Source organism: Camarhynchus parvulus, chromosome 29, assembly GCF_901933205.1.
Source record: "Camarhynchus parvulus chromosome 29, STF_HiC, whole genome shotgun sequence".
NCBI lineage: Eukaryota > Metazoa > Chordata > Aves > Passeriformes > Thraupidae > Camarhynchus > Camarhynchus parvulus.
Window position 1 is genome coordinate 2,751,012 of NC_044599.1, and position 137,418 is coordinate 2,888,429.

The 137,418-nt window shown below is 51.8% G+C and overlaps 8 protein-coding genes and 1 pseudogene across 11 annotated transcripts in view; 1 reads left to right on the plus strand and 8 right to left on the minus strand.

The window, feature by feature from the left end:
• Nucleotides 1–578: 578 nt before the first annotated feature.
• Nucleotides 579–16,480, minus strand: KRT80 (keratin 80). The gene is made up of 9 exons (XM_030967113.1): nt 16,061–16,480; nt 12,778–12,992; nt 7,002–7,062; nt 5,494–5,589; nt 2,567–2,731; nt 2,002–2,127; nt 1,335–1,555; nt 842–897; nt 579–766 (listed from the first exon to the last, which is right to left on the minus strand). Exons 1-9 carry the CDS (start codon nt 16,370–16,372, stop codon nt 606–608), a joined length of 1,413 nt encoding a protein of 470 aa, XP_030822973.1. The 5' UTR covers nt 16,373–16,480; the 3' UTR covers nt 579–605.
• A 20,039-nt stretch (nt 16,481–36,519) lies between these two features.
• Nucleotides 36,520–46,880, plus strand: LOC115914551 (keratin, type II cytoskeletal cochleal). The gene is made up of 9 exons (XM_030967110.1): nt 36,520–37,008; nt 37,730–37,938; nt 40,463–40,523; nt 41,163–41,258; nt 41,909–42,073; nt 42,534–42,659; nt 44,033–44,253; nt 44,764–44,798; nt 45,706–46,880. The coding sequence occupies exons 1-9, from the start codon at nt 36,625–36,627 to the stop codon at nt 45,891–45,893; spliced, it is 1,485 nt and encodes a 494-aa protein (XP_030822970.1). The 5' UTR covers nt 36,520–36,624; the 3' UTR covers nt 45,894–46,880.
• Nucleotides 46,881–61,596: 14,716 nt separating this feature from the next.
• Nucleotides 61,597–67,299, minus strand: LOC115914499 (annotated as a pseudogene).
• Nucleotides 67,300–71,799: 4,500 nt separating this feature from the next.
• On the minus strand, nt 71,800–75,453 carry LOC115914552 (keratin, type II cytoskeletal 6A-like). The gene is made up of 9 exons (XM_030967111.1): nt 74,938–75,453; nt 74,347–74,561; nt 74,021–74,081; nt 73,817–73,912; nt 73,416–73,580; nt 73,037–73,162; nt 72,422–72,642; nt 72,128–72,162; nt 71,800–72,008 (listed from the first exon to the last, which is right to left on the minus strand). Exons 1-9 carry the CDS (start codon nt 75,451–75,453, stop codon nt 71,800–71,802), a joined length of 1,644 nt encoding a protein of 547 aa, XP_030822971.1.
• A 4,850-nt stretch (nt 75,454–80,303) lies between these two features.
• LOC115914550 (keratin, type II cytoskeletal 75-like) lies at nt 80,304–84,531 on the minus strand. 4 transcript variants are annotated; one of them, XM_030967109.1, is made up of 10 exons: nt 84,264–84,531; nt 84,037–84,233; nt 82,884–83,098; nt 82,314–82,374; nt 82,024–82,119; nt 81,717–81,812; nt 81,343–81,468; nt 80,881–81,101; nt 80,607–80,638; nt 80,304–80,500 (listed from the first exon to the last, which is right to left on the minus strand). In XM_030967109.1, exons 1-10 carry the CDS (start codon nt 84,529–84,531, stop codon nt 80,304–80,306), a joined length of 1,509 nt encoding a protein of 502 aa, XP_030822969.1. The 4 variants fall into 4 exon arrangements, with proteins under 4 accessions (XP_030822969.1, XP_030822967.1, XP_030822968.1 ...); XM_030967107.1 differs by having other exon boundaries at nt 81,648–81,812; XM_030967108.1 differs by having other exon boundaries at nt 84,037–84,531.
• Nucleotides 84,532–91,515: 6,984 nt separating this feature from the next.
• On the minus strand, nt 91,516–98,059 carry LOC115914545 (keratin, type II cytoskeletal 6A-like). The gene is made up of 9 exons (XM_030967100.1): nt 97,378–98,059; nt 96,605–96,819; nt 94,921–94,981; nt 94,206–94,301; nt 93,804–93,968; nt 93,300–93,425; nt 92,878–93,098; nt 92,544–92,578; nt 91,516–92,375 (listed from the first exon to the last, which is right to left on the minus strand). The coding sequence occupies exons 1-9, from the start codon at nt 97,945–97,947 to the stop codon at nt 92,086–92,088; spliced, it is 1,779 nt and encodes a 592-aa protein (XP_030822960.1). The 5' UTR covers nt 97,948–98,059; the 3' UTR covers nt 91,516–92,085.
• Nucleotides 98,060–103,974: 5,915 nt separating this feature from the next.
• Nucleotides 103,975–109,147, minus strand: LOC115914500 (keratin, type II cytoskeletal cochleal-like). The gene is made up of 12 exons (XM_030967026.1): nt 109,124–109,147; nt 108,651–109,032; nt 108,419–108,615; nt 107,373–107,593; nt 106,545–106,605; nt 105,923–106,018; nt 105,653–105,817; nt 105,406–105,531; nt 104,886–105,091; nt 104,739–104,773; nt 104,218–104,328; nt 103,975–104,144 (listed from the first exon to the last, which is right to left on the minus strand). Exons 1-12 carry the CDS (start codon nt 109,145–109,147, stop codon nt 103,975–103,977), a joined length of 1,794 nt encoding a protein of 597 aa, XP_030822886.1.
• Nucleotides 109,148–114,010: 4,863 nt separating this feature from the next.
• LOC115914546 (keratin, type II cytoskeletal 7-like) lies at nt 114,011–120,552 on the minus strand. Its single transcript, XM_030967101.1, has 9 exons — nt 120,007–120,552; nt 118,656–118,870; nt 117,551–117,611; nt 117,182–117,277; nt 116,283–116,447; nt 115,678–115,803; nt 114,906–115,126; nt 114,528–114,556; nt 114,011–114,414 (listed from the first exon to the last, which is right to left on the minus strand). The coding sequence occupies exons 1-9, from the start codon at nt 120,550–120,552 to the stop codon at nt 114,011–114,013; spliced, it is 1,863 nt and encodes a 620-aa protein (XP_030822961.1).
• Nucleotides 120,553–135,738: 15,186 nt separating this feature from the next.
• Nucleotides 135,739–137,418, minus strand: part of LOC115914527 (keratin, type II cytoskeletal-like) — a 5,463-nt gene continuing 3,783 nt past the window's right edge. The window contains exons 7-9 of the mRNA XM_030967074.1: nt 136,968–137,188; nt 136,683–136,711; nt 135,739–136,214 (exon numbers count right to left, since the gene is read on the minus strand). Of these exons, the coding sequence (XP_030822934.1) occupies nt 135,739–136,214; nt 136,683–136,711; nt 136,968–137,188 (726 nt within the window). The remainder of the gene's footprint in view (nt 136,215–136,682; nt 136,712–136,967; nt 137,189–137,418) is intronic.

The following is a 137,418-nucleotide window of genomic DNA, read 5'->3' on the forward strand; positions in this document are numbered from 1 at the left end:
CACCCAGGCTGTTCCCAGTGCAGTTAAATAGGAACCAACTTAAATACCCCAACTTTAGGAGCTGGAACTGCTGTGCGGAGCCTGGAGAGAGGGAGGGATTATGGGAATCAAGAGTTTTGAGGCATTTTAGCTTTGGTGAAGGAATGAGGGGCCCCCTGAAGGCAGGGAATGCCCTGAGGTGGCCAAGGGTACCCCAGGGTGTCACCAGATCTGTCAGTCCTGGTGACAAATCCATCCCTGGGGTTGTTTTCCTCCCTCTGCCCCAGTGTGGAGTTTGGATGGTGCTTTCCTTGGAAGCCCTGTCAGAGCAAGGAAAGGGTTTGGCAACAGCAGTGAAGGGACTGATGGCAGCTGCTAAAACTGGGGTAGGGACACTTCTCTCCTGCCGGGCACATTGCAGGGGGTGACTGCCAATGCCCTGGGAAGGGAGCCCTGGAGAGGAAGGAGAAGGGAATGGGAGAGTCCCTGAAGTGCTGGGGTGGTTCCTGCTGTGACTGGGAACGGAGCCAAGGGACAGCCTGGACAGGACCCTCATCCTTCATCCCGGGCTGGAGTTCAGGAGGAGGAGCTTCCCAGGTGCTTGGGATCCGCGTCCATCCGTTCTCCTAGGAGCACTCCCCGGGGGCCCCGGGGCTGAGCTTGGGCCGGGTCCCGGTGTCCGGAGCCCCCGGCACGTCCCAGGCCCTCCCGGGGCCGCCCCCGCTGGGCTCCGTGGGCGCCGAGCCCCGGGCAAAGAGCCGCGAGTTCCGCAGGGTGCTGGCAGAAACTGGCACAAGGGGGCAGGTTAAAACCCTCCCATCCATTCCCCCATCCCCTGGGTCAGAGGGATCACAGCACTTACGAGGCCTGGGCCGGGAGTGGACGGCGCTGATGATGGTGGGGATGGGCTGCTCCATGCTGGGAAGGGAAGGACACAGAGTGAGGACACGGCTGGAGCTCTCCCAGAGGGGCAGGAAGGGCTGGGGTTTGGCCTGGGGGAGTTGGGATGGTGGTAGGACCAGGATGGGCTTCAACAGCCCCGGGGCAAAGCACCTGGAGAGGGTCTGGAGCCTCAGCCTGGGGAGTCTGAGGAAGACTTGGGAGCAAGAAATGGGATTGAACTGCTGGGAACCACCAGGATTTGCTCCTCCTTTGACCAAACCTTCAGTACCTGACTCAGAACTTGGGATTTGGGCAAGCTGGGCTTTGGGAGGAGTCCCTGCCTGTGGAAGGTGTCCCTGCCCATGGCAGGGGGGGGCTGGGTTCCAAAGCATTCCATGATTCCACGATGTCTCCATCCCCCCAGTGTCCTGGTGCATCCCTTCCCCACCTGAGGCAGAGGAATCCTGGCTCACCTGTTCTCCTCCCCTTCCACGAGCTTCCTGTAGGTGAGGATCTCCACGTCCAGGGCCAGTTTGATGTTCATGAGCTCCTGGTACTCGCGGACCAGGTGGGCCATGTGCTCCCTGCTGCGCTGCAGGGCCTCCTCCAGCCCGGCCACCTTGGCCTTGGCATCCCTCAGGGTCCCCTCCCCCTGCTCGCCAGCCTCGCGGATGTGCTCCTCCAGGTACAGGCACTGGAGTGTGGGACAGGGAGCTGAGGGGGCTTGGGAGAGGGAATTCCACCCCTGTCCTGTTATCCCAGCACACACCTGTCCTGTTATCCCACCCTGGAACACACCTGTCCTGTTATCCCAGCACACATCTGTCCTGTTATCCCAGCACACACCTGTCCTGTTATCCCAGCACACACCTGTCCCCTTATCCCCCCCCAGGTCACACCTGTCCCATTATCCCAGCACACATCTGTCCTGTTATCCCACCTAGAACACACCTGTCCTGCTATCCCAGCACACACCAGTCCTGCTATCCCACCCAGCACACACCTGTCTGGTTGTTTCCCCCAGGACACATCTATGCTGTTATCCCAACCCAGCATACACCTGTCCCATTATCCCAGCACACCCCGTCCCATTATTTCCACCCAGGTCACACCTGTCCCGTTGTCCCCCCCAGGACTCACCTGGCTCTTCTGGGACACGATGCAGGAGCGCAGTTTCTGGATGCGGATGTTCAGATCCGCGATTTCCCGCCGGCTGTCCAGGAGGTGCCCCCCGAAGGAGCCGGGCTGGGAGCTGCTGTCGGTGAGCTGTGGAGAGAGGGACAGGTGCCCTGGCATCACTGGATTACCTGGGCAAAGCTCTGGGGCTCACTCCTGTCCTCTCTGGCTGTGGCTCTGGACCTGGTGCCCTGGCATCACCTGGATCACTTGGGGAAAGCTCTGGGGCTCACTCCTGTCCTCTCTGGCTCTGCTGGGCTCACCTGGCTCCTGGGACCAGTCACATTCCTGCTCTTTGGAGAGCTGGAAGGACATTTCCATCTCCACTGGCAGATGTCCTGGGTTCCTCCAGCGTAGAAAGCCCAGAGTAACAAAACTCTGGATTTGCTGTCTGGATAGTGATCACGGATAGTGCCTTGTCCCTCCCTCCATTCCCATTCCCAGTCCATCCCTCCCATCCCAGCTGTCTCCAGCCCAACCCCTCCTGTCCTTTCCCGGCCTCTCCCAGCACGGAGCAGGGATCTGGTACCTTCCTCCGGGTCAGGGCCTCGGCCTCCTCCCAGCTGCGCAGGGCCAGAGCCTCGTACTGGGCCCTGACGTCCTCCACGATCCTGCCCAGGTCTGGCCGGGAGCAGCTGTCGATCCCCAGCACCACGGAAATGTCCTTGATTTCCGTCAGCAGCTCCTCCAGTTCCTGCAGAGCCACGGGACACCAGGGAAGAGAACACGGAGCTGGACATTCATGGAATGGTTTGGGTGGGAAGGAACAGCAAAGCCCAGCCCGTCCCAGCCCTGCCATGGCAGGGACACCTCCCACTGTCCCAGGCTGCTCCAGCCCCGTCCAGCCTGGCCTGGCACACTGCCAGGGATGGAGCAGCCACAGCTCCCAGGGAAATCCATTCCAGGGCCTCCCCACCCTCACAGGGAAGAACTTCTTCCCAGGATCTGGTCAAATCCAAGATTCCCAGTAGTCAGAGAGAGCTCCAGGTGGGCTGTGCTTGGCAGAACAGATTCCACGTGGAGAGGGGGACAATTCCCAAGTTTTCACACCCTGGAGTTGGGGATCTGGTATTATTTGCTCCATAAAATCCAGACCCAGCTTAAGTTGGGGTTTGGGATCTTTGGATACAAACTGGTAAATACATCTGACAAAACAGTGCCTTTGGACTAGTCCAGGAGCAGGGAGAATCCTGGGACCCTTAAGGCTGGAAAAGACCTGAGGATCACCAGATTCCAACTGTTCCTCAGCAGTGCCAAGGCCACCCCTGACTGTGTCGCCAGGTGCCACATCCACACATTCCTTGGGCACTTCCAGGGACGGGCACTTCACTCCTGCCCTAGGCAGCTATGCCAGGGCTGGACAACCCTTTCCAGGAAGGAATTTTCCCCAATATCCAACCTAAACCTCTCCTGGCATTTCCTCTTGTCCTGTCAGTCGTCCCCCAGGAGCAGAGCTGGAGCTGATGATCACAGACCAATACCCACTGAAATCCACACTCAATGGGAGAGTTTTGGGAAAGCAAAGGCAGTGTGGATCACTCCACAGCCTGGGGAGGCTGGAAAAGGCCCTTTCCAAGCTCTGCTGTGGGATCCAGCAGGGCTGGGGCTGCTCTTTGTGATGCCAGAACCTGATTTAGGGCTCCTCAGGGAACCAGGAGCCTTCCCTGTGCACAGCCAGGCTGGCAGAGCTGCTCCACTCCTCTGTCCTGGGAATGGCAGCGTGGAGGGAGAGGAGCACCCCTGGGGTTACAGCCCACCAGGACATCTGCTCTGGGTAAGTGACAGCTGAGAATTCCCCTCCCGGAGCCTGGAAGGGCCCCTGGAGCCAGGCTTGGAGCCAGATTTGGATCCAGGTTTGGACCCAGGCTTGGATCCAGGTTTGGACCCAGGCTTGGATCCAGATTTGGATCCAGGTTTAGATCCAGGTTTAGATCCAGGTTTGGATCCAGGCTTGGACCCAGGTTTAGATCCAGGTTTAGATCCAGGTTTAGATCCAGGTTTGGATCCAGGCTCGGATCCAGGCTTGGACCCAGATTTAGATCCAGGTTTGGATCCAGGCTTGGATGCAGGTTTAGACCCAGGCTTGGACCCAGGTTTGGATCCAGGTTTAGACCCAGGCTTGGACCCAGGTTTGGACCCAGGCTTGGATCCAGGTTTGGATCCAGGTTTGGACCCAGGTTTGGACCCAGGCTTGCTGCTCCCTTATCTCAGGTGCACCTCGTGCTTTGCACCAGGAATTCCTTCCCCTCCTCCCTCTGCTCTGTCCTTCCCTTTGTGCTCAGCTCCCTTTGGAGCAGGAATTGTGTTCCTTGATCCCTTCCCTTCCCTGGCTGGGCTCACAAAGGGCTCTGTGGCTGAGGGGTAACACAGACACACCCCAAAAACCAGGATGATTGGGAGATTTCATCCCAGTGCTGTTTAATCCCTGAGTTTCTTTGTTAATCTTGGAGCAGGTGAGAAAATTTGTGTTTATTTGGAATATTGGATCACCTGGTGAATAAAAAACCCCCAAACTAGTCATTTATTAATGAGAATTAATAAATTATTTTCTCTTGATCCTCCCCAACAAGCAAAGTTTACCTCATTTTTTCTCCCCCTGGGAATGAGCCTGTATCTGATGTCATCGAATCCACAGAGAAGGTGAGACAGGAGAGGTTGGGATGAGATTTTTACATTAATTAAGGGTTAAATAATGCAGCTTTTAAAGGCACCCATGGGAAATCAGGTGGAGACCCTGGAGCAGGGCCTGATTTCCAAAAAAAATGGGCTAAAATTGCCTTGCATGAGGAATAATCTCATTTTAGAGCAGATCAGGCTCCCTGGGCAGTTGAGCTGGGAGGCAGCTCCAGCCTCTCTGTGCCTCAGTTTCCCACATGGAATGTCCATACTCCTCCACCAGGCACTGTAACTGTTTGGATTGCTGGAATTTAGATAAATCCTGAGTGCTCCCGCTCTGCTGATCCTGCTGGGTGACATTTTCCAGGCCTGAGTCAGGGTTGTGAAGGAGGCCCTTCCCCCCTGGCTGCAATCACTCCTGCCTGGGGACCCCTGGATTCCCTGGGAAAGGAGGAGCTGGGCTGTGTTTCAGAGCAGCCAGGTTCTCCAGCTGTCCTGGGTTTTGGGTCCTTCCTGGTGTCTGAACATTTGGCTCACCTGGGCCGAGGTCTGGGGCAAACCCCATCCCTGGGGGCAGGAGCTGGGCCCCAACAGCCAGTTTGGGATGAGGTTGGAATTCTGGCTGTTCTGGGGGAACCCCACAAAAGTTCTGGGGCAGAAGGGATGTTCTGGCCCCACTCCAGTGTTGTTTTTAGGGGAGGGATCAACTCCTCACGTCCTGCCTGAGCACTGAGATGGCTGTGACACCCTGGCCAAGCTCCCACGTGGGTGGAAATCCAGGATCTGTCCCCAAAATGCCGTTTCCCACATTGTCTCAGCCCTCTCCAGGTGTGTTCCCACCTGCTCATAGATGGTTTTCTTCAGCTCCAGCAGCTCCTGGAGCCCTTTGAGCTTCACCTCCAGCTCCGTGCGGTGCAAAGTGCTCACATCCAAATCCTGCAGGGACGGGAAGGGATTCATCAGGGACGGGAAGGGATTCATCACTCCACTCCTGGATTTACAGCCAGTCATTCCCACTGCTCCCCATCCCAGGGAGTTCCAGACACTCTGGACAGGGCTTGGAGCACCCTGGGCAGGGAAGGGAAGGAGTCTCTGCCCATGGGATGAGCTCCTTCCCACCCAACCCATTCCCAGATTTATCAGCAGGGATGTCTGGAGCTGCTCTCCAGCTCCTTTGAGAGGCTCCTTTGAGAACCTTTCCCCTTTGTTTTGTGGGACTTGTTGGTGGAAGGGCCAGGCAGGGCTGGGCCATCCCCTCCCAGCTTTTGTTCCCCACAAAAGGCTCCACTCACTGCAAACCTGGGAGCCACCCACGGAAGTGTCTGGGAATGCCCTTCCTGGGGAGTGTGCCGGGGAAAATATGGAATTAGCCAGGATGGAAATTTGTGGGGAACATTCCCTCTCTCCAACACCCTTATCCTGCCCCCCAGATTGGGGGTTTTGATGTAAAATCCCAATTCCAGCTGATTCTCACTGGCTCCTGCTGGAGTGGGAGCTTTGCCCGAGGTTTGCCCAGGGCGGGGCCCCTCCCCAGGGAACAAAGGAAATCCCTAAATCCTTTATCAGTTCCAGCCTTTTCCACCCCTAATGGCACCCAGAGGGAACACAGGGAGGAGGGGGCAGCCCGGGAAGGGTTTGGAACCCTCAGGCCAGGAAATGCCAGGGTGCAGGGATGGGGACAGTGACCAGGGAAATCCCAGGATAGGGGATGGGGACAGTGACCAGGAATTCCCAGGATAGGGGATGGGGACAGTGACCAGGAATTCCCAGGGTGCAGGGATGGGGACAGTGACCAGGAATTCCCAGGATAGGGGATGGGGACAGTGACCAGGAATTCCCAGGGTGCAGGGATGGGGACAGTGACCAGGAATTCCCAGGGTGCAGGGATGGGGACAGTGACCAGGAATTCCCAGGATAGGGGATGGGGACAGTGACCAGGAAATGCCAGGATAGGGGATGGGGACAGTGACCAGGAATTCCCAGGATAGGGGATGGGGACAGTGACCAGGAAATGCCAGGGTGCAGGGATGGGGACAGTGACCAGGAATTCCCAGGATAGGGGATGGGGACAGTGACCAGGAAATGCCAGGATAGGGGATGGGGACAGTGACCAGGAAATCCCAGGTGCAGGGATGGAGATGCTCTGATCCCCAGGTGCTGCCAGGGGATTTTCAGGAGCCACTCCAGGCTCACCCTCCTGTGGAATTGGGACTCATCCCCTCCCTGTCCTCCTCCAGACCTTGTTATCCCAAACCAGCTGAGCCTGGATCACCTCCAGGCCCTCCCCTGGCTGTGCATGGCTGGGTAGAGCCAATCCAGCGGGAAATTCCCCTTGCCCTCCTGCTGACCTTTTTGAGCTCCATGAAGGTGAATTCCATCCCGCTGCAGAGGCGAATTTCATCCTCGTACCTGCAGAGTGCCCACAGCGTGGCATCAACCACAGGGAAACCCAGGGACACTCAGAGTTGTCTTGCTGAGACCCCCAAAGTATCCCAACTTTATGCTTTTCCTGCTTGTCCCCCCTCCTTGAGGCACTGAGTGAGAAGCTGCCACACTGCAGCTTCCCTGGAACACCAGGAGCACTTTGGGGATGAAGAACCCCAGAGCAGAGAGGAGGGAGCTTTAACTGGGATTTCATCCGGGGGCTGGGCAGCCTCAGGTTCTTCACAAAGGGATGAGGGATGGGGTGGGGATTGGGCTCTGCCCAAACTCCTCAATTTCACCCCAAACCTTTTCCCTTCTGCCCACGTTTCCTCAGAGTTTCACTTCCAGGGTCGGAGCCTTCCCAAGGGAGAAAACTTTGGCTTGTGGAAATTCTGAGAATTCTGGACTGGTGTCATAACTCAGCCCAGGTGATTTGTGAAGGCACACAGGCAAAGGAATTCAGCCCATGGAGTGGAAGGAAACCAAACCAGGATGGGGTGGGGTCCTGGGCGTCCCTGTGTTTGGATCCAGGTGGGACAGGGCAGGGCCGGGAGCAAAGCCTCAGTCCAGGGGCAAACGGATATGAGTGGGAACTGGGGAATGCTCCAACCCTTGCTGGCCCCTGGGACAGGGCTGTGGTGGTCCCAAACCCCAGGAAAGCCACAGGGTCCATTTTGGGGCCAGCAGAGCTGGGTCAGAGCAGAACCACGGGAGGGGTGGGTGTCCCGCAGCAGCTGGACAGGCGTGGGAGCACTGGGAGTGCTGGATTGGAGCAGGCTGAGCTCTCAGGGAGCTCCTGGCTCCCCTGCTCCTCCCTGATCCCTCAGGCTCCTCAGCCTAAGGGGCACGTGGCATTCCATGGGATCTTTAAGGTTGGAAAAGCCCTTGGAGAGCATCGAGTCCAACTGCGCCCCCAGCACTGCCAGGGCCACCCCTGACCATGTCCCCAAGTGCCACAGCCACACGGCTTTGGTGGCTCCACCCCTGCCCTGAGCAGCTGTGCCAGTGCCTGGACACCCTTCCAGTGAGGAATTTCCCCAATATCCAACTAAACCTCCCCTGGCACAGCCTGAGGCCATTTCCCTTGTCCTGTTGTTCCCTGGAGCAGAGCCCAACCCCCCGGCTGTCCCCTCCTGTCAGGAGCTGTGCAGAGCCACAAGGTCCCCCCTGAGCCTCCTCTGCTCCAGGCTGAGCCCCCCAGGTCCCGCAGGAGCTCTCCAGACCCTTCCCTGCTGCTCCAGCCCTTCCCCAGCTCCATTCCTGGCTCTGGACTCACTCCAGCCCCTCGGGGTCTCTCTTGGTGGAAGGGGCCCCAAAGTGACCCCAATTCCAGGCTGTGAACTCAGACTTTCAGTGCTGCTGGGAAACGTCACCAAATGGGCCTAAGGGGAAAATGGGAAAATGGGATCTCCCAAGAGACTGAGGACAGGAACATCAGGAATGTGCTGCCGTTTGGGGTCTGGTGCATCCAGTCAAAGGTTCTCAGGAGCCCAGAAGGTTTTTGGGAGCCTTCCCTGCCGTGTACAAAGTGTGGGAATGGGGAGCAGATGTTGGGAAAGGGGGAAGCTGTGCTCATGAGCTGAGCTGGGATCATCCAGAGCAGCTCCCTGGAGCTGCAGCTCCCTCACAAGGGGACAGCGAGGGCAGGGGTGTGTGACAGTCACAGCTTTGGGCGCTCCTGGGGTTCCTCTTGAGTCCCCCTCGGTGCTGAACTCGCCCTCTCCTTCCCTGCCTCTCCAAGCCTGGGCAGCAGGGGCTGATGGGATTTACCTGTCTGGGCTGTGCTCCTCACCTGAGATGCCAGCCTGGAATGCTGGAATGGCCAAGCTCAGGGTCTGTCTGCAGCCCCCTGTGCTGGGCCAAGCTCAGGGTCTGTCTGCAGCTCCCCTTCCTCCTCCTCGCACTCAGCCCAGTCCCAGTGTGCCCCAGTGTGTCCCAGTCTCTCCCAGTCTCTCCCAGCGTGTCTCACTCGGTCCCAGTCTCTCCCAGTCTCTCCCAGCGTGTCTCACTCGGTCCCAGTCTCTCCCAGTCTGTTCCCACCCCGGGTCCTGGCAGAATCCACTCTGGGCTGAGCAGAGCTGCCCCAGAGCTGCCCCAGAGCTGCCCCAGCCGGCCCAACACGCTCCTGCCACGCTCCGGGCCCGTGACTCACCCCGGGCTGGGGCTGGAGCATTCCACAGGCACATCCCAGCCTTTATCTGTGGGAGATGATCCCGGGGCACTGCGGGAGGGCAAACCCAGCCCTTCCTGCACTTGGCACACTTGAGACGGCGCCTGCTCGCCCCGGGCTCCTTCCATGGAGCAGAATCCTGGGAAGCAGCTCTCAGGCAGGCTGTGCTCCCTCCTGGATGTGCCTGTCCCCTATCCATCCATCCATCCATCCATCCATCCATCCATCCATCCATCCATCCATCCATCCATCCGTCCGTCCGTCCATCCGTCCGTCCGTCCATCCGTCCGTCCGTCCATCCGTCCGTCCGTCCATCCCTCCCTGTCCATCCATCCGTCCGTCCGTCCATCCATCCCTGTCCATCCATCCATCCCCGTCCATCCATCCCTGTCCATCCATCCATCCCCGTCCATCCATCCATCCCCCCATCCATCCATCCCCCCATCCATCCATCCATCCATCCATCCATCCCTGTCCGTCCATCCATCCCTGTCCGTCCATCCATCCCCGTCCGTCCATCCATCCCCATCCGTCCATCCATCCATCCATCCATCCATCCATCCATCCATCCATCCATCCATCCATCCATCCCTGTCCATCCCTGTCCATCCCTTTGGAACTGCTGCTCCATGGCAGATTCCTTTGAGAAGGAGATGGGAGTGTCCCAGGGAGTCCTATCCAGGTGGGTTTGGGAAGCAGTCCCTGACTCAAGATGAATTCAGGGCCTCATTGGCGGGGCTCCCCCAGGCACATTTCCCATCCTGGAGGATTTGGGGTGTTCCATCCAGAATGCCACGGCCTGGCTGAGGGCACCACTCCAGTGGGAAATCCAACTGGTTCTTTGTTTTTCCTCCCCCAGAATTCCCTGGGGAAAAGAAACCTCCTGGATTTGCCTGGTTTGTGCAGAGATTTGCTCCAGAAATGCCCCTGGGCTGGATGGGGCCTGGGAATTCTCTCCCCATGAATGAGTTTTGAGGGATGAAGCACCCCAATTGTCCATTGTCCATTGTCGAAGTCACTGGGAAAGTCACAAGAAATCCAGTGGGGAGAACCCTTGGGCAGCACCTTCATGCCTAAGAAATCAGGCTGGAAAACCCTGGAGTGTCGGGAGCTGGGAATTCTGCAGCAATTCCTGAGTGCAGATCTGAGCATAGACTGGGGCTGCCCCATCCCTGGAGTGTCCAAGGGCTGGGGACAGCCTGGGAGAGTGGAAGGTGTCCCTGTCTGTGCCAGGGTCCCTTCCCACCCAAAATCCCAAAAATCCCATCCCAGTCTGGGATTCTGCTTCCTCAGGGAAGGGCCAGGTGCTCCCTGCAGGGATGGCAGCTCCTAACCTTTGCATTCCCCAAATGAACAGCAGGCAGGCGCCTCCCGTGAAGAATTTAGGACTTTTTAGGCAATTTAGGGTGTTATTTGAAGGACTCCTGGGAGGATGATTTCAGTGTAAGGTGAAGAATCAAACTCCTGGTTCTTATTCCTGTCAAATTCCTCACAGGACTCCCTGTCCTTGGCACGGCTGAGGCCCCTGGAGTCCTGGGCTTTGGGTACCTCACAAGAAAGACCCCGAGGGGCTGGAGTGTGTCCAGAGCTGGGGAAGGGCTGGAGCAGCAGGGAAGGGTCTGGAGAACTCCTGAGGGACCTGGGAGGGCTGAGCCTGGAGAAAAGGAGGCTCAGGGGGGACCTTGTGGCTCTGGACACCTCCCTGACAGGAGGGGACAGCCAGGTGGGATTCAGGATCCACTCCCAGGGAACAAGGGAAAAGTTCCATCAGAGGAGGTTTAAGTTGGATATTTGGAAAAATTTCCATGGAAAGGGTTGTCCAGCCCTGGCACAGGCTGCCCAGGGAGTCCCCACCCCTGGAAGTGTCCAAAACCCTGTGGATGTGACACCTGGGGGCTTGGGGTCAGTAGTGACCACAGAGGTAGGGGGTTGATGGATGGACCTGATGATCTCCAAGGGCTTTTCCAAGCTGAGTGATCCCATGACTGTGACCTGCTCTGAGCTGATTAAGGCATTTCACTGCTGGGCCTCTGTTAGAAGGAGCTGTCAGCCCTTCCCTAATTTGCAGCCACCTGGAGCAGGGTTTAAGGAGCTGGAGAATGCTTGGACTGAACTCCTCGGAGAGTTTGTGCCTCATCTCAGGAGTGGGTTTGGATCCCAGCAGGGATTTCCGCTCCCCCAGCCCCTGGGCACCACTTTGGGTTGGACAGTCCCTGCACAGCCCAGATCCCCATGGGAGCCTCCAGAGCTCCGGGAAGGTGCTGGGTGCCAGTGGGAGGGAAATGAGCTCATTTGGGATTCTCCTGTGGGATGCAAATGAGCCCCATAATGAGGGAGGCATTGTCTGCTCCCCTGTGACCGGGCATGGCCCAGCTGCTCTCTCTTATCTGCTCATCTCCAGAGATAAGAGGAGCTCCCCAGAGATAAGAGGCAGCTGCACCTCCCCGACCTTTGGCTGCCTCCCTATTCTTGGTCAGGACCATTTGGGGCACAATTTTGACCTTTTTGGTCAAAGCAGAGTTTGGTAGAAGGGGGAAAGGAAGAGATCCCACAGTCATGGAATAGAACATTCCTTCTTTATGAAGGAATTCCTCCCTGTCAGGGTGGGCAGGGCCTGGAAGGGATTTCCCCGTGGCTGCCCCATCCCTGGAAGTGCCCAAGGCCAGGCTGGATGGGGCTTGGAGCAGGCTGGGACAGTGGGAGGTGTCCCTGCCATGGCAGGGGTGGGATGGGTGTGTGTGAGCCTGGAGAGAAAAAAGCTCCAGGAAGAACTCTGGGCCCCTTCCAGTGTCTCAAGGGACACCAGGGGAGCCGGAGAAGAACTTGGGACAAGGGATGGAGGCAGAGGACAAGGGGAAATGGCTTCCCAGAGGGCAGGGATGGGTGGGATATTGGGAAGGAATTCCTCCCTGTCAGGGTGGGGAGGCCCTGGAATGGATTTCCCTGTGGCTGCCCCTGGATCCCTGGAAGTGCCCAAGGTTGGACAGGGCTTTGAGTGGAAGGTGTCCCTGCCCATGGCAAGGGTGCCACTGGACGATTCTAAAGGTCCCTCCTAACCCATTGTGTGAGGATGAATATCCTGAGTTGGAAGACACCACAGGGATCCAACTCCTGGCCCTGCCCAGAACACCTCAAAATTCCCACCATGTAGCCAGGAGTGTTGTTTTTTGTACAGAACAGCCTGGTCCACAAATCACCTTGGGGACAAAGTTCTGGCTTGTGCTAATTTTGTGGAGAATAAACATTCCCTGTTTTCATGGCTGTCCCTCCAGCAACGCCATTCCCAGAGTTGTTCTCTGGCAGAGGCTCCTCTCAGACCCTGCTCTACTTGGAATTTCATTGTTCCATCTTTCCTTTCACCCCTCATTAACCAGTTGTGATCCTAAATTTCCAAATCCATCCTTCTGTGCACACCAAACTAGGAATATGTTCCTGGGCATCTCAGGCTGGCTGAGTTACCTCAATCCCACAGGGCTGCTCTCAGCTGAATCCCCCTGGCTATGGACAGACAGAGGGACAGGGACACCTACTTGCTCCGGAAGGCGTCCATGGTGCTCAGCACCTTCGCCAGCTCCGACTCCAGGTTCTCCTGCTCGTAGTTGAGCGCCTTCATCTCCTGGTTCATTTTGCTCACATACTGCTCGTAGATGGTCTTGATGTCCGAGTCAGAGTGGGAATTGTCCTGGTCCTTCAGGAAGTTCCACCTGGTTGTCAGGATCTTGTTCTGCTGCTCCAAGCTCTGGACCTACGGGAGAGGTTTCAGAGGTGTCAGTGACACTGAGGGCCACAGTCAAAGCATGCCAGGGAAGGAGATGTTGGAGACCTTCAGAACCAGCAGATTTCCAGGAAAGAATGAGAAATCTCTTCAAAACTAGGCCTGAGGATGGAGGGTTATGGAATCATGGAATGGTTTGGGTTGGAATGGACCTTAAAGATCACCCAGGTCCATCCCTCGGCATAGGCAGGGACACCTTCCTCTTTCAGGGGTTTTACATGTTACCCACTAATTAATGTCTCAATAGAACACGGTGACATCAAAATAAACACGGTGACATTGGAATAAACATAGTGACATCAAAATAAACAGTGACATCAAAATAAACCCGTTCACATTGGGCTAAACACAGTGACATCGGGATAAAGGAGTCACTGACAATAGGAATGGTAAGTTCTGTCCCTTTCGTGTGTGACAATGGGCTACTGGGAACACCTCCAGCATCACCAGATCCAGGTGTTGAGTCCAACTCGGCGAAGCCAAGGCTGCAGATCCAGACCCCAGGTCATGCAGGGACGTCCAGGGTCAGGGAAGGGCAGATTTCCTACCCAGAGAGCACAAAGAGAAGAAACCCTCTGGACTGCCAGGGATTACAGCATGGAGGTTCAGGGAATGAATCAGGTTTATTGCAGAGCAGCTCAGACAAAGCTCTGGAGAACATCCCAGGTAATTACAGACTCCAGGTGAGCTCCCTGTGCTGGCTCTGGGAGGACAACACTGCCCTTCCACCACCCGCCTTTGAGGAACCTGCTCCTCTTTCCCAATATTCCCAATCTCACCAGTAACACTCCAAGTTTAACAGTTCTCATCTTCAAAGCTCTTGGCCAACTCCAATTAATTGGCTAATTGCTACCTCTGGGAGCAGCCCCAGTCACGTTTTGGCTGGAGATGCCGGAGCTGCCTCCAAGGTTCCCGTGTTGCATTCTGGGATGACTCAGGGCCGATGCCATGCCCAGAGCACTGCGGGCACTGCGGGCAGGAGCCATCAGACCTCCAGCCTTGGCCTGGGGTCCAAAGAAGAGGCAGAATTCCAGCTGCTGACCCAGATGTGGCACCATCTTTCCCCAAATCCTTCCTGTCTGAACAGAGAGAGCAGCCAAGCAAACCAGAACCATTCCAGTGCTTGGCAGCTTCCAGCAGAAGGGATGGGAGCGTTGGGATGTTCTGGGTCTCACTCTTAGAGACTTCATCCTTCCCTCCTGGGATGAGGATGGATTGTGTTGGTTGTTGTTCCAGGTCCATCTTTGACCTTTAATTAATTCCTGACCTCCTTCCTAATCCTCAGCAGTTCCTTTTATCCCTCACATTCCTGTTAGCAACTCATCCCTGTGCTCACCTGGCTCCATCTTGGCTTCCAACATCCGCTTGGAACTGGATGATCCTAAAGGTTCCTCCTGACCCAAACCATTCCATGATTCTGTGACTCCTGCAGTGTCCCCCTCAGTGGAAATCCCCCCTTGCAGAGCCTTTGCAGGAGCTTTGCAGAAGGATCACCCAGATTTGGCCTCATTCCCTGGAATTTCATGCCTGAACATACAAGTGGCCAAAGCTTGGTCCTCACAGACCCTCCCTTCAAGCAGGGGCTCCAGGGCTTGGTTTTTCCCTGTCTTCTTTTCCATCTGTCTGGAAAATAAAAACCAACAGATCTGTAACAGCTGGAAAAGCTCCAGCACCAAACTCCCGTGGCTGTGTGGTCAATTATCCCTGGAATCACCTGCTGGGGATCGAGAACATCTGAATCCCTGATTATAAAGCCAGGTTCTCTTTGACAAGGAAGTGTCATTCCCTTCCTCTGGAATGAGGGCCTGGGGCAGGTGCCTGAAGCTGCCACTTGATGCAGCTCTTGAAGCCTTGATGCAGCTCTTGAAGCCTTCAAAGGAGCTCAGGAGCTGCAGTGGGAGACCTGGGCCCAAGGGGTGTTTGTTTCCCTGTGCCAGGACCCACACGGATCAGCATCAGGAGGTCGCTGGGTTGGGTTTATTGGGAAACCTGGAACTCTCAGTTCTTCCCTCCCTGGTGCCAGGGAACAGGCCTGGCTCAGGCACGTGGGGTTTTGTGCCTTTCCCTTCCTCTCATCCCTGCTCTGAGGGCCCAGCAAACCCCAACCTCTCCACCTAGACAGTCCAAATTCCAGCCTGTACTGTGTGGGTGCTTCCCAATGCTCTCCAAATTCCCAATGCCACAGTCCTGGAACGGCTCACAGGAGGAGGCTGTGCCCATCCACAGACCCAGGCTGGGCCCTGTTGACCCTGCCAGGTGTGACTGGCCACAACTGTCCCCCTTGGAGAGATCCACTGCAGACGTTCCCACAGCCTTCTCCTTCCTAGCGTGAATCCAGGTCCTCACAGAGCTGAAATGAATCAATCCCGGGCTGCTGGAGGCTGGCAGGGAGAGCTGCATGAAGCAATCCCAGAGATTACATCTGTTTACGGAGCAGGGCTCTGCAGGAACCTGCCTGCTCTGGGAGTTGTTTTCCTTGGAGAAACTTCTGCTTCTGCCGGCTCCGCAGAGATGAAAGCAGCCCTTTCTTGGCCTCTCTCCTCAGGAGCTCTGAGGCAGCGGCTGGGGGGTCCCCCGGCCCCCCGCACTGCCCAGGTGGAGGTGGGGATCAGTTTCCAGAGATGAGTTTCCAGGGATGAGCTTCCAGCTCTCTTCAGCAGCCCGAATTGGAGCTGCCGCCATACTCGGCGTCGCTGCCTGTGGCTGTTTGGCCACTCTGGGAGCCAAGGCCTCCTGTCCATGGTGTCTTCTGACCATGGTGTCTTCTGATCATGTGCCCCCTGCCCACGGTGCCCCCTGCCCACGGTGCCTCCAGGACCGTGCCGGGGCTGCCCTGGGGGTCTCCAGGAGCTGCCCGGGGTGACAGGCACAGCCCCAGGGATGCTCCCTAACCCTCGTCAGACACAGAGCTCGGAAGGAATAACTAATTGGGCTAATAACTAATTAGCCAGATGTGCCAGCCTCGCCGGGCTGGCTGCAGACCCCACCGGGTCCCCGAGCCCCTCTCTATCCCCATCCCAGCCAGGAGCTGTCCCTACCTTCTCGATGAGGGTCACGAACTGGTTGTTGAGCACTTTGATGTCCTCCTTCTCCTGCTGCCGCACGGCCTGGAACTCGGTGTCGATGTCCAGGCGCACGGGGGGCGGCAGCCGCCCCTCGCCGGGGAAGGGCGAGCAGCGCAGGCTGCCCAGGGAGCCGCTGCCCACGGAGCCGGGCCCGTCGCTGGTGCCGCCGTCGGGGCTGCGGCGCTCCGGGCTCGGGCTCCCGGCGCCTCGGCCGCGGCTCATCCTCGCCGCCGCCTCCCCGGAGCACAGCGAGCCGCTGGAGAAGGCAGAGCTGGGGTTGGTCATGGCCGGGCTGGCTCCGGGGCAGGGAGAGGCGGAGAAGGGCTGAAGGTTTGTGGCGGCTGCTGCCTCCGAGAGAGGAGCGGCGGGGCCGGCGCGGTTCCGTCTGCTGCGCTTGTGGCTGCTAATGAATTCCAAGCACCTGTTCTGCGATGTTCATTAAACGGAGGAGGGTGGAACCCTCGATGGAAATCCAGATCAACCTGTTGGCTTTTTTTTTTTCTTTCTTTCTTTCTTTCTTTCTTTTTTTTTTTTTTTGATGTTGTTTTTTTTTCTTCTTATTCCCTCCTCTGTCTGTTCCCTCCTTTCTTCAGGAGCTTGTTTGTGTGAGGAGGACTCAGGCCCTGACAGCAAAAACAAACCCTCCCAGGTAATTCCAGCCCCCAGCAGCTGCCTCCCTCATCCTTAAAAGGTGAGGAAAGGAATTGGAGGTGCCAGGCTTGGGAAGGACTGCTCCAGGCACAGCTCTGCACAGAGACTTGGCACACGGAGCCGGCATCAGCCCCTGGCTGCTTTCCAGCCCAAATTTTCAGAAAGGAGCAGTGATACTTTATTTCTTTTGTCTTTTTTGTCTTTTTTGTCTTTTTTTTTCCTTTTTTTTTTTTTTTTTTTTTTTTTTTTAATACAGGAGGGTTTAAAACAATAAAGAGTCTGAATTGGCTAAAGGAGGAGTTGGGAGATTCATCCCAAGCTTGGTGTGGCTGGAGCTGCTCCTGCTCCACATGGGCACAGCAGGGAAGAGTCTGGTGCTTGGGTGTTTTAGAGAAGATAGGTCTGGTTTTAGGGATGTCAGGTCTAGTTTGTGGATAATAGTCTGGATTTAGGGATGTTAGGCCTAGTTTATGGATAATAGGTCTGGTTTTAGGGATGTTAGGCCTAGTTTATGGATAATAGATCTGGTTTTAGGGATGTTAGGCCTAGTTTATGGATAATAGATCTGGTTTTAGGGATGTTAGGTCTAGTTTATGGATAATAGGTCTGGTTTTAGGGATGTTAGGTCTAGTTTATGGGTAATAGGTCTGGGTTTGGGGAGGACAAGTCTGTTTTTAGAAATGGTAGGTCTGGCTTTAGGGAAGATAGGTCTGGTTTAGGGAGGATAGCCTGATTTTGAGACCCCTGGGAGTGGGCCAAGAGTGCTGAGGTTATTCATTCATCTGCTCTGGCAGCACCAGAGACCCTCTAAACCTCTGGACCCGAGGCGGATCTCAGGTGCCCAAGTCCATCTTTGACTGCCCCATTCCCATTCTCCAAAAGCCTTATAAAAGCTGGAGATACAAAACCCCTCTGAATTTCAACGAGCTCTGGTGTCCCAGCCTTAAATTCCTGTTTGGTACAAACCCACCCTGGATGTGGTTTCCTGCCTTGGCTCCATTTCTCCTGCCTGGGAAAGAAGAGCTTCCATCTGTGCCTGGCTTTGTGGCATCCCTGGGGAGGGGGACGGTCTTCTCTGGCCATCCCAATTTCCATTTTATGGGAAAGCTGCTGCTTTGCTGCTCTGGGTCTGCTCCACGCTGGAATTTCCCTTCCAAGGGAGGTGAGGGAAGGAGAGGTTGGATCTGTGCTCTGACAAGAACCATCTGCTGAGGAGCAGCTGTAGTTTGGGAAGGACTCCCAGGGAAGGGAACCTGTTCCAGTGGGGTTGACCTTTCCTTCAGGTGGAACTGCAATATATTGCCCAGAGCGGGCTGTTTCCCCTGTCCACCTTCCCAAAACATCCTTCCCAGGGAAAATGCATTTGAACACCAGGTCACTCACTCAGTGGGTCCTTGGCAGGACTTCTCACAGCAATCCTGATGGTTTATTTTAATGATTAAGCCCAAATTCCTGGCTGGGAGCAGCCATAGCTCATGGCTCCTGCTCTGTGGGTGACATGATCCCTTCCTGGTGGGTTTCTCTGGTGGCTCTGTGGCTGCAGGCATGGATGGGATCACCAGGTCAGGGTCACCTTGGCCCTGGGGCTGCTGGAGGTGCTGAGGGCACTCGGGACAGCCCTGGGAAAGCTGGATCCCTCTGAGGGAAGCAGGGGCAGGTGGAATGAGGGCACTTTGGTGCTGCAGAGCCTGGGAGCAGTGTCTGCTCTGATCCTGGTGGGATCTTTCATGATCCCAAGTCATCCCACCTGTCTGAGCACCAATTCCCTGCTCCTTTCCCCCTCCAAGGATCAATTCTTTCCCTCATCCTTTTTCTTCCATGAAATGAAGTTTACAAACCTAGGTCCAGCCCATGGGAACAAGTTTGGCTCCAGGATCATGTCCCAGTGCACAGTGGCCCAGGAAGCCTCTCCAGGTGATGGGATCCAAATGGATCTGGATGAGTCCCAGTTCCTGCACAGCATTGTGTCCTGTGTCCCACATCCTCCCCATCTCTGGAAGTGTCCCAGGGTAGGGCTTGGAGCACCATGAATAGTGGAAGGGGGTGGAATGGGATGAGCTTTGAGGTCCCTTGCCACCCAAACCATTCCATAATTCCATGTTTAGATGCTGGAGATGAGCCCAAACTCCCTCTGCCACAGAAAGGTGCAGAAGGATGATGGTTCAGGATGAAAACTGCCTTTAATTCTTGGGACAAGCAGCACGGAACCCTGTTTTTCACTGGGATCACTGGAGCCACTCTGCTCTGAGATGGACGAGGGTTTTCCAAGTGCTGTGTCCTTCCAGCAGGATGGGTCTAACTTGCAGGTGACATGGGATGTGTTGGAAGAGGATTCAGCCTCTCCTTTCAAGGCTGAAGCTGCTGTTGGCCCACTGGGTGAGCAGAGGGCCCGGCTGGAGGGGGGACACTCTGGGGGACCCTGGTTTCAGTGCCCGTGGTGCTGCTCCTGGGCGTTTTTGGTGTTTGTAGGGAAGGATCCTGTGGCTCCCAAAGAAGGGAGGACCTGTCCCCAGCTCAGCATTTGCCCCTCGTTCCTGCCCCTGCCCCGGGAGAGGCTCAGCTGACTCAGGCGGGTCCTGCCCTTCCTGATGTTCTCGGTGCTCCTCCTTGGCCAGGTATTTGGTTCCGTTTGGGATGGGCTGCTCCCCAAACCAGGGAGCCTTCCTGGCTGCACAGAAATCCTGCTGGAAGGGGACAGGGACAAAGGAAGGAGGGGAGAAGGGGATGAAAGGTCTGGTCCCATCCAGCTGAGCTGCTGTGTGCCCCCTGTGCCATTGGGAGTGCACAGCTCCCTGCGTGCTCCCAGCCTGGCGGGTGGATCCCAAATCCTGCTGTGGCTGGATGCAGAGTGAGCCCAGCATCTCCCACTCCAGATGTGTCCAGATGTGTGTGTGGTTTTTCGGGGAGCTGAGGCTCAGGGCTGGGCACAGGGAGATTTAAACCATCACAGGGAGCCTTGAAGGTGCTTCAACCCCCTTGGACAAACCTGGGACATCTGTAACCCCTCCCTGGACACTGCTGGGGGTTACTGCCAGCATCTGGAGCTCCCAGCGTTATTGGCTCAATTTATTCAGGCAGAGAGGAATCATTTCTTAATCAAGGCTCCCCCAGTAATTGGTGTTTATTAATGAGGAATAAAGTGGGAATCAGATGTTCACAGGGGTCCCAGGATGAGGGAAGAGATGAGGATCTGACTCCATGTTTCAAAGGCTTGATTTATTATTTTATGATATATATTATATTAAAACTATACTAAAAGAAGAGAAGAAAGGATTTCATCAGAAGGCTAGCTAAGAATAGAAAGAGAATTATAACAAAGGCTTGTGACTGAGACAGTCTGGACAGCTGGACTGTGATTGGCCATCAATTAGAAACAACCACATGAGACCAATCACAGATCCACCTGTTGCATTCCACAGCAGAAGATAATATTTTTAACATTTTGTTCCTGAGGCCTCTCAGCTTCTCAGGAGAAAAAATCCTAAGGAAAGGATTTTTCCTAAAACATGTCTGTGACAATCGGCCCCAAGGGATCTGAGTGAGGAGGGAGAGCAGGACTGAAGGAGCTCTGGAGGGAATGAGAGGGTGAGAGGGAGCCAGGTAAGGGAGCTGCCCCTGGAATGGGAATTGGCCCTGGAGTGGGAGCTGTGTCAGGCTGGTCACACACGGCTGGGAATGGTCAGTGCTGTGGCCACAACAGGACGGAATGGTCAGGGCTGTGGGACAGGGAATGGTCAGTGCTGTGGCCATGGGTGGGACAGGGAGTGGTCAGTGCTGTGGCCACAACAGGACAGGGAATGGTCAGTGCTGTGGGACAGGGAATGGTCACTGCTGTGGCCACAACAGGACAGGGCAGAGCAGCTCCTGGTTCTGCTGCTGGAGCCTCCCCGAGGTCAGCTCAGGTTTAAAGAAACAGAAGAAGGAGAGGATTTATTTTGTGAATTGTATGGTTTGGTTTGTTTTATTCAGTTTGCCTGGCCAGGGCAGGTGTTTCCTGCTCTGCCGGGGGCTGGGCTTGGAGGTTCCAGTTTGGGACTGGGCACTGCCCAGTTTGGGCTGGGGGCTTTGAGAGCCCCTTCCTCCAGCTCTGCTCTGTTCCCTCCGTGCAGGTCCCTCTGGGGAAGGGTAGGGGCCAGGCTGGGGACATGTCCAGGCCATGCCAGGGTGGGACAGAGGGGCTGAGGGAGCTCCATGGCCCTCGAAGGACAGTGCCCAGCCCCAGGCGGGCACAGAGGGGACACTGCAGCCAACAGGGGTGGGGGACACTGCAGGGACACTGCAGGGACAGGGGTGGGGGACACTGCAGGGACACTGCAGGGACACTGCAGGGACAGGGGTGGGCACAGCGGGGACACTGCAGGGACAGGAGGTGGGCACGGAGGGGACACTGCAGGGACAGGGGTGGGCACGGAGGGTTCACTGCAGGGACAGGAGGTGGGCACGGAGGGGACACTGCAGGGACAGGGGTGGGCACGGAGGGGACACTGCAGCCCTTCCTCCCCTTCTCCCCTGCCCCGTGCTGGGATTGGGCTCTAGGGGCCGGGAATGGGAGAATTCGATGCCAGACTGGGGGTATTTGTGTACCCTGGTCTGGGGGGAGCTCTGCCACATTCCCAGGCTCCTTTTCGTCCCTGCTCCTTCTCTCACTTCATTATTGCTTCTCTTACCTTCACTTATTCCTTCTCCTCTCCCTTCCCGTGTCCCATCCCACTCCCACCTCCCCTTTTCCTTGTTTTCTGTGCCTGCCCAGAGCCGTCCACATCTCTTCCCTGCCTTCTCCTGGAATCCCAAGCCAGGCTCTTTCTGATTTCTGGGTGAAACACGGCGAGGCTGAAACCGAGCCCCAAGCAGGCGTCAGAGCGCAGGAATGTCCCCGGGGGCCGGGCCGGGCCGGCCGGGACCTGCCCAGGGCAGCAGCAGCGTTTGGCTCCTCTCAGCTGAGCTCCGGCTCACGCAGCTTCCAGGAAACGTCAGGGATTGAAAGAAAAAGCCCTAAACGGGACTAAAGGTGGGCTGTGACATTCCCCATTCCCGCTGGGATGCTCCTGGCTGTTTTGGGTGGTCCTGGCTGTGCGTGGGGTGGGGGGCTGGATCCAGCTCTGAGCGCTGGAAGTGCCTCAGCGGCGTCTCCTGATGGGATCAAACAGTGGAGTCCTGGGGTGGGAAGGGACATTATAGCCCATCCAGTGCCACCCCTGCCCTGGGAGCAGCTCTGCAGCTGGGGCCTCACCTGAGCAAGAGGGGCAGGGGGACAGGACCCCCCTCCTCTGCTGCTGAGGGGGCTCTGCTTCATCTCCAAACCCTCTTTTCTCACCTGAAATGACCCCAAAGTCCAGGAATGATCTCCCCAGGGAAGCTGTGGTTGGCCCTGGGTCCCTGGCAGTGCCCAAGGCCAGGCTGGACAGGGCTTGGGGCAGCCGGGGACAGTGGGAGGGGTCCCTGCCATGGCAGGGGTGGCACTGGATGAGCTTTAATGTCCCTTCCGACCCAAACCATTCCATGAATCTCCAGCTCTTTCTGGTGCCCATCCTCTTCACCCTGGGCTGTTCTGGGAGCCTGGAGGTTCCCAGTTCCCTCTGCAACAACCAGTCCTGTTACTTTGGCAAATGGCTTCTCCTTTCCCAAGATCCCGCTAATAAAAAAGCAGGAATGAGAGGCACAGGGCGCATTTACAGCTCGGTGTTTCCCAATCCCCACCGGAGTCAATGACTTCATTCCCTTCAACAGCAGCCAGATCCAGCCCCCGTCCCGACGGGCTCTTGTGTCACCTTAATGAGGCTTTTGTTTGCTCTGGGTGTCACTCCCAGGTGCTGGAGCACAAAGAAGGAGCTGCTGCTGTGGCTTCTGGCTCCTCTGGAGCTGTGGGAGGTTTAGGAGGCAGCTCCCTGTTTTGCAACAGGTTCTGTGCATTAAATACACTGTGATCAGGGGTTTGTTTGGGATTAAAAAGGGCCTGTGAGATCCCAGTGACAGTTAGAGGAGGATGTTTGCAGCTGGGATTGCAGGAACATCCTTTTGCCCCAGTTTGGGGGTTTGTGGTCAGAGAATCCCATACTGCAGTGGCTCCTCTCCCAGAATCTGTGTAGCAGCAGGAACTTTAGGGGTGGGATATCTCTGGGCATGGTTTTTTTTCCCTGTGAGGATTTGGGTTCATCCACAAGCTGGGATGGTGCCACTGCTGGAGGCAGGAGCTGTGTGGGGACTTTTTCTGGTGGGTCCGTGGTGGCAGCACCTCAGCTGCAGAACCAGGGCCTTGTGCCTGCAGTTTCCAGGGCCACATGCCCAAATAACCAGGAAAAAGTGTATTTTTTCCCATTTTTTCCTGGCCACTTATGGGAATTGGATCCATCTCCCACTTTTCCCCTTTCTGGCTGTGTAAAGCGAGTGTTTGGCCGTGGGCAAACCTCACCACAGCATCCCTGGGGTGCCTTGTCCTGCTTCCTAAATCATGGACTCGTGGAATTGTTGTGGTTGGAAAGATCTCCAAGATCAGCCTTGGACCCAGTGCCCACAAACTGTGTCCCCAAGTGCCACATCCACTCTCCTTTGAGCACTGCCCAGGATGGGGCTTCCCCCAGTGCCCTGGGCAGCTGTGCCAGGCCTGGAGAGCTTTTCCATGGAGACATTTTCCCAAATCCCCAGTGCTGTGGTGCAGGGCAGAGAGGGGCTGTCCTAGGGTGACATTGTGATGTTTGTATCCCCAGTTATTGTTCTGTCCATGCTGGATATCCTGTTCTGTGCCTTCAAGGCTGGCTCTGAAGAGCGAATGTTTTGTTTTGGGTTTGCTCTCAGCTGCTCCCCCACGGCTGGCAGGACACACAGACAGGGCAGTACCTGGTGCTGCTTTTGCTTTGTGCTTTGCTTTTCGCTTTGCTCTTGCTTCCGCTTTGCTCCTGCTTTGCTCTTGCTTTTTTGCTTCTGCTCATTAGGTAGTTTAGCTAAGCAGTACAAATTTTCCGTGGACTGTTTCTCCTTTCCCTTTTTTGGACCAACTCAAACCTGCTGCGGACTGGGGCCTGGGAACACCGAGAGTTTGCACCTTGGGGCTGCAGCAGCTGCCCCAGCACAGGAGGGGCTGATAACAGAGTGACACCCCCAGGAGAGATTTTCTGAAGTTGTCATCTTTTTCAGAGCGGTGTCACCCAGTGTTGTTCATTTTGTGTGCTGGGGGTGCTGTGTCTGTTAAATAAACAGGTTCTTTCCACTTCTCTCCGAGGAATCCTTCCCAAACCAGTTGTAGGGAGGGGCTGTGCGGGTTTGCTTTCTGGAGGGGCCCCCTTTTCTCCCAGATTTGCCCTAAACCGGACATCTTTTATGGAAAATCCTTTCTTTAGGATTTTTCCTCCTGAGAAGCTGAGAGGCCTCAGGAACAAAATGCAAGCAATGGTTATCTGCTGCTGTAGAATGCAACAGGTGGATCTGTGACTGGCCCATGTTGGATGTTTCTAATTAATGGCCAATCACAGTCCAGCTGGCTCGGACAGAGAGTCTGAGACAGAGCCTTTGTTATCATTCTTTGCTATTCTATTCTTAGCCAGCCTTCTGATGAAATCCTTTCTTCTATTCTTTTAGTATAGTTTTAATGTAATATACATCATAAAATAATAAATCAAGCCTTCTGAAACATGGAGTCAGATCCTCGTCTCTTCCCTCAGACCCCTGTGAGCACGGTCACACCAGGACAGGGGCCGAGCCCCAGCTCTGGAATCCCTGCAGAGGGGCACTCGTGGGGCTGGGGGATTCCTGGAGCTGCCACCATCGCGGAGGGGAACCCGGCACTGGGTCTGTGCCCTCGCTGGGTCTGGAGCCCGGGACGGAGGCTCAGGCCCAGCCAGCGCCCAGGGGCAGAGGCAGGAGCCTCCTGCTGCTCCTGGCCCGAGGCTGGGCTGGCGTGGCCCCGGGCCTGTGGCTGTCCCCACGTGTGTGACGTGTGCCAGGGCCACCCTGTAATCCCGGTAAAGTCAGAGACCAGGGCTGAGTCACCCCGGGTTTAACTCCTGGGCTCAGATTCTGAGGTGCTGAGTCACAGCCAGAGCGCTCAGGGAGCTCATCCTGCCTTGGAGGGGCTGCTTTGCCCCGGGTTTTTGGGTGGCAGAAGCTCTTCCCTGCACTGAGGAGCTCTGGAGCCCACAGGGTGCAGGGAGGAAACATGCTCAGCATGGAATTATGGAGTGGTTCGGGTGGGAAGAACACTAAAGTGTAATAGTGACCTCTATGTATTATTATAACCTCCTCAAGGCAAATTTAATAAACTCTAAAAAGCCTATAACACACCCAAAATAGCTCAACTACCTTTAAAGACATAAAACTCAACAAAATAGCTTCTGTTACAGTGTTTGAAACAAAAAAGTTTCATAAAAAACAAAATAACAAACGAAAAACCCAAGCTAAGTGCTAAACATTCTTACTCCTAATAAAAACACTTTACAAAAACAATTACTTTTTTTGTTTTCTTCTTTTTCTACTAAATTGTCCAAACAAAGCTTTTTAACTTCTGTCCAATTAACTATCCTTAGATTTAAAGTTCTTTAAATCCTATAAAATATCTTTTCACTTAATTAAAAAAAAAAACAACAAAAAACAAACAAACCTTCTAAACTTCTTTCCTTTTAAAGAGACAAAAAAACAGTTTTGTCACTCCATCAACAAGAAACACACTCCTACACTGAAGTCCACCCAGTGCCAGCTGTGCCATGGCAGGGACACCTCCCACTGTCCCAGGTGCTCCCAGCCCCATCCAGCCTGGCCTGGGCACTGCCAGGGATCCAGGGGCATCATGGAGAGCTCTTCTTCTTCCTGGCACTGTTTTTCCCTGTTTCCTTTCCCCTCTTCTTCTTCCTGGCACTGTTTTTCCCTGTTCTTTTTCCTGGCACCATTTTTCCCTGTCCCCTTTCCCTGTTCTTTTTCCTGGCACCGTTTTTCCCTGTTCTTTTTCGTGGCACCATTTTTCCCTGTTTCCTTTTCCCTGTTCTCTATCCTGGCACAGTTTTTCCCTGTCCCCTTTCCCTGTTCTTTTTCCTGTCTCTGTTTTTCCTTGCCTCCTTTCCCTGTCCTTTTTCCTGGTAACGTTTCTCTCTGTCTCCTTTCCCTGTTCTTTTTCCTGGCACCGTTTTTCCCTGTTGCTTTTCCCTTTTCTATTTCCTGGCACCATTTTTCCCTGTCTCCTTTTCCCTGTTCTTTTTCCTGGCACCGTTTTTCCCTGTCTCCTTTCCTGTTCTATTTCCTGGCACTGTTTTCCCTGTCCCCTTTCCCTGTTCTTTTTCCTGGCACCGTTTTTCCCTGTCCCTTTTCCCCGTTCTTTTTCCTGACACCGTTTTCCCCTGTTCTTTTTCTGCACTCCTTTTCCTGTCCCTTTCTGTTCTTTTCCCTGGCACAGTTTTTCCTTGCCTCCTTTTCCTGTTCTTTTTCCTGACACCGTTTTTCCCTGTCTCCTTTCCCTGTTCTTTTTCCTGGCACCGTTTTTCCCTGTTCTTTTTCCTGGCACCGTTTTTCCCTGTCCACTTTTCCTGTTCTTTTTCCTGCCACCGTTTTTTCCCTGTCTCCTTTTCCCTGTTCTTTTTCCTGGCACCGTTTTTCCCTGTTGCTTTTCCCTGTTCTTTTCCCTGGCACCGTTTTTCCCTGTCTCCTTTCCCTGTTCTTTTTCCTGGCACTGTTTTTCCCCGTCCCCTTTCCTGTTCTTTTCCCTGGCACTGTTTTTCCTTGCCTCCTTTTCCTGTTCTTTTTCCTGGCACCGTTTTTCCCTGTTGCTTTTCCCTGTTCTTCTTCCTGCCACTGTGTTTCCCTGTTTCCTTTTCCCTGTTCTTTTCCCTGGCACTGTTTTTCCCTGTCCCCTTTCCCTGTTCTTTTTCCTGCCACCGTTTTTCCCTGTCTTCTTTTCCCTCTTCTTTTTCCTGACACCGTTTTTCCCAGTCCCCATTCCTGTTCTATTTCCTGGCACTGTTTTTCCCTGTCCCCTTTCCCTGTTCTTTTCCCTGGCACCGTTTTTCCCTGTTCTTTTTCCTGGCACCGTTTTTCCCTGTTGCTTTTCCCTGTTCTTTTCCCTGGCACCGTTTTTCCCTGTTCTTTTCCCTGGCACCGTTTTTCCCTGTTGCTTTTCCCTGTTCTTTTTCCAGGCACCGTTTTTCCCTGTTCTTTTCCCTGGCACCGTTTTTCCCTGTTCTTTTTCCTGTTCTATTTCCTGACACCATTTTTCCCTGTCCCCTTTCCCAGTTCTTTTCCCTGGCACCGTTTTTCCCTGTCCCCTTTTCCTGCTGAGCCTCTCCTCCCGTGGGAGGTGGGGAGTGCCGCAGGTGGAGCTGGGGGCTGGGGCTGGATTTGGGGTGCAGGTGGCTGTGGGTGTGAGGAGCTGGGGCTGGAGGAGCGTTCCAGGCGTGGCCCCCGCTCCATGGAATGCTGGACCTGCTCATCCCTCCCCTCCCAGGGCGGCATCGATGTCCTCGGCAGTGTGGGCGGGTCCGAGACAATTATCATTACAATTAGAATTGTAATTATTGTTGTCAGCGCTGAGTGCATTGATTAGGAGGGGCCTGAGACAGACAGACGGACAGACAGACAGACGGGCCCCACCCTCTGCTCCCTCAGCACCAGGGCTGGGCTGCAGCAGCTCCAAGGCTGCAATCCTGCCCTTTGCTCCCGCTGTCCTTCCTGCTCCCAGGGCTCCACCCGGAGAAGACCAGAGCAAAGGAGGGAATGGCACCTTCCTTCTGGAAGCTTCTGACTCATCTCTTCTCGGGTTGCTGTTGATAATTGCTGCCCCGAGATGTGCAGGATGTCTCTGCTTCGGCCCGTGCAGCTGAAGAACGAGTCTGGACTCTTCACTTTTCGGTCTTGAAGTTGTTTATTAATTCTTATCTATAAAATTTCCTTTCTGCCCAGCCGAGATCTGCTCAGCAGGGCAGCCACGAGCGCTCTGACCGCCCCCGGGGCGGTGTTGTCTTTTTATACTACAAACTACATATAACATATTTACACTTAATTCCCAACACCTATCCCCTATGTTAGACAGTGCACTTCTACTCTAAACCGATCCCAAAGTGCCAACATTGCAGAAAATGGAGACCGAGAAGAAGAAGAAGGACTAGACACTCCCTGATTCCTCCATCTTGTCCCCACAACCCCCCTACCAAAAATCCTAAAATCTACATTTTCACCCTGTGATCATTTTATTATTATACTACTCAAACCTCTGCGACTTTCAGATCCTCATACAAAGCTGGTCACTTGCTCCAGGGGTCAAAAATCAAATCCCCAGGTGCTCTGGGCTGTGTGCCAGGGTCTCTGAGCCCCCTGGCGCGGTGCTGGCAGCTCTGGACATCCTCAGGGATGTGCTGGGTTCTGACAATCTCTGGGCTCAGTCTGGCTGTGGAGCAGCTCCTGCTGCTGAGATAAAAAAGCTGAGATAAAAGCCCTGAGTGGGGTGACAGGTGGGAAGGCCAAAATCCCAGATTTGGGAGCTCAGTTCTCCCTAGTTGGGAGAACCCCTTGCGAGCTGGGTCGGCCCCTCGGAGGCAGGGATAACTCAGGGGTTACAGCAGCTGTAAAATCCTTGTAAAATGTTCTTTGTTTGCTCTGCTCCCATCCCTCCCGTGCAGCCAGTGACTCACGGGACTGAGGCGTCGCTCCTTCCCCCAGCCCCTCTGCCCTCCTGCTCCTTCTCCTGCCCCAAAGTGGGCTCTGGGCTCTCAGCTTGGAGCTGCTTTGGGAAGGTCCTTCAGCCTCCCGTTGTGACCAGTCCAATCTCCTAAATTCCTGAGGTATTTAAGAAATACATAGAAATACAAGAAATACATAGAAAACATCTGAGGTGAACCAACCCTTGGTCATCCCTCATCCTTATGGATATGGGGGTGCCACCTCTGGAATTCTGGCTGATCCTGTCCACCCTCTGGAGCAGGAGGACAGTTTGCCCTGAAAATGATGGAGTTTTTCCAAGATTCCAAGGAATTTTCAGAGCCGTATGTTGGTGACATGTCCCTTGGTGATTTGGGGAGTGAGGGAGATGACACCAGATCTACTCCTGCCTTTTCCTTGTCCTTCCTGCAGGACAGTTTATCTCTGAGCTCCTTTTCCATGGGCAACAAATCCGTTTGATTTTGCCAAGGACCCTGGAATTCCCTCCGGGTGGCAGAGGGTGAGGAGCAGCTCCATCCATGGTGCTGGAATCTGTGGGAGATGTTGAGACCCCAGGTCCTTGCCCCCATCCCCTTTGCCAAGGGCTGCACAAAGGGAATTGGGATGGCTGCTGATGGGAACTGAGCGATCTGGGGGGAGTGAGACCCTTCCAGGATCCCTCCTGGATTCAGAAATGGGATCCACCGCTGGAAAGTGGCTTTGTGTCAGTGACTCTGCCCAAGGAGAGGAAAGAGGGCTTTGATAAGAGCGTTTTTGGGATGACTCTGCTGGATCATCTCTCTCCTTGCTCTGTTTCTTGGACCATTCCCTCTGACCTGGGCATGACTCAGGCCCCAGGCACCTGCAACAACCCTGAGCTCTGTCATCCTGGGTTTATTCCAGCTCCCATGAGCTGGTGTTCCCTCAGAGTGACCTCACAGTTTCATCGGCTCAGGAAAGGCCCCCTGAGCTTGGAGCTGACAGAGCTGCTGGGGCCATGTGGGATCCCAGGAGGGACAAATCCAGCCAGGGATCCCCAATGGGGACACGGGACCATCAGGGGTGGTCCAGGAGCATCCTCACCTTGGGAAGGTTACCTGGAGAAATATGGATGGAGAAAGGAGAATTTCCCAATGATTCTGTGGTTTGGGGCAGATCAACCTGGATTGGGTCACTTCACAAAGACCCTGAGGGGCTGGGGTGAATCCAGAGGGGAACAGGGCTGGGGTGAATTCAGAGAGGGGAACAGGGCTGGGGTGAATCCAGAGGGGAAGGGGCTGGAGTGAATTCAGAGGGGATCAGGGCTGGGGAAGGGGCTGGGGTGAATTCAGAGAGGAGAACAGGGCTGGGGTGAATTCAGAGAGGGGAACAGGGCTGGGGAAGGGCTGGAGCAGCAGGGAAGGGTCTGGAGAGCTCCTGAGGGACCTGGGGGACTCAGCCTGGAGCAAAGGAGGCTCAGGGGGACCTTGTGGCTCTGCACAGCCCCTGACAGGAGGGGACAGCCAGGACAGTGTCGGGCTCTGCTCCAGGGAACAGGGACAGGGACAGGAGGAGAGGGAACGGCCTCAGGCTGGGCTGGGAGGGGCAGGGTGGACATCAGGAGGGATTTTCCCATGGACAGGGTGTTTGGCCATTGGCAGGGGCTGCCCAGGGAGGTTTGCAGTGCCCATCCCTGGAGATGTCCAAGGAAGGCCTGGATGTGGCGCTCAGGGCTCTGGGCTGGGGACAAGGTGGGGATTGGGCACAGCTGGGACTCGATGGTCCGGGAGGGCTTTTCCCACCGCAGGAGTCCTGGGATTCTGTGCTTGGAGCTCAGGGTGTCTGGAATCTGCTCTGTCCCTGGGAGAATTCACAGTTTCCACTAGATCAGCCCCTGGAACCTGAGCAGACCAAAGTCAGATGGAATTGTGTGAGGAGAGAGCAGGAGTTTTCCAGAAAAACCGAGCCCAGCATTCCCAGCGCTGGCAGTTTCACCCAGCACTGAGAATTGAAGTTTTAATTTGTTTGTTTGTTTTTCCTTAAGGCTTTGGCTGTGGGAGGGACTCTCAACTTTCATGTCAAAATTATCCAGGTGATGATGATTATCCATAATTATAACTATATTTATCCGTATTCCTTCAGGTTTTCTTGTAATCACAAGGTTTGTATTTTGGGGAAAAGGGGAAAAAACAGCTTTAGGCTCTTGTCCAATGAGCTGGAGAGGGGGAAAGTGCACAGCTGGGATACTGGTGCTGCTGGCTGGGGGTCTGTGTACAAATCACAAACAGGATTGCTGAGGAACATCTCAAGCTGTTTAATTTTATTTTTTTATCAGTCTCATTACACACTGGTGACAATGGGAAGCTGCCAGCAGCTCACGGCCCCAGCAGCAGACACAGAACTTCATGTTACAACTCACTTTAAAAGTTTTTTGACCAATCACACAAAGCAAAAGCACATTGACAGTAGTTCTATCCAACCACTATAAGCACATGTACCTGTGGTTAAACAATGCTTGCTTCATTCGAATACAATACCTGCTTGTGACCCTTAAAAACACACAGAGCTCCATTATTAAGCTTAGAACTTCCTAATATCTCGCTAAATATTCTTTTCTGTACCTCGGGGAGTTTTTCTAGCCAAGCATTAATACACAGACCATTGTTCTATTTGTCCTTACATTCTACATCTCATAGAACCTTTCTGCTGACAAATGTTATGGCCCCTGCTCAGCTCCAATGACAGTTCTGCTGTCTCTGAGGCCTGCCTTTTGCAGCTTTCCCAAAGCCCTCTGATTTTAAGGATTCCCACACCTGGGACACCTTCCCCATGTGCCAGGCCATGCTCCATATCCCTGGGAAGGGTCCCTGGGAGGGTCCCTGGGAGGGATCCCGGTCTGGGCAGGGTTTCCTGGTGTGTCCAGGAGCTCCTGGCAGTGGGCAGAGCAGCGGGGGTGGAAAAGCTCCTCTGCAAAGAGGGGCAGGAGGAATGTGGGGCTCCATCCATGGGGGAAGGGCAGCCCCATGTCTGCACTGAGCACCTGGGAGGGGCGGGAGGGAGAGATTCCAGCAGGAGGAACTCTTGGTGGGGGGGGTCACAGACATTTCTTTCATGAAAAATCTTCTTTCAGGATTTTTCCTGCTGAAGCTGAGAGGTTCAGCAACAAGACATAAACAATAGATGATCTGCTGCTGTAGAATGCAACAGGTCTGTCTGGATTGGCCCAACTTGCATGTTAATAATTAATAGCCAATCCAGAACTGAGATCTCTCAGACACAGTCCAAGAGAGCTAGTTTGGTTTTTTTTTTCTTTACTTTTCTATTCTCAAGTAGCAAGTTCTAGAAACTCTCCTTTCTTTTCCTTTTTTTTTAGTATAGTATAGTATATGTATATATCATAACATAATAAATCAAGCCTTCTGTAATAGAGTCAAAGATCTCGTCTCTTCCTTCACCCCAAACACCCTTGTGACCACCGTCACGGGGGGGTCCAAGTTGTTTGTAGAATCATGGAAAAACCTGAGATAGAAGGGACCCATGAGGATCATAGATTCCAACTCCTGACTCTGCACAGGACACCCCCAAATCCCCCCAGTCCCAAAATCCCAATCCCGAGCACGTTGTCCGAAGGCTCCTGGAGCTCTGGCGGCCTCGGGGCCGTGACCATTCCTGGGGAGCCTGGGCAGTGCCCAGCACCTCTGCGTGAGGAACCTTTTCCCAATACCCAACCTGGCCCTCCCTGGCACAGCTCCAGCTGCTCCCTGGGTCCTGTCCCTGGTCCCAGTTCCTGGCACTGCTCATGACTGGTTTTGTGTTGTATCCAAACATTTAGGATTTTGGCTGATAGCCCTTTTGGGCTGCAGCAAACAGGACAAGTGTGGGCAACTCTGAGCCCCAAGAGCTGTTTCCCAGGGATGGATTTCATGGCCAGCAGCTTCCAGGAGTGGCCAAGAGCCAGCCAAGAACTTCCCAGCCCCAGCAGGGTGGGCAGAGCCAGAGGAGAGGTGAAATGCAGCTCCTGGAGGGAATTAGGAGCTTGTGGGAAGCCTTGGGAACACAGAGCTGGATCTGCCACCCCGAGCAAGCTGAGACAGTGCCCTGGGCACCATGGAGAATGACAGATGATTTAGGAAAATTTCCTCCCTGTGAGGGTGGAGAGACCTTGGAATGGATTTCCCAGAGCAGCTGCGGCTGTCCCATCCCTGGAAGTGCCCAAGGTCAGGTTGGACAGGGCTTGGAGCCACCTGGGACAGTGGGAGGTGTCCCTGCCCATGGCAGGGGTGTCACTGGATGAGCTTTAGGGACCCTTCCCACCCGAACCATTCAATGATTCCATGATCCTGTGATTCTGTTCCTACTGGTCCCTGTGATAATTCATATTTGGGTTTTGCTGTGTTGCAGTGGGAAGAATGCCTGGATGAGGAGTTCCTGGATGAGGATGAGGAGTTCCTGGATGGGGAATGCCTGGATGAGGAGCTCCTGGATGAGGATGAGGAGCTCCTGGATGAGGAATGCCTGGATGAGGAGTTCCTGAATGAGGAATGCCTGGATGAAAAGCTCATGGATGAGGAGTTCCTGGATGAGGAGTTCCTGGATGAGGAATGCCTGGATGAGGAGTTCCTGGATGAGGAGTTCCTGGATGAGGAATGCCTGGATGAGGAGTTCCTGGATGAGGAATGCCTGGATGAGGAGCTCCTGGAAGCCTGGATGATTGGATAGGGATGAGACTCCAAAGCCTTGGAGCTGTTTGGGTGAGCCCAGACCTGGCTGCCTCTGGCAGAGCCCTGATTCCTGTCCCGGTGCAGGGCTGGAAAAGTGAGGAGGAAAATGAGGTTTCCATGTGTAAATCCATGTGAAGTTGCAGCTTTAACAATCCACTGGCCTCTGCCAAAGGCTCTGGAGCAGGGAGAGGCCATGGCAGGGAATTCGGGTCCTTGGAAAAGCCGCTTCATGGAATGTGAGGATTTTGGCCCATTCCATTTGTGTGGGATAAAGCTGGAGGCTGTGACTGGGATGGTGGAAGGTGTCCCTCTCCAGGCCAGGGGATTGCACTGGATAAACCCTGAGGTCCCTTCCAACCCAAACCATTCCATGATTCCCACCAATGGGGGAATCCCGTCAGGCTCACCGGAATCCCTGCAGTGCTTGGGCAGGGGCAGAAAATGAAAGCAGGCAGCGTTTGAGGGACATCCAATGGGACACAGGGCCCGAGTGCTGCCGGGATGGAGGCACCAACCTTTGGAACAGACCATCCCTGTGGATCAGCAGCTGTTGCCAGGCTGAAAAGGGCACTCCCTGTCGCCGGGCTCTGCGCTGGAGCTGCGTCATTCCATTGACTTTATGGCCCAGTGACACAGGAAATGGGCCTGGAATCCATAAAACCCTGATAAACCTGATAAACCTCATCCCGATAACGCTCCAGTTGTGGAATACCCTGAGCTGGATCGCCCGGATCATCGAGGCCAACTCCTACCTGGTGACATCCAACACCTACCTGCCTTTGGGATGCAGGAGAACAAGTTCCCTCTGACCAGTCTCTGCTCACAGGAATTATGATCAGCTAGAAATTTTGGTTAATGAGGCTGCTTTGATCCTGGAAGGGGATCTGGGTTTGCAGTGTGGAGGGATCTTCAGGATCTTGTGAAAGATGCTGTTGTGTTCCCATTGATTTTGGGTGGGTTTAGCAGGAATAAGAGCTTGGCAGTGCCGTTGGACATCAGGAGAATTTCTTGGGATGTCATGACGAATTCTTCCAGGGAGAGGCTGGTCAGGCACTCCTGTGGTGGAGTCCCCATCCCTCAAGGTATCCAAAGAATGTGGCACTCAGGGCTCTGGTGGGGACTGCTCACAGCTTGAACTCCATGATCGGGGAGGGCATTTCCAGTCCCAGTGATCCTGGGATTCTGACAGCCCCATCCTGGAGGCTGCCATCCCCCAGAGCCTCCTGCTCCCTGAGCCTGGAGATTGATGCCAATATCCCGAATCCATCCCCCAGCCATGAGCCCACGCAGGCATTGGGAGGTGTTGGAACAATAGATGTGGGATCCAGGGCCAGAGCCCTTTGGATCAGCAACCACCAGCAGGGCCTGTGCAAACAGAACCTATGGACAAAAACTTGCAATCCATAAGCTCCCAAAAGCTTTCAATCCAAACACAGAAATCCAGGCAGGCAGCAGGAGGGATCCCCTGGGATAACACAGGAGCTGTGGAAACCCCACAAGAACACACTCCCAACACATAATTTCACTCACCTGCAAAGGTTTTCCTCTTCCATTACAATATTTGAGTTTGGTTTTTTTTTTTTTTTCACTTTCCAGCTGGAATTGCGAGCCTGGCTTGTTTTCCAAGGGTTCATGGAGGGATTGGTTGTTTGTGGGGGCTTGGCTGCTCTGGGAGCGTCAGAGCCAGCCCTAGGTGTGCAGGGCCAGGGGGAATGTGACTCCCAGCATGGCAGGCAGGGAAATCACTTCCCTAAAAAGTCAAAAGTGAGCTCGGTGTCACCAAACCCCAGTCCCTGGGGTCACTCACTAGGGCTGCAGGAATTTACCGGTTGGAGCAGTTGTGGAACAACCCCGGGTTGCCATGGAACCACAACACAACAAACCCCGGGACACCTCTGGTGTCCACGTGGCTTCAACCTGGCTCAAACGGGGAATATCGACCTGGCAGGGGGGAAGGGAGCAAAACTGGGAGCAGCAAGTGGGGGATGAGGCTCCTGCTCCCGCCTGGATTGCTCGTGGTGCAGGGAAGTAGGGTTGGAGCCGGGTTGAGGACAGCTCACCCTCACCCAAATCCAGGGTGAAGTCCAGCTCCCCAGTGCCAAACTGGGATTTCTGGAGGCTGCTGGGAGCAGCTTTGCCTTTGTGGCCAAAGATTGGGATTCACCTGCCTGGATTGCTCCTCCTGTGCCTCCCGTGTTGTGTAGAAGTCCCTGTGTGGTGATCCAGGCTGGAATCCAGCCTGCTCACAGCCAGAGCCAGGTGGGAATTCTTGCCTGACTGTCAATCCCACCCTCAGCTTCCTGCCCTGCCTTCTCAGGACACCCCAGCACTGTTCCAGCCTGGCTGTGTGAGGCTGACACTGCCCTGTTCCCAGCTGTGCATGCATGGATGGATGGAGGGATCCCTGTCCTGTCCTCCAGCCCCAGGGGAGCTGCAGGGCATGTCTGTTACGCTCCACTTCGTTCACACTCAATGGATTTTTTTTTATAATCCCAGGATCAATTAGGCTGGAAAAGCCCTCTGAGATCATCGAGTCAAACCTGTGATGGTGGGAGCCAAGCCAGGTGCAGGGCTGGCAGGAATCCTGCAGGAATCCTGCCCCATCTCTCACTTCCTGGATCGAATTCCCCCTTTTCTCTCTTTAAAAAGAGAATTTCCCTGCAGCAGCCAGGCTTCTCCTCTCCCCCCAGAGCAGGACGGGTGGATTTTGAGCAGGCTGAGTTTGCTCCAGCCTTATCTCCCTGTCCTGGGGACAGAAAAGCTGAAGGGTGACACTTTCAGGCCAGACTTTGAAATCTCCTGGGGAATTTACAACCTGATAGTGAAGGGTTGAGGCCCTCTGGGACTATTTGGAAATGGTGAAAACCCTGAAACCCTTTTTTTTCCTCTGCTTTTTCTTCATAGAACTCCAAAAATTCAAGCAGGGACCCAGAATGTTCAACCAGGATTTTAATCCTGTCTCCTTTTGAGTGTGGACTAAACGTTGGGTGGGATGCATCTCTCCTAACCCACCTCGGTTTTAAGGATTTATTTGAGGGGTTAGCAGGAGAAGGAAGGGCAAACATATCCCCCCTGGGCAGGCAGGCTCTGGGTACTGCTGGCAGTGCCCTGGTTTATATTAAACAGCCAGGACCTGCCGCCGGGGCCGCTTTATCAGCTTTGGGCCGTGCCCAGGGGAGAACCTGCCTGCAGCACTTCCAAATCCTTCCCAATGTGTGTTCCCTGTGCCCCCCCGGCCATTGCAGCACCCGTGCGGGCCGGGGAATCCTCCCAGCAGGACGGGGAGCAGGGCTGGGGTTCAGTGCAGGTGGCGGAGCAGCGCAGCGGGGACAGCGCCAGGTGCGTCCTGTCCCTTCCCCGCGGCCCTTCCCTCCTGCGCTGGAGGGTGGGAATGCAGCCAGGCACACCCAGCTCCGAGCAGTAAAATGATCCCCGCGGTGCCCTTGGGCCAAGCCCAGCTTTTCTAACGGATAAAAGGGGAGGCAGCGGGAGCGCTCTCACTCCGCTGGGCCCCAGCGCAGCCTCCCGAGCTTTGCCAGAGCAAAGAGGCACCCCCTGAGCGTCCCTCGGAGCAGCATGTCCCGCTCGGTGACCTTCAGCTCCCGCTCGGCCGCCGGGCCCGCGCTCAGCCAGGTGCGGGTCAGCACCGTGTCCTCCGGCCGCAGCTCCGGGCTCGGCCGCGCCGGCGGCTTCGGCAGCGCCAGCCTCTACAGCCTGGGCTCGGCCGGCAAGAGGGTCAGCCTGGGAGGGGGCAGCTCCTTCAGCGTCCGCTCGGGCTACGGCTATGGGGGAGCCGCCTTCGGCGGCCTCAGCCCCGGCGGCATCCAGGAGGTCACCGTCAACCAGAGCCTCCTGACGCCCCTCAACCTGGAGATCGACCCCAGCATCCAGAGGGTCCGCAAGGAGGAGAAGGAGCAGATCAAGACCCTGAACAACAAATTCGCCTCCTTCATTGACAAGGTGAGGGCTTGGGCTGGCTCGGACCTCTGGGGGTGCTGAACAGTTGGTGGGACCCAAAATTGGTTTGGTCACGAATGGGGTGAGGATCAGTCCTGGAGAACGTGGTGGGATTTGCCCACTGCAATCAAATAATTCTTATTATTCGATGTATTAAAGCCCTGCTGGCATTGCCAACAGAACAGCCTTGCTTGGGCTGCCTTTGCAGCCCTGATTTACCTGGGATTGCCCAAATGGGGGTGCAGGCTTTGCACCCCCACTCCAGCACCAAATCTGGGGAGGGAGAGGCTCCTGGAGGGAGTTGTCCCAGGAGAGCAGATGGAACCAGAGCCTACCTTGGGTGTTTATGCTGCCCTGCACATCTTGGCTCTCTTGCACTAACTAACCTTGTGTAAATCCTGCTCTGGAATTCCCGAAATGCGAGGAATCCAGCCCTGGAGTTGGAGCAGTTGGAGGGTTTGATGTCTGGGGCAGGTTTCTGTCAAGTGTCAGCCAGCAGAATCTGCTTTTCTTTAGTTCCTCCAAAGCCTCAGAGTCACAAACCAGGTCCCAGAGCAGCCAAGCTCCTCAGCATGGTCTCCATGACCCTCCTCTGGTGCTTCTGTGAACACCCAAATTCCTGGGTGCCACCCAAATTCCCACCTGCAGCCCAGCCCTTCCATCCCCTGCAGTGTCAGCTCCCCTCTGTCCCACCATCCCAAATGACCCCTGCGCTCCCTCCCAGGTGCGGTTCCTGGAGCAGCAGAACAAGATGCTGGAGACCAAGTGGAGCCTGCTCCAGGAGCAGAAGACGACGCGGAGCAACATCGCTCCCATGTTCGAGACCTACATCAGCAACCTGCGGCGGCAGCTGGACGGGCTCCTGGCTGACAAGGGGCGCCTCGAGGGAGAGCTCAAGAACATGCAGGACCTCGTGGAGGACTTCAAGACCAAGTAAAGTATCAGTGTCGCCCTGATGGGGTGGTGGAGCTGCTGGCTGGGCCAGTGGCTGGGCATGGATGTCCCCAGCTCCTCTGCCAGGGAGGAGATGTTTTCTGGCCAGGAATGAGGTGTTTGGTGCAGGAAAGCTGCCTGGATTCTTTTTGCTCGCTGTTTCTGGCACCTTGTTCCTACATGGGCCGGTGCCTCCATCCTCCTGGCTTTGCTTTGGGGCCTCCTCAGGCTTGGAAGTGGCATTTCGGGGCTGCCTCAGGGCTGAAGGTGACATTCTGGGGCCTCCCTGGGTTGGAGGTGGTGCTTGGGGGCCTCCTCAGGGTCAGACGTGGCTCTTTGGGGTGGCTGGAGCCCCGAGAGTTCCACAGGAGCTCCCAGCTGGTTCTCTGGGCAGGGAATGGAGCAGCTGCCCTGCAATTCTTCAGTGACTTTTCAGTGTCACCTGGGAGGAGCCCCAGAAGAAAGGTGGCCTTTGTCCCAGCCCGGCCCAGCCCAGCCGGGAAATACTTCTGAAAAGGGAAGAATAGGACAGAGCTGGCAAACTGGATCAGGCAGGAACTGCAAACAAACAGAGCTGATAATCCCCAGGGTGTGTTTAGGGAGGGTCAATACCCAGAGATTCCCAAAGAGCTGCTTGGGAATGATGCTGCCCCCAGCCCTGCCTGGTTATTCCATCCACAGTCGGCCTTGGAATCTCTGCAAGGAGCTGGTTTGCAGCCAGAGGGATTAAACCCCAAAGTTTGGTTACATTTCCCATGGATTCAGTCCTAATCTCATGGATTTATTCCTTTAGGCTACAGATCCATGGAAAGCCAAACCCTCTGTGTGCTAATGGAAGGGAAGCAGGGATTAGGAGCTGAGGGAGTGAGGATGCAGTAACTGGAATGCAGCACCTGCTGCTCCCTGTTTATGTGGAGAAAATCTCAATTTTGGATGGAAAACCTAAACCATGATGTGTTCTAGGGGTGCCTGTGGCCTTTTTTCCATAGGTTTGGTTTCCACAGGAATTCCCAGGTGATATTTAGGGGAGGAAAGGCTCCAAGGATGACACCAGCCCCTAACTCAGGGATTGCAGTGGGTGAGGGTGTGGAGCCAGCTGGGGTCATGCTGCCCACAGGGCTCCGTTCCAAGGAGTGTCCTGGGCTTTCTGAGGGGTGTTGGGACAACATTGGACGATTTAGGGAGAAATTCCTCCCTGTGGGGCTGGGGAAGCCCTGGAATGGATTTCCCAGAGAAGCTGTGGCTGCCCCTGGATCCCTGAAGTGCCCAGGGCCAGGTTGGACAGGGCTTGGAGCAGCCTGGGATAGCAGAAGGTGTCCCTGTCGTGGCAGGGGTGGGAATGGGATGGGCTTATGGTCTCTACAAACCCAAACCATTCCGAGATTCCATGCTTTACCAGCTCATCGACCAGCTTGGTGGAGCTGCCCCAAGGAGAGGAGGAATTTGGTGATCCATTCTGGAGGAATTCACTGTTTTTATACCTTTCTCTGCTGATCCCTGGTGTGCAGAGGCGGCGCCTCTCCGTCACTTCCCGGGATTCATTCCTCTGGAATAGCTCTGGCAGCTCAGTGACCTCCAGAGGGGCAATGTCCATTGATCCTGGTGCGGATGGGCACCATTCCAGGTCGGAGCAGGAGGGGGAGGCTGGCCAGGTGAAGCAGCTCCTGCTTTGGAAGGCAAATTCCAGCTCTGGCCATGCAGGACCCATGTAAATAAAGAGCCTGAACCTGGCAACAATTCCCAAACAGCCAAAGTGCTTCCTGCTCTGTTCCTTGGATGGCTTTCAGGATTCCCAGGTGCCCAGAGCAGGTTGGGGCTGGATGTTTGGGCGGGTTGGGAGTGCACAGACAGGTCCAGGTGGGCTCCAAGATCCAGGCTTGCAAATCAATGGTGGTCCTGTAAAATCTGTGGAGAGGGATTTTTATCTGCTGGAGACCTGTAGGGGAACCCCTGGAGACTTCCAGGTGAGCTCCTCATCTGAGGGTGAGCACCTAAAGAACAGCAGTCACCAATTTGGAGGAATTTGGTGAGGGTTTGGAGGAGAATGAGGGTAATTAATTACCTTTGGCTCTTCCCAGAACAGTGCCACGTGTTCAACACCTGCAAAAGGTTGCCAGCAGTCTGGAGTAGGGAAGTGCAGAGTGGAAGCAGCTCCAGCAAGTGCTGGGATCAGCCCAGAGGAGTTTGTGGGATCTGTTTTTGTCTCTCGTGCTTTGAATTTGCTCCCTAAAGGGTTGGTGACAAAGTGGGGGCACAGCCTGGGCCCTCCCCAAAGGAGGAGCAGGAATCTTCCGGAGCACAGGGACTTTTAAGGATTCTGGGGGAGCAGGGAGGGGGCGGTTTCAGGTGGTGGTGATGGAGCAGCTCATCCAGAGCAGGCACTGCTGGTGCACCAGCCCTGGGGAAGTGCTGGGCTGGCTCCCAAGAAATGGAGGGATAGAGAAGAGAACTGGGACAACCTTTCACTGGGCTGCTTTTCCTTTTATCCAGGCTCTGCTTCACAGAAATCCCTTTTTTTTGGCAGGTATGAAGATGAGATCAACAAGCGCACGGCGGCCGAGAATGAGTTTGTGGTGCTCAAGAAGGTGAATATCATCGTGGGTCAGGGAATCCTCACATGGCTTGGGTGGGAAGGGACCTTACAGTCCATCCCATTCCCACCCCTGCCGTGAGCAGGGACACCTTCCATGGGCCCAGGGTGCTCCAAGCCCCGTCCAGCTCTGGACACTTCCAGGCATGGGGCATGCACGGCTCTTCCCTGGGACTTATCATCAGTGTGGGCAGCCCTTCCCCGTGTTTGCCCCTACTCACAGTTTACTCTTTGCCCTACTCACAGTTTACTCCAGCTCTGATGAAGCTCTGAGGGGCAGAATTCCAGCCAAAGGCAGCTCAGGGGAGGCCTTGAGGTCTCCACACATGCAGAGGAGAGGTGTCGGGTCCCAGGGGTGTTGGAGATGATGCCAGATCTTTCTTTGGGATCTTTCCTGAGGTTTCCGTGCCCAACCTGACACTGAACTTGCAAACAGGGGTCCAAGGGATCCCCAGGACTCTCAGGATCTGCACTCCAGCAGCGTTCAGTGCCCTGGGAGATGATTTGTAGGCCCTGGGGTGCCACTGGGACACCTGGAGCTGGTTTGGGGAGCTCCTTTGGAAGCCACCAGAGGCTGGGTGGGCTCAGACATCAAAGCTCCACAATCTCCATGGTTTATTCCTTGTTTTTCCAGGATGTGGATGCTGCCTACATGAACAAAGTGGAGCTGGAGGCCAAGGTGGATGCTCTGACAGATGAGATCAACTTCCTGAGGGCTTTCCATGAGGCGGTGAGGATGCTTCTGCTCCTTCAGAGGGGGAGAACAGGGAATGCTGGCTGGGAAAATGAACGTGGGGAAGGTGATGGATTCATGGAGTCTTTCCTTCCATAAGCAAAACTGTGCCTGCGAGTGAAGTGATTGCTCTGAATTCTGTGGATTGCCACACGGATTTGTCCCTGTGTGGGATGTGGGATGGATGGATTGCAGACATTGTGTTTGGGATGCTGTTTGAATGAAAACAAGGAAAACGAGTGGCTGGGGGAGGTGGTGCTGTGTGACAGGAATGAAGGAAAGCTGCTTGTTCCAGGCTCCTTCCTCCTCCCCATTGTTTGCAAGAGCAGGGATTCTGGACACAAATCCATGGGAGAGGTGCTGGAATTTGGCCCCTGCAGGTTCTGCAGCTAGCTGGGTTGTTGTCTAAGGAATGGGATAACAGTGAAACAAGCAGCCCTGCTGCCAAAGTAGGGATAAACAGCTCCAGCTGTGCTGTTGGTTGTTGCTCTGTGCTTTGCAATGTTGCTTCCCTCCTCATTCATAATTATTTTGATGGAATTCTTACCTGCCTCCCTTTCCCTTCTCCCCTTGGATTCTCTCTTTAATTGGCTCCTAAAAGAGGGGCCCTGAAACCTCACTGATGAACGGGCTTGGTTTTCCTGCAGGAGCTGAACGAGCTGCAGGCCCAGATCTCCGACACCTCGGTGGTGCTGTCCATGGACAACAGCCGGAACCTGGACCTGGACAGCATCATTGCCGAGGTGAAGGCGCAGTACGAGGAGATCGCCAACCGCAGCCGCGCCGAGGCCGAGTCCTGGTACCAGAGCAAGGTGAGCTCTGCGAGGGGAGGAGGATCCAGGGACACCTTGGAGCCCTTCCAGTGCCCAAAGGGGCTCCAGGGGAGCTGGAGAGGGCCTGAAGTGATGGGGCACAGGGAATGGCTTCCCTGTGCAAAAGGGCGGGGAGAGGTGGGATATTAGGAAGGAATTCCTCCCTGTGAGGGTGGGGGAGCCCTGGAATGGATTTCCCAGGGAAGCTGGGGCTGCCTCATCCCTGGAAGTGTCCAAGGCCAGGTTGGATGGGGCTTGGAGTACCCTGGCACAGTGGAAGGTGTCCCTGCCCATGGCACTGAATGGAATGTAATGTCCCTTCCAAGCCAAACCATTCCATGATTCCGTGATCTCCAGCTCTGTCAGCACCTGTATCCCCTGTGCCATGGTGGGGGGGGCTCTATCCCACTCATTCCCTGCCATCCTCACCCCATCACTCTGTCCCACTGCTCTGTCCCAGTATGAGGCGCTGCAGGTGACAGCTGGAAAACACGGGGATGACCTGAGGAACACCAAGAATGAGATCACGGAGATCAACAGGGTCATCCAGAGGATCCAGGGGGAGATCGAGAATGCCAAGGCCCAGGTGAGGAGCTGCCCCTCTCCTGTCCTTCTCTGGCCTCAGAGCTGGGATGTGGCTCTGATCCCTCTGGGGACAGCATTGAAGGGGCGGCTGGAGCTGGGTCAGGGGAGGGTCAGTTTGGATACTGGGAAAAGCTTCTTCCCCCAGAGGATGTCTGGCACTGAACAGGGGCTCCCTAGGGAATGATCACAGCCCTAAGGCTGCCAGAGCTCCAGGAACCTTTGGACAACACTCTCAAGTGTTGAATTTCAGGGTTAGTGGGATTTTTAGGGTTGTCATGTGCTGAGCCATGATGGTTCTTGTGGGTCCGTTCCAGCTCTGGACTGGAGGGAATGTTAGCTCTCTCCTAACATTCTGCGATGTTAGGGATGTTTCAGGGGTCTGGGTATCACACAACCCCTTGAACTTGGTGATTTTGGAGATCTTTTCCACCCTTCACAATTCCATGGTCTGTAAGAACCATTCTGGGGGGGCTGCAGTGCTCATCCTGAAGGATTTTAGTTCTGCAGCGGGAGGGAGAGCGTTGGGAGCAGGGTGGCTGCCAGGAAGGTGGATTTGGGAGAGGACGAGTGGAAATCGCCCCTGCGACACAGAGGGGCCCCCACACACCCCTCGTGGCCTCCTGTTCCTGGGATCATTGTCCACTCCCTTTCACAGCAGGGAACACCATGTTTGGGCACACGCACAGATCTGGGGAGCTCTGTTTGCTTTCATTGAGGTCTTATCGCTTTATCAGGGCTGTGGCTTAGGTCTGGCCTGGAGCTCCCAAGGCTCCAGATAAACCTGGTGATTCATCCCGGATTATTTGGTTTCAGGGCAGGGAGGCTCTGGCACCAGCCAGGAGCCGTCCTGGTGGGGCTCCCTTGGACAATGGATGGGAGCACAAAGCCTTAGGGAGCCCTTTGTGCCAAACATGGGGGCTTGGGAGCTGTGGGGGCACAGCTGGGGGCTCCCTGGGGCCCCACAGGGCTGGTCTTGGGGTGGGTCTGGGTGTTTGGAGCACCAGGTGTGCTCCAGTCCTGCCCACATCTCAGCCAGAGCCTGCCCAGCTCTGAAAAAACTGGGGGAAATTAGCAGAGAAAACCTGAGCTTTCCTGAACCCCAAGGGATCTGTGGGATGTGGGGGACTGGGAAGCTGAGGATCACCTGAAAAAAGTGTAGCCAGTGGAGACAAACTTGGTCTTCTGGGAGACCTTGGAAGGAGATGAGTTTCCATCTCCATCCAGTGCCCAAGAAACCAAGTAAGATGAAGTCCCAGGGATCCAGTTGAGCTCCAGATCCACGAAGGGATCTGGGCAGCAGAGCCCGAGGTTTGGAGCCCAGGATCCTCCTCCAGGGATCAGGAGCCCCCTGATGTGGCCGCTCTGTCCCTGCAGCGAGCGAAGCTGGAGGCGGCCGTGGCCGAGGCTGAGGAGCGCGGGGAGTTGGCCCTCAAGGACGCCAGGGCCAAGCTGGCCGAGCTGGAGGATGCTCTGCAGAAAGCCAAGGCTGACATGGCCCGGCAGCTCCGGGAGTACCAGGAGCTCATGAACGTCAAACTGGCCCTGGACATCGAGATTGCGACCTACAGGAAGCTGCTGGAGGGCGAGGAGAGCAGGTGAGGACACCTGGGGGGATTGGTGAGCAAAGATTCCCTGGGTTCCCTCTGGGAAGGATCCTGGGAGCCCTTTGCTCCCTTTGCCTGGGAACACTGTGAGAGCCCAATTCTGATTTCCACGAGGAAATGCAGACAAGGAAAACTTTGAAAAACTGAGTTCTGGAAATGCTTTGGCTGAAGAGCCAAACTGGCAGATTCTGGGGAAAAGAAAACCTGGGGAAAATAAGTGAAGGAGGAAAAGATTGGTTTCCATCATGTTTAATGCTGTGGCAGAACATTTCCAAGTGGAAATCCCTGTGGGATTAGGACAGAACCTCTGTGTTCTGTCCTCCCCCCAATGGTGATAACAGAGCTGGGAAAGGGAGGGCTGGAACAAAGCCCTGGAGGGCCCAGGGATCCTCCCTGGATCAGGTACACCTGGAGTAGTAACTCCCTGTCTCTGTCTTCCTCCTCGAGCCCAGGAGCAAGGAAAGCTGAGTTTAATCCCTCCCCTTGCCTTTCTCTTTTCAGGTTGGCTGGCGACGGAGTTGGCAACGTCAACATCTGTGAGTGGATTTTGTTGTTTGTTGTGGTTCCACCTCACTCTAAACCCACGGAAAAGGGGGCCCAGAGCGTCCCAGTTCACCCAGTTCAGCCCCTCCTTAGTGGGAGCACCATGAGGCTGGGGGTGGTGCTGGGGCTCCATCCCGAGCTCAGCTCCAACTCACCTGGATGAAATTGGACTTGGGGCAGTGCTGATCTTCCTTTCCTCCTGTTTTTGTATGGATAGAAAAGTACTAATGGGAAATGCGTTCCCTGGGTTGGGAATTGCTGCACAGGTGATGGCAGAGGGCGTTTTTCCAGCTTGGGAAGTGTTGGATCCTCACCTGGCCCAGACCTTGAGCAGGAGCTGCTCTCTCAGGGATGCTCCAAACCAGCAGCTCTGATTTTCAGCCACTTAGTTCCTGCTGGGAATTGGGGAACCACATTCCCACAGCTTTGGGGCACCAGGAGATGAGCTGAGTGTGTTTGTGAAATGGGATTCTCCATGGATTTCTAAGGGTTCTCCATAAGGGCTCCAAGCTCAGAGGATCCTGAGCCAGGTTGGGTGATAGAGTGACAGGACAAGAAGGAAGGACTTTAAACTGAAAAAGGGAGGTTTAGATGGGATATTGGGAAGGGAATAGATGGGATTTAGATGGGAATATTGGGATATTCCCTACCTGTGAGGGTGGGGAAGCCCTGGAATGGATTTCCAAGAAGACGCCCCATCCCTGGCAGTGCCAAGGGCAGGTTGGACACTGGGGCTTGGGACAGCCTGGGACAGTGGGAGGTGTCCCTGCCGTGGCAGGAGGGGCACTGGATGGGATTTAATGTTCTTCCCACCCAACACAGTCCATGATCCCATGGGAGCCTTTCCTGAGGGTGCTGGGTGGGGGTTCCAGGTGCTCACGTTGCTCCTCTCCCCTGCAGCTGTGGTCAGCTCCAGCGGTGGGGGTGGATATTCCAGCTCCAGCGGGCTCCTGGGAGCAGGGATCGGAGGAGGCCTCAGCCTGGGACCAGGAATGGGCAGCGGAGCCCTCGGCTTCTCCTCTGGGGGCTCCTCCAAGTCCTACACCATCACCACCACCTCGTCCACCCGGAGAAGCGTCAGGAAGTAACTCCGAGAATGGAGCTCGGCATTCCCAGCACCTGAGGGAAACCGTGGAAAGAAAAGTCTTGGAGCCTTTTGCAGGACGAATTGGCTGCAAAACGCCTGCAGTGCTGAGGCCCTGCCCCTGCCCTGCCGGGGCTTGATCCTGCACTCTTGGAGTTCAACCATTCCTCTGGGAGCAGGATCAAGCCTGTGGGGTGGAATTTACCCCGGGATGCAGGTGGGGTGTCCCTGCTGTTACCCTTGTGCTTGGTACCCCCTGCTCCAGGCTGGATTTCATCCTTGGAAAGGCAAATCCCACATTTCTGCTGTGCTTCTGCAAATGACCAGAAGATTCTCTCCCTTCTAACAGGATTTGGAAGACTCTAATCCCTCAGGCTCCTCAGCCCCTGCCAAGGGCTCACCCTGGGTTGGGTTTTTTAAATATACCAGGAAGAAAACAGGCTTGGGTCTCCCCTTATTTTTTTGGAAATGGGGTCAGGGTTGGGGTTCAACATTCTCCTGTGACTGAAGCTGTTTCTGACCAAAGGCAGCACTGACAAATTGATTTCAGGCTCCTTGTAGCAACATAACTCCTCAAGAACCTCCTAAACCCTTTTCCTCTCTTTAAATGAAGCCCAAAGCTTAAGGGATCTAAAGCTACTTCAGATTCCATGTGTCCCACTGAATTGGGAGAAAAATTCCCTATTTTTGGGTGTCTCTGTTTACCACTCCCTATTTAAGGGTATTTAGTGATATCTGGAGTCTCTTGCAGTGAGGGTTCAGTTGATGCCCCATTCCAAAAACTTCTCGTTCCTGCCAAAATGGGTCTTCAACATACCGGGGAAATTGTTGTTACTGCAGTAGGAAGAGTTTTTAGGGACCTAACTCCAAGGACCTGCTCCCAGTTTTTGTGCTGATGTTCAGCCCTGCCCTGGCATTGGGGCTTGGGTTGGATTTTTATGCTTTTTATGTCTTTCATGAGTCGTTTATTAAAGTTGCCCTTTTAGCTGCATGTCCAGTCTCAGCCAAGTTCTTTGTGCTGCCCTGGGTGCTCAGGAGCTCTGGAAAATATTCAGGAATCACCTTCCTGCCAGGTCTGGAGCCTGCCCTGGCTCTGGGGGCAGGGTTTGGGGTTTGCTGCCTGCACAGCTCAGTCCTGGCTGGATTTTGCCAGCCTGGAGTCTGGGCAGAGGGAGGGAGGGAGTTTGTTCAGAGTCATGGTTTGAGCTCAGGACTGAAATGGAATCTGGTTTTAATGGGAGGGACGAGTGGGATTTTAGCCCTTCTTCCTCCTGGATTGCAAGCTGCTCCAGTATCAGGAAAGGTGGGTGTGGAATTCTCAGGAGCAGCAAATCTGCCCTCCCTGCAGAAATTCCCACACACGGCTGTGCTCACCTGGCCCATTGTGTTCCCAACTTCTCACTTGGTCCTCGGCGCTCGCAATTTCTCACCTGGCCCTGGTGACCCTGATTTCTCCCTCCAGCCTCTGGACCATCTGTGCCAGCTCAGCTGCCCCTGGTTGCTGCCTGCAGTGACTCTCATCTCCTCCAAATAAAATCACAGCCATGGAATGGTTTGGGTTGGAAGCTCATCCTGTCCCACCCCTGCCATGGCCGGGACACCTGCCACTGTCCCAGGTGTGTTCAGCCTGGCCTTGGGCACTTCCAGGGGTCCAGGGGCAGCCACAGCTGCTCTGGGAAATCCACTCCAGCCCCTCCCCACCCTCACAGGAAGGAATTTCATCCCAATATCCCATCTAAACCTTCCCTCCCTCTACTTAAGGCTGTTCCATGTCCCATAGACAGCTCAAAAGGTGTCGTTGCATATCCCCAAACACATCTTGAGTTACATCAGAGCAGATCAGGGGGTGGGGGGTGTTTCTGTGGGGTTGAAGTTGGCCTGAAGAGAGCTGGGCCCCACCCCACCCTTTCCAGGTGCTCTCACTTTGTTTTGCTGCCAGGCCTGGGCTCGTGCCCAGCTCCTGCAGACAATGTCCCTGGGCTGGGCCCTGATGCCCTCAATGGCTCCATCCAGGTGTGGATTTGGGCTGCTGATCCTCACAGAAGTGTCTGGGACCTGCAGCCAGTGGAGCTCCTGGTGGGGACAGGGGCTGTGCCTGCTGTGCATCCAGTCCAGCCCCAGACTGCTGCCACCCCGATGTCCAGCTGGGTCCCCCTTTGTGGGGACCATTGAAACACTGTGAGCCCTTGGCCATGCCCTGCTCCCCCAGCATAACCAGCTTCTAAATCCAGCTGGGAAATGGGAATCACTGCTGGAGCCCTGGGGAAGCCTCTCACCTCTCTGTAGAACGTTCTCAGGAACTGGGAAGCTCTGCCGGCTGTGCCAAGAGCAGGAACACATCCCACTGCCAGGGCATCAGCACTTTGCCATGGGACACCTGGGGAAGACCATCATCCAGTCCAACCCCTGGTGAGGGCTTTGGGAAAGCTGCAAAAGGCAGGTTCAGAGACAGCAGAACTGTGATTGGAGCTCAGCAGTGGCCACGAGATAGGTCAGCAGAAAAATTATGTAAAAAATAGAAAAGTAAGGACAAATAGAACAATGGTCTGTGTATTAACGCTTGGCTAGAATAACTCCCCAAGGTACAGAAATTAATATCTAGTGAGATATTAGGAAGTTTAAAGCTTAAGAATGGAGCTCTGTGCATTGTATCTTAAGGCTCACAAGCAGGTCTTTTCTTCAAAAGAAGCAAGCATTGTTTTAACCACAGGTACGTGTGCTTCTAGCGATTGGATAGAACTACTGTCAAGATGCTTTTTGGGATGGGTCAAAAAACTTTTAAATTAAGTTGTAACATGAAGTTCTTTGTCTGCTGCTGGGGACGTCAGCTGCTGGTAGCTTCCCATTGTCATCAGCATGTCATCAGACTGATGCTGGAAAATACAACAGCTTGAGACGCCGTCCCCAGCAGTCCCGTCCCTTTTGTCATTTGTGCATAGACACCTGGCCAGCCCCTGGCACTGCACAGGCTCCTCAAAATCCCACCCTGTGCCCAAGGGCATTGTCCAAACGTTCCTGGAGCTCTGGCAGCCTTGGGGCTGTGACCATTCCCTGGGGAGCCTGTTCAGAGCCCAACCGCCCTCTGGGGAAGAACCTTTTCCTGATATCCAGCTTGATACCCACCCTTTTCTTTCAGCCCTTCCACCTTGGCTTCCAGCTCGGCTTTGGCCAAGAGAACTCTCTCTGTGTTCTGGAAATGCTTTGGGGATGGAAAGAGGAATTTGAGGAGGGAGAGCAGACTCGGGGCTGCCCTCAGGGTCAGTGCCATGACCGTGCTCTGGCTCCTGGGATCTGGGGTCTCACTGGAGTTTGAGCAAACCCAGCTTCTGCTTGTACCTGTTTCCTGTGCTGCCTTGGGGAAAGAAGCCACCACAACCACCCAAACACCCGAACCAGATGGGGAAAGTTCAGCTGGTGAGTGCCTTGCTCACCTTCCTTAGGACAAGTAGCTCCTCCTGGGCATGTGTCTCCAGGCTCTGCTCGTCCCTGGACCTGTGTGGGAGAATGGGAGTTTTTGCTGGAGTTCAGCACAATTCCCTCATTCTTTGAGTTCCTTCAGGCCACAAGTGAAACAAACGAAACTCTGATTTCTTTCCCTCTCCCCAGACATTGTTTTGGGATACCTTACTCTTGTTTTGTAGCCCGTGGGAAAACGAATGTGTTTTCAGAGAGGTTTCTGCTGCAGAACTGCTTTTATGTGACCTCAAATAGCTCCTGAACACTTGGAAATCTGAATTTCCGAGTCAGGAAGGAGGGAAAGAGAAAGTGGAAGAGGGATATTCTGCTTTGTCCATGTGTCTGTAAATGTGGATGTTACTTTCCGTACTCAGATCCTGGGAGATCTTTCCATCTTCTTCACCTCCACCATGGGGATCTACTGGAGGAGAATCTATTTAATCTTCACCTACGAGTTTTCTGGGAACCATTTGCTACCCCAAAAAGTCCAGTGTTTCTGCCTGTTCACTAATTTAAAGCAACATTTTGAGCTCTGAAGTTGCATTTCTCTGTTTTTTACTCACATTTTCCTGTTGGTTTCCCAATCCTGCTTTGCTGCTCTCAGGCCTGTTTGTAACTGGGCTCTGCTGCTGCTGAAGGCTTCCAGTTTCTCCCTCAAATTCCAGATAAACGCCCTGAGCACAGCCTTGATGCTGCTCTGTGACTCTGCAGGAAGCTCCACTTGGAAGGTCTCCAGCACCTTCTTCTGCTGCTCCAGGATCCAAACCTGAATCCCATAAAGGAAAATGGGAAATGGGATGAGGATTGTGACAATGGTGGTGAAGGGTCTGGAGGGCCCCCATGAGGAGCAGGTGAGGTAATTTGGTTTGTCTGGCTGGGGAAAATGAAACTGAGGTGAGACTCCTCAGGGGCTGCAGCTTCATCCCGAGGGACAGCTCCAATCTCTGCTCTGGGGACCAGGGACAGGACCCAGGGAATGGCCAGAGCTGTGCCAGGGGAGAGTCAAGCTGGATATCAGGAAAAAGCTCTTCCCCAGAGGATGGTTCGGCTCTGAACTGGTTCCCCAGGGAATGGTCACAGCCCCAAGGCTGCCAGAGCTCCAGGAATGTTTGGACAATGCCCTTGGGCACGGGGTGGGATTTTGAGGAGCCTGTGCAGTGCCAGGGATTGGACTGGATGATCCCTGTGGGTTTTTTCCCAGGTATCCCATGGCAAAGTGCTGATGTCCTGGCAGTGGGATGTGTTCCTGCTCTTGGCACACCTGGCAGAGTTTCCCAATCCAGCAGCTTTTGTTTGGGGGCACCCGTGTGGAAATGCACAAAAAAGCAAAGACATTCTCAAAACCAGCTCTGCAACAAATGTGGGCTGTGCAGAGAGGCCTGAGAGGGAGCTGGAGGGCAGATGGAACTGGTTTTAGCTTGTTCTCAGGCCCAGAGGTCAGAGCAGCAGTGCCTGGACACCAAGGCCTCGTAAATCCAAAGTCTGTCCCCTGACAGCTTGTGCAAGTTCCCTTGATGTCTTTTATGAGTTGTCCTGACAGGACTCTGTGCCCTTTCCATGCCCTCTCCATGCCCTGTCCATGCCCAACACCTTCCTTGGGCTCCAGACCCTTGGAACTGGAGCTGGGGGAGGTTCTCAGCTCACCTGGTGAGTGAGTGAAGCAAATTCATTGTTAAGGGTCTTGAGCTGCTCCTTCTCCTGGCACTTCACATTCTGCACACTGGGATGGAGCTCTGGGCAGAGCAGCGGCTCTGGGGCGGTGATGGGACAATGGTGATGGGGGTGATGGCGATGGTGGTGATGGTTCAGGGGGTGATGGTGATGGGGGTGGTGGTTCAGGGGGGTGATGGTGATGGGGGTGATGGTGATGGTGGTGATGGTTCAGGGGGTGATGGTTCAGGGGGTGATGGTGATGGTGGTGATGGTTCAGGGGGTGATGGTTCAGCCTTGTGATGGCTGATCAAGTGTCTGATTGCTTGACCCAGACACTGCAACCTTCCCAGAGAGAGGTCCCACAGGAGACAATTTTCTAGGGGTGTCAGGCACCCTCAGCAAGGGGCAGCCAGCTCAGCTCTTAGCAGTAATTTCAGCTCTTAGCAGTGATTTCAGCTCTGCCTGGTGAGGTGTCCCCAGGCCAGCACAGGGGCAAAGACACAGGAGCACCATGTGGTTATTCACAGAGTTCCTTTATTCCACCACCCTGCAAATGAGGCCAGGATGGCAGCTCCCTCTGAACAGGACAGAAGCAGAGGTCTAATGGGGAAAAGCAGGAGTGGTACAAACGGGGGAAAACCAATGGGTTACAAAGAATCTACATGGGGCTCCAAAGCATGCTGGGAACTCACCATGACCACGAGGATTTCTCAGTCCGGGAGGGTTGAGATGATCTTACCACAGATCATTCAAGAGACATCTCCCCAAAGGAGAGGTCCGGCATGCCCATCTGTCTCCACAGTTCAGGGTGTGATGGGGATGGGGGTGATGGTTCAGGGGGTGATGGTTCATGGTGTGATGGCTCACAGGCTGACGGTTCAGGGTGTGATGCTCACAGGCTGATGGCTCAGGGTGTGATGCTCACAGGCTGATGGCTCACAGGCTGATGGTTCAGGGGTGATGGTGATGGGGGCGATGGTTCAGGATATGATGGCTCATAGGCTGATGGTGCAGGGTGTGATGATTCACGGGGTGATGGTGATGGGGGCGATGGTGCAGGGTGTGATGGTGATGGGGGTGATGGTGATGGGGATGATGGTGATGGGGGCGATGGTGATAGGGGTGATGGTGATGGTGCAGGGTGTGATGGTGCAGAGTGTGATGGTGCCGGGTGTGATGGTGATGGGGGCGATGGTGCAGGGTGTGATGGTGCAGGGTGTGATGGTGATGGGGGCGATGGTGCAGGGTGTGATGGTGATGGGGTGATGGTGATGGGGGCGATGGTGATGGGGGCGATGGTGCAGGGTGTGATGGTGCCGGGTGTGATGGTGATGGGGGCGATGGTGATGGGGGCGATGGTGCAGGGTGTGATGGTGCAGGGTGTGATGGTGATGGGGGTGATGGTGATGGGGGCGATGGTGCAGGGTGTGATGGTGATGGGGTGATGGTGCAGGGTGTGATGGTGATGGGGGCGATGGTTCAGGATATGATGGCTCACAGGCTGATGGTTCAGGGTGTGATGGCTCACAGGGTGATGGTGATGGGGGCGATGGTTCAGGGTGTGATGGTGATGGGGGCGATGGTGATGGGGGCGATGGTGCAGGGCTAGGAGGCTCTGCCCAGCCTAGAACCACAGTTGGCACCGCTGTAGCCAAACCCTGCTTTGGCTGCACCAAAACTGTGCCACATCTTGCAGGACAACTTCCACCGGCCTTTCTGGGCCCTGACCATGAACCATCACAGTTTCTGCTGCTGGAGCAGCCCAGAGCACCCCAGGGACACAGGGCAGTGCTGAAACCACACCAGTTCCTGGGAAGAGCTATGGAGGCAGAGACAAAATTCCCTTCAGCACAGCCACAGCCGAGGCAGTAGCAGCAGCAGGACACGGTAAGTGCTGGGGCAGGGGTTGGTGCTGGAAGCAGATTCCTGGGTGCAGTTCCCTCTGCAGAGCACCTTTTCCTTTTATTTGTGTGGAACACAGGGTGAGGCTGCACAAAACTTCCACAAAATGCTTGTGATGTGAAGAATGGGGACCAATTAACATTTCTTGGCCTTGGCAGCCACAGCGGCACCTGGTCTGTCCTATTCAGGTTTGAGGAATGATTTAAAGTCACAGGGCCATAGTCAGGCCTTGTGTAAGGACAAAAAAAGTTATGGAATTTGGGTCTGGTGAATTATTTTCAGATGAAAATTCCCCTTTTTTACTGATTGGGTGAACTGAAATTGAGACTTCAAAGGTGTAAAATGCTTTTTATCCAAGGAGATCCTAATTTTTTGGTAGTCTCTCTGTTTTCAAGCTAGAAATTTGAAGGAAAGAGTGACTCAACCTGCTAGTTAATAAAACTCTCAGCAATAAATGGGAATTTACTGGGAATTAATGAAGTCTGGCTGGCAGGGTAAGGGTAAATGACCATTTTGTTGTTGATTCTACCTAGAAAAAGATAGAATGCTGCATTTTAATGCCAGGAAACATCTGCAGGGCCAAATCTATTTCTCAAGGTGATTTTCCTGCAGGTTGCTGATCTGGGTGTTTTCCAACACATTCATTAATTTGAGGAAATTGCTGATTAATTTAAACTGAAGCCAATGCCTGGAACATGGTGGCTTTTTCTAGACACTCATTGGCCAAATCCTTGGAAAAGCAGCATCTCCTCATCCCTCACTTGAAGGTTGGTCCCACCTGGTTTGGGGCAGGGCTTTCCCCTCTTACATTGTGCCCTTGTGGTGCTGGGATTGGGTTCTTCCTGATTCTCCTGCGTGCGTTGGATCCCTGGGAGGACCAGATGGTGTTGGAGTTATGTCCCTGCATTTTGTAGGAAAAAGATGGATGTTTCAGATGAAAGGTTGGGGTTTGTTCCATTTTTTTGTGTTTCTTTCCTCTTCCCTGTCCTGTGGTTGGTGGGATTAGAGCCACAATCCCCAGCTTTGTTGGAGGTATTTGGGAGCTCTTGGATGTTCTGGCTCCAGGGTTCTTGGACATCCTGAGGGGACCTGGGCAGGATAAGAGCCTGAGTTAACCTCATGGTTGTCCTCAATCCTTGTGTTGCTCCAGACTTTGGTTGTGTTTTGGGGCTCTCTGGCTGCAGCTCCTTTCTCCATGTTTCCTGTGGAAATTGGGAATTCCCTCTGCTTTGGATGAGCCGACCAACACAGCCAGGCCTGGGAGTGCTGTGGGGCAGGAATCTGAGGGAGGGGGAGTGGGAGGAGGGGTCTGCAGGGCTGTCCTGGTTTACAAGACGGGTGTCTGCTAGGGCAGCAGAAAAGCCTCCCTTGGAATAGAGAATGTAAACCCCTCCCTCCAAATTATTATAATTTTGAAATTAGGGGGCTCTCAGGCGAAGATATGGGAATAGGAATAACAGTTCCTTACTAGGATGTATAACAAGGCAAACAAAACAACAACAACTATGGCATTAACAACAAGCAGAACCAGGGACCCGTAACTCCTCTCGACTGCAGGAGTGGTGCAGTTACCGCCACAGCCGGCAGGAATGAGCAAAACTCTGGGGCTGGTGGGGGAGATGTACCAGAAGTTTTGTGGGAGATGGAACTGTGGGGACATGGTGGAATGGCAGCAGGGTGCGAGTGTGAGTTACAGCGTGGAGGAACCCAGAGCGGTACCAAAGAAAACAGCAGGGACGGGACAGCGGCAGCGCAGCTCCCAGCAGGGAGAGAGAGGTGGAGTTCAGGATTCTTGGGGCACACGAAGTTTGGGATTCCCGGGGCACACGAGGTTCAGGATTCCTGGTGTATACGAAGTTCGGGATTCCTGGGGCACATGAGGTTCAGGATTCCTGGGGCACGTGAGGTTCTGGATTCCTGGGGCACATGAACAGATCAATTCCCGGGACACACGAAGTTCTGGATTCCCAGGGCACACAAACAGATCAATTCCCAGGGCACATGAGGTTCAGGATTCCTGGGGCACACAAAGTTCAGGAGTCTTGGGGCACACGAGGTTCAGGATTCCTGGTGTACATGAAGTTCAGGATTCCTGGGGCACACGAGGTTCAGGATTCCCAGGGCACACGGACAGATGGTGATTGGTCCCTCAGGGCTAAGATCCAGTGGTGCCAGTGAATTCTTCTCACAGTAAGCGACAGCCTGGCTGCTCTCCTCCGATGCCAAAGAGCGAGAAAGCAGCTGCCCCCAATCCCATCGTTTTCACCTGCCCCCATTCTCTTGGTAGCTCTGTCTCCCCGTGAGAAACTCCCAAAACCCAGAGGAGTTTCCCCTCCCCACCATCTCAAGCACCCAGTCAAGGGTACTTCTTGGAAACTCAATGGGAAAAATTTTCACAAGTAACAAGGAAAGAAAAGGAAAGAAAAAAACCCCAACCCCCAAGAAGAGGTCTGATATCAGAGGAGGAAGCGGCAGAGGGTGAAGTTGCAGCTTCTCCAATGCAGCAGGGATGTGTGTTGGAAATGTTGTCAAATAGACCCCAAAGAAACCCCATCCAAACCTGAAATGTTTTGACTGAGTTAAGCCAGACAGAATTGTGGAATCATGGAATGGTTTGGGTTAGGAGGGACTTTAAGGCTCATCCTGTTCCACCCCTGCCATGGGCACCTTCCACTATCCCAGGTTACTCCAAGCCCCATCCAAGCTGGCCTTGGACACTTCCAACGATGGGGAAAGTTCCAGTTTACCTTGGCTGGGGCGGCAGAGGTGCCTGATGCAGCCATGGCTGAGTGTGTAGCTGCATAAAACTTCATCTTCATTCATGGGAGGTCTCCCACCTGGGGAAAACCCTGGGGGTTTAGGATCTTTCGACTGGAGAGGCATTTGGGTCCTCAAATGCCTGGATTAAATGTGGGAAGAGCTTTGGAAAATGCTTTGGAAAGTGTCACACAGTGGGAGGTGGGGTCTCGGTGGGATTTGCTGCAGTTCCAGAGGTGATGGTCTCTGCTGTGTCCCCACTGATGTTACAACTGGTGGTAGCTCAGTCACTGCCTGTACCAGACCCCTCAGTGCTCAGGTTACTGCGAGCCTGAGAGGTGCAGATCATCTGAATTCCATCAGCACTGCCTTTATTGTTCCCATGCTCTGTAAGAGGTTTGGAAAACCACAACTTGGGATTGCAATGGACACCTCAGTGTCCTGGATCACCCTTCCCTGGGCTTTGGTGGTTCCCTGTTCCAGAGATCACCTCCACAACTGCAGTCTTTGTGTCCAAGGAGCTGCTGTCATCCCAGTGGTTCCTCTCAGTTCCTCACGTCGAGGAGAGCAGAACATGAGGAATGCAGACAGAGTGAGGAGATAAGTCACTGATCAAACCCTTGGTGGCATTTTGGGGCTGCAGTCCCAGATCTGGAGCTTTAAGGCCAAACCTTTGTTTCTGGGGACATGAGTGGCTCAGCAGCAGCAAGAAGTGGGCAGAGGATGTGTCACAGACAGGGAAACCCAGCAGGGGCTGTGAATATCGACCTTTAAAAAGCCTTTTTAATACAAATTTGGAAATCTGAAGAATGAAGGCCTTGGCATCTCTCTTCCTCATCAGGTTGGAACAGATTCCTTGGGATATTGCCCAAATAGAGCAGGAGTAACGCCTTTGAAATGCAGAGCAATCGACTGACATACACATGGAACACCACAAATCTCTGGGATTTAGTGATGGGTTGTGGGAGCCCAATTCCACAGAGCCCCTGAAGGGACATGGCGTGAGGAAGAGCAAAGGAAATCTGTTACCACGTTACAGAGGCTCTTCAGTGCCCTTGGAAGAGGCATTCCACCTTGGCTTTCAGCTCGGCTTTGCTCACAGAGGCACAATCTGTGTGTCCACTTAAAGGGTTTGGGGAATGAAAAAGAAAGGTGTTTAATGCTAGCAGATAATGAGGTTGCAAATTCCCAGGGCTGCTCTCTTCAAGCCTTTCACTCCTCTCAGGAAGACGATGAATGTCACTGGACACAGAGAGGAGAAGGAAGGTTTGGGCCAGTTGAGGTTTCCAAATATCCTAAATGAACACACTCAGCTAAAGCTGATCCACTTAACGTGGGATTCTACTCTTTTTAATTAAAATCTCCCCAAAAGTTGACCTCTAGGTCCCTATAGAGAGGGACCTCCAGAGAGGGAGAGGCCTCACCGTCCTACTGCCAACACTGGCTGCTGTTCTCCCTAAAAGCCTGGAATAAATGTTGTATTTGGTTGAAAGAGCTGTGAGCCCAACAAACTCCTCCTCTGCACAGGTGTGGGGGGAGTTTGCTCCTCATACCTGCAGGAGGGAGGAAAAAACATCACTTTGCTCCTCATTATTCAGCTGAAACACATGGTGGGATCCTTGGGATTGCCCTGGCCAGGGCCAGGAGTTGGACTTGATGATCAAGCTCAGGATATTCCCTGATTAAACAGGAACATTAATCTAATCCTCCTCTCCCACCTCCAAATGCCCAACCCAGCAGCTGTTGATGGAAGTCACCCATGAGCACCTGGAGCAGATCCTGATCCCTGTGCAGCCTTTGCCATCCCAAAGATCCATGGAGTGACACCTCTCATCAGTGCAGGAGTGTCTTCCATGGGGAATTGCTGCCAGGAAAACCAGACCTGGGCATTCCTTTCTGCTGGAATTGTTGGGCAAATCCCTGTGAGTTTGGACTGTATATGTATTTATTTTTCAGTAAAAGAGGTGAGTTCAGAATGACAAAACTGCAGGAAAGGTGGGTAAATCTTTCCTGGAGACATGAAATAGGTGATTTTCAGTCCCATCCTTGCTGGAATATCAACAGGGCTCTGTGCCGTGGGTGGGAACACTTAATTTCTTTTGGCTGCAATGGGATAAGGCTTGGCCCTGGAAATCCCTCTTTCAGGGGTGTGTGATTTTCTTGGCATTCCCGTGGCCTGGGAACATGTTCTGCTCCATGGAGGAGCAGTTCCTGCACATAACCCCAAATGCCACTCAGTGTTTCAGGGTGAAGCTGTGTGGGAGCTCTGGGAGTTGAGCCCTTTCTTTGGGATCCAGCCTAAAAGGAGCTCAGAGGGTTCAGCATTTTCCTGGTTGGGCCCTGGGTGAGTTGGCATCTCCTGGGAAGTGGAAAAGCAAGGTTGGCTCATTGTCTCCGGGTGTTTAGTTGTAGAGCTGGGCTGATCCAGCCTGCAATGACTGACTGTCACAACTAAAGGTCAAATGTCATGTATATATGTTAAGAGAAGTTTTATAGACTTATGTTTTATCCCCCTTGCATTGTTATCAGGGGACAGCCTGGGTTTGGGACATTTGGGAGGGTTGGCTCATTACCATGGCAACAGCTGACCTCCAATCAGGATTTAAGGAAGTGAACTCCACCACTGGACAGCGAAGAAGGAGTCCAGGAAGAGAACATTGGGTGGGGCTAAAGGGTTAAAAGGCAAAGCCTCCATTGTGTGGGTGAGCACATGGTGGGATCCTCTGCTGCCCCCGGCTCCATAATGTTTTCTTTATTAAGTCTTCTGTTGTATTTTTGACTTGGGAGCTTCTCCAATCACATCCTTGGTAACTCCTGGCCTGGTGGCTCTACCAGCTGCTCCAGACAGGATGTAGATAAAGCCTGACTGCTTTCCTTCATCTGGAATGAGCTTTTCCAAAAGTTTAGCTTTTTTTATTAAAGGTTTAATAAACCTTTCTAAATTTTTGGAAGTGAGTAGCATCTCTCACATCAGTCCTGCAGCTCCTCCCCAACTCTCTTCTACACCTCGGCTCAGGACAAACAAACAGTGAAACATTTGGGACAGAAAATGAATTTGTTTGACTTGCAGCAGCTGTCCCAGATGCAGACCCAGATCTCCAACACCTCGGTGGTGCTGTCCATGGACAACAGCCAGAAGCTGGACCTGGACAGCATCATCAGCGAGGTCAAGGCACAGTATGAGGACATCGCCAGCTGGAGCTGTGCTGAGGCTGAGTCCTGGTACCAGAGCAGGGTGAGGAGGTGCAAACAAGCAGGGAGATTTTTGTTTAGCATTTCCCAAAGGCTGAGTTATACTGGAGAGAGCAAGCAGCAAGGACAGGGGAGAAAGGTGTAAAATGAAGTGGATGTGGAGAGGAGTTCAGATAGTTCCTTGGAGATGTTTGGCAGTTGGACTTGATGATCTTAAAGGTCTTTTCCAGCCTTCCATGATTCTTCACAACTCTCTGGGAAAATGCTGCTTTGATAATGAGAGACGGAGGAGCAGAAGGACACAGAGGGAGGAAGCTCAAGGGGATGAGTGTGGCAAGTCCTGGTGAAGAGAGGATCAGAGCAGGGTCAGTCTCAGCCTGTCCCCCGTGTCACCTCCCTGCCCACCCAGTAGGAGGAGCTGCAGCTCTCAGCTGGCTGGCACGGGGGTGACCTCCAGAGCACCAGGGTGGGGATCTCAGAGATGAACCCCCTGGTCCAGCAGCTCCACTCAGACATGGACAGTGTGAAGGTGCAGGCACAGCAGGAACAGGACCTCCCCAAACGTGGGGCACTCCTGTCTCTTGGGCTGACCCGGCCCAAGCCTTCGCTTGGGAGCTTCTCCAATCACATCCTTGGTAACTCCTGGCCTGGTGGCTCTGCCAGCTGCTCCGCACAGGGGATGTAGATAAAGCTTGACTGCTTTCCCTCATCTGGAATGAGCCTTTCCAAAAGTTTACCTCTGATCGTTGGGATCCATCTTCCTTGGTTTTAAATGCCTCTGGGAGCATTCCTGCTCTTCTGGCATCTCCAGGGACTGCTCAAAATGCTCTCAGTCCATGGAGGGGGGGAGATGCTCCTGGGGAACCACTTTTGACCCCAAAATGTCTTTCTGCTCTTTGGCTGGTTGGGATGGTGGTGTTCATGGCCAGGTGAAACCAGCTCCACCTTCTGGTCTCTGTTGGCTGTTAATCGTGGAAAACCTCCCAGGTGCTGCTCTGGGATCTCTCCCAATGCTCCAGTGCTCCCCCTCTTCTCAAACTGAGACAGGAGGAGTGGGAGATGGGAAGGCTCTGAGCAGCAGCCAGTGATGAGGCCAAATCTTCTAAAATTACTCTAAAATTACTCTTGCAGGGGGATTTCATGGTGGCATGGAAATCCTGCACTGCTCATTGTTTGATTGTAGTTTATTGATGAAATTTCATAAAATTAATATAAAAAGTTCATCAGGACCAGAAGATGCGAGGAATGAGATGGTTACATTTTGGCACAGAAAAAAACCACAAACAAACAAACAAACACAAAAAAACCCCAAAACAACAACAACAACAAAAAAAACCAACAAAAAACAAACAAACAAACAAACAAACACAAAACCTCACCAAAAACCCCCAAAAGCTGTACCTGAAGGTATTTAACCCAAGATGTTTTTCCAAGTAATGTAAAATTTAAAATTTATGGTTTGTGTTCAACAATTGTTGTTCCTTCTTTTTTTTTTTTCCTTCTAACTTCCCTTTTTCCCTGTTTCTAACCTGTCTCCAGCTTCTGAGAAGGGGAATGATTTTCTGCTTGGACACCTGTGCATTACATGGGCTTTGGGCTTAAAATGATCCCTTCTGGGTGGGTGAGGAATTAATTGAACATTATAGAGAGCCCTTTCACCTATGGAAAATTAAGGTTGAATTTCGGGATGTAGGAGAGCCCTGGAGTGAGCCAGCAATGCCAGAAAAATTGGGGAATGGAGAAACTGCCTGTGGGAAGATATTTTGTTTTCCATTTCATAAGAATTTGGGGAGTGAGAGAGGAGTAGGTGGGAGGGAGCACCATGGGCTCAACTCTCCTGGATTCCTGGGCAGGTGAAAGAACAGGCTCTGCTTCCACAGGTAAACATAATTCTTGCCGCTCCTCTGGATTGGCACCGCGGCGCTGGGAAGGTGCTCGATGAGCTCTGACATTAATCAGACTCGTTAATGAGACTCGTTAATGAGACAGCTGATTATTCACTGACAAGCTGCACTGCCAGCTGGGGAGGGATACGCAGGGGAATTGTTTGGACGGGGAGAGGGAGCACTCCCAAGCTGAGAAACAGCGCTGGGAAGGTTTTCCCTCAATGGCAAAGCAACAAGCAGGGATTCTGAGATGATTCCAAGGCTTTGTGCTGGCAGGGGAAGGTGCTGCTTGCCTTCCTGTGCTCCAGGTGAGTGGCTCAGCTCTGGGGGCTTTCCTGGGTGGTGCTTTTAGACACAAACCTCACGCTGGAGCTGCTTCCTGCTCCAGAGCAGAATCCCCCCATTCCAAGCCTGCTGTTGAAACTCACTCCCAGCCCCAGAATGTTCCCACCTCTGTAGCCGCTCCCAGGTAAGACCACGACTTCCATGGGAAAGCAGGGGCACAGGGCTTGTTTGAAGAGTACAAAGGAATTTCACGCTTTAGTTTCACACATTCCAGTTATTTCTTGGACAGTCTATCACTGACTGGATTTCACACATCTTATGCTCTGGCTTTTCTTCCTGGCCGGAGGCAACTGGGTCTCCCAAGGGACAATCTCAATGTACAAATCCCTTCAAATTAAAATCTGGTCAAGGAAAATGTGTCTCAGGCTCTTTGGCCTCCCTGGTCCCACCTAAAGGGCTGGAAAAATTATATTCATTTTTGTGCAGATAACTACAAGCTGCATCCTTCCTTCCTTGTCTCATCCTCAATTCCAGGTACAATCAATTAATCACTTAATATATGGTTTGTGAGATGGATTACTTATAAATATTCATGGCACCAACACCTTCTCCAGACAGCCTGGAAGAAAGAGAGGATGGAAAAGTCAGGGTTCCTTATAAGGATAATTTCAAGCAATATTTTTGCACCAAGAACCTTGGAAAACAGACCCAGTGGGGGCTGGGTCTGATGGGGAGTATCAAAGAGGATTTGGAATGACACCTGTTGCTGTGTAGGATGAGGGTGAATTTCCTCTGCAAAATTTTGTGAGACTTTCACCTCCTTGCAAGGCAAAGGTGAGAACGTTTCTGGATTTGGATGGGATTTGGTTTGCAGGCGGAGTTCCCACCTGCTCTCCTCGCTCTTCCTGTAAGTCATGATCTCGACGTCCAGGGCCAGTTTGACTTTCATGAGCTCCTGGTATTTCTGGAGCTGCCTGGCCAGGTCAGCTTTGGCTTTCTGCAGAGTGGCCTCCAGTTTCTCCAGCCTGGCCCTGGCATCCTTAAGGACAATGTCCCTGTGCTGCTCTGCCTCAGCAATGGCCATCTGCAGCCCAACCACCTGTGGGAACAAGTCCAGTGACCATGTGATGGGTCTGGATCCTGATTTCCAGGCCCCTTCCAGCCAGGGGTGGAGATGGGAGTGCCCCACGTTTGGGGAGACCCTGTGCCTGCACCTTCACACTGTCCATGTCTGAGTGGAGCTGCTGGACCAGGGGGTTCATCTCTGAGATCCCCACCCTGGTGCTCTGGAGGTCACCCCCATGCCAGCCAGCTGAGAGCTGCAGCTCCTCCTACTGGGTGGGCAGGGAGGTGACACGGGGGACAGGCTGAGACTGACCCTGCTCTGATCCTCTCTTCACCAGGACTTGCCACACTCATCCCCTTGAGCTTCCTCCCTCTGTGTCCTTCTGCTCCTCCGTCTCTCATTATCAAAGCAGCATTTTCCCAGAGAGTTGTGAAGAATCATGGAAGGCTGGAAAAGACCTTTAAGATCATCAAGTCCAACTGCCAAACATCTCCAAGGAACTATCTGAACTCCTCTCCACATCCACTTCATTTTACACCTTTCTCCCCTGTCCTCGCTGCTTGCTCTCTCCAGTATAACTCAGCCTTTGGGAAATGCTAAACAAAAATCTCCCTGCTTGTTTGCACCTCCTCACCCTGCTCTGGTACCAGGACTCAGCCTCAGCACAGCTCCAGCTGGCGATGTCCTCATACTGTGCCTTGACCTCGCTGATGATGCTGTCCAGGTCCAGGTTCTGGCTGTTGTCCATGGACAGCACCACCGAGGTGCTGGAGATCTGGGTCTGCATCTGGGACAGCTGCTGCAAGTCAAACAAATTCATTTTCTGTCCCAAATATTTTGCTGTTTGTTTGTCCTGAGCCGAGGTGTAGAAGAGAGTTGGGGAGGAGCTGCAGGACTGATGTAAGAGATGCTACTCACTTCCAAAAATTTAGAAAGGTTTATTAAACTTTATAAAAAATACAACAGCAAAGTGAATAGAGAAAATACTACGGTGCCAGGAGCAGCAGAGGATCCCACCATGTGCTCACCCACACAATGGAGGCTTCACCTTTTAACCCTTTAGCCCCTCCCAAAATTCTGTCCCTTGGCCCCTTCTTCGCTGTCCAGTGGTGGAGTTCACTTCCTTAAATCCTGATTGGAGGTCAGCTGTTGCCATAGTAACAAGCCGACCCTCCCAAATGTCCCAAACCCAGGCTGTCCCCTGATAACAATGCAAGGGGGGTAAAACATAACTATAAATCTATAAAACTTCTCTTAACACATATACATGATATTTGCCTTTTAATTGTGAGAGTCAACCACCGCATTACTCATCTATCACACTGACCAGCTCTTGGACTCTTTGAGCCTCTGGAGAGTGGGAAAATGGGGGAATGGCAGACTGGGAAATTTGGGATACTCTTAGTGCTTTGTAGAGGGCTTGCAGGAAGTTTATCTCATCTGCCAGGGCATCCACCTTGGTCACCTGATCCACCTTGTTCACACAGGCAGCATCCACATCCTGGAATGGTGACAATGAAGGTTGGACCAGACCTTCTCTGGGTCACTGGGTGAAGTCTTTGTATCTAACACAAACCTTTGGAGTTTCAGATTAAATTAAGATCTGAAATTACATTTTAATTCAGAAATGGAGGATTTCTTGATCTCTGCGCCTTTAAGCAGAGCAAAGAGAGAAGTGATTTCTCATCTCCACCTTTTTTTTGGGAGAAGAGGGGGGAGGATGTCCATGGACCCAAACAATGCCACACCACTGAATTTCCCTTTTCCTGGCAAACAGATATTTTGTACAATACTTTAAACAGCAGAAGCTTCTTGCTATGTCTCCTGCAGGTGAGGCCAGGGGGCTGTGGATGCTGGGATTGGACACAGAAAGGCTGAGGACTGGCAGAGTATCTGGTGAAGGGACAAGGTCGGGATGACCCAGAGTTGATCTGGGGGACACTCCTGAGTTTGGGATGAGGGACCTGAAACAAGGAGCAATTACAGCCCAGCACTGCTCCACTGGCACAACCAGGTGTTTGTGCTTCCTGGTATTGCTGGATACAAAGGGTGATTTGAATGTGGTTTACCTTTCCAAAGCTGTCCCTGCTTGGTGGTGGTGCCTCCTCACCTTGAACACGACAAAGTTGTTCTCTGCTGTCGTGTGCTTGTTGATCTCCTGGTACGTCTGGGGAGGGAGAGCTCAGAATCCCTTCAGAGCCTCCACCCTGTGCAAACCCCCTCTTCACACGAGGAGACACCAGAGGGTCTCGTTCTGCGGGCGTTTACCAACAACCCACAGATTTTTGGAGGAAGCAGTGCTGGAACAGAGTCCTCGATGGAGCTTTATTGTTTCTACTTCTATGTCACTGATTACGATGGAAAAGGCAGCACCCCTGGGCTGGAGGGTGGGAGGGGCCATCTAGAAAAGCTGAAGGCCCTCATCAAAGGCACCTTTTATGCCATGAATGGGAGCCTTGTGCTCCCGAAATGTTCTGGGTGGAGCCAGGGATGAGCTCATTGCCACACCTGGTTAGTCAGGAGAGCCGGGATCTGCGGGATGGCCGCGGAGGAGGGCGGGGGGTGGCCGGGGCCGGGAGAGTCCAGACCACGCTCTTGGGAAAGGTCAAAACCCAGCGGGAGCCTGGACCCGTGCCCAGCTCCCATGGAATGCTTAAATGGGGGAGATGAAAGGGAGAAAGAGAGGAGTTCAAAGGAAGGAATCCGTGCAGGTAATAAACCACTGGCCTCTCCTGGCCCTTTCATGGGGGAAGATTTATTCCCACCAGGAATATCCATCCCTGAAAATAATGTCCATTAAGCAGAGCCCCAGCTTTGCATCCATTTGTGGGTCTCTAAGCTCTTGGCCACGTAGAAGAGAAAATTTAATGTCTGTTTTCCGGTTGCTGGATTAATGTTTGCCCCAGGGGAATCAGAGGTTTGGGTTGGAAAGGACCTTAAAGATCACGTCATTCCAATTCTCATATTAGGAAGAAAATCTGGGATCCAAAAAGTTTAAAATAGTTAAAGGTGGGAAGAACAAATTCCTAGGAATCAGGGCAGGAGCCCAAAGTCTTTTGTAGGTGTAGATGCAAGAGGATGGTCCCTGGCCAGCAATGTGTGTGATGTCATTGAGCTTTACCCCAGAATCCGCTGATCCCAAGGGAATATTTGCCACTTTGTCAGACACAAGCAGAGCTCTAAAGTCTAAACTGCATCTCTGATGTGACCATTGACTGGCCAAGGGTTTCATGTGCGTGCTGATTTCCTTCCCCAGGGCAGTCAAGGATGTTTCAATGCTGCTTTGGGGCTGGAAGGAACCTTTCCTGTTGGGAAAGGTGGCACAGAGTGGCAGGCACGCGATCTCCTGAGAAAGGAGATCAGAGGGTTCAGGCAGGATGCATGTGCCCTTGTTGGGAGCTGGGATGAGCACCTCACTCCCACATCTCATTTTTCTGGTTCCACACTGACAATTTAAGCTCCTCATTTATTCACATCCATGCCCAGCAGATCCCTCATGGCCATGGGAGCAGACACAAATACAGGATGGATGTTTTCCTGAAGTGCAAAGAGTGGAGGAAACAAGGAACTCCTGCTCCCAACAGCCCAAAGAGCTGCTGAGCTAAACTCAGGCCCAGGATCCTGAAGACTTTCCATGGGGTGGGAGGTAACTCCTCACTTCCCAAATGCTCAAACTATCCAATAGATTGAACAAATTCTGATTTAGTTTTAAACTAAAGAGGAGAGATTTAAATGGGACATTGGGAAGAAATTCCTCCCTCTGAGGGTGGGGAAAGCCCTGGAATGGGTGTCCCAGGGAAGCTGTGGCTGCCCCTGGATCCCTGGAAGTGTCCAAGGCCAGGCTGGATGGGGCTTAGAGCAGCCTGGGAGAGTGGAAGGTATCCCTCCCATGGCAGGGGTGGGATGGGATGAGCTCTGAGGTCCCTTCAACCCAAACCATTCTGGGATCCTGTGATTCCATGGATGCTGCTGGCTGGGGTGGCTCCACACTGGGCTTCTCAGCTGACAAGGACTGAGATGCAGCTCCAAGCAATTCAAGCAAAACACAGAGCTCCAGGGAGAGCTTGGAGCCCCTTCCAGTGCCCACAGGGGCTCCAGGAGAGCTGGAGAAGGACTTGGGACAAGGGATAGGGGGACAGGACACAGGGAATGGCTTCCCACTGCTGGAGGGAGGGATAGATGGGATATTGGGAAGGAATTCCTCCTTGTGAGGATGGGGAGGCTCTGGAATGGATTCCCCTGGAAGCTGTTGCTGCCCCATCCTTGTTACTGTCCAAGGCCAGGTTGGATGGGGCTTGGAGCAGCCTGGGATAGTGGGAGGTGTCCCTGCACACGGCAGGGGGTGGGATGAGATGATTTTTCATGTCCCTTCCCACCCAAACCTTTCCGTGATTCTGAGGTCACGTTTTTTGGGCTGTCTTGGGTCTTTTCACTGATGCAGGAAGAACAGAATGAAGTAGAACTGGACAGATCTTGCTGTGGGTGTTGCCTACCTGACCTTGAAGTCCTCTGCCACATCCTGCATGGCTTTGAGCTTGGAGCTGAGCTGCAGCCTCTCCCCTCCCAGGGCCTCCAGCTGCTGCCTCGTGTTGCTGATGAACAACTCAAACATGGGCTCCATGTTATTCTACACAATTTTCTGGCCTTTCAAGAGGCTCCATTTGGTCTCCAGAACTTTGTTTTGTTGCTCCAGGAACTGCACCTGAAAGCCATCAGAACAATATAAATAATTCAGGATTCTCAACTCAAAACTTGCCTTGCTTTTCATGAAATGGAAGTTTAATATGGTGGGGGTTGTAAATGTTTTCTGTAATTTAAAGCATGATTAGATGAGCTTGTCACCAAAAGATCATTGATGAGAAGATTTGGGAGCCAGGAGAAACACTCAGCTGCAAGGAAATCTGGAGAAATAATTTGCTCCATGCTCGGGTTGTCAAAAAGACCTATATGGACAGTCTGGATATGGAACAAAATCCTGCACAATTCCTTAACTCTGCTTTAATGATTTAAAATTAAATTTCTAACATCGAGAACTTCCTGACTCCATCTCCAGGTAATGCCAGAGGTGGAGGAGGTCAATGTGCCTCGCCTTGTTGAGGAAGGAGGCAAATTAGCTGTTGAAGGATTTAATTTGGTCCTTGTCCTCCTGCTGCACCTGCTGCACGTTGGGGTCAATCTTGGTTCAGGGGCACCAAGAGGCACTGGTTGACCATTGTAGCCACATTTCTCTTCACAGAGAAAAGCAAGGCACAATTCTTCCCAAGAATATTTCTGGGTTTCACATTCTCTGAACCTCAGAGAAGGGAAAAACAATTCTTATCATTTGCTGTGCTTGTGTTTGTGCAAAAGTAGAATGCAATATGAAGATTGTTTACCCAAAGCGATGGTGTTTTGTTTCCTTGGCTGCTCAGGGCCAAGTGTGCGTGTGTGTCAGGACTGTTGGATGACAGTCATGAAATTCAGTGCAGTGTGTGCAGTTGGGTGCAGAGTTAAGTGCTTGGCAGATTCAGTTTGAGATGTATAGAATAATATAGTATAAGAAAGTAATTAAGTAGCCTTCTGATAAGATGGAATCCTCATCATTCCTCCTTCATTGGGGTTCCCAACGCAGCTATGGACCATGACCTTCTGGATCCCTCCAGGGCCACATCCAAGCCCTCCTCCTCCAGCTCTGCCTCCTGCCCTGGGGCTGTATCCCGGTCTGGCAGTCCTAGGCCCTCCCCTCATGGCCACCCTTATGCTCACCTGAGGCTGTGAGGGCTCCTCCTGCTGAAGGCTCCTCCTGCTGAAGCCTCCTCTGGCCCTTCCCGTGCCTCCAGCAGGGCCGTGGGACACGTGGGACTCGCGGAGCTGCGGCTGCTGGGCTGGACGGGCACCGTGGAGGAGCAGCACCAACTCCAAGAGACCCAACACTGAACGAGGACAATGAGGTGAGGTGGCAGAGGAGCAGGAATCTTTGGGAGCTGGGATCAGGAGTCTTCTCAGCCTTTTATGCTTTTGGAGAGCTGGGCTTGACCACAGCTCAAAGGAGTGAGCTCACGGGTTTGGTATCTGGCACCCAGTCACCCCCACCAGCTCTAATGCCACAGGCTGGCAGAGACAGCTCGTAAAACTTTCTAACCCGTATTTTCTAAGCTGTTTTTCAAAGAGGAGATTACTGGTGGGGCAAAAAAAATCCATTTCCATCCACAAGTTGCCTTTGGGCTTGGTTTTAGCTTGGTTAAAATGGTCCCTGTTTAGTTTAAAGCTGATGAGACTGAAGTTGCTGCAAGAGGGAATCCAGAGATTGGGGAAATGCCAGTTTGATGTGCTTTGCTAAAGAAAAATCCTGACTATGCCCCCAGATTTCCAGCCATTGTGGGGTAGTGACAACCTGTGCTGATCCAGGCAAGAAGTTCCGGTCTTGGTCTGCAATCCTGAGGTTTCCAGGCAGAACTTCACCTGCACTGAGGTGCTGCTGGTAAAGGTAGGGATTTCAGAGACACCAGGGCCTTTCTGGGACCCCCAAATTCTGAAATGAGAATTCTGAAAGTCCAGGGTCCCCTGAGAGAAAACAGCCTGAGGTGTGAAAGTCCTGTTCATCAGATGAGTCACAGAATGTCCTGGGCTGGAAGGCACCCACAGAGACCATCAAATCCAACCCCTGGCCCTGCACAGACAGCCCAAAATCCCACCCTATGCCGAAGGGCATTGTCTAAATGCTTCTGGAGCTCTAGCAGCCTTGGAGCTGTGACCATTTGTAGTGGTTTTGGTTCACCAATCTGAGATTTCCTGGCCAATGCACCAATTAATGTGGTGGGTCTAGCATTGGCCAGTGGACCCACTAGAATATATTCACTCATTTCCTGCTGTGAGATAGATTAGGAGGATGGCAAAGCAAGCTCATTCTTTAAAAGGGTATAAAGAAAGCTTTATTAACAGTAATTAAAAGAAACAATAATAAGAATCAGAATAAAATCTTTAGAACATTTCTCCTTCCCCCTTACAACTTTTTCTTTCCTACTAACAGTGTACAGAAACAATTTAGTCAGTTTATCACTTCTAGAACAGTCTTTCTTCAGTTCACTTAGGGAGAGAAGTTCCTCTTGTTAATGCTGTGGAGACTTCTCCACAAGGAAACAGTTCTCTCATGGCTTTTAATTTCCACAAATAGCAGCCCTCTGGGAATCTGTGATCGTGAAGTCCCTCCCATCTTTCACAGCTTTCCCACTCTGTGTTTATGGGTCATGTCAACTTATGGGGTGCTATTTTAAGGATGAGCTGTTCAAAAGCAAAGGTTCTCTTTATCTCTGAGATCATCTTCATCACTGAGAACAGAGGTCTTCTTCTTCTTTCCATGGGGCAGAGGGTCTTCATCACTCTTCCCTCTCTCTGTTCAGACTTCTCATGGAATTGCAGCTACTTCAACATCTGCTTACTTTAGCATGGAGGCCTTTGTTCATATCTACAATTTGAACACTTTATCTCATCATACTTTTTCAATCAGTTACAGGGAAAAAGAGTCTGATGTATCAATTACATATTCTCCATAGGTTTACAAAACTATTTCAGCCCCAAGATCAAGGCATCTCCTCATCCCTCCCATCTGGGACTTGACTCTTTCTTCACTGACTTTAGTGTCTTCATGTTGTTCCTCTACATGTTCTCACTCTGTTCTTTTCGCTCACCCAAGGGAGGATTGATGTCTGTAGGTCTCATCTGTGTACTGAAAGAGTTAATATCTCACCCAGGCCTGCAGATGGCTGTGTGATTTCTGCTGGATAGTAGTGGAGCTGTTTACGGTAGAGGATTTCTTTGGTGGCCATGCTGGGGGGAGGGCCAGGATCTCAGCAGCCAGGCCAGAACACAGCAGCAGCACGACTGGGGGCCGAGGGCTTCTCCTCCCGGTGCCCAGGGGTTGCAGATGAACCCCAGTGGTAGTAGAATCCTGGTTGAGCTGGCCCGGCCCAGGGCTGCTCCTGGGGCCCAGGGAACACGGCTCAGGCTGGGCTGGTGGCAGAGCAGGGCTTAGAAGCAGCCAGATGTCAGCAACCGCAGCCATGGCCTGGCCCGGCCTCAGCCTTGCGGCCTTCCCTCCCCTGCCCAGTGGTTGCAGGTGAACTTCAATGGCAGCAGAGTCTTGGCCGAGCCAGCCCAGCCCAGGGCTGCTCCTGGGGCTCAGCAGACCCCAGCTCAGCCTGGGCTGGCAGCAGGGCAGGGTTTAGTAGTGAAAGATGTTCACAACCACAGCCATGGCCCGGCCTCGGCCCTGCGGCCTCCCCTCCCTGCTCGGCCCCGTGGGCTCCCCAGGAAAGGGTCCAGCCCCACGGCAGAGCCCACTCGGCCCAGCCCACTCGAGACAAGGCTCTGGGCTGGCCTTGTTATCTGTTCTCAGGCTGGAAGAGAAAAGAGAATTCACAGTATTTTTCATTTTCAACATGTGTGTTTACAGAGGCGTGGTCAGCTTTCTAGTGGTTTAACAAAGTGTCAATATCCAGAACGACTCACTGATTGGTTTTATCAGGCACAGAGGAAGCTCTCAGCAGCTCTTCTCAAAAACCCCACTTCTGTAGTAGTTCCAATGATAAAACCAGCACACCATTCCCTGGGGAGCCTGTTCAGCGCCCCACCACCCTCTGGGGACGAACCTTTCCTGATATCCAACCTAAACCTCCACTGACACAGCTCCAGCCATTCCCTGGGTCCTGTCTCTAGTCCCCAGAGCAGAGATCGGAGCTGTCCCTGGGGATGAAGCTGCAGCCCCCAAGGAGTCTCATCTCAGTCTCCTCTTTTCCAAGGTGGACAAGCCAATGCTCAGCTGCTCCTTGTGTGGCCCCTGCAGACCCTTCCCCATCCATGTAGCTCTGGATGGAGCTTTGATGCTGGACAGTGCTTAAATAACAAACCAAACTCCAGCTCTGCTGCTGCCAGTGGGATGTGGACTGGAGAGCCTGGAGAAAAATGGGCAGGTACTGAAGAGGACAAGCCACTTCCTTTCCAGCGCCCTGAGGGTCTTTCACTGTCTCACAACCTCCTCTGGGGATACTATTCCTCCCAAAGAGGGTTACTTTGGGGGTTTAATGGGTGTTTTCCATTTCTAATTATGGTAATGGCAGTGGAGGTGTTTTATGAGTCCCTGCAGATGCGTGTGCAGATCAGATGAGCTGCAGCACTCATCTTCTTGGGAAAAACAAGATTTATGTCCCTCCGTGAGTCATGCCATTCGATTACAGAGGTTTGGGCACAACTACTGTGGCATAAAAGGATGAGATGTCATAATGTAGGAATTAAGACAGAAGAACTTTCTCTTGTGCCAAGTAGGAAGGGTACATATCTTCCCATCCTCATGGAAATAGAACATCCAAATGTTTTATTCCTGTTGGATATGAGGTCCATGGACTTGGAGAGGAAGGAGATGTCTCAACTTCCATGTGCCTTTTTTACCTTCAAAGCAGTAAAGTTACTGTGCTGCACCAGCCACCCTTTGCCACAAGGTAAGAGAAAGTAATTGGAATTGAAAAGACAACGTGACATAGTTAATTCCACATGCCTTTTATTAGACAAACACTGGGAAATGAGGAATATTGAGGGTCACAGGACAAACGGGAGCACAGCATCTTTTATATAACTAATGACACATGGGTTTGATTTGTAAATCTTTTGAAGGAGCTGGATGAGGATTGGACCCAAGAGAAGCCTCAGCGCTGGTGGCACTGGGGCCTGGAGTCAGTTCCTCAGTAATATCCCCTGGTGGAAGAGCCGGTGGAGATGGACTTGAAGCTGGAGCTGCTGCCTCCGACCATGCAAGAGCCACCTGTGCCGTATCCACTTCCAGAGATGGAGCCTATTCCCATTCCAGAGCAGACCACACCTCCAGGCCCACCACTGGAGCTCAGGCAGTTCATGCCTCCATATCCCGTTCCTGAAGTGCTTCTGGTCACAGCTGCCAGGGGAAAACAACATCATGAGAGGAATCCACAGATAGTGGATGAGTGGGATGGGCTCTGAGCAGGGGTGGGAAGAATATCTAGAAAGTGCCAAATGTCTCTAAAAGTTACTTACAGATGTTCACTGAGCCAGCACCTTCCCCAGAGAGCCTGTCAGGGAACAAAAGACAGCCAGTGAGACTTCAAAGGGAACCTGTGAGCAGGACCTGCTCACAAAGGCAGGAAAATTTCCTTTGAATATTTTTGAAAGGTGCAAAGTTTGTATGAAAGGCTGCTGTTCCCAAACAGCTCCTCTTCACAGGCACTCACTGGTCTTTAAACAGTTTCAGGTCTGAATGTGGATCTAAACCTGACCAGGGTCTTTAACTCCATTGCACCTCTGAAAACTGGGATATAAAATCTCACCCACCTGCACTCCTCACCCTCCAGCAGCTTCCTATAAGTCACGATCTCAATGTCCAGGGCCAGCTTGACATTCATGAGCTCCTGGTATTCCCGGAGCTGCCGGGCCAGGTCAGTCTTGGCTTTCTGCAGGGCTGTCTCCAGGTCCTCCAGTTTGTCCTTGGCATCCTTGATGGCCAACTCCCCACGATGTTCTGCATCATTGATGGCCGTCTGCAATCCAGTGACCTGCAGGGGAAAATCCAGATTTTCATTCCTTATCAAGAGCATAATCCAGCTCTTTGTATCCTGAGGTCCCAATCCCACGTCTGATGTTTGGGTTAACATCAGTAGGGTGTGATCTTAACCTCACTGATCCATGAATTGAATTCAATTCATTGAACTGATCCATGTTCTGAGTCAGGTCACAACCTGGATTTAACTCCACAACTCAGAATCTCCTTGTAGTGATTGATACAACACTGAGTAACTCTTGGTGATGTCAGTGCTGTCATATAAATCCAGTCATGTTCATTCCTGATCCAGCAGAACTCCCTTGGTTGATTTGATTTTTATTCCCTGGGCAACTCAGAGGTGGGGTCACAGCAAGGGTTATGTTTGATGAACTGGTGGTGCCCTTTACCTGTTTTTTCACGCTGTCAATCTCGGATCGGAGCCGCTGGATGTGGCGGTTGAGCTCCGAGATCTCCTGCTTGGTGTTCCGGAGGTCGTCCCCATGCCTGCCAGCCGTGGCCTGCAGCTCCTCGTACTGTCACAGAGAGGGACAACCAGTCAAAGGAAAATAAGCTGGATTTGGAGCCCAACAGTGTAGGTTTGGCGCTGTTTGCATGTTCAAAAATGTGTGCATGTTCTCAATCCCAAATTAACACTTCTGAATTTCATAGGTTATTTAATCTGAAGACATTCTGTGTTTCAAAATCACAGTTGGACCCACCTCCCATGGGGAATTTGGGGATGGGAGGATGGTTTTTCCCTTTGCAGAAACCTCCTGAGGTGCTTACCCTGGACTGGTACCAGGACTCAGCCTCGGCACGGCTCCGGTTGGCGATGTCCTCGTACTGTGCCTTCACCTCGGCGATGATGCCCTCCATGTCAAGGCTCCGGTTGTTGTCCATGGTCAGGATAACAGAGGTGTCAGAGATCTGGCTCTGTATCTGGGACAGCTCCTGCAAAAGCAGCAAATACAGAGTCACAACACAAATGTTGCTTGGAGGATGGAAAGCCCCAGGATTAGAGGGGAGAGCTGGGTGAACAAAAGGATTTTTCCAAGACAGCTTCATGCAGAAATGTGAAATGGAAAAACCATTGAATTATTTAGTGCAACAGAGGGGAAAATAATCAGCCCTGAGGCTCTGGAATGGGAAAGGAAGGCAAGGAGAAGGATATAAGCTCTGGTGCTCACAGCTTCGTAGAGGGCTCTGAGGAAGTCGATCTCCTCCATGAGCGAATCCAGCCTGGCCTGCAGCTCTGCCTTGTCCAGGTAGGCAGTGTCCGCCTTCTAGGAGAGGAAGCACATCACAGAATGAGGCAAGTTTCAGAGAAGCAGAGGAAAAGCTGGAGAAGGGGTTTCTTGCAGGGCTGGGAGGCCACATGGGCAGGCACCCACCTTCTTCAGGGTCACAAACTCAATCTCGACATCCGTGCGCTTGTTGAGCTCGTCTTCATATCTGTGGAATGGAGGTAGAGGGGTGGTCTAGGCTTGTTTTAAAATTATTTCATGTTTTCAGGACCAGTCTCTAATTTTTTTTTTGTACATACAGCTCTGCACCATGGTCTTTTTGCCTGTTATTTTCTGCCTGTTACTTTTCAGTCATATCTTGTATTAAACTTGGGCTTTTCTCAGAGGATTAAGTCAGCAAAAAGGCTTTTTTCCCTCGTTTTCTGCACCTGTTGCAGCCCACCCAGGCCCAGGCAGACCATGAACAGACTCACTTGTTCTTGAAGTCCTCAGCAATGGTCTGCATCTTGCTCAGCTCCCCTCTCAGGTTCTCCTTGTCTGTCGTTAGGCTGCTCAGGTGCCTCCTGAGGTTGTTCAGGTAGGTCTCAAAGAGGGGCTCAATGTTCTTTCTCACTGTTTTGTTCCCCTGTTCTTGCAGAAGGGCCCACTTGGTCTCCAGGACCTTGTTTTGTTGTTCAAGGAATCGGACCTGGGGACAGAAGGGTGTTTTAGGGTGGTTTTCCTTGGAGATGTGAGGCACATCCTGCAAGGATTTACTTGCTGGAAGGTGGGAGGTCTCAGCCCTTCAGTTGACAAATCAAACACTACTGCTCTCTTTCCCAACTCTGCTTCCTTTCATTCAGTACCACCACTTTGTCCCTGTTTTCTGGTCTCACTTCAGCATTCCTGAAACATGTAAATGGCCTCAAAGCTGGAAACCCTCAGGATTTGTTCCCAGGCTGCTGGGATTTTAGAATGCTGGCAGTACAGGAGCAGCAAAATTGTGGCTAAAGATATAATTCACCCTTGTTTGTGCTTCCCCACCAAAGAATCACCACAGCATAACCAGGAATCTCAGGTCTCACCTTGTCGATGAAGGAGGCAAATTTATTGTTGAGGGTTTGAATCTGATCCTTCTCATTCTTGCGGATACTCTGGATGTGGGGGTCAATCTGCAGGTTGAGTGGCTTCAGAAGGCTCTGGTTGACTGACACTTCATGGATGCCCCCAACTGGGACAGCAGGGAATCCAGGGCCACCACCAAACCCAAAAGGACCAGCAGCTGCCCCACCAAACGCAAAAGGACCAGCAGCTGCCCCACCAAACCCACAGGAGATCCCAGTGCCAGCACCAAAACCTGCGGGTCCGTAGGGGACACCACCTCTTCCAGCTATGGAGATCCTTTGGCATTCACCAAGGTTGTAGAGGCTCCTGCTTCCAAAGCCTCCAGTGAACCTTCCATAGGCAGTGGTGGCCCCACAGCTCCCAGCTTGGAGTGCAGGGCGCAGGCAGAGGCTGGAGCTGCTGGCATTTGGGATGAAGGCAGAAGCAGCGCTGAAGTTCCTTCTGGCCTGGCTCCTCACGGTGCACTGGCGGGACATGGCTGCCAGGAGTGATCCAAGGAATAAAGGAATGAGAGGAAGTGGCTGGAGGTGAAGCTGTGCTCCCCCAGCCTGGGACTGGCCCTTTATACCCTCCTGAGGTGGGGATGGCTCCAGAGTGATGCTTATCCCACTGATTAACCAGGCCTGGCACACCCACAATGAGTTCACCATGAGCATCTATGGAGCTTTCAAAAAAGGGCAGAGGTTGCAAGTTTTTTGTGTTGAAATATCTGAGAAAAACCTCAATAGTGGCTTCTCAGCTCCTGTTTGCAGCCACCCCTTTCCCACTCCCTCCTTCCACGGCTGCAGGAGATGGTTCCTTGTTGGGCAAATGCTTGCTCATCTCCAGTCCATGGATGAATCAACTCAGGTTGTGTAAGGTTAATTTGTTTGATTTTGGAACACTTGTTCCCTGTGGAGGGTCTGAGCTCTGAGAAGTCTCTGATCATGGGTTGTGGTTCTGAGCAAACTCCAGAGGGGCAACAGCACTTCGGTTCCCAACCTGATGGGAACTGTTCTCTTGTTCTTGTGCCTAAACAAGAATTCTTTAAAGCACAACTGGTACAGGAGAGGGAAAGAGGTGATGGAGGGAGGGCCAGGAGGGTGATAGGGGAGTCTTGGAGAACCCACCACCAAAAAACAGCTGGGGAATGGGAAGGATGTGGAGGGAATTTTATGAATGGTGTTCTCAGACCTTTTCTTTCTGTGAAAACTGTACGCGTTCCACAGAATCATCAGGGTTGGAAGAGACTTTCAGGAGGACCCAGTCCAGCTGCCAGCCCAGCATTACCATGATCACCATAAACCATGCACCCAAATGTGCCAAATCACCCTGATTTGGACTGACAATAGATGGTGACATATCAGAACCTGCTCCAGAAGGGAGTTTCCATCATCTGTGATGCCACAAACCCTGACTCGGCAATTTCTCAGGGCTTCACCTGTGCAGATTTTTGATCTGTTTCCTGACTCATGGGACGACCTTGTCTCTACATGGAGCTACCAGGCTGCCCTCCCTATGCCTGTTGTTTTTCCCCTCTTACTCACCAGGAAATTCAGTGTTTAGGACATTGCTCACAGAGGCCTCTCTTCACTCCTACCCCCTGTGGCTTCCAGGAAAGGCCAAACAGGACATTTCCCTGGTGAGGGACACAGCATCTTGGCTCTGGCACACAGGGGATTGTCCTAGAGCAGGCGAGATGCTCTCAAGAATCTGCAGCCTTGGCTGGAGGATATTGCTCCTTCCCTGGTGCCTTGTCTGGGTGCTTTTTCCAGCCCCTGGGGTTTGTCAGGGGCTCAGCTGAGCACCCACACCTTGAAGGAGGTGGCAGCCCTCCCACAGAGCATTTCTGGGAATCCATTGTGGATGTGACAGCCTGTTCAGAGAGTGAGAAAACTAAATGAGTTTCCCAGAAACAGCCGGAAAGACTTAAGGAAGTTGAAAATAAACACATGATAACTTATTATTATAAATAACCTGCAGGTTATTTTCTTACTCTCTGTTTCCTTGTTTTTCTCAAAGATTATTTATAAGAAGGGCATCTTGTTAATTAACCAACCAAGTGAAATATATTAATTAAATAACCAATCAAGTCCACCTAAATCAAAACTTATTAAAAAAGCAGTCCCAAAATAAACCACACGTTATACCAATCAGCCTTCTGTTGAGCCTGTGTCATTTCTTACTCAACAGTGACAATCCATAGCTTTCCCCAGCCATGTCCTGGCACAGGGATGTGCCACAGGTGTTTGCAGGTGCATCTTTCAGGAGCTTGTCCTGGCACATGTGGCAGCTGAACAAAAGAATCAATGTGACCAGAAGGTCTCAGAAGGGAAATGGACAGTTTCGCATAATCTCTTTTTGCCTTTCAGCCAAGCTTTTTTACTTTTATTTCTATTTTTGTCTCTGTTCTTGTAACATTTGCATTACACACCCTGGAATGACAATAACTGTCTTGGGAGTGTTTCAGCTCCTGTGTGTTACAACAAGCAGGCGTTTTTAAGAGAGAGGAGCTCCTGTGACTGAGCCTCAGGCTGTCCTAAAGAACTCTGTAAAATCCTTATGGGCACCAACCTGCAATCAGCTCCCTCCACACACTGCAAATCCAGGCCCCTGAGTGCCAGCACCATCCATGTCATTATGACTAAGGCTTTAATCTGGGCTGGGCTGGAATTACTGGGGATCATCTTCTCCTGCTGGAATACCAGCCCCAGGTCATGGCTGCAATCTGATGGGATGCAGGACGTGGCAGCCTGGAGACCAGAGCCCTGCTCTTCAGCAAGGACAGCTGTAGGTTGGTTGAGTATCCAGAAGTGTGATGCGCTGGAAGAACAAGTATTCTAGCCCTGGCATTTCCTGGGCTGGATGACAGGCTTTGTACTCTCTGTGCTGTGACCCAGGTGTGGATGCAGTGGGGAGCGCCTTCTGATGTCCCTGTTGGATGTGGGACCAAGTGTTGGTGTCACAGGTGATGGAAACTCACTCCTGGGCCAGATTCTGATATTTCCTGATCAGGGTGATTTGGCACATTTGGGTTTAGGGTGATCATGGTAGTGCTGGGCTGGCAGCTGGACTGGGTCCTCCTGAAGGACCTTCAACCTCTTCCAACCTTCATGATGCTGTGGAACATGGACAGTTTTCACAGAAAGAAAGGTCTGGGAAATTCGCCCCACATCCTTCCCACTCCCCAGCTGTTTTGTGGTGGTGGGTTCTCCAAGACTCCTGCTAATGCCCCATGCAGTGACCCCTCACAACATGAGGGGATGGAGTGTGTCCAGAGATGGGAATGGAGATGGGGCTGGAGCACCAGGGAAGAGTCTGGAGAGCTCCTGAGGGAGCTGAGAGGGCTCAGCCTGGACAAAAGGAGGCTTAGGGGGACCTTCTGGCTCTGCACAACTCCCAGACAGGAGGGGGCAGCCAGGGCAGAGTCAGGCTCTGCTCCAGGGGAACAACAGGACAAGAGGAAGCAGCCTCAGACTGTGCCAGGAGAGGTTTAGGTTGGACATCAGGGGGAATTTCTCCGTGGGCATTGGCAGGGGCTGCCCAGGGAGGTTTGGAGTCCCCATCCTGGAGGTGTCCAAGGAAAGACTGGATGTGGCACTTGGTGCTCTGGGCTGGTGACAAGGTAGGGATTGCACAGGTTGGATTCCATCATCTGGGAGGGCTTTTCCAGTCTCGGGGATTCTGGGATTATACAATCCCATATCCTCGTGGTTAGCGAGGGTGTGTTTGGGCAGCAGAAGGAGAGCCATTGGCTGACCTGGCCCAGGCTGCCGTTCTGAGGGAGGGAGGATATTGCTCCTTCCCTGCAGGCTGCTGAGAGAGGTGGTGGAGCAGGAGTGGGGACCCACAACCAAGCCTGCAAGATTTCAGGGAGGAGATTTCCTCAGGGACACACATGCAGAGTACAGGGCATCCTAGAAAATTATGGGAAACTACTGGTTCTGAAGGAAACCCTGAATCAGTCTGTCATTCCAACACTGCCAGTTCCCTTCTATTTCCCCAAATCCATGTGTATTTTCTTAGGAGGGCCCCTCTACTCATTACTTGAACCTGTTAAAATCCAGGGAGTGAGGGCTGGCATGTTTTTTCCAGTCACAACTGTTAATTCAAGTGACCTTCCAGCAGTGAGATCTGTCACTGCAGATGTTTCTCTGCTTTTACTTCTCCATTAATTTCTCCCAATTAGTCAGAACCACATCTGAAAGCCCTACACCTCCTCTGTTTTTTCTTCCACCTTCTCAAAACAAGACCTTGTCTCCAACATATCCTAAGAATCTGAAGAAACACTGGATCTTGAAGACTTTCACTTTTCAACAGTGAAATAAATCCCTGTCTTGGGTTTTTTAACAGCTACTGGATTAGTGATATTTAATGCAGTGTAGGGCCACATCTGGTTCATAATTCTTACTGACCAGAGTGTGGACCTGATCCTGCCCCTCTGTGTGGTTGGAGGGGAAGGAACATCAGCACCAGGACCCTGAGCCAGGGAGGGATCCCAGCCTGCTCAGGCAGATGTTGGCACTGCTGGCTCCCAGGCGTGGGTGACACCAGGGGTTTGGGATGGATGATTCACCTGAACAGGCCAGGGGGTTGCTCTGGCTCCCCTGGGAGTTAATTCCCTCTTGTTTGAGGTTTGTGCAAGTACATCACACACCTGGCACTGGGATCCCACCCCCAGGATCCAGGCTCTTGGATGCTCGATGGGCTGGGAGCTGGAAGTAAATGAAGCTCAGACCTTTTCCCCTATGCCTGACTCCTGCCTTGGCATGTCCTAGTGTTTGGCTTCCAGGTGTTTTCCTTGCACAGCGGAGAGGGAATGTCGAAATCAGCACCAAACCTCCCTCTGAGGTTCTGCTGGGCTGGGGTGTTCTGGCTGCTGACAGTGAAATTCAGTAAATCTGAGTGAGGAGCAAAAATCTGAGCCTTTAACTGGTCAGGGCCTGAGGGAAAGTTCTTGTTACCTGTGTTTGCATGTGCTCTTGCACCTCTTTAATTAAAAGGACTACAAAATAGAATAAATTACATGTGCATTTTTATTAGACAAACTCCAGAAAGTGAAGAGAGACGAACAGTCATGGGACACATTTTATATACAAAATCCGGCCAAAAAATTGCTGAGCTGGAGCAAGCGAGCTGCAAATTTAACCCAGTGAGACTCAGGTTCAGGGCTGAGCCCAACAGGATGTGTGCAAGACAACACAGCTGAGAGAGAGTTCCTAAAGTAAGGCTCCTGTGGGACAGGACTTGGGGTGCAGGTGGCCCTGGTTGTCCTCACCCCACCACGCTCCAGTAAAGGACCAGTTTTGGTGTTTTATGGTGCGTGGCGGTGACTGGAGGGAGAATTTTAGCTCCTGTAACTTCTTCTGGTGGAGGAGCTGGAGACAAACTTCATGCTGGAGCTGCTGCCAGCTCCGAGGGTGGTGCTGCTCACCCCGGGAACGCCCCCACAGTTGAAGCTGTTCCCCAAATTGCAGATCCCCCCTCCCATGCTGAGGTTGCTCCCTCCTCCATATCCCGTTCCCACTGTTGTTCTGGTGACAGCTGCAAAGAGGAGAAGGAAATATTTCAGTATCTCCAGGCATTGACTTCTTGGTGTGGAGACACAGGAATGTTTAAATAAGGTAATTCTTATATTTTAGAGACTTACAGATATTCACTGGGACCCCATCTCCAGCCAGCCTGTTCAGGGATGGAACACAAGGAAGAGGATTAGATGTCTGTTGATATTGGGGAGGATCAATAAGATACCTTTCCCAGAGGTCTTTGGGGTGAAAAATAAAATCACAGCATAATTCACAGATTTTTGTTATTTCCATTATTTGGGAAAATCTCCCCACTTTGTGCCCCCTGTTTAGCATTCCAGAAATGCTGAGCTTCTCCTGTGCCATCCCCAGCCCCAGGGCTGGATGTTTCCCACCCACCTGCACTCCTCGCCCTCCAGCAGCTTCCTGTAGGTCGCAATCTCGATGTCCAGGGCCAGCTTGACGTTCATGAGCTCCTGGTACTCCCGGAGCTGCCGGGCCAGGTCAGCCTTGGCCTGTTGCAGAGCATCCTCCAGCTCGGCCAGTTTGGCCCTGGCATCCTTGAGGGTCAGCTCCCCGCGTTCCTCAGCGTCGGTGATGGCAGCTTTCAGGTTTGCACACTATGGAACACAAAGCTCTGCTCAAAGTCCCCACCCCAGACCCAGGTTTTTCTTTACCTCCCATGCAATCACAAGGTTTTATCCCAGCATCATCAGCTCCACCAGTTTTAGTGACAGTTTTCTTTTTGAATGAAAAAGGGTCAAACTGAGCAGAACTGCTCAGGTTGCTCCAGCCTTTTCCTTCCTCTCCCTTGCAAGTCCAGAGGTAAATTGGTTAAAAGTGGGGTTTGCTGCCCTTTACCTGTTTTTTCACGCTGTCAATCTCAGATCGGAGCCTCTGGACGTGGCGGTTGAGCTCTGAGATCTCCTGCTTGGTGTTCCGGAGGTCGTCCCCATGCCTGCCAGCTGTGGCCTGCAGCTCCTCGTACTGTCACAGAGAGGGACAACCAGTCAAAGGAAAATCCTCCATTTTTGGAGTTACCAGGAGCCTGAGAGTCCCCCCTCCAGCCCAGATCAACAGCTGGGAAGGTTTTCTTGGAAGAGTTGGTCTTTATCTGTTCCAGACAAGATATGAAGATAAGAGCATGGAAACCCCAGATCCTTCACCTTCGTCTGGTACCAGGACTCGGCCTCGGCGCGGCTCCGGTTGGCGATGTCCTCGTACTGAGCCTTGACCTCAGAGATGATGCTGTCCAGGTCCAGGTTCCGGTTGTTGTCCATGGTGAGAACCACAGAGGTGTCAGAGATCTGGGTCTGCATCTGGGACAGCTCCTGCAAAGAGCACAGGGAATGAGGTAATCCCCTTGGGAGATGCCTTTTCACCCTTCCAGGTGAGCTGCAGACCTGGGAGAGGCTGTTACAGATCGTTATCTGAACAGCTCAGGTGTTGGTGCAACTCAAGAGAGGGGAAGGATTTAGTATCTCCCGGAGGGAGAGAAGTCTTCACTGAGGGCCGGGATGTTTTGGAGCTGGTTATACTCACTGCTTCGTAAAGTGCTCTCAGGAAATTAATTTCTTCACTCAGTGCATCTGCCCTGGCTTGGAGTTCCACCTTGTTCATGTAGGAAGCATCTACATCCTGGGGGATGAGAGATTCTTGGGTGGTTTACACCCCTATCAGTAAATCAGGAACATGCATTGTGATAACAGTCCAGGGGAGAAACCATAATAAAAGTAAAAGGGGTTGGAATTGTAATGGGTGTATTTGTGACTGAGTGGGTGATCAGAGCTCTACAGTGAGCCATTCCACAGTGCCCTAGAATTTGCTCTCACCTTCTTGAGCGTCACAAATTCATTCTCTGCAAGGGTCCTTCTGTTGATCTCATCTTCGTACCTAAAGGAGGACGACAACAGGGAGTTTTTGTTTGGGCAGGTAACAGAAAGATTTGAGTTTGCTGAAATGAATTTCCTTCAGAGCATTTTGCATACAATGCTCTTTTCCCTCAATGAGACACCAGGAGCTGAACTAGTTAAAACAAGTACATCAAAACAATTCTAACAAATCCATTATTTTTTACTTATTTCTGGCCATTAGTCATCCTCCTTCTGCTGTTTTAAGCAAATGAAATGTGCTGCTCTGAAACTTTCAGACCTACTGTGTAATTTTTCCCTCTCAGGAGGTAATTTAGTTAATAAGTCTTTGATCATGCTCCAAATTATTCCCCAAATGTTGGCGCACTCGAATCTGTTACTCCGTTACTGAGAAAATTTCTCTTTGAGAAAATGTCATTGCCCGGAATTCCAGGATCCCAGACTCTCCTGGATCCCCCAATTGGTTTAAGGATGTTGAGAGGAGAAAGGCTGCACCTGCCCAGGTGAGTAGAGCATTAGCTCAAGACTTACTTCTTCTTGAAGTCCTCGACCAGGTACTGGGTGTTGACGAGTTCTCCCTCCAGCCTCCCCTTGTCGCTCAGCAAGGAGTTCAGCTGCACCCGCAGGTTGTTGATGTAGGTCTCGAAAAGCGGCTCCAGGTTGTTCCTCACTGTTTTCATTCCCTGCTCCTGCAGCAAACTCCACTTCGTTTCCAGCACTTTGTTTTGTTGCTCAAGGAATCGGACCTGGAAGGAGAAATATCCTGAAGGGGCTTTGAAAGAACAGAGACTGGTGAGAATTTCCCTGCAAGTGGGGGGGTCTCTGAACTGGCTGAGAGGGTAAAATGCTTCTTCCAGCTGGTTTTTAGAGCCAAATTCTCATCTCTTGAGAGATTTGGCTACAGGGACCCTGTTCAGTGTTAGAAACTCTGGAACAACCCTTGATTTTCTGGCTTCTCATTCATTGTTTAAATTGAGACCAGGTACAGGGATTTTGTGTGAAAAATGTGAGGAAAATCAAATAAGGAGAAAAGCAGGGCTTGCTCTTTAATTAAAATACCATTGTTAAGGTGCTGCTTCTCCTTCCCTTCTGTAGACCTCCCCTACCCCACTAAATGTCCAAAATATTGCAGTGTTTTCCTTGCAACCACAGAGGAGCAGCCTGACCAGAGTTGGAGCTGAGCAGATGTTCTTGTGCATCAGAGAAATGTAGTGGACAGACAGATTTGGATGAGAATTTGATATTTTGAACTAAAAATCCAAACATTTTGGTGACAGATTTAAATGCCTTTGAGAGAATTCAAGCATTGACAAGCTGCTTCTCCCTTGTGCCAATTACTTTGTCATTTTAGGTGGGTTTCTGGAATTCATTTGATCATCTACAAAGCTGTTCCCAAAGCTCCTGAAATGCTCAGCCTAAAGTCTCCAGAAGGGTGGGATTCTCCTCTGGAGATTTCTTTCCCCACTGCCTGTGAGATGTGGGAGCAGCAAATGAGGAGGAACTCAAACACTGGATGATTAATTCATGGCAACCGCTATGGAACAGGTGCCATTCCCTGGAGCTTCCAGGGCAACTTCCAGTCTTATTTCTCACTTGTATTCCTCCTTGATCAGCTTTTCTCCTCATCAAGCAGAAAAGTGTCCCTGTCAAAAAAATCAGATATTTAGGAAAGCTCAGATCTCACCTTGTCAATGAAGGAGGCAAATTTGTTGTTGAGGGTTTTGATTTGTTCCTTCTCCTCTTTTCGGATCCTTTGGATGTTAGGGTCAATCTCCAAGTTGAGTGGTTTCAGAAGGCTCTGATTGATGGAGACTTCATGGATGCCCCCAGCGGGGAATCCAGGGCCACCCCCAAAGGCCCCGTATCCATAGCCAAGGTTGGCTGGAACACCAAAGCCGCCCCCATACACACTCCCGGCGCCACCACCAAACCCTGCTGAGCCATAGAAGCTGCCACCCCTTCCAGCCACAGAGATCTTCTTGCAGCCACCAACATTGTAGAGGCTTTTGCTTCCAAAGCCCCCCCCGACCCTGGCAAAGCCACTGCCAGCATTGCAGCTGCCCAGGCGGGTGACAGAGCAGGAGCTGAAGCTGGTCCGGCATGTGTTGGGGACCATGGCCGAAGCAGCGCTGAAGCCGCTTCTCCCCCTCTGAATCCTCACGGTGGACTGGCGAGACATTGCTGGGGCTTTTTGGATTGGGGTGGATGCTGCAGCTAGAATAAAGGAGCAAAGGTGCTGGCCTGGAGCAAGGAGTAGGAGGGAAAGGAGAGAGGTGAACCTGTGCTCTGCAAGGGCTGGGGAGAGCCCTTTTATGCATGTATGAGCCTGGGATGGGTTGGATGAGGTGGATCATCTTTCTGATGAATTAGGCTTGGCATGTCCAACAGCATTCTGGAGAGTGAACTCACTCTGCACACACGCCCTGCTGAAATAATACAGCCCAGGTTCTCAGCAACAGGGAATTGTTTGGGAATAACTGTCGCCGGTCTTTGTAGACAGCCAGACTCGTCCCCATTTCAAAGCTGGAAAGTGGCGATGAGTCACGCTGGGCACTGGCAGCAAAACACCGCTCAAGTGCCTGTCACTCAACACCTCTGTCATTGGAAAACTTCATCCCTCGGGATTGCTTTCGCCCCTTTTGTTCACAAGCAGGGCTTGGGAAAGTTTCAATCCTTGTGCTTTAGGAGTGGGACCGATGCCAGTTCCACAGCCAGCCCTGCGGTCAGTTGTTTTACCCTGGAGTTTTGGGATATATTTTTGATAAGATTCTTGTGAAATTTGCCCAGAGAGGTTGTGGACTCCCCATCCCTGGAAGTGTCCAAGGCTGGGTCAGATGGTATTTGGAGCAACCTGGTCTACGGAAGGTGTCCCTGTCCATAGGACTAGATGATCTTTAAGGTCATCCCATCCAAACCATCCTGTGATTCCATGGACCACGTGCAGCCACCACAGAAATTGGCAGATACAGTTTTGCTCCCATCCCTAAAAAGCTCAGGTCCCTCTGGAAATCCTGCTGGAAATCCTGCTTCTCCAGACTAATTCCACTGTCTTAAAAAATATAATTACATGAATAAAAATGGAATATTTTGACACGATCTTTTTGTTCCTGTGTGGATTTTGACAGCTGCCACTGAGCTCTGTCACAAACATGTGCTGCCACATCAGCTTTGTGGGTTTGGACTTTATTTTAGCAGAATGAAAACAAACAAGCAAACAACTCAGAAATATATACATAGGAGGAAAGATTGTGGGAATAGGAACTGCCTTGACTCCACTGGCTCTGTGGAAATGGAGCGCTCCAGGGCTGTTCCCAGTGCACACTTAATAAACACAATGTCATTTCCCAAGGATTTAATCAGCTCTTTCAGCGCATCTGGAAGTGTGATCCTGCCTGCTGAAATCCACTAGAAGGCACAGGATTCCCTCTGCCCAGGACCACTCTAGGACATCCTGAGTCTTTCCCACCACAGGTACCAGCACAGCCCTTTGCATTTAACAGGTGGTTTCAGTAAAAATAAAAGGTACAAATGTAAAAAATAATTCATTTTGAGGGACAAAAAGTGCTTGTGGTGTTTTGTGCTGTTCAGGAAAATAGGATTTGTATTTAATTTATTTATTCAGAAGGCTGAAATTGTAAATGGATACTCCTGAGCAGCTTCCCCTTGTGCTGGCTGCAGGCCAGAGCAGCTGCTGCTGCAGCACGGGAAGAATGGAATAATGAGAAATCAATGGAATAATGAGGAATCACCATGGTGGGGGCAGTTGTGCTTCCATCTGCCCCTGCCTGGCGATGTATCCAAGTGCAGGAAACTCCCAGAAATTTTTTGTGTCCCCGTTGTTTCCTAACTGTCTGAGAGGTGATGTTTGCAATGGAAGTTTTAAATTCAATGTTATTCTTAGGCAGGATTTGTCAGGTTGGTTTTGTGTTTATTGCCAGACTGAGATTTTATTGCAAGGAAGGGCTGAATCCTGCAGGTTTTGCACAGTGAGGTCACATCACTGGGTCTGACTCTGCACCCCTGGGAGCTGGAGGCAAGCAGATTGGAAGCAAAGTCTGTGTCCGAAGGGCATTTGTGAAAGGATTATTGATCAGTGTGGGGGCTTTGCCCACCAACAGACAGATATCAGGACTTGACGTCATGCAATTCATTCCCACATGATGATTTCCAGTCCCAGGCAGAAACATCTCCAACTGAAAGAGGGGAAAATTAGCGTGGATATTGGGAAGAAATTCCTCCCTGTGAGGGTGCCCAGAGAAGCTGTGGCTGCCCCATTCCTGGAAGTGTCCAAGGCCAGGCTGGAGCAGGCTGGGACCGTGGAAGGTGTCCCTGCCCATGGCAGGGGTGGGATGGGCTCTCAAGTCCCTTCCCACCCAAACCATTCAATGACCATAAGACATTCAAAAGCAGCTGGAAGTTGCCAGCCCATGGTTCCTTTGGGAATACTCTCTCAGCTCTCTCCATCTCCCCTAGCTCTGAGTACCTGAAAGGAGTTTTATTCCAATTTTTCCAGTGGAGATCAGCACCAAAGGACAGATCCTCCCTCCCCAGGGAGATACACAACGTGGGGAGTCTGGGTGTGCAGGCCAGAGCTCCCCCAGTTCTCCCAGTGGGATGTGTCAGTGCTTTCCCTTTTCCCCTCAGGCTCCCTTTGCATCTGAAACTTGTCTTTTTTTGGCTAAGGAATCCACTGAGTGCGTTGGAGCCCATGGTTAATAACAGTAGTAATAATGCAGCTCCTCCAAGCAACTGAGAAGGAATTAATTTCTTTCCATTCCATGTTCTGCCAGGGTGGAGGTGATGTGGTCGTCACTCATCTGGCAGGAATTTCAGATGTAATTACAAAAGGCAGAACAGGGAGCACAAGGAGCTGTAGCTACAGGTTTGGGGTATGGGCTGATGGAAAGGGGGGTCCCCACCCTGCTCTGTTGATGAAACAGAGTTTCCACGTAGCTCCTGGGGGTGTGTCTCCCATGCTCCTGCAGCTCCAGACATGGAATGGATTTGCTGCTCTGGTGCAGGGACCTCCTGATACAGAGGTTCCAGAGGAAGGTGCTGGAGCTTGCCCACTGCTCGGGAGCTTTTCCTCCTGACCCCACCTCAGGAGCTGTGTCTGGGCAGGTCCCTCTGGGCCAGAGTCCCTCTGGTGTGAGAGAGGCTGGGCAGGCTCTGGAGCTCCCTCCCCCTCCTTGTTTCCTTCCACCAGGATGAGCTGCAAGCCCAGAGCGAGAGGCAGGAGAACACTTTGCAGACGCTGTAAACCTGGGAGTAAAGTCTTGGCTGAATTTGCATCTGGCACCATGCTGCTGTCAAGGTAAAAACTCTCCTTTGAGATTAGGGAGTTCTGCCTCTGTCAGGGCAATAAATGCAACCCCAGCCCCTTTAGTGAGAAATCAGAGCCATTTTCCTGTGGTTTAGTGAGCAGGGATGTGTCTCCAACAGCTTTTCATCACCTCCTCTCCATCCCTCTACTCCGCTGCTCCTGTCCAGAATCCGACTCAGAGTCCTTCATCTGATGCAACTTCTCAGGCTGAAATTTTTGGATGCTCCTCTCTGTGTTTTGTTTGCAAAAATAACCATATTTGTAAAACAAGAGCGTGTCAAAGTACCTTGCATTGGTTCACCTGTGCTACCTAATCTCAGTTTAATTATCAGCAAAGTCAAGGCTGTAATTTAGGTTAATTTCTTAAATTAAAGCCTTTGGGTTAAACTTGGGCTTCCAAGCTAAATTCAAACCCGACTCATTTCAGGCGTAATTTACTATTTCATCCCACGTTAATGAAGACCAGCAAGACTGAGGTTTTTCCACAGGAGACCACTGAACTCACAGCATCCCTGTGCTGTGGGGCTGGGCCCTCTGAGACCTCCTGGGTGGGAGGTGAGTGTCCATGAGTCCCATTTCCCGAAGGGATGAATTAGGACAAGCTCCTCAGTTTTCCCATAGGTGTTTCCCTGTGCTGGGTCCTTTGAGCCTGTTCCCAGCAGTATCTGGAGGCCAGTCAGCTCCAGCTCCTGGGTGACTTTGAAGTGTAGGTGTGACCTGCTTTCCCCAGATAATTGTTTTCTGTGCCAGCACGGAGACTCTGGGTGCACTCCAGGCTTTGCGGAGAACTTCAGCTCCATCGCTGCTGCCTGGCACACGCCTGGGAGGGCTTGTTCTTCCTGGGTCGGCTGCATCTTGAAGGACCCTCAGACTTTTGGAGGGGTCTGGTACCTCCTTTATCCTGTTCTGGTGCCTGGCTAGTGGCCCCTGAAGGAACCTGGATCCTCCACATCTCCTTGTAATGCCTTTGGAGAGTCCCCTGCCCTGGGCTGGGCTGCTGGGGCTGTGACCCCACATGAAAACATGAACTCCAAAGCTGATGGTGGTCACAGGGTATTTGTCCTATCCCATCCTTTCTCCTGGCCCTGGGGCACATCTTTTCTCTCAGTAAAGAACACAGAGCCCTGGAAATGGTGTTGCTGGGGAGTCCCACAGTTTTGGCCAGCTCTGTGCACATTCCGCGTTCCTCAGCTCCATCCTGCTCCTGGCTTGGTTTTCCTTCTGAAGGTCCACAGTGCTGGCGTGGAGTTTAATTTCTCCCTGTTAAAACCAACCTGGATCAGCACAAGGAGCTGGGAAGACAAACAGGGATTGTCCATGTGTCCTGTAAAGTGGATCCAATGACAGGGCAGTGATCCCAGGAGGCCTTGTGTTTATTTACCCCTCAGCTGTCCCAAGGGATTGGTTCCATTCCTGACCTCCAACTGCTTTGGGCAGTGGGATATTGCTCCAACTGAGCAGATGGCAGCTGGGAATATTGTTCCACTCTGGATTTGTTGCACCCTGTGTTGCCTTCCCTGCAGGCATTCCATGTCTTGTTTCATTTACAGCCTGGGCAAATAAACAATTTGCAAATTAAAATAATTTTCTTTGATGGAAATTCTGCTTTTGAGTCAAAAAAGCTGCAAAGTTTCATTTTGGAATTGTTAAGGGGAGTTGGTTCAGTGTTGTGGGACAGGATCATTCCCATAGGAAACACTGAAATTAAGTGCTGGGTTTCAGAAAATGTTTCGCCTGGTGTTTTGGTGGCAGTTAAAATCACGTGTCACATTTGACGTGTGTGTGTCAAATTTTTCAGGTCTCTGCAAATCAGGAGGATGGAAGATGAATACAGCTTTTTGCATCTGCTCTGCAAATTCACTAGGAAGATGTGCCAGGATGGGCTCTTAGAACACGTCACCAGAAACAGAAAACACACAGAGCTGCTCAGGGCTTTTTTGGCTGCATCCTCACTCTCAGCGTGCAGGAGACAGACCCAGCACTGGCTCACGGAGGCTCAGGAGCTGTCCTGGTGCCATGGGGATGGGTAAGGATTTGGCAAAGATGTTTCATGGAGGGTTCATTGGTGGTGGACCCATGTGTTGACATGGCCAGTGGTCCAACGTGTTGTGCAACTTGGGTTAAAAAACAGAAACCATCAGATTTGACATTTTCAATAATAAAACCCAACAGATTGGGCTGCTCTGCCTCCAGCCACCACCTCAGCTCTGGGAGCTTGTCCCCATTCCCTGAAATCAGTCTAAGGAACAAGGCCAGATGCTTGAAAAGTGGGTAAAACTCTTCAGTTCATGGAGCCCAACCATTCGCCCACCATAGAACCTCCTCTGGTGCAAATGGGCTGTCCCCGTTTTCCCAAAACATCGTTCCATGGCCCTTCCCAGCTGCTGGAGTGGAGCCTTGGGATGTTCATCCCACCATAGGACCACTGGGCGGGACCATCCCTTTCCCTGCTCTGGGTCCCCACCTGCTGGAGATGCTCGGCTGGCTTGGCCAGGACTCTCGCACCTGCACCAGGTGATGGATGAGGGGGTCCCGTTGGTGTGGGAGCTTGGAGGCTTTTCCCTGGAAAGCTGCCCTGGAATGTTCCACAAGGAGCTTTTTCTGGCAGACCTGGCTTACTGCCCCTCTCCTCTCCACCCCTGGCTGGAGGTTGCAGGGATTGAGGGATGGGTGGATGGGCACTGACTATCTCCTTTGGTGACCAGCATTCCCAAAGGGCTGTGGGTCCTTCCTCATCTGCCCCCCTTCTGCCCTGGCTCTTTCCTTGCCCAAGGTTCTTGTCCTGCCATTGGGGCTGGATTCCCACCTTGCCTGGTGCTGCCCCATTCCTGCCAGGATCCACATCTGGCACTGGTAGGAAGTGGGATCAGGAGATGCCTGTGGAGCCACAGGAGGGAGCCTGGGATTGGTATGAGGTCTCGGCTAAAACCCCCCAACCAGGCAGGCCATGGAAACTTCACGGGCAGCTGGGTGGGAATTGGGAGACTGAAGTGCTGTGGGCACCTTGGCAGACCTTGGGTTCACTCCAAATGAACCTGAGGCCCTGAAACTGTCCTTGCAGAGGAGCAACCAGGATCTTTCATGGGATATTTGCACATCCCAGAGAAACCTCAGTGTGCAAACAGTGTGTGTGTGTGTGTGTGTGCAGATTTTGGGTGCCTTGCCCTGTGCCTGCCCCTGCAGCTGCTCTTCCCAACCAGGGCAATGCCCACCTGCTCCAAGCCCTTCCTGCTGTGTGCCAGCCTCACTGTGTCCTCACCATAGTGTTGATGCCAGAGGTGGGCTCCTCTGATGTACAATTTACTCCTGCTTGTACAAACTAATGGCTGCACCATGCGATTCATGAACCAGCCCATGAATCTCAAATAAACCCTTGGGAATCACCTTCCTTTTCCCCACTTCCCTGCACTTCCTTCCTCCTGCAGTGACAGGCAGAAAGGGCAACTTTTCAGTTAACCACTGCAGTGGGCTTCATCCAGCTTTTGGCTCTGTTCCGAGGCAGCTTTTCCTTCCTGTGCCTCAGTTCTCCATCCATGGAATCATGGAATAGTTTGGGTTGGAAGGGACCTTAAAACCCGTCCAGTTCCACCCACATGCCATGGGCACGGGCACCTTCCATAGACCAGGTTGCTCATCTCAGCCTCCTTTCTATTTGCCCCGACTTGTCCTAGAGCCCAAGTCCTAAAACTGAGTTTTGTTTCCTCAAGGAGCCAATCCTGTCTCAGGAGCTGCCCTCAGGGTGTCCCCAGTGCAGCAGGGACAGGACACAGACCAACACCCACAGCAGGAGGAGGGAAGAAAAGCCAAAACCCAGCAGAGTTTAAAAATGACAAATGCTCTTTTATTGGACCTTACAGTAGGTTAGGCAGGGAGGTGAGGAGGCTGCAGCCACGAGGACGAGTAGTTAGAAATCTTATACACACAAAGCAAAAACCTTTCCCACAAGCGCCGGAGAAAACTGAAGGGGCTGGAAGAAACCTTGAATTGCAGACAAAACCTTTGGAGGTTGTAACGTGTTGGGGAGTAGAGGCTTTTAGAGCCTCTTGGAGATGTTTTCACTGCTGAGGACCTGGGACTGTGGTTCCACAAGGCTGTGATTCACCCTTGGAATGGGATGAACGAAATGGTTGTCCCTGTTCCATAGCGCTTCCATTTCCCTTTGAATGCCTGACTTTGAGCAGAGACCAAGGGCTTGCTGGCAGAGTGGCACCACAGGGTCCATGCCAGCCAGTGACCTGTTACAACCTGTGCTTCAGCCAAAGGTGCTCCAGATTCTCACAGAGGGGTCCTGGTCCCCCCTGCTGCCCCAGAGGTGAAGGACGGAGGAAGGAGAGGCTCTAGCGCAGCTATTTACATCACGATCTGCAGGGCAGGAGGCCGGAATTGCCGACGGCCGTGTGCTTGCCAGCCTTATCTGATGGTCTTTTTGCTGGTGGTGGTCTTGGAAACGATCCTGACGCTGCCTCCCGTGCTGGAGCTGACGCCCCGGCTGCTCCCAGAGCTGAAGGAGCTGCCTCCGCCATAGCTGAGCCCCCCGCCGAAGCCTCCGCTGCCTCCGAAGCCGCCGCTGCCGCCTCCAAAGCCGCTGCTGCTCACGGTGTAGCTGCTGCTGCCGCCGCCGCCGCCCATGCCGAGCCCCCCGCCCAGGCCCAGGCAGCTCCCGCCGCCGTAGCCCATCCCGCTGGAGCTGCTAACCACGGCTGGAAGGAAGGGGGAACGCAGGAACAGCCGTGTGAGGGGACAGCTGGGCTCCCGAGGTGGGGAGATCCCCCTTGGGGAGGCGGTGGGTGGGAAGACGTGGAAGGGACACAGATACAAAGAGGTGGAAGGAGGGGGTTAGGAAGAGGTGGAACGGAGGTGATACTCACAGACGCTGACAGCTCCGACTCCTTCTCCAGCAAGCCTGTTGGGAAAGGGAAAAGTGAGCAATAATGCCAAAACCTGGTCTGTGGGACCATCTAATTAGGAGTGCATGTCCTTCAGTGGGGTGGGGTATGTCTGTGTCACAGGTGAAAGGTGACAGTGCTCATTTTTATCATTACCGGGCACCATACCATAGCTGGAGAAACAAAACTTTCCCTACAAAGGTCACAGTTTCAACCACCTGTCTGTCTGCCCTGGTGCTCCAGCCCCTTGGGAAGAACTGTTTGACCCCAAGGAGATGGTCTCTGGTCAGCATGCAGCAGGTCCACGTGTCCTCACCTGCTCTCCTCGCCCTCCAGCAGCTTCCTGTAGGTCGCAATCTCGATGTCCAGGGCCAGCTTGACGTTCATGAGCTCCTGGTATTCCCGGAGCTGCCGGGCCAGGTCAGCCTTGGCTTTCTGCAGAGCATCCTCCAGCTCGGTCAGCTTGGCCTTGGCGTCCTTGAGGGCCATCTCCCCACGCTCCTCAGCCTCAGCAATGGCTGCTTGGAGGTTGGCACACTGGGAGTGGGGAGAACAGGCAGTTGTTTCATTTGGGCTCCCCAAACCACTCTCTCTGTTGCTGAGGGGTTGTGGGCAGTGGCTGGTGGCTCCCAGGATGGCACTGAGGGCTCCTGATGGGACCTGGCTCTTCCTGCTGAGCCTGGCCACCATCACCTCCCACCCACCTCCTCCTGCTCTGCAAGACCATCCCTCTCCCACCTGTTTCTTCACGCTGTCGATCTCATTCCGCAGCCTCTGGACCATCCGGTTGATCTCTGAAATCTCAATCTTGGTGTTCCTCAGGTCATCCCCGTGTCTCCCAGCAGAGACCTGGAGCTCCTCGTACTGGTGCAGGGAAAGGACAAGAGCACTGGTGAGCACTCGGAGCTCAAGGAAGGGTGAGGGGACTTCAGGGGACAAAGTGCAGGTCTGGATGAGGATTAAGGGGACAAGATTCTTCTGAAATCTGCCCATGGAATAATGGCACTTGCCCTTAACTCTCAATATCTGCTGGGAAGGCAGTGCCTCATGGTACGGGGGACCGAGTTGTTGTCACCTACAAGAACCTGGAAGGGGAACTGTTTAAGGCCAGTTCTGCCAGTGACTCTGTGAGCCCAAAGTCAAAACTTTTGAACATCTCATCCCTGTCTCCCCTCAGCTGATAGGAAATAATTTCTGATCATTTCTGACCCCAGAAATCAGTCTGTCACCCTGGTTACCCACCTTGTTCTGGTACCAAGCCTCGGCCTCGGCACGGCTGCGGTTGGCAATGTCCTCGTATTGCGCCTTGACCTCGGCGATGATGCTGTTGAGGTCCAGGTTCCGGTTGTTGTCCATGGACAGAACCACGGAGGTGTCGGACACTTGCTGCTGCATCTGGGACAACTCCTGCAGGAGATGCAAAAAATTAATTTAATGGTCTGGTGTCCACGGTGGAAACCACAGAGATGAGGTGATTTGGGAGTCCTCCCTGCTAAGATGTTTTCTTGCATTTCCCTTGCTCTGTCTCCATTTTGTAACTTATTTCTGCATTATCATTTCCAAAAGGCTGAGACCACCTTCTCCACCCCTGGGTGTGGGACCCACGGGGCAGGAGCTGGGGGATGCTCTCCAGGAACCACTCACCGCCTCATACAGAGCTCTCAGGAAGTTGATTTCCTCTGCCAGTGCATCGGCCTTGCCCTGGAGCTCAACTTTGTTCATGTAGGCACCATCCACGTCCTAAGGAGAAGATACCAATGGTTTCTGATGAAACCAGAACACAAAGGGGCTTCAGGACACCAATGGGACCATGTCTGCTTCCAGGTCTATTATTAATGGAATCGTAGGATCATGGAATGATTTGGGTTGGAAGGGACCTGAAAGCACATCCAATTCTCACCCCTGCCATGGGCAGAGACACCTTCCACAGACCATACTGCCTTGGACACTTCCAAGCATGCGGCAGCCACAGCTTCCCTGGGCAACCTGTGCCACTTCCAGCAGTTCCTTAGGCTAATTTTTATGTCCCTGTGATCAAGGTATTTTTTTAATGTAATGTTGGACATTGACTGTGAGCCAGAACCAGGTTCTTGGGCAGAAGGCAAAGCTCTGACTCACAAGGATGTGACCAGAAACTGAGTTGAGCTGAGCCACAAGAGACCAGAAAACAGGGCAGCTCTGTTGGCATAGAGAAGGTTGTGCCCATTCTTGGTCTCGGGAGGACCCAACCCAGGATGTGCTGATCTCCCAACTTGACCCAGCCATGAGGGTACAGCACCCCAACTCCCACCAAGTCTTGCTTGAACTCTGCAAGGTGAGTTAATTCCCTTTTCTGGCCCATAATTCCCCACCCAGTCACCTTCTTGAGGACCACGAACTCGTTCTCAGCACCCGTGCGCCGGTTGATCTCATCTTCATATCTGCCGGGATAAAAGAGTGAGGTGGGTTGGATGGAATGAAGAGGTAGGAGCACCCCATTCCCAAAGCATCAGTTGTGGCTTATGGATATATTCCCTACTCCCACATGTTTATCCAGAGCAGACGCAGAGCAAATATTACTGTCTTTGAACTGTGGGACTCTGTGGTGTGAGTAGTCCCAGTTAAATTAATATATTTTAATCACTGCCCATAAAGTCAAGCTCATACATAAATGTGCAGATTCAGAGCCCGTTTTGGCAGGAAGCAGGAGCAGCCATTCCCGGTGACCTTCGCTCCAAGCAAAGTTATGCAAAAGACTTTCAACAAAGCTGCACTGCAATGCCTACAAATGTATAATAAAGCAATCATTTGGTATTTGATATTATAATAATGCTAATGGCTCTGAAGAAGCCACTGCAGCATTTAATTAAAACAAAAAACTCCATGGTTGTGCAAGAGGGGATCATTACAGCTCTGACAGTGGTTCTGTAGAACTTTATATGGCTCTGAGCAACATTCTCTCATCAGATAATCAGGGCAGGGCTTGGCTAGAAAGCAGACAAAACATGCAGGCTATTGAGGCAAAACCTGGCTTTGAAAGGCAGATTTGTGCCAGTCCTCTCACCAATATTGGCAGAGTTTTCCCTGCAGCTGGATCTCTTAGTGGACAAGGGAAGAGGTGGGAATAAGCCAGTGGACTGGGAACAAACTGTAGACTTAAACTGTGTTCTCTTTTCCAAGAGGTAGCTCTGAAATCCAGACTGTAGAATTGATCATTTGGAGCCTAACCAGTATTTCCAAAAATCCTAGAACACATTTCAAGACCTCAAAAGCACCCAAAACCACACCAGCAGCTCTGCCAGTCCCTCCTGTTGGATCTAAGTGTTGTTTTCCCAGCTCCCCTCCCAAAAAATCTGTCTCTTCCCATGCTTAACTACCTAATATTAACATATTCCAGCTCTGCAGGGTGATTCTCAAATTTGCAGCCAGGACTGGTTGAAGAAGGGACATATTGTTCTCAGCCAAATAAAAGTCAATGGCCTCACCTAAAAATCCCCCCCAGAAAATCCCCTCCGGGCAGCAGGTGCTGGCTGGTGTGTCCTGAGAATGATCCATCCCCCCTGCACTGGATACCAGCAGGGGGTTAATGCTCTCCCCAGGGAAATTTTTGGCAAAGGGCTGATCATCTTCCAGGTGATGGGAGCTGAGTGAGCCTGAGCACTCCCAGGTCACCTGGGACCTCTAGAAAGGCTGGAATTTCCTTCACAGAATGGGAAATGGGGGATTTTGGAGCTCGAAGTTTATTGGCTACATTTCATTCTCATTTTGCCTGTCTATTATCCTCACAATTTACTAATTTTTCTGTCTCCTGGTATATTATGTCTGGAGACTCCAGGGATCAGACTGTGACCTCTGTTGTGCTGCAGCACAGTTCCCCAGGAATTCTGTGCTAAACACTGACCTTGCCTGTGATAAATGTAAAGTAACACAGGGTAATTCTGGGAACACATTTTATGCTGGGAAGAGGAACCTGGATCAAACACTAAGTGTGCACCAGCAGGAATGAGCACCGGCCCAGATTTTCCTGGCTGGGACGACTCACTGTGCAGAGCGGGATCCCTTACTTGTTCTTGAAGTCTTCCACCATGTCCTGCATGCTCCGGAGCTCGGAGTCCAGCCGGCCCCTCTCTCCCACCAGGCTGTCCAGCTGCCGCCGGAGGTTGTTGATGTAGGCTTCGAAAATGGGCTCCAGGGACTTCCTGGTGACAGTGTGACCCTGCTCTTGGAGGAGGGTCCACTTGGTCTCCAGCACCTTGTTCTGCTGCTCCAAAAAGCGCACCTGGGGAGAAACAAAACCAGGGACACGTGTGGACAAACCTCACAACTGCCAGGAAAAGGTGAGATCACCAACAGAAAAGGTCCAGAGATGTTGAGACAATCAGAAGGGAATTATTAGGAGTGTCCCAGTTTAGGGCATTGGATTCTTAAAAGTATTAGAAGCTTCTGGAGATGTTTAGCAAGATTTTTTCAGGAGTTTTAATCAGGCCAAACACCTGTACTTGCAAGTTTAATGTTTCTCCCCCCAGTAGATGTTCAGCCCACCTTACTGGTTTAAACTGGTTGTATCCCATTGTAGAGGAGAAGAGTCATCCACCCCAGGATTGTTTTTACAGGGAAGAGAGAGAATTACTTTGTCAATAATATAAAGGTGCTGAAAAACTCATCCTTGCTAAGAGGAAACATAAAACAGTTCTTAGTTTCCAGCCAAGCCCATGTTGTTTGTCGGCTGGGATCGGTTCAGGCAGGTCCCTAAATCCAAATGAAGTTTCTTCCTGAAGGTTTTTTCCCCAGGCAACTGATAGCATGCGTGGCTTGATGGTTCAGACCAAACTCTCACCTTGTCAATGAAGGAGGCAAATTTGTTGTTGAGGGTCTTGATCTGCTCCCTCTCCTGTGTTCGCACCTTCTGGATTTCCGGATCGATATCCAGCTTGAGGGGTGCCAGGAGGCTCTGGTTGACAGTCACTTCATGGATGCCACCAGGTGGGCAAACAGGGAACCCAGGGCCACCTCGGCCACCAAATCCGGGCCCTCCCAGCCCAAATCCACTTCCCAGCCCATAGCCACCACCACCACCGGCTCCTCCTAAGCCAAAGCCAGCTCCTGCTCCGCCACCATAGCCAAGACTGAAGCCATATCCGCCCCCGGCTCCGCTCCGTAGACCTCCACTGACCGAGCTGTAGGAAATTCTTTTGCTTCCACCCAAGTTATAGAGACTTCTGCTGCCGAAGCCACCGCCAGCTCCAAAGCCTCCTCCACCTCCAGCTCTTCCTCCTCCAACTCTGGAGACAGAGAGAGAGCTAAAACTGCTTCTGGTCCCACCACCGCCACCTCCTACGATAGCAGAGCCTGAGCTAAAGCCCCTCATGCCCCCTCCAGTAGATGATCTGAAAGAGATACGGCTCATGGCTGGTTCAGTTGGGAAGACAAAGAGTAGGAGAGAGGAAAACAAAAAAACGCTGCGCAGCAGAAAAAGAGCAGAGGGCAATGGAGACAGAAACCCCTGTAATGGGAGAGCTTGGGAGCCTCCTCTTTTATCTGCTTGGAAAACTTGGCACGGGAATTCAGAACTTGACGTGCCTTGCAGCAACTTGCCTTGTCAAACACACCTCGGCTACGGCGAGGCGCTGAAAAATGCATTGTTTGCAGGCAGGAAAGTAACGGCGAGAGGGAGCTCCCCTCTCCACCAAAGCCGCCGCTCTGAGTCATGGAATTAGCATTGAATGGGACGAGGTCTGTGCTCAGGGCAGGATGCAACATGATTCCCGAGACCCTGGGAGCCGCTTTCCCTCAGGCGAGACAAGGACTCGCTCGCTTGAGCAAAGCGAAGATTTTGCAAGTCGCATTTTCAGGTTTAACGTGTTGCATGGGCAAGAAAAATAGGGACTTTTCCAAGATTTCCAGCTCTGCAACTGGCCATGCGTGTCCTGTTGTCGGCTTGGGAAAGTTGGGTCTGAAGGTGGTTTTAATGATCACTGCTGACATTGTGTTTTTTTAACAGTCAAGTTTGATTTTTTTTCTGGATCTAAATGGTCATGGGCTTGAAGAGATGAGCTGAATGGAAGTTGTGTCGTGACAGTATTTCCTGGGATCTTACCAAAAATCATCTCCCCTCATTCCAGGGGAGAACTGAGGAATTAGTTAACACGATTTTGAAAGACAGCTAGTAAATGCTTTTTCCAAAATCATGTCAAAATAGATTAAATAGTACTTTCCTTAATATACACCTATAAAATTCTACTAAAAATCTGCTCGAAATTATTGTGGTTCTATAGTACCTCCTTGTCAGGCTCAGCGTTCAAAAGCTCTGTCTGAAGTGGTATTTTTATCGCTTTTTCTGCCTCCCTCCACTCCCCCCCTTATATTTATCCAACAGTTTCCACGTCATTGCTGGCTCTAAAAGATGTTCTGTGGAGGGGAATTCACCCACTTTCCTCCCTAGCCCCTCCTTCACTCCGCTGAGATCACACAGTTGGAAAAACTTTCTAAAATAGCTTTTGCCTCTTGATGTTGCTTCTGGGTGAACCCTTGTGCAGGAGTTTCAACCCCCACAAATGAGTCTGGGTTGTGTAAAGGCTTGAGAGCCTTCTCTTGTGCCCATGAAGAGCTTGACATGAGATCCAGGAGAAGAAATTCCCTCATTCCCACTCAAAATACCTCCCCAAATACTTTTGTGAACTGATTCTGCCCACTGGCCAAGGCTGTCCACCTTGGCCAGGTGAAGTAATAGCAAAAGACAGAGAGATGAGATCCTGAGCAGCTCAACCAAAAAAAAATTCCCAAATTCATCTACGTGAGCAAAAAGTGCAGGAGCTCAATCCAAAAGGAGGTGTTTAAGCAGATCAGCTGCGTCTCAGAGCTTGTTTGTGTTGATGTGTTTCCAACCGCTGCTTTTTTCTGTCTGGGAACTTGAAAGAGCCTGAGCAGGAGGGGTTTGGTTGGGTTGGGTTTGCTTTGGTTGGGTTTTGTCTCCTCGCAATCAGAAAACAGCAGCGCTCCCAGCTCCCATCTCCTTGGAGCACTCCCTATTCCGATAGTGAGTCACCACGGGTGCGATTGGAGCCGATCCCTGGATGGGCTGATCCAAAAAATCCCTCCCGTGACTGGGAGGCGGCTGGGCTGTAGCAAGGGGGTGCTCTCACCCCGGGAGTGGAGATGTGGGAATATCCTGCTGGAAACGCAGCGTTTTGCTGGGAAAACTTCTCCCCTCACTCCATCCAAACCCAGCGGCTCCCAATTTCACAGCGGCAGCAACCTCAGCCCTGAGACCTCTGGGTGCTGAAAATAACACAGTGATACTGAAAATAGATAAACTCTGCTCCAAGCATGGCAGATCCATGGAGATTTGCTTTCCTATGCCTGCCCATGTGAACTGGCACGACTGTGCCAGGAGCCTGCGGATGGGGGCCAGGCATGGAACTTGCCTTTGACTCCCAAATTGCTTATGCAAAGTCACACCTGGGAACAGGAGCACAGGTTTTAATTAAAGCAGAGGGAAAGGATTCATGTGGAAGGGAATCATTACTTCCCTACAGCTCTTCTAGGAAAGCCTGTTACTGCAGACAATGGCAATTAAGTTGACTATTACAAAGGATTTGGAAGAGCAAAGCAAAGGATGGCTTAGGCACCAAAACAAGGAAAATTCTTGTGGACTCTCAGTCCCTCACACTTTCCTTTCTCGGTTTGTGTCACTCACGTGCAGTGTCCCACTGAAGGTGCGCAGGGCTGCAGGGGGGCTGTGCTGTCCTCTCAGATGGGACAGTTCCCTGTGGAGAGGCAGGACATGTCATGGGGGGTTGTCTGGGGGGTGAGGGCACTGCAGAGAAAGGGGAGGAGGAACAGGGCTCCTGTCTGCAGGAGCTCAGCTGCCTCTGAGCTCTGATTTGCTCTTTTTTTCAGAAGGGACTAGAAAAAAGATGTTAAAAACTCTCCTTGGTTAAGGTTGGGTTGTCAGAAGCTGTGTTAAATCCTCGCACCCAACCTGTGCAATTTGGCGGGGTCAGAAATCGAGGTGACTCAGAGTTTATTTTTAACTTTCACTGTTTTTTTGGCCTGTCTGCAGCATCCCCTGGACAGCAGAGACTGAGGAGTCTTGGTGGATGACAGGCAAGGATGATATGAGCCAGCAGTGCTCATGATCAGAAGGAATGGAATTCCCCACAGAATCCTGGGATGCCTCAGGAAAAGCATGGCCAGTGGGCCAGGGAGGGGATCCTGCCCCTCTGCTTGGCCCTGGTGACGCCACGTCTGGAGTTCTGTGTTCTGCTCTGGACTCTGCAGTTCCAGAAGGACCAGGAACTCCTGGAGAGGGTCCAGCAGAAGCCACAAAGGTGATGAGAGGTCTGGAGCATCTCTTTGATGAGGCGAAATGGCAGGAGCTGGGCGTGGTCAGTCTGAAGAAGAGGAGGCTGAGAGGGGATCCCAACAATCATAAGAATACCCAAATATCCATAAAAATATCTCATTTGAAAGGGTCTCTCATCAATCCATGTGAACATCTCCAAGGGGTGGAAAGAGGATGATGTCAGACTGTTCAGTGGTGCCCAGGGACAGGGCAAGGATCCCAGAATCCCTGAGGTGGGAAAAGACCTCTAGAATCATCAAATCCCATCTGTGCCCAATCCCCACCTCATCACCAGCCCAGAGCACTGCGTGCCACATCCAGTCATCCCCTGGGCACCTTTAGGGATGGCGATTCTACCACCTCCCTGGGCAGGGAGGAATCATGGCCATAAACCAGAATACAAGAAATTCAACCCCAACATGAGGAAGAAGTTCTTTCCACGGAGGTGGCAGAGTCCTGGAAGAGCTGCCCTGGGAGGGCATGGGTTGTCCCTTTCTGGAGACATTCCAAGCCCACCTGGACGCCCTCCAGTGTCACCTGCTCCAGGTCTCTGTGCCTTGGCAGGGGGTTGGACTGTATGAGCTCCAGAGGGCCCTTCCAACCCCAACTATTCTGGGGTTCTGGGACTCTGAGTCTGGTTTTGTCCCTGGATTTAATCTTTCACTGAGGCTCCTTTGATTTCCTGGGCAAAGGGGATGAGATGTTGCTGTGTTTTGGTGCATCTGGATTTGAGCAAGGTTTTGCTGAAGCATCTCCTTTGAACTTGCCAGGACATGCTGGCATGTCTGCTCCTGCTCCTGCTCCTTTCCCTGCTCCTGCTCCTTCCCAAGTTCTGCCCGGAGTTATGCAGGGCCAGGATGTTGCAAGGTCAGAGCAGAGCAAAGCATCTGAACCTTTGTAATTCAGTAAGGGCTTTGCAATAATGTTTGGCTGAGGGTTTTTTCTCCACTTTCTGTTTGTTTTATTTTTGCAATGACTGACTGAAATATCTGCATCAGAGGTGGTGTTGTGCTCCAGCACCCATCCCCAACCCAGATCTTCCAGATAAGGCCTCCCCAAGAGCCCCGCAGACACTTGGGCTTGCCCTGGCTTTTTAAGAAAGCAAAAACTGAATCCTGAGGTTTTGCCTGGATGCCCCAAACCCTCCCTCCCATGGAAGAAAATATTTTGAATTAACCCAAATAAGTTAATAAATGAATGATGATTAATTATCTTGTCACTTATGGATAAAACTCCACTCTCTTTCTCTTCCTCCTCTTCCTCCTCCAGTTTTTTCCAATTCTTGAATTTATTTTGGGACAACCAATTTCAAGATTTTCATTATAACTTAATCATAATTTCAAAGCTTTTCCCTGGAAGTAAAGAAAATATGCCTCCAGCTCATTCTGATGAAGGTTGGAAATATTTTCTATTGCTGGTTCTGGTTTAGAATAAAAAGATAAATAAAAAGTACAAATAAATTACAATCTGGTTTTATTGGACACGTTCCAAACAGAGAGAGGAAGGGAAACACGGAGTCTCATCACTATTACGGAAGTATAAAAAGCTGCAATTTTCTTTTTTAATGGTGCTTTCCAAAAATAAAAAGACACAGTGGAAGGCTAGAGGGGTACATTCCACCAGAAAAGGGGAAAACAGATTTGGGATGCTGGAGTTCCTTTGGGATCCTGCTCTCGACTGCCTTGTTTCCCACACACTGGGCTGAAACCGGCTGCACTTCTCGGTTTCCCAAAGGTCTTTCTTGTGGCAGAAGAACCCACACAGGGAAGAGATGCTGGAATTCCCCCAGGAGCTGTGGACATGGCCCTTCAGGCAGCTTTTCCAGCGTGATTTTCGCAATCTCAGACTTTCCCCACCTGCTGTGACCAAGGCCACGGGGAAAGACACCAAGACTTGGATGCTGGAGGATCTGGGAATTTTTGAAGACATTCCAGCAACACCTTGCATGGGACAGAGCAGAAACTCCATTTAACAGCAAGCACTGATCTTGCTTTAGAAGAATTCATTGTGTCAGACATTATTTAGAATTTTAAAATCCTATAATTTAGAAAACAAGCCCTTTTTCATAGGTTCTGGATCAATCACTGGTGAATCCTCTGACAAAAGCCACCCTCGAAGTTACATGTAAGGGCCACTGTGAGCAAACTCGTTTAAGAAGAGAAAGGACAGGAAGGGGAGAGTGATTTGGGAAAAGCTTTTTGATAAGCTCGTGGCACACTGAATTCTCATCTGTGGGTGGAGGGATCTCAGGTTGCTACTCCAACATTAGTGCTCCGAATCCCTGGTCAGGCTCAAGTGCCTGAGCTGACTCAGCGGCAAAACTTGACAATATCTGGAAGAATCATATCTTTCAAAACTTGTCTGTGAATGGAGGAAAGAGGGATTTTCCATCTCACCAGAGTGACTCAGAATGAAGAAAATTTTAAGAGGGACATTACAAGCCACTGCCTGGGATCTCTGAGTAGCCTCCAGGGGTATTTCTAGACAGCAGAAAAATAACCCAGACCTCTGATGCAGACAAGCTTGTCTTGTGAAGGAGTGAGTTGGGCTCATTCCAGCAGTGAAGGCAAAGCAGGGTGAGCTAAACACACATTCCCAGCCCATCCCTGGGCTTCTGGGATGAAGAAGCCAGAACTGAGCTAAAACTTTCCCTGCTATTTGCTGTTTCATCTGATGGCTGTGGGTGGCCACAATCACAAATTGTTTGGCCTTATTAAACACAAATGGAAAACCAAACCAATTCCCCATTCAGAACAATCACTTAGGCCCGTGTTTTCCTTTAACTCCTGTTCCAGGGGCTTGGAGAGCTCTGATTTCTGTGTGTTCCACTGCTTTTCTTGACCCGAGATCCAAATGCGTGAGAACTACAGAGCAGGAGCAGGGCAGGGGCAGCTGGAAGGGTGGAGGTGGGGGAGAACAGTGGGCAGGAGGAACAGAGGAGGGTCTGGGCTTGGCTTTACTCAGGCTCTGTGGCATTCTTCAGGCTTTGGCTTTTTATGCTCTTTTTGCTGGAAGAGGTTTTGGAGACAATTTTCACACCTGGGTTGGTGCCTTTTGCACTTCCAGAGCTGAAATTCCCTCCACTGGTGCTCAGAGCGCTGCTGCCACCCCCGGCATGGCTGTAGCTGCCAGCAGTGCCCAGACCACTCCCTCCTCCAAATCCACCTCCAAGACCACCTCCAGCCCCAAGTCCGAGTCCTCCTCCACTTCCAAAACTGTAGCTTCCTCCTCCTCCTCCACCGCCAGCTCCAAGACCAAAACTGCTCCCGCCGCCTCCTCCAAGGCCAAAACCATTTCCAACACCTCCTCCAAGGCCAAAGCTGCTTCCACCACCTCCTCCAAGGCCAAAACCACTTCCGCCGCCTCCTCCACTCAGGCTCAGTCCACCAAATCCTCCTCCTAAGCCAGCTCCACCAGCAATGCCGGAGCTGGAGCTGATGACTGCTGCAAGGAAAAGGAATCAGAGGGTTGGACATCTGCTTGGCAGCCATGGAATCATGGGATGGGCTGGGCTGGAAGGGGCCATAAAAGTCATCCCATCCCTGCCCCTGCCATGGGCAGGGACTCCTTCCATTATCCCAGGCTGCTCCCCGGCCCCCCTCCAACCTGGCCTTGGGCACTTCCAGGGAAGGGGCAGTTACAGTTTCTCTGGGAAGGCACCCAGTTCCAGGAAGCATCATCATCAGGACCTTGACCCACAGGACCTGAGCCCAACTTCCATCCCCTGCACAAGCCCATAATGACAGGGGAAGGCTCCAAAAGTCTTATGTGGGGCAAAAATTCCCTTTCCCCATGGTTTCTCCCAGGCGTTGCTCCCAAAGCCAGACTTTGGGATCCAGAACTGTGATACTTACAGTAGCTGATGGGGTTCAGTCCCTCCCCACTGAGCCTGTTGGGGGATTAGAGAAGATTAGAGCAAAATTATGGATACAGGGAGAGGAACCAATCTCTGATGGGAAAAGCGACAGTCACTATTATCCCCACAAGGATTTTGCTCCCACCTGCTCTCCTCGCCCTCCAGCAGCTTCCTGTAGGTTGCGATCTCAATGTCCAGGGCCAGCTTGATGTTCATGAGCTCCTGGTACTCCCGGAGCTGCCGGGCCATGTCAGCCTTGGCTTTCTGCAGGGCGTCTTCCAGGTCAATCATCTTTGCCTTGGCGTCCTTGAGGGCCATCTCCCCGCGCTCCTCTGAGTCTCCGATGGCTGTCTGCAGGGTGGCACACTGCAAGGGATGGGGGGGCTTGGAAAGTTGCTCTTCGCTTTGGGTGAGAGTCACCCAAGGAAGAAACCCATTCTGGCTGTGATGTTCATGGAAAATGTTCCAGCTGAGCTGACACGGCTGGAGCTGAAATGCCAGGCTGGCAAGAACAACTTAATAGTTAAATTTTACAGAGTGAAGCCCTTTCCATGTGGGAATTCAACACCTTTAACAAGGCTGGAAAAGTCCCTGATCAGCAAATTGAGCTGTGGTGTTGAGGGACAACAGAATGGGGCTCTGTTGGCTCCTTTTGCCATTCCTACCTGGTTCCTCGTGTTCTCTATCTCGGAGCGGATCCTCTGGATGAGCCGGTTGAGCTCTGAGATTTCACCCTTCGTGTTGCGCAGGTCATCACCGTGTTTCCCAGCCGTGGCCTGCAGCTCCTCAAACTGAGGTGAGAAGGAAGATGTAACCTGAACCATCTGAGGTGTCTGGCTGGAGGAGACATGACTCAAACAGCCCATCTTAGGGGCAGCAGGGATTTCATGTGGCAATGATGGGTCAGCTCACCTTGGTTTGGTACCAAGCCTCGGCCTCGGCGCGGCTGCGGTTGGCGATGTCCTCGTACTGAGCTTTGACTTCGGCAATGATGCTGCTCAGGTCCAGGTCCCGGTTGTTGTCCATGGACAGGATGACAGCGGTGTCAGACACTTGGGTGCTGAGCTGGGCCAGCTCCTGTGGGAAGCACACGGGAGCTGCACTTACCTTTCCCAACCCTCAGAGTGGTGGCATTCCTAGCCAAGGACAATGGCAGGGCAGGAATCGGGGATTTGTCTGTACCGCCTCATAGAGAGCTCGAAGGAAGTTGAGTTCATCACTCAGGGCATCCACCTTGGCCTCCAGCTCCACCTTGTTCATGTAAGCAGCATCCACGTCCTGGAAAAGAGCAGCTGTGGGGACACCTGTGGCACCTGGATTCTCTTCTCAGCCAGGAAGAAATTCCTAGCCACAGCCAAGAAACAGCCAAGCATGGAGACAAGGCTTCCCCTTTCCCTGATGCCTGGTAGAGAAGCTGTGCTTGGCACATCCTGCTGGAAGAGCACCAAGATGGCATCTCTTGCCCCAGAAAAGTGCTGTGTGTAATTTGGAAGTGGATAAAGAGGGAGGTCCTGGCTCTTTGGCCTTGGTACCTGGGATTCCCAAGCATAACTGACCCCCTTTGTCTCCACCTGGTCTGTTTTGCACCTCTGTGTGTTGTGGAAACCAGAGTGGGAGGAGATTTTGCTTCCTTCCTACAAGCCATTCCATTCCTTTCCCGCAATACCATGAACAAATGGTGATTTAAAACCCTTCTAAAGGATGAGGATGCAGCTCCATGAGATCTCCCATCCCTCAGGCTATTCCCAGTCTGCGCAATGGTTGGGATTGGCTCAGCATCTGCAGCACCTCCTGTCTCACCCACCTTCTTGAGCACCACAAATTCGTTCTCTGCTGCCGTGCGCCGGTTGATTTCCTCTTCATATCTACAGAGATAAGGGGAAAGAGGTGCTGGATCAGACCTCGAGAAGCAGAACAGGTGTCCAGGTGGGACTGCAAAGTGATCTGGACTGGGGGTGGCATCTCCAAATCAGCCTCCTGGGAACTGTCCAGCTCCAATGTGTGAGATTCCCCTTTCTCAGAAGGCTGAAAGGACATTTTTGACTTAATGCAGATGGAACAAGGAAGGTAAAGCTGGTTTAGAGAATTTTTCTTTGCAAGAGCCATCACAAGGTGCTGTGTCCTGGCTGAATCTCTATTTTTTGATGGGAAAAATGTCAATGGACCCTTTTTGGTGCAGTTGAGGAAAATGGGTCCCGCAGGGAGAGATAGGGGGTATTGGAGGTGATTAGAAATGTTCTATGTTACGTGTTGGAGCACAAACTGGAGACACTTTTTCCCCTTTCCTAGAGAAATTTCCATTAATACTTCAGTCTGGATGTTTGACTTTCAGAAATTGAAATTTTTGACATGAATCATAGAATCATGGAATTACAGCATCATAGAATGATAGAATCAGCTGAGTTGGAAGGCACCCATGAGGATCCTTGAGTCCAACTCCTAGCCCTGCGCAGGACACCCCACCAACCCCACCCTGTGCCTGAGAGCATTGTCCAAACACTCCTGGTGCTCTGGTAGCCATGGGACCGTGACCATTCCCTGGGGAGCCTGTTCAGTGCCTGACCACCCTCTGAGTGAAAACTCCTGCTGCTCAATGCTCAGCTGAACCATTTACAGCCCATTTCACACTCACTTGTTTTTGAAGTCCTCCACGAGGTCCTGCATGTTCTTCAGCTCCCCATCCATGCGTCCCCGCTCATTGAGCAGGTTGGCCAGCTGCCGCCGCAGGTTGTTGATGTAGGCCTCGAACAGCGGGTCCAGGTTGCTCTTGCCAGAATTGTTTTTTTGGCCCTGCTCCTGCAGAAGGGTCCATTTGGTCTCCAGCACCTTGTTCTGCTGCTCCAGGAAGCGAACCTGAGCGTTGGGAAGCAGAAGAGGCTTAGGCAGCAGATACCTGTGAGCTGACAGCAGATATTCAACATTGGCAGTTATGCATGGCAGGAGCCAAGGGATTCCCAAACTAAGAGTTTCCAAACTGAGAATATCCTCTAGATTACCCAGGGCTATGTTAGCCTAACCTGTGGCTGAGCAAATCCACCCTTAGTGGACAGTTCTCTTCAGAGGCAATTTGGTTTAGGAAGCCAACAAGCAATGGTAAGAAAACTTGGGTTCAGGTCTTTCTTCATCAGACAGTGAAGTTCTTCTTTCACACCCTCTGGGGTTTCTTTCTTTGTAAGACACATATCTTTCTTCATTAAAGCCAAGGTCTGAGTACTAATGCTAAAATTGCTTAATTGCCCTTCCTTTTGCTCACACATACAACATATTTATCCAATTAAAAGCTGAGGAAGGACTTGAGTGGTTGAGTCAATTGAGTCAATATAAAAAGGATTTTATCTTGCAGGCAATAAACAACAAAGAGCAAGACATCTGCTGTGATTGCCCAGAGAGTGAGTTGGGTTGAGCCACTAGACCTGGACCCAAAAGTGACTTATACCATTTCAACTAACCTGTGTTGTTTCTCGGGCACAAAACCTGGATCTAATCCCATTACTACAATTTTCTTCTCTTGTTTTCTGCCCTGTCAATGTTCAGAAGGACATTATTGTTTGAGAGACTTAACGAAGGCATGCAGGGAGAAAATGTGTGAAAGACTAGAGATCTCTAAAGTCATATTTTGGTGCCTACTAGATCCTCACTCCCCCACTACCACAGATCCACAGCACCCAACAGTCTCACCTTGTCAATGAAAGAAGCAAATTTGTTGTTGAGGGTCTTGATCTGCTCCTTCTCATCTTTCCGCACCTGTTGGATGTTTGGATCTATCTCCAGGTTCAGCGGTGCCAGGAGGCTCTGGTTTACAGTCACTTCTTGGATTGTACCCACTCCAGGAGGGCCCCCAGAAAATCCCATGGGGTTCCTGCCACCTCCCAGCCCTGCAGGGAATCCTCCCAGTCCACCAAAGCCAAACCCTCCACCACCTCCGTGACCACCACCATAGCCAAGCCCACCAGCACCTCCACCAAAGCCAAGTCCACCACCTCCACCACCAAGCCCCAGCCCAAGGCCACCACCAGCTCCACCACCACCAAACCCACCTCCTCCACCACCAAGCCCCAGCCCAAGGCCACCACCAGCTCCACCACTTCCAAGCCCAAAGCCACCCCCCAGGCCAGAGCCACCAGCAGCTCCACTTCCAAAAGCAGCTCGGAAGCTGCTTCCAACCCCGATGGAAATCCTCTTGCTACCACCAAGGTTGTAGAGGCTCCTGCTGCCAAAACCTCCACCACCACCAGAACTGCCGCTACCACCGCCTCCTCCAATGAGCCTCCCAAAGCCTCCTCCTCCTCCTCCTCGTGCCACAGACACAGAGCTAAAGCCAGCCCTGTTGCTGCTTGGAATTATGGCCGAGGCAGCGCTGTAGGATCGGCCTCCCCCTCCCGCCCTCATGCTGAGTGCCCGGTTCATCGCGGCGGCAGAGAAGGGCCCCGCACAGCCAGAGAGACTCTGCAGCTCTCTGAGGAAAGGGAATGCGGGTGCCCCTTTTATCCCCCAGGGATCTGGGCTTGGCTGCATGGAAGTCCAGTGATCAATTTAGTGCCTTCATGGTTTTGACGTGCCAGGAGGCAGCTGTCTCCCTGAGACTTGTTAAACCCTGATTGCACCCAAACACGCCTCCTGGGGCTGGATCTGCTCAGCTGGAAGAGTTATCTAACACCCAGATTGGCAGGGAGAACTCAGCCTGGTGCAAAACCTCTGTCTCCTCACAGAGATGGGTTATTTCATTTTGTATTATTTTGCTTAACCCTGGAGGTGTCCAAGGCCAGGTTGTGAGGGCTTGGAGCAACCTGGGTTAATGCAAGGTGCCGCTGTCTGGGGGGGGGAAGGAATGAGATGGTCTTTGGGATTCCTTCCAACCCAAACCATTCTGGGATTCCATGATTCTCTAATTTCCTTACTGTGAAAAAAAAATATTAAAATGTTATAAAGCCAGAAATAATGTCTTTGATTCCCAATTCTGCTTAAAGGATGCAGCACATCAACACAGAGATCAGTGGAGAGTCCTCTGGACTAACTCAAGTGAAAGACAGTGAGAACAAAATGGTTAAATCTGAACAAAAATAATTCATGGGGTTTCTTCACCTGAAGGCAGAAGTCGGCTTGATGTTCATGAAACCTGACATCCCTTTTTGGGCTCTAATTTATCCAGTTTGCTGTTTCTACTCCCTGGGCAGGGACTTTCTCTTTGGGATGACTTGACAAAGAGGTCCTGATCAGTTTTTCCTCTTTCTCCTTTCCAGATGTAAATACCACCTCAAATTTTGCCCATTTATATTCATTATTAAGCCTATGGCAGGCTTTCTAGGCTATTCCTCTGGATATTTGTATTTCCAGAGGACAACTCCATTCCACACAGAGGCTGTGTTGTGATTTCTCCAGCTAGCTGATGATGTGATTGATGCATTTTCAGCTTGACTAAAAACCATTTCAAAAAAAAGAGGCAGATTTTCTGAAAAACTCTCTGCCCATCTCTGTGGAACGATGTCATTTGCCCACTTTAGGATATAGTCAGTCCTGAGTTTCTGGCTCTCTCTAGCTGATTTCTTCTAAAGACCTTTGAACTTTCCATCCAAAATGCTACCGAAAGCAGATTTAACCAGCATGAAAAATACTCCCACAAATTCTCCTTATTTTACTTCCTGGAGTCCTTGGGAAAAAAAAAAAAAAGATAAATTCAACAGGGTGTGGTGACATTTTCTGGTATCTCAGACTTTGTGGAACTGCAGTGTTGAGAGTATTTTATCCCTCGCATGTCAGAGCTCAGCTGTTTTTTGTCATGGGGCTGCCCTGGTGGCTTTACCTGAATTCTGCAGGACTGGAGCTTAAATATATTTTCAGGACAGGACTCCACTTGCCTTTCAAAACACATCCCTGTGCCCCAGAGCTACAAAACCATTAAGGAACTAAAATCCCACTGGCATCTTTGGAAGAACACTTAAACAGGTGCTACTGAATACAGAAGACCACATATCTGATTATCCCTGGAGAAATGCTGCTGGGCAGGCTCAGATGGAGAGCTGGGGCACTGAAAGAGAATTTCCCTTTGCAGTGAGAAATTATTCCAAGATGGTGCAGGTCAGCTTGTTTCTTTTTGGAAAAAGTGGGTCTGAACCTGGAATGTCACTTGAAATTCATGAGCATCCATTGCCTCCATGATTTGCATAAAATTCAAAGCCAGGGTGCGATGGGAAAATGAGATTTTGTCTTCATGGTTCCTTGACCCCAGTAAAGGCAGCTTGTCCTGAAGCTGAAGAACGGGTTCAGATCAGATGTTAGAGCTGAATGAATGTAATGGGATTAAAGGTGGGGCTGCCAAGAAGAAAGAGGGAATTGTCACTTCAGGCTCCCACACTCTTCTCCCCTCGGCTCGTTATCCACAGGGTATGTGAGAGATGCAAAGGCCACCTGAAAAATGCTCCTTTCCCTCCTGGGGTGCTTGATGGAGTGGAGGAGCCGAGGGCTGGGGCTCCAAACCCAGAGGCAGATGTGGCATTTTCATGTCTGTTTGCATCAACTCTGCCAGGCTCTGGGCTCAAGCTGAAAGAGGGAAAGTCAAAGTTAAATATAGGGAAGAAATTCCTCCCTGTGTGGGTGGGGAGGCCCTGCAGTGGATTTCCCAGAGAAGCTGTGGTTGCCCCATCCCTCAAAGGGTCCAAGGCTAGGCTGAATGGGGCTTGGAGCAACCTGGGATAGTGGAAGTTGTCCCTGGCCATGGCAGGGGGTGGAATAAGACAGTTTATAAAATCCTTCTAACCCAACCATTTCGTGAATCCATAGTTTTGGACTCTATCAATTTACAAAAGGGTCTGTCCAGATTTACACTGTGCAGGATTTGACCTCCATCCACCCCAAACCCACATTCCCAGCTTCTTTCTCTCCAAAATACCCTGATCTACATGAACATCTTCAAGCAGGCAGCAGCAAACATGGCTTTTGCAATAGTTGGGAGTTGAGGACAGGGATGATTAAAGGTTTTTTCCCAGAAATGCAAGAGCTGCCAGACTGCTTTTGCCCCCTGGGGAGCTGGCTGGTGTTTGGTGTTCAGGTATTGCTTTGCAGGGAGATGATCAACATAAATTATGAGCTGCTGGGGCACTGGAAGCTTCTTGTTTTGGGTGTTTCTGCTTGGTATTTACATAGAAATGAGATGGAGCCTGAGTCGTGTTCATGGAGCAGAAAAGACGAAGACAACATTTCCAAAAACATCTTTAGCAGAGTAAGTTTTGCTTTCTCACCAAGGGCTGACCCACTTGGCTTTCACCACCCCCCAGCCAACTGTGGCATTTATTAAAACAGAATTAGTGCTCTGCTCCGTGTTGATCACATCCAATATACCACGAGGGGAGCCAGAATGCCCCATGCTGGGAGAGCAGCAGAGGCCAGAGCTCATCCCACACTGGGTTCATCTCCATCCCACCTGTGAGGACAGAGTCTGGGATGGGGGCTGGGCTCATCCTCCAGCCCTGGAGAGGTCGAGGGAAAGATGCTGTGAGTCAGCAGGGAGGTCTTGGAAGCAGAGTGGGACATGGGGGAATAAATTCCAGCCCCTGTTTCTTGGTGAGCCTTCCATGGGCACATGAACCTGCCCACACCCTGTGCTACTCCAGGCTGGACGCAGGGATTTCTCCAAGGGTGATGCAGAGCTGGCTCAGGGGCCTTTGCTCTACCATGGGGAGCTGTGGGAAGGGAGGAGCTGCAGGGCTGGTTTGTTTTCCTGTGATTCCAGCTGTCCATCCAGCTGGGCTGAGTTGTCACCATGGCAAGATCCTCCCAGCCAAGTTATAGAGACCCATGAGGGGGTCACTGTCCAGGGGAACTGGGCACGTTGCAGAAGTCCAGGAGCATTGGGACAATACTCAAGCATCTGGTGGGACTTTTGGGGTGTCCTGTGCAGGGCCAGGACTGGGATTTGATGATCCTTGTGGGTCCCTTCCCAGCCAGGATATTCCATGATTCTATGAACCTCACAGAGAAAAGGGAGAGGATGATGTGATTTCTCCTGAATCCATTTCCTGAAATTGTGAGAGAGGGTTTTCCCTCCCTGGAAGGGATGATGGAGGAGCATATCTAGCCACATCTCCAGACCCTCCTCTTTGTGTGAGTTCACATATTTTAAGGAAGGTGGCGGTTGAGGAAGAAGCCCTTGGTGCTGCATTTTGGGAAACTGCACTTTGCTCTTACTTTCTTCTAAAATCAACCCAGTCTTGTGAGAGCGTTTCACAGGTGTGGTGTGGGATTTTTTTTCCTGTTCCTCCCTGAGCTGGTTCTCACTGATTTCCTTAAAGAAGGGCCTGGCTGCCTTTTTGTTCCATCTCCAGACATCCCAGACACTGTGAGAGATCTGAAGCAAACTACATACCCATGGATGGTAAATAGCCTCCTTTCCAGACTTCCTTGTGGCCACACTAATCAGTGGATGGAAAAAAGGTATGCAAAGGTGCTTCAGGAAAGAGAGCAGACAAAACCTTCTTGAAGCTCCAAACTCCACCCATTTGGAGACTCAGGTTTGAGGAAATTTCTATGATTTGCAATATGAGGGAGGAAAATAAAGCCCAGGCAGTGCAGCATGAATTATGCATGGAGTTTATTGAAGGTACAGCTGAAAGTCTGGAGTAAGCAAAGGGTAATAACTCTGTTCACTTACACATGAAAAGCTTTAACTCCGTCTATTGCACACAGGAAAAACAACACATGCACTTAACTACAGAAATATAAGGTGCTCATTGGGGTGTAATTAAAATCTGCTCTACCAAACGCAGTGTAGCAACCTGGACCAATTTGCATAAGCATTCCAAACCCTCTTGTAAACAGGAAAAATTGGATTTTCTGCTGTCATTAAAGAAGTAAATTACAGCTGCAGCTTTGTCTTGGACAATTAAATTGTGGCTTCTCTGAAGTTGGGATGACCAAATTTTTCATCCTTTTGCAATAGCTGCATTAAAAGTCTCTGCTGGAAAGGGGTCAAGCAGGGCAGGGTGACCGAAAAGCCAAGATGATGAGTGGAGACAGGGATGGTCTCTGAAATTAAAATCTCACCTGGCTGGGAAGTGGGGGGGGGGGGGGGGGGGGGGGGGGGGGGGGAGTGTCCCCCAAGACCCCCAAGAAAGACGTCGGGGAGAGGGTGGGTTTTGTCAGGCTAAGGGTTTAGGCAGAGCGATGTCCTAGCGCATGGTTGTGTGATCCCTGTGGCTGTCAGAGGGAGGGGGAATACTGTTTTATTGCAGAAATGCTGGTTATTATAAAATCTGCCGTCTCGGGCCCCGCCGCTCTCTACCGGGTCGTCCTGACGACGCGCACGGCTGTGCTGAACCTGTTCCCGCAGACCCCCGGGGCGCCGGGGATCAGCACGGCCCCGGGCCCGCACTGCTCCACCCCCGCGCACACCACGCTGCCCAGGTTGCCCAGATTGCCCAGGTTGCCCATCCCGGCGGCGCACTGGACCCCGTCCACGCCGGTGAGCACCTCCCTCCCCACGCAGGTGACCGCGCTCCTGGCCCCGAATCCCGCCCCGACCTTGGGAACGCAATCCACGCTCCGGGTGCTGAACCCGGCGTTGCCGAAGGACGAGACCATGCCCAGCCCCGCGCCGGCCCCTCCGCTCTTCACGGTGCATTTGCCTCCGATTCCAGACAGGGATCGGCACTCCCCGACCGTGCCCCCGCCGCTGACCACGGCTGTGGAGAGAAGCAGGCTCGGTCACGCCCGGAGCAGCCAAAACCCGGCTTAAAAGGAGCGTTGCAAACTTAAAAAGCTTGTAAGGAAATCAAGACGGGGTTCATTAACTCACCTACGCTCACAGGGTTGCCGGTGCATATCCTGTCAAGGAAAGAAACGTGTCAGAGATGTATTTAGGGACACATTCCTCAAATTCACAGGTAAATAGAGCCCAGCCACTGCCTCCTTAGAAACCTGACATGTCCTTCGGCTCGTTAGGGGTACCCTGCTGAGAGATGCTTGCCCACCAAAGCACTGCAGGGTTGTGTCTCTAATTCCATGGTCATACTAATATCCCATCCTCTTTTTGGATAGGAGTGTGATCCCCTCTGCACCCAGCGGGAGGGAAAAGGGACCCTCCTCCCCTCTGCAGCCCTGGGTGCAGCATTTCTTTCTCCTCCTGTTGTCTTTCCTGATCATCCTTACAAAGCGCATCCAGGGCTGCTCTTACCTGCTCTCTTCTCCCTCCAGCAGCGTCCTGTATGTGGCAATCTCAATGTCCAGGGCCAGCTTGACGTTGAGCAGCTCCTGGTAGTCCCTGAGCAGACAGGCCATCTTGTCCTTGGCCTGCTGCAGAGCTGTCTGCAGGTCAACCAGCTTCTGCCGGGCGTCCTTGAGGGCGCAGTCTCCTCGTTGCTCGGCATCACAGATGGCTGTCTGCAGGGCTGAGATCTGGGGACAGCCACAGGAGGACATTCCCACAAAGCTTCAGTCAAGCAAGGTAAAGCCCATCCAGTCCCATCTCCTGCCATGGGCAGGGACACCTTCTACTAGCCTGGGCTGCTCCAAACCACATCCAGCCTGGCCTTGGACACTTCCAGGCACAATTCCTCTGGGCAAGAGGGCAGCCAAGGGTGATATTGAGGGGTATCTCCACAGTGTTGCTCATATATTCCTCAGTGAGGAAATTCCCGAGAGACAAGATTTAGGCTGGATTTGTGGTGGCCAAGCTATTTGGGATGAAGGGAATGGGATCTGTTGGCTGCAGCCTCGTGGGAGCTCACAGCAAACAATTATTCTGGTACCGCCAAACCCATGAACTTCTTATTTGCAAAGTGAGAAATAAATCTGCTTTTTTGTGTGCATGAGCAGCAGATGAGAAGTTAAAATAGACATAATCTGGGGCAGGGGGTTCTTTGCAGCCCCACAGGATGGGAGCTGGTAGGACAATGCCCTTTGATGGAGGAGCTGTACTCCCAGGTGGATCCATCCCTTGGTCCTACCTGTTTCTTCACATTGTCCGACTCACACTGCAGCTTCTGGATCATCCTGTTGAGCTCGGCAATCTCACTCTGGTTGTTCTTCAGGTCATCACAGAACTTGCCCCGGCTGCTGTGGAGTTCCTCCAGCTGTTGCACGGGAAGGGGATGATGTCAATGCACCCAAATCCCCTTCCCAGGCCCCCCACCTCCCCCGGGAAGTTGGAAATCTCTCAAGCTGCACCAGGGTCAGTGCTCCCTGGGCACCACCCAGGCATGGCCTCAGCCTGGATAAGGTGAGAGTCTCCCCTGAGTCCTGGACTTGCTGATCTTGGAGGTCTTTTCCAGCCTTAGGGTTCTATGGTTTGCCCTTTGGGAGGTAATGATGCTCCTCGGAGTGCATGAAGGGGACATCTCTAAACATTTTGATCTCCTCTGCGTGTACCAAAATGTCTCAAACCACACTTTTAAGGTTGGTTTGTGTTTGGGGTTTTTTTGGTACAACTTTCTTAAGCAAACTGAAGCTAATACACAGTGTGAGGCGGGTTAAAGTTGCATCCTGGAGGATGGGAATGGTCTCAGGAATGGTCTCAGAAATGGTCTGTCACAGAAATTTGTGAAATACTCACCCTGGTTTGGTAGAAAGCCTCCACCTCAGCCTTGCTCTTCTGGGCAATCTCCTCATAGCAGCACTCCACGCTTTTGATGATGCCCTCCATGTCCAGGTCCCGGCTGTTGTCCATTTGCACGATGACAGAGGTGTCACACAGCTGACAGTCCAGCTGAGCCCTCTCCTGCAGGACCAGAGCATCAGTTCCATTCCCTCAACCAGCCCCAGCCAGGCCAGCAGCAACCCCAGCAAGGAGGGTCTGGTTGGAGGAGTTCTCTCCTGAACTCCCAGCATGGGGTTTTCCAGTTGGGCAACTTCTGTCCAGCAAGACCTGGCAGCTGGGACCTGTTTTGGTGGCACAACATGGGATAGCTGTGTGCAGTTCCCTAAGGGAGGGTGGGGAGTCCTGGTTTTCACCACAAGCCACTTCTGCATTCCTGGCTGTGCCAGTGCTTTCCTGGATTGGGAATCCTCACGTTCTTTGAGCCCCACTGACCCCTGCTGAGGGAGTTTAGCTCAAAAAGGTGTCTATGCAAAGTGTCCCCTGTGTGTTTTGTTAAAAATTTTGGAATTTTAAACAGAAGTGTTATTTTCATAAAAATATTTTGACTACTGTAAAAAAAAAGTGCTAGAAACATTTGGCCAGCACAGGGATGGTTTGGATTAGAATTTGAGAGGTTTTCAGGCAAAAGATCCCTCCCCTTGTGGGCAGCAATGTAGCAACCAAGACTAATGCCTTCTCAAAGCAGGTGTGACAGCGTTGTTGTCAAATACATCTAAAAGACATAGAGGTTTGGGCTGCAATTCCAGGATTTTCAGAAAAGACACTTTTCCCTGCACTCTTGGTGTAAGACTCGAGTGGGGAGAGCAGGAGATGATGCCTCAGCCCAGGGAGCAGATTGGGCCAGGAGCTCTTACCTCAGCATAGATGCACTTCAGGAACTCCAGCTGCTGTCTCAGGAGACCCACCCTCACCTCCAGCTCCTCCTTGGTCAGGTAGAGACAATCCACATCCTGGAGAGATACCAGGAATTTGGTGAAAGACGTGAAGGAACAACTGTAGCAAATCCCAGGTTTTCTTTAGATTAGGAGAAAACTCCACTATTTCCAGCCCTTAGCACTATGTGGGTTTGGGCTTCACGTGCTGAAAACCTCAGGGACGCCCTCCAGATTCCTTGGGTTGCCTCACTTTTGGGGCATCATGCTGTGCCATGGTGCCAGGATCCCCCACTTCTCCCACTGACCCCACACCCAGGGTTTGCCCACCCTTATCTGGCCCTGGCTCACCTTCTTGAGCACCACGAACTCGTTCTCCGCTGCCGTGCGCTTGTTGATCTCATCTTCGTACCTGCAGGAAAGCAGAGCAGGGGGATGCTGAGCCCTGGGGGTCCCATCGCCATCACCCAACCATCCACTGCAGACCATGGGAAATGGGATTTCACTTTGCACCTCATTTTTTCTTTTTTTTTTTTTTTGCTTCATTGCTGTTTCTTACCCCCTCACTGGGTTTTACTCAGCAGTCTTAGCCATGCCAGTGCTTTGGGTGGCTGGAGTCAGAGGACAGAAAATCCAGCCAAACCACCAGAAATGCAAGGCTAGAGGCTTGGGTTGCTGCTTCCAGCCCTTCTGCTTTGTGAGATGTTTTTCCAGAGCATCCAGGACTGTGCTCAGAGTGTTTATGGAGAAACTGGCCAAAATGCCCCAGGGGAAGTTCAGGAACTTAAGCAACCTGTGAAACTCCAGGGTGCAGTGGGGAGCACAGTCAGGGCATAATGAATCAGAAATTGGGACCTGCAAGAACTTTCACAAGATGCTGATTCTGTGAGTTGGACCTGCTGGGTAGTGGCTCAGCAAGAAAAAACACCTGAGATGGTGAACTCTGGGGAAAGTTGATCCAGTGACTTCATTTGTGGCTTAGCAGAGCACACAGGGAGATATTAAGGAGTATCTACAGCTTAGATTAAAAAAAAAAGAAATTCCCACATTCCCTCTGGGAAGAGAGAATGAATCCCAGCATGATGTGAGTAAAAGAGTGGGGTGGAGAAAATTGGCTGAGGGTTTTGTTTGTTTTGTGGGAAGGGATGGCACTGGAGAAAACACAGGAACAGGTGGTGGGGGAGATTTGATATGGCAAACCACAGGGGTTTGCAGGAGGCAGAGGAAGAGTGGTTTCCAGTCCGGCTCCCTAAGGAAACTGGGCTTGAAAACGTCTCCCAGTCCATCTCCAGTGCAGCACTGGACGCCCAGTGCAGGAAATTCACCCAGTACTGCAGTGCCTTGCCCTGTGCCCCAGTTTGTTGATCCATCCAGTGCAATTTCCTTAGATGCATACTCAGGGACACCACCCAGGCCAGGAACATCCTCCTCTGCAGCTTCCCTGTGTGTGACTTACTTGCACTTGAACTCCTGAACCAGGTCCCGCAGGCACCGCTCCTCATTTTCCAGCCGCTCTCGCTCCCCCATCACACACTCCAGCTGCTTCCTCAGGTTGCAGATGAAGTTCTCAAACACAGGCTCCAAGTTTCTCCGGGATGCTGGGAGCACATACTGCTGCAGCAGCTCCCACTTGGTGGTCAGCACCTTGTTCTGCTGCTCCAGCAGCCGCACCTGGGCAGGGAAGAGATGGGAGGGTCAGGCTCTCCTGTCCCAGGGTTTCTGTACTTCCCAAGAGGAAAAGTGAAAATCAAATCAGAATTGCAAATGCTCGGGTGCTGCTGTCTCAGGGGGTTGAGTGGGACCAGCATCTTCTCTGAGCTAAACTGGTCCCACCCAGGACTCGAATCTCAGGCTGAGCAACATCAGTGCCTTCACTCTGTGTGGAGGCCAAGCCTGGGTTCAGCCAACGCTTGCTCAGCCAGACACCTCCACACCTCCCCCAGAACTGGATCCTCAGCCTCCCCATGGGCCCAGGGCAGTAACAAGTCTTTCTCAGCACTAAAAGCTCCATCCAGGACCTCATTTGGATGCATCTGATTTAAACTCCAATCGTGGATAGTTATCATGCCTTTACACTTCTAGATTAAAGGGCTGTCTAGGAGCTTGACGGGTCATGAATAAGTCATTTTACAAATGGGAAGAAGCAGGAGTTGCTGCTCCTGGGTGGATTCAGTTTTTCCGGTTGCAGAACAACTCTCCAGGAAAATCAAGATCAGATCAGCCAGAGCAGATTTTCTTTGCTGTTTGAAAAATTCTTTCCCATAACAGCCCTCTAAACAGTTGTGAAAACTCTTAAATGTAGCCAAGAAAACAATGATAAATTACATCTTTTTAGGAAATCACTAAATAAGTTTGTTCACAGAGTGGAGTGATAAAGAAATTAAAATAGTTCCTCCCATTTTAACTAAATTCATCCTTCCACATCACTGTCATGAAACACAAACTATTTTAAGAATGCAGAAGTCCTTTGGAGTTTATAGATTTGTGAGAGCAACATCAGATTATACACTTGAAATAAAATTTCCTATCCTTCAGTGCTTCATCTCATCACTCACAGGTTTGGATTTACTATATCCCTGGAGCTGGTCCTGACCCTTTTAGCAGGTTGGTGACCATCCAAAGGTACAACACTGATGGTGTTGCCTTGGTGAAAGGCTAAAATCCAGAGGGTGTCCAGGCCAGAACCACCATGGCTCATAAGAAACGTTAAATACCAGGGCACCAGGAGAAATAGCTCCCCATGTTGTCTGTGGGGACATGCACCCTTCGGAGCCGAGGGACACGGGGTGGGGAAAGCGGGGTCTCACCTTGTCTATGAAACAGGCAAACTGGTTGTTGAGGTTCTTGATCTGCTCCTTCTCGTGGGTCCGCACTTGGCACTCCTCGGGGTCCACGCCCACACACAGGGGCTTGAGGAGCTCTGGGTGGATGCTGACGCCGCGAATCCCCTCGGACCTCCCTCCGCCGAGGCCAATGCCGATGCCGCCGCCGTAGCTCCCCATGGCCACGCCATCGCCCAGGCCTCTGTAGCTGCCCAGGCCCCCGAAGCTCGCACAGTTCCCAAAGCCCACGACGGTGCCAAAGCGGCCCCCGCCGTACGCGACGCCGCAGCGCCCGACACCAGCACCGCCGTAGACGCCGCTGCGGCAGCTGCCACCGAAGGAAATCCTCTGCCCTCTGCCCAGGTCACAGACGCTGCGGCTGCTGAAGCCACCGATCCCACACCTCCGTCCCACGGGCTGGCAGACGGAGGCCGAGCTGCTGTTGGCCCTGCCCAGGCCGCAGACGGCAGATGCCGAGGAAAAGCCTCGTCTTCCCAGGATGGAGCCGGAGGTGTAGCACTGTCGGCTCATGGTGGCTGGGGTGGGTGGGCAGTGACGGCGACGCGGAGGAGCAAGAGAGGAGCAGGGCCTGGAAGAAGGAGATCTCCTTTAGCTCCTCTGAGGCAGAGCCCTTCTCCTTATATACATTTCAGGAGGTGCCTCAGATGCAAAAATTTAATTTATCCACTGGGTTTGGTCTGCCTGGCAGCAAGGAATGGCTTCCAACATTTTAAACCCACAGCAAACACTTCTATCTCATATGAAATAATGTGGAAATTAAAATAAACTGCTTTGCTTGCAAGCTTCAGTTTCAGGACTTATATTTTACTTAATTAATCTGCTTCCTTATTGTGTAATTATAGTTTAGCAAAATAATTCAAGGGGGTTTTATTCATGGCTTGTTTACGGTTTGGTTTCACCACAGCGTTTAATTACATTTCAGGACCTCCTGCAAAATGTCGTGGGGATGCCGCCCCTTTCAGGGTCCGCAGCCAGCTCCGGGCGGGCTCTTGAGCAATGACCGCTGCTGACAGGGAGAGGGAAGGCGGATCCAGCCCGGCTCAGCACTGACGTTGTTGGGAGCGCTCTCGTAAGCATTTATTCCTTCCTCTTGTGGGGATGGCTGTGGCTCTTGGAGGGAATTCGGGTGCTGACCATCAGGATGGGGTTGGTGGTTTCCATACGGATGGAGCAGGAGCCGTATGAGGCGGTGCTGAGGATGAGTTTGGTCGTGGGGAGGATGCTCTGGGAAACTGGGGGTTCACAGAATCATGGAGTTATGGAATGATTTGGCTCGGGAGGGACCTTAAACCTCATTTCATTCCACCCTCTGCCCTGAGCAGGGACACCTTCCACTGCCCCAGCTTGTTCCAAGCCTCATCCAACTTGGCCTTGGTCACTTCCAGGGAAGGGGCAGCTGCAGCTTCTCTGGACAACCTTTGCCACAGCCCAATGGGGCTTCCACTGCCCCTTAGCAGTACCTGAAATTGAAGATAAGGCATTTCTGGGAAATGAGAGTGATTTATTACTGAGGTATGTGCCCAGGGAAAGTGCTAAATTTCGAACATGGGACCGGGCCACACAGCAGATTCACTGGAACAGGAGAAGTAACAAGGAAGGGAAGTGTTACAAGCAGGTTGAGAAATGTCAGGTGGAGTGAAGGTTTTGCCCGGTCATCCCTTGACACACCTTTTTGACTTTAAATCCATCCAGTAGTATCTGGTAATGAGAAGGCACTGTCCTATCTTAATTAGAATTCTTCAAAAGATTTTTGAATTTGCTTGGAAACAAAGTTCCTTTTTTGCCTTAAAAAGGGGGTCTAATAGCAGAAACAAAAGGAATTGCAGAGCTTGCCCTGAGAAATCTTTACATCTTTGCTGGGGCAAAATTAACTGGTTCTGAGAGGATTCGGTGCTATTGTCAATGTGAAATGCATAGGAAGACAAGAAGAAGAATCAGGATATTTAGAATATTTTTGAAGTATTTCCTGGAAAGATCTTCCCTTTTTTTTTTTTTTTTTAACAGATCTCATAATGAGTTGAAATGAAAAAAAATATTATATTTAATTATTATCACGTAGTGGTTCCATTATAGCTATGTTGGTCTGAGTATACACAGATGCACATCTTGCAATGAGATGTACTTTCATGAGTCATGGAATCATGGAATGGTTTGGGTTGGAAGGGACCATAAAACTCATCTCATTCCAACTCCCTGTTGTGGCCAGAAAGACCCTTCACTATCCCAGACTACTCTCATTCACAAGGACCTGGAGAAATCAATTGAGCTTTTGGACACCACATCCTTCATGTTCTTCGAGGTAACCCAGGCACTGGGACCTCTTGCATGCAAGTGAAAAGAGAAGAAATATTTTGGAGATGAGTTTTATTTTGAGCCAAAGCATTGATGCAATCCCTGGAGGAGACTCTGGGTGTGTGAAGCCAAACATGGAGCACTGCCTGGGGACAGGGCGTTCACGGGTAGGACAAAGCATCACTGAGCCCTTAGGGAGGTCCAGACATGACCTTCATGAACTTTTTTAGGCTGCCACAACCACGGGCAAGCTGAAAAGAGGGAGAAGCCAGGCTCCAGTCCTGTTTTCCATGTGGCTCAGCCCTGCACAGCTGCAGGATCTGAAGCAGCTCCTGCTCTGAGCTCTGCTGCCCAGCGGAACCACAGAGAGACTGCATCTCCTCTTCATGGCCAGAAAGACGTGGCCCTTTTCCCTTGAGGACAACAACTTTCCAGTTTTTCCAGCTGTGAGAAATCTGCATCTGGCTGGGGTCAGGTCCCAGTTATCCCCCATATCCCTGCTCAGCCACCGTGGATTGCCTTGTACCACATGAGTGACACACATTTCAGGGCTCTAGACCCTCCAAACCCCAGGTTTTGTTGGAAAACAGAGAAAATGCTGCTCATGGGACAATCACCCTCCACCAGCTGCAAGCCCTGAGATCCCTTCTTGTGTATGAAGAATTGTTGGGCTGTTCCTCCACAACAAACCTGATCTTCAGCCTCTGGCTCCTGCTCCTGCCCCTAAGAAGTGGCTCTTCCAGGTGCCCAGCCTTGCACATCAGAGGAAGTCAGTCCAGGGCAGCACCTGTGGTTTGCAGCTGCTGAGCTTTCACAAAGCCATTTCAGAGTCACATGGTGGAGGTTCCACCAACTTCAAAGCAGGAAGGACTCCAATGGGATTTGGGCTTCCCAAGAGAAGGTTTGCAATGGTTTTCATGCACAGGTCATCTTCCTTGAGACCTTTTCATGTGTCCTCGCTTTGTCCTGGCTGGTTGTGGGTGAGATGGTGTTGGCAGAGAGGGACCCAATCCTCTAAGGAGGACATGAAACCGCTTCTCTCAGGGATTCATCTTTGATTTAAACCCACAGCTTCCACCCAGGTTTACAGGGGAAACCCCTGAGCTGCTTGGCCCTAAACATTCCTTGAGCTGTGGTGGCTTTCATGAGACTTTAGAACCTTTGAGATTTACATGTGCCCAGATAAATTCATTCCGCTTAAGCACCTACTAAACTGGGACCTGCTAAGCCACCCCTGCAGACAGGGAGAGCCTGGGGACATTTCCAACCTATTGTTGGGATTCTGGATGAAAAAAACATCCAACAGCCTCCTGAGTCTGCTTTGTGCCAGTGAGAAAAGTTCTTTTTAAGACCCTCTCCTTGAAAAACAGGGCTGTCAGGGCTGGTGCTGGTGGTGTGCTCCTCCCTCCCTCCCTGCAGGCTCAGCAGTTTTTGTGGCTCCCTGCAGAAGGGACACAAAGTCACCATCAAAAGGGTTAATGAGGCTCCCAGGACACCTCCCACTGGTTTTGCTGGTCCTGCTCTCCAAAGGTGGATGTTCCATCTCTTAAGTGCAGCTTGATTCGGCTCCCACATCAAAGCAGACAGGGATTAGTGGGGACAGGGGTAGAGATGATGGTCTGAAACTGGGAACCAGTAACCTTGCTCCACAGCCACTCCTCACCCTCAGCCTGGGTCATCTCCGTCCATTTATGCTGCTTTGGGCAAAGAGATGGAAAAGAATTCCTGAGGTTCCTTCCAGGCTGTTCCATGATTCCTGCCCATATGTACCACTTGCATTTGAGGTGTTTCCAGGCACAACCTTCCCAGAACTTCACCCTTCCTTCTGCTGGACTGTGGGTCCCCTGTGGTCCCATCGCCAGTGTTGGGGTGTTGTGACAGTCTGCTCAGAGAGCAAACTGAGGGAACAGGATGCACCTGTGTGCCCTGGCAGCCAGGAGGGACACCACCTCCTGGTGGCACCAGGCCCAGCCTAGCCAGGCCAGGGAGGAGGATTGTCCTGCTTTCCTCTGGGCTGAGGCAGCCTCACCTCCATTTGGGGGGCAGATTTGGGTGCCACAATATAAGGAAGACCTAAAGATGTTGGAGAGGGTCCAAAGGAGGGACATGGGGGTCGGGAAGGGTCTGGAGGGGCCACACGGAGTCAGCCTGGAGGAGACTGAGGGAAGACTTGTCAGGGGCTGCATCTTCATCTCAAGGGGCAACTCTAATCTCTGCTCTCTGTGAGCAAGGACAGGACCCAGGGAACAGCTGGAGCTGTGTCAGGAGGGTCAGGCTGGATATTGGGAAAAGGTTCTGCCTGCAGAGGGTGGTCAGGCACTCAACAAGTTCCCTAGGGAATGGTCATGGGCACAAGTCTGCCAGAGCTCCAGGAGCCTTTGGACAGCGCTCTCAGGCACATGATTTTTGGGATTTTTGGCATGTCTTGTACAGGGTCAGGAGCTGGACTGATGATTTGGGTGTGTGCTTTCCAACTCAGGATATTCCATGGTTCTATAAACTGTCCCCCTCAAGGTGGTGTCTCACACGAGGAACACATGGAGCCACCTTTTGGAAGAGACGAGGAGGTTTCATACCAACCACCACAAGCATCCACACCTTTCTTTGTACCATTCCTCCTTTGCACAGGAATTTGTGAGGCATTTTGACGTCATTCAGACAACTTTGTGCCAGTCCTCGGGGCTGTGGGACCACAAGGGCTCTAAGTAATGGGATGGGATCAGAGTGGTGGTCTCAGGATAAAAGAAAAACAGCCAGAAAGGAGCACTGGAGAGAAGGAGCCCCCCGAAGGCACAAGGTGTCCACTGGAAGAGTTTTTTGGGGAAAGGTTGGCAAAAAAATCTCCCATGGGGAGTGCATCAATGTGGAAGTGGGAAATAAGGCTGTGCTGTTTCACAGGGTAGCTGTCTTGTCTCTTCTATGGTACAGACGGTTTTAATCAGAAAAGGTGTTCCTTCATGCACAGAGCCAACTGGGGATTTTGGAGGTGCCTTCCAGCAGCTGAGTGAAAGGGGAGAGTGTGGGAGGAGGGAAATTCAGCCTCAGAATTTCAACTAGTTCCCATCGATATGTGTGGAAATCTGTGTGTCACACCAGTATCTGCAGTACCACAGGGAGGAGCTGCTCAGAGCTTGAGGTAACAGACTTAATTTTGCAAACTTTTGTTTTAGAGTTTTCTTTAAAGCAAAAGTAAAGTGGAGACGATGCACAAACATTTCATGCTGTTTGCTGGCAGCAGAGCAGAGAATGCTGAGAATTTATCAGCAAAATTATCGCTGTGCTGAATTTAAAAGTTAAGAAGAACAAGGAGAGGTATTGGTTAGAGAACAAAGCCTCTCACAGGCCATACAAAAACAACTCCACAAGTAAGATCACCAATAAATAAAAACAATCCCAGCATGGGAGTCCTTTACCTGAATTCAGATGACTAAAAAACAGGCACCGAGTTGAAGAGAGACACTGTGAATAGCCGATGAGAGAGCTTGGGATCATCAAGGAAAAGATTGTTTTCTAAAGCCACCATTGCAGGAGAACCTGGAGACAGGAGTCAGCAGGGCCCATGGAGGGTGATCCCAGAGCAGAAATTCTTATCTTCCACAGCTGCCTCAGCAAAATAAAGGAACAAATTCGAAGCAGGAGAAATAACAATGGTGTGGTGAGCACCTATTCATTGAACTTCCCAGATGGACACTCAGATTAAGGAGATGACAGAAAGCTGAGCTTCTGGAGGATGTACGTATTACCTTAATGAATGGTTGGAGTCACTTTTGTGATTCATTTTGTCACCAACTCGAAGAAAACCTCAGCGTGTCACCCTAGCAGTGGCAGCTCAGTGTGTGTGCTGTGTGTGATGCTTTCTCCACTGATATAAGTGGAGATAAAGGCAGGATTTGTCCTGGAGGAATTGGCAACCACCTCCACTGCAGCCCTAATACTCAGGCACGCCTGCTCCAACGTTCCCTAAAGCCCCAGTGCCCTGGAGCAGCCAGATGGAGCTTTGGGCTCTGCACTCTTTTATTTCCCTGGCTCAGCAAAGCCTGTAGGGTTGGAACCTTCATTGCCAGAGATTAACACCCTGAATTGCCACAAAACCACACGTTCCTGGAGATGCAGCAAAGCAACAGTCACAGCACCTCTGGAGTGATGATCCCTCCCCCCAGTGTGCAAGGTCATGGAATCACAGAACCACAGGATGGTTTGGCTGGAAGAGACCTCAAAGCTCATCTCGTTCTGCCCCCTGCCATAGGCAGGGACACCTTCCACTATCCCAGGTTCCTCCAAGCCTCACCCAGCCTGACCTTGGACATTTCCAGGGAAGGGACAGCCACAGCTTCCTTTGGAGGTGCAAAGGCACACCTTGATTTCATTGCTTCTGATGGAGATTCCTTCGCTGCTTGACCTAATCTCCTGTTTTGGGAAACAGGAAGAAACTCTTCCTTTCATGGCTCACGCTTTGAAATCCAGCTGGGCCCCATCTGTTGGCACCAGGCTTGGGAACCTGGGCTGCAGGAAAACCCAGCCCAGTGGGTGGGTGGAAAAGAAAGCCAAGACACAGCACAGAGCAATGGGAATGGAAAATCCTCCTGTGCATCTGGTCCTGGGCTGAGACCCCATCGTGGGCAGTAGGAAGGGGAGCGGTTCTGCCACTGTGCCCTGCTCAGGTGAGACCCCACCTGCAGAGCTCCCCCAGCCCTGGGAGCCTCACAGGCAGGACATGGAGCTGCTGGAGAGAGGCCACGGAGATGATTAAAGGGATGGAGCAGCCGCTGTGAGGAAAGGCTGAGAGAATTGGGCTTGTTCAGCCTGGAGAAGAGAAGGCTCTGGGGTGACCTAATTGTGGCCTTCCAGTGCCTGAAGGAGTCAACAAGGAACATACAGAGAGACTATGTGGAGTGCCAGGACAAGGGGGAATGGCTTCCCACTGAAAGAAAGTGGAGATTAGGTATCAGGAAAAAATTCTTCCTTGTGAAGGTGGGGAGGCCCTGGCCAAGTTGCCCAGAGAAATTGTGGCTGCCCCTGGATCCCTGGCAGTGTCCAAGGCCAGGTTGGACAGGGCTTGGAGCAGCCTGGGAGAGTGGGAGGTGTCCCTGCCCATGTGGGGGTGGCACTGGGTGCATGTGTGGGTCAGACTGGAGAAGGATCCAGGGAGATCTTGGAGCCCCTTCCAGTACCTAAACGAGCTCCAAGAGAGCAGGAGATGGACTTTGGACAAGGGCCTGGAATGCCAGGACAGGGAGGAATGGCTTCCCACTGGCAGAGGGCAAGGTTTGGGAAGAAATTTCTCCTTGTGAGGGTCCAAGGCCAGGTTGGACAGAGTATGGAGCAGCCTGGCAGAGTGGAAGGTGTCCCTGCCTATGGCAGGGGTAGCATTAGGTGATCTTTCAGGTTCCTTCCAACCCAAACCATTCCATGAATTCCTGCCAACAAGACTCTCTGGCCATGCTCTGTTGGAGGATCAAAGAAAGCACTTTAGGTAAACCTACACTTTTCTGGGTAAACTCTGCTGAGTGGGATCTTAGAAATTCACATTTTCATTTCCAGCTCAGCACCTGGGTGATCCCAAGCTCCGTCTTCCCCCTCGGCTTGGCAGGATAGACACACTGGGGACATTCACTGGGGGAACTCCAGGGCAATTTCTCAGAGCAGCAAACACACATCAATGTTTGGCCTTGTTATTCCCTTTGTTCTTGTTATTATGTGGTTGATTTTTCTCCCTTAATATCCCGTGGGGAAATCCACCTGCTGGGCACTGCGTGTGATCCCAGGGAGGGTGAAGCACCTGTGTCTCTTGTTCCCCATGCAGAGTGGTTTGCATGTGGAAATCTCAATGATCCAGTGCCAGCTTGGTGTTCAAGGCATCCCAATAATTGCACCCCTGGTATTCCAAGCTCCTCCTTGGCTTCACCTGGAAATCATTCCATGTTTTTTTTCCTCCCAGGCATTTTTGCAATGCTGTCACTGCTCAGCTCAGCCTTTCTGATCCTGTCTGCAGCCAGGCTGCTCCCAAAGCACAGACAGGAGGCTTTACTTTCCCTTTAATTACTGAGCATGACAGCTGTGGCTTCCTCAGCCTCATTTCATTAAGGGCTGACAAACACCTTGGGCTGTCCCCAAAACATCACTGCCCCTTTGAGCAGCTCCTTTCAAGTCACTCCAAGAGTTCATGATAAAGGGGACTCGTTACTTCTGAGATTGCTACTGGGTTTGGCATAAGTGCCCGTCCCCCTGCGGGGTTTAGCACCTCCTTCCCACCCAAAGCCTTGTCACTGTCACACACAGAGCTCTGCAGGGCAGCCTGTTGGCCACCACTCTGAATCCAGAGGTCTTGGATGCACAGTTCACTCCTTTACCCTCAATCCTCATTCTGTGACCCCAAAACTGAACAGGAACCTTGAAATCTGAGAGGTTTTTATCCTTTCCCTTCTTTCCCCTTACTTTATTCACATAGCAATTGCCAAATTAATTTTTGTCGTACAAAACAACCCATTCAAGGCAGCTGGCAGAGGTCCTGTTTAATTCCTTAACCCAGATCAACATCTGGGCTCCTCCAGAACTGGAAGTGCTCTTGTGCAATAATATTCAGTAGCTGATTCCTCCTTCCTTTACGGTTCCAAGTCTCAAAGCCTGCTCTGGGCTGTGCCTTGTGATTTCTGACAGGACCTGTATCCCAGAAATTGTCCATTTTCACTGCAATGGAGGCATCACAAACCTTGTGCCTAAAGGTTGTAGAAAAGCTGCTGTCCAGAGTGAATCCCCCTCATTTGCATCACTTTTGGGGAAATGCAGAACTAATTATCTAATGGGAGTCTCCCTCCTGCAGCTACAGCCTGGATTGAGATGATTCAGTGCAGAAGAAACCACCAAAGCCTCCTTTAATCCCAGAAATTAATAAATCCCCCTACTGTGATGGGCCATGGCCCGTGAGCGCTGGGTGGAGACAGAGGATTCCCCATCGGAACCCTGAAGAATATTGGTGGTATTTTTGCTCCCATATAGAACCAGACCATAAACCTTGGTGGGTAACACAGCCCAGCTCTGTCATCACCAAACCAGGCTGTGCTGAACACAAGGATGTTTCAAGAAAAAAAAGCAAATCCAACCTGCATTTCCCTATGGACAGAAAGGGAAGGGATTTCTGCTCTTCAAACCCATCTCAGAAACCCCAGCTCCTGCCTCCCCCAGCCCACCCTGCCCCAGGGCACCCTGCAGCTCCCAGAGCCAGGGCAGGACCGGTGCCACTGGTTCACGCTTGGCTGCTTTGCATGGCTGACGGGGGCATGGGTTCCTCTCCTTTCTTCTGAGCAGATTTGTGCAGGGTGTAGTCTGTGGTCAGGAGCTTCCTCGAGCCACCTCAATGACACAGACCTGGAAAAAGCAGAGAGGAGGAATCACAGAATATTCTCAGTTGGAAGGGACTCAAAAGGATCACCAAGTCCCAACTCTTACAGAGATAAATCTGCTTGTCTGTGCTCTGGGAAGAGCAAATTTCCTGAGAAGGTTTCATAGTTGTAGAAAAAAACCCCCTGAATCCCTTAAAATTAGGTCAGAATTTACCCAGATGTTCGGTTTGCCCACTAAAGAAATAAGACCAATGTTCCCCATGTTCCAGGGCTGAAGAATCAAAAAAAAATTGGGATTTCCACTGAAACCACCTTAAAGGGAAGCCATGTTAAGCAGAGGAGGAAAAAACCCTGCATGATCCCACTTTGCTTTATCCAAGGAGGTGGAGAATCCTCCCCACATGCTAAGCCCAAACCACAGGCCTGGAATGTCTTTGTCCTGCCCTGATCCACACCTTCACAACTCAGATCTCTGACCAAACCTTCCCCCTCCCTCCCGTTAGTAACACTGACCACATCACAGGGAACAACTTGCTTTGGAATAAAGCGTGGATTGTGGAGCCATCTGACTGCAAGGGATGAGTGTTGGCAGTAGGAACTAATTAGGGACTAATTTCTTACCTATCTATCCACAATCTGCTGTTTCAGGTTCTCTGGGTCTTGTTTGTTCCCACCTCCCTGGGGCTGCAGGGCTGAAAATCCAACCTTGGATTTGCCATCAGTGCAGCTACAATTTCCCCAGTTGGCTCTAGCAAAAGTGGAGTAACGGGTGTAGTAAATGGTGTGTTTGGTAATTAATAGAAAGCAATGTCTCAGGAGAATAGACATCTCATTTGGGGTCAGAAAGGGGAAACAAAACCACTGGACTTCCCAGGAGCTGGAAACTGATAATTGGCTAGCCAAAAACAAAGAAGCCCAGAGTATTCCTGATAATCATTCCCTGGGTAAAAGATGCCATAAATCTGCATCCACTCCACAGAATCCAGAATCACTGAGGCTGGAAAAACCTTCCAGGATCACTGAGTCCGACCTATGACTGATCCCCACCTTGTCACCCACACCAGAGCTATGAATGCCATGTCCAGTCATTCCATGGACACCTCCAGGAATGGGAACTCACCAGTCACCTTCTGTCCTCCAGGAACAACTTCTGAGACATTTAAACTTTTTTGTTAACACCTAAAATCAAAAGCTGAAATGGCACAAGTTGATTTGGTTTAAAGTGAGATTATTGCAAACCAAATCATTGTGGTGTGACTGGGAACTTCCCAGTTTGACTTTGTAAGGAATCCACCATGAAGTGGAGTAAAGCAAAAATCCCACTCCTACATTGTCAGCAAAGGAGGCAGATTTGCTCCTGAGATTTCTGTATCTTTCTCACAGTCCCAGCTGATTCATCCCAGAATCTCTGCTCGTGCTCCAACTGTTTAATTTTTTTGCAGAGTGGGAGCAACTGGGATCACCATGACCAGGACTCGTCCTCCAACCTCTCTGCTGCCAGAACACCAAATCTCTGCACTCCACAGGTTCTGAGATTGTTAAAGCCAAGCCTAAGGCACAAACGTCCTCTCCTCATGTCCTCTTGCCTCCTCCTGATGTGCTCCATCACCACCATCTCCACAGAGGCCAAAGAGGGTTCTTGTTCCTGTAAATCTGATCTAATTTTTGCTGTTGCTGTTGATTCAAAGGCTGGATGAGTTTGGTTTTCCCTTTTCTGCTGCTTCTGAGCTAAAAGGCTTGAAAAACTCCTCATTCAATGCTAAAGTGCAGAGGTTCAGCATCTTTATCTTATTCCAGGTCAGGAGAGAAGGAGGGACAGAAAGGCCAGGGAAAGAGCATGTCTAGTGACAGACTTAAGAAAATGTTCTTTATCTTGGATTCCTTTTCCAGGCTGGATGGAAGAAATGTCTCTTGAACCTGCCCTGTTTTGTTTGGCTTGTGATGGTTGGTGTCAGTTTTTGACGTAAAAAAAAACATTTTGGTGACTCTTACACACAGGGAATAATGAGCAAGTGGAAAAGCTTAAATGACAGCCTTGGCTCAGAGAATATTTCCTTGTTCCATTCATTCTGCTGGGGTTAATTACCAGCTCAACTATTTACTGGGATGGGCGTTCTTCCTGCTGTGGCTGCAGTTGTGCTGCTGTTCCTGCCTTGTGCTGCAGGGACGCGCTGTGGCCAGGACTTCTGAGAGATGATTTTCTGGGAGATGATTTTCTGAGAGATGATTTTCTGGGAGATGACTTTTGTTCCTGTCAGAGTCCCACCTCTTCCTCCTCTTTCTGCATCCAGTCTTGGTGCAATCAGTGCAGAGAGATGATGTGGGCGAAGAGGAATCCCACTGAAGGATCTTAAAGGCCATCCCACTGCAGTTGCTCCAAGCCTTATCCAGCCTGGCTTTGGAACTTCCAGGGATGGGGCAGCCACAGCTTCTCTCAGCAACCTGTGCCAGGCCCAACCCTCACCTTTCTAGTCTATAAATTAAGCTCAGGTTGTGGGGGTTGTGCCATGAATCACTCTTGTTTTAAAAATGAATTTATGGCAGAATTTTCCCACCCTGCTCAGGATGGTTGAACTGGAAGATGCTTGTTAGGAAGGGTGGGGAGGGGTCTGATGCAGGAGGAGAGTCTCCCTTCTCCTCACGCTGGTCTTCTGGCAGCACACGTTTGTTTTTTGGAGGGGGAACCCTCTGACTGGTCCATGTGTCCCCTGGGTGATGAAAGAGACCTGGACCACGCACTCAGCCTGGATGGATATGCTTCTGCCCTTTGCCCTTCTTCATCTCCTCAACCCTGGTAGGCTTTGGTTTGATGTCCTGGGTTTGGTTGGGATGACATTAATTTAATTAAATTAGTCAACCAAACCCAAGACATTTAATAGAATAAAATTCCTGGAATGGTATTTCTAAATTTTTTTTCTTGCTAGAAGAACTTCATGAAGACATTGCTCCAGTATCAACATGTTTTCTTTGATAATTTTTAATTGAAATTCCAGTTCCCCAAGTTATAACGAGTGTTTGAACTTGTTGCTATTGAAAAGGAAGGGAAAAATAGTCAAAACACTCCTTAAGACTAAAAAGGAAATAAAAATAATGAAGTCAAAACAATCCCCAAGATTAAAACACAAGATAAATATTGGGATGACAGGTAGCAATGCCTTGCCAGGAGAGAATTTTGAGCTTGTTGTACAGCTTTAATGAATGGTTTGAAAATCATTTGAGATGAACCTTTTCCCTTTGCTCCTGATATAAAATTTTTAAGAGCTGTAGCCAGAGAGAGAAAAATAAATGCAGCCTTCATTTCCCTCTTTGGTTTGCTAATATAGCTCAGAATATTTGGGTGTTGGCTACAGGAGGAGGAGGAGGAAAGGAGCTGCCCTTGTTTTGGATGAGGCAGGATCACCTCCCTTTCTTCTCTCTATTATTCAGGCTAGTAAAAGTTAATTATTCCTCTGAAATTAGGCAGTCACCTCCCGCTTTCTCAGTCAAGAATGGGAAGAGGCACCCTTGGTAATGCTCGGAATATTTCAGGCTTCTGTCTGAGCTCAGCCCAAGGCCCCGCAGGGACAGCCCAGGCTCGAGTCCTCTCTCACCTGGGGCTGCCTCGGTGTCTGACTTTAATGGTCGGGGGGAAAACTCTGGAAATGCTGGGGCGTGCCAGGCCCCCGCCCCTCTGAGCTGGGAATGCCTTGCAAAGCCAGTTCCTGTTTGTCCAGGCCATAAAGGCAGAGAAGGTAGGGGAAGAGCAATGGGTCAGGTCAGCCAGGTGAGGACCAAAGCCTGGCTCCAAAGCAGGGCTTCCTCCCTCTCCTCTTCTTCAAGAAGCCATCTTTTTAGTGAACCCAACAGAAAGGGACCTTGGCACAAAGCCAAGACAAATCATGCTGGCTATGGATTGTGAAGGGATGGCCAGGCCTCCTCACAGACACAAGACCCAGATTTGGAGCTTCAGAGTTTCCTGAACACTTGGCCGAGGCTGAGTGACATCTTGACACTGCACCATGAATCCATGATATTCACACAATTAATGGAAGCTGCCTGATGGGAGGGTCTCCTATTTCCAAATTCCGTTTGCAAATGGCGAATGAAGCAAGCTCAAGTGCAGAATTCCCCACTGAGATGAGCTCCATCCCATCTACTTGGAGCCAATTAAAATTGAAACTGCTGAACTGGGATTCCTCGTTGGAGAGAGGGCACAGTTGGAGGACAAGCATCCAGCTCACCATACCAGGGTTTGACACGCAGCTGGTCAGAGCTGGATGAAGCATTTTCCACTCTCAGCACAGAAATTACATCCCCTGCCATTCGCCAAAGGTGCTGATCTTATTCCCCACCTCTCCCTTTAATTGTCCCCTTTTTTCAGGTTGCAATTAGAATGTTGCCCTGTGAGAGTGGAGAGATTACTGGGGCTGCGTGGCCTGTAATTCTTCCTGGGCTGGAGACAGGAAGAAATTCCCTGTGATAATAACGTCTGCAAGTCAGGCGGGAGAGGCAGGGAGGATTCCTGGGAATTTGCAGGCGCCTGGCATGGGACACCCATGTTTGGGTTGATCCCCCTGCCTGGGGCTGCCTCCAGAGCCAGGACGGATCCCATTGGTGCAGACAGCCTCAAGCTCCATGCATTTCATGCTAAATTATGCACCTGTGTTTGGCTGGATGAATCACCCCGTGGAAATGTCGTTTTTTCCAAGAAATTAATCCCCAGCAACCCTACTGAGTTCAACATGGGAAACTCCAAAACCAGGGCAAAGTCAATCCCACCTCACTATGGCCAAGAGATCTCAGTGCTTTTTATGTCACACAGTTCAAATAACACTTTGTCATCACCAAAGCCACTAAAACCAAGTTTTTGTGTCTGAAACATGTCTCTGGTCTCACAGCCTTGATCACCAGACCTATGAGCCCAGAAGGGCACTGATGAATTCATCTTCATTCAACTGCTCTGACTTGAAAGGATCAAACAAATACATTGTTTGGAGGTTGCAATAGGTTGGAAAACGCTACCATGTGGTGCTTAGGATTATTTTGGAGGTTTCTAAAAATCTTTGACATCAATTGTTAATTGGTCTATAAAATATCTTACGTGATATGCTATGAGGAGATAAATAAACCACAGTTACCCCCAGTGACACCTGAGCCCCACGGTGTCCCAAACTGCCCACAGAGAATCCAAAGGTCTCTTCGGTTCCTTTTATCCCCAGAGTATTTTTTCACCTATCTTGTAGTTTCTTTAAATACCATCTATGGAAAAATTGAGAGACAAAAGATGTCCTTTCAAAGCAGTTTATTGAGGACACAGTGAGAAGCTGAGAAGTTTGAGCAGTCAATGGGACAAATGACTCCATTTGTCAACATGTCAACATGGACAATTTATGCACCAATAACTTCCCTTGGCATTCTGGAGGGATGGAAAAACAAAGGGAGTAATCTCTTCTAAAAATTAGCACTCCTTGAGCCAGCCACCCTAACATGCAGAAGCAAACAAAAGTACTATGTGTTCATCCATGAGCAAATTTCACACACACACAAAAAAAAGCTGATGGCTGTGAAGTAACCAGCAGGTGCTTTGAAAATTGCTTTGTTTCAGATTTAAGCATAAATTTGCAGTGCAGGGTTTTCTTGGACCAAAAAAGACAGGATAAAAATAGAGGGAGTCTGCTCTTTGCAGCATCTCCTGGGAAAGTTTAAGCAGTTAAATCCTCACTCTCTTTTCTGAAATGCTTTGGGAGGAGCTGGAAGAAAAAAAGAGGGCTCTTGGAGGGGGGAATATTGAAAATTAATCTGCTTGTTATGGGAAAAGACAGAGGGGGAAGCAGCACAACAAACAAACCCTTGAAGCTGTGATAACCTAAAGTAAGGATTCAGAAATCACACTGTGCAGAGCACCTGCAGGAGAAGTTTCTAGCGGGATCTTTAGGCTTGGGGATTCTGAAAACACAGCTTGGGAGCATAAATCTGGGGCTAATAAATGTGGGAATGGGTTTGGTGACAAATGTTGCTACTAAGGGGCAGAGAAATCACCCTGCATCGTGTTGGCACGGGGCTGGCACATCTGAGCGCCGCTGTCCTATGGGACCACACAGGGGTCTCTGACAACCCCAAAATTCCCCACCACGCCGTTGTTGCACCCCACGACCTCAGGGCCACTGGACACAACGACGGGGGGCCCTGCCAGCTGCCGGATGACGCAGCCCTGGTTCCCAAAGCTGAGCACTTGTCCAGCCTGGCAGGGCCCCATCCTGGCATTCAGGCCGGCGCTCCCAGCGCTGACCACGGTGCGGGCTGGGTACCCCCCGCTGCGGGAGCTGAACCCCCCGGCTTTGCAGCTGACCCCTCCAGCCTGGCAAAACACCTCTGGGACACACTGCTTGGCCACGGAGCTGAGGACTCTCTTGGGGTGGATGCCGGCACTGCGGGAGCTGAATCCGCCGGTCTGGGAGCTGTGGCGCCCGGCCCGCCTGCCCAGGGAGCCGTAGCCACACACGGCCCCGTTGGCCATCATCCCACTGTCATCAGGGATGTTGTAGCCACTGCTGACCACAGCTGCAACAGAGGCCATGGGAGTCAGTTAGGGAAGAAAACTGGACGACTTCCACAAGGCACGTTGTTTCTCGATTAACAGACCCAACCAAACCTGATTTCCTCTGGATTGTCCAATGAGTCTGAGCCCCTGCTCCTTCCTATTCCTCCCCCATGTCCCAACACATCCCCTCATTAATCCTCCCCCTTCCCATGTTGCTGGTGCCTCCCAGGTTCAGTACATATCCCATGGTCCCCAGGACATCTCCCTGTTGCCTCCAAGGGTAGAAAAGGATCTTGAGTTTGACCTTCTCCCCTCACTCCAAAAGCTGGATTTTTTTAAATTCTAAGGTATTTGAGATTTCTGGGTCTAAACTTTCCAGAACTGGAAAAGGGAGGCAGAGGGACCTGGGGCAGACAGATAATGTTGCTCCCAAAGGTATCTGTCCTAAAACAAGAAATCTTCATGGCTGAAAATGCACAGTTACTTACACACACTCACAGGGTTCCCCACACATATCCTGTGGGGAGAAAAGAGAAACACACATTACTCACAACTTCCCGCCACAACCCAGACCACTTAGTCCCTTGTTGCAACACGCCTCACTATCCCTAGGACAGGAACTGTTTTTGCTGGCACCCATGTGGCCTTCATGGCCTCCAGGCACCTCTCCAGGTCCAGTTTCTGTGAGCCTGGGGAGACCTTGGAGGTGGAATTCACTTGGGAGCAGGAACTGCCATAGCCTCAGATACACAGGAGGGAAAAGTGTCACCAACCTGCTCTCTTCACCCTCCAGCAGAGTCTTGTAGGTGGCAATCTCGATGTCCAGGGCCAGCTTGACATTGAGCAGCTCCTGATAGTCCCGCAGCATGCAGGCCAGCTCGTCCTTGGCCTTCTGTAGAGCATTCTGCAGCTCAATGTGCTTTTCTCGAGCATCTTTGAGGGCACAATCCCCACGCTGCTCAACATCACAAATGGAGGTTTGCAGGCAGGAGACCTGTCAGGGGAGGATAGCAGTGTAGGTGTCTGCAAAACTTCTTATCCTGGTTTTTGGACACTCTGGGTTTGGATAAATCTGCTCTTCCAATTGCAAACAGGGGAAAACCACCAGCATCCCATCCCTCTCCACCCACTTTGCGCTTTCCAGCCAGGGCCTAGAGCAGATGTCAAGTCTTCTAAAGATCAATGCATCACCTTGCCCTGTCTCTGATCTGTCCTACTTCTCTG

Bases quoted from the DNA above. Each gene is read 5' to 3' on its own strand.
- KRT80 (XM_030967113.1), bottom strand. From the start codon at position 16,372: ATGACCAACCCCAGCTCTGCCTTCTCCAGCGGCTCGCTGTGCTCCGGG. The intron at 7,063-12,777 runs GTAGGTGTCCCT...GGCACTCTGCAG, and splicing joins ATGGACGCCTTCCGGAGCAA to GTACGAGGATGAAATTCGCC. The intron at 5,590-7,001 runs GTCAGCAGGAGG...CCGTCCCTGCAG, and splicing joins CCTTCATGGAGCTCAAAAAG to GATTTGGATGTGAGCACTTT.
- LOC115914551 (XM_030967110.1), top strand. From the start codon at position 36,625: ATGTCCCGCTCGGTGACCTTCAGCTCCCGCTCGGCCGCCGGGCCCGCG. The intron at 37,009-37,729 runs GTGAGGGCTTGG...GCTCCCTCCCAG, and splicing joins TCGCCTCCTTCATTGACAAG to GTGCGGTTCCTGGAGCAGCA. The intron at 42,660-44,032 runs GTGAGGAGCTGC...CTGTCCCTGCAG, and splicing joins TCGAGAATGCCAAGGCCCAG to CGAGCGAAGCTGGAGGCGGC.
- LOC115914552 (XM_030967111.1), bottom strand. From the start codon at position 75,453: ATGTCCCGCCAGTGCACCGTGAGGAGCCAGGCCAGAAGGAACTTCAGC. The intron at 73,581-73,816 runs GTGAGCACCAGA...CTGCTTTTGCAG, and splicing joins TCAGAGCCCTCTACGAAGCT to GAGCTGTCCCAGATACAGAG. The intron at 73,163-73,415 runs GTAAGCACCTCA...TCTCTGTGACAG, and splicing joins AGTCCTGGTACCAGTCCAGG to TACGAGGAGCTGCAGGCCAC.
- LOC115914550 (XM_030967106.1), bottom strand. From the start codon at position 84,531: ATGTCTCGCCAGTCCACCGTGAGGATTCAGAGGGGGAGAAGCGGCTTC. The intron at 81,102-81,342 runs GTAAAGGGCAGC...TGTGTTCCATAG, and splicing joins TTGACAGCGTGAAAAAACAG to TGTGCAAACCTGAAAGCTGC. The intron at 80,639-80,880 runs GTGGGTGGGAAA...ATCCCTGAACAG, and splicing joins CTGGAGGGCGAGGAGTGCAG to GCTGGCTGGAGATGGGGTCC.
- LOC115914545 (XM_030967100.1), bottom strand. From the start codon at position 97,947: ATGAGCCGTATCTCTTTCAGATCATCTACTGGAGGGGGCATGAGGGGC. The intron at 96,820-97,377 runs GTGAGAGTTTGG...GTTTCTCCCCAG, and splicing joins TTGCCTCCTTCATTGACAAG to GTGCGCTTTTTGGAGCAGCA. The intron at 93,969-94,205 runs GTGAGTGGTTCC...CATCTCCTGCAG, and splicing joins TGAGAGCTCTGTATGAGGCG to GAGTTGTCCCAGATGCAGCA.
- LOC115914500 (XM_030967026.1), bottom strand. From the start codon at position 109,147: ATGAACCGGGCACTCAGCATGAGG. The intron at 109,033-109,123 runs GCGGGAGGGGGA...CTGTGGCACGAG, and splicing joins ACCGGGCACTCAGCATGAGG to GAGGAGGAGGAGGAGGCTTT. The intron at 104,145-104,217 runs GTGGTGGAAGCA...CGGCGGGAGCAG, and splicing joins TGGTTTTGGCCTTGGAGGAG to TTTTGGTCTTGGAGCTGGCG.
- LOC115914546 (XM_030967101.1), bottom strand. From the start codon at position 120,552: ATGAGCCGACAGTGCTACACCTCCGGCTCCATCCTGGGAAGACGAGGC. The intron at 117,612-118,655 runs GTAAGTCACACA...GCTTTCCTGCAG, and splicing joins GTTCAGGAGTTCAAGTGCAA to GTACGAAGATGAGATCAACA. The intron at 114,557-114,905 runs GTAAGAGCAGCC...TTTCCTTGACAG, and splicing joins CTGGAGGGAGAAGAGAGCAG to GATATGCACCGGCAACCCTG.